General features: G+C 43.4%; 1 protein-coding gene across 1 annotated transcript; it reads right to left on the bottom strand.

The window, feature by feature from the left end:
• Positions 1-40,227: 40,227 nt before the first annotated feature.
• Positions 40,228-142,536, bottom strand: LOC110508592 (potassium/sodium hyperpolarization-activated cyclic nucleotide-gated channel 2). The gene is made up of 8 exons (XM_021589263.3): positions 141,666-142,536; positions 109,923-110,346; positions 96,251-96,412; positions 86,237-86,455; positions 59,861-60,007; positions 59,342-59,582; positions 56,920-57,084; positions 40,228-42,477 (listed from the first exon to the last, which is right to left on the bottom strand). Exons 1-8 carry the CDS (start codon positions 142,052-142,054, stop codon positions 41,507-41,509), a joined length of 2,718 nt encoding a protein of 905 aa, XP_021444938.3. The 5' UTR covers positions 142,055-142,536; the 3' UTR covers positions 40,228-41,506.
• Between the last annotated feature and the right edge of the window lie 1,643 nt (positions 142,537-144,179).

Raw genomic sequence — 144,179 nt, 5'->3', positions numbered from 1 at the left:
ATGTTAAGGCTAAAAAGTTGTCCAGGAGAGATTGTCTTTTTTGACAACTAATTGCTTTTTGGTATATTTCTGTACTGTTTGCACTCCATCTATAGGCCTGTTTAGTTCCATGTAATTTATTGGGCCGTGATGCTTCATGGTTGGGTTCCCCTCTTCTCAGATACACTGTTACTGTGGTCTGAGAGAGGTGTTAGTGGGCTGACTGTGAAGTCTCTGAGAGACTCTGGGTTGAGATCGGTGATGAAGTAGTCTACAGTACTGCTGCCAGGGGATGAGCTGTAGCTGTACCTACCAAAAGAGTCCCCTCTCAGCCTACCACTGACAATGTTCGACAGAGCTTCAGAAACTTTACTCCATTTGTCAGGTGCGTGAATGAGGACCCAAAAGCGAATTAACAAACAGAGTTTATTTAATGATGAACACACGTGGGCTCAGATGGACAGGTAGATTCCGACAGGACAGGACAAGGTTGCAGCAAACACGATGATAGTCTGGTTCAGGCATGAGACACACAAACAAGAATCCGACAAAGACAGGAGCAGAAACAGAGAGAGATATAGGGACCTAATCAGAGGGAAAAAGGGAACAGGTGGGAAAAGGGGTGAATGAGGTAGTCAGAGAAGACAAGGAACAGCTGGGGGAAAGAGGGACAGAAACGGTAACCTAGTACGACCAGCAGAGGGAGACAGGGTGAAAGGAAAGGACAGAAACAAGACACAACATGACAATACATGACAGTACCCCCCCACTCACCGAGCGCCTCCTGGCGCACTCGAGGAGGAGACCTGGCGGCAACGGAGGAAATCCTCGATCAGCGCACGGTCCAGCACGTCCCGAGAGGGAACCCAACTCCTCTCCTCAGGACCGTACCCCTCCCAATCTACGAGGTACTGGTGACCACGGCCCCGAGGACGCATGTCCAAAATCCTACGGACCCTGTAGATGGGTGCGCCCTCGACAAGGATGGGGGGGGGGGGGGGAGACGAGCGGGGGCGCGAAGAACGGGCTTGATACAGGAGACATGGAAGACCGGGTGGACGCGACGAAGGTATCGCGGAAGAAGAAGTCGAACTGCGACAGGATTAATGACCCGAGAAATACGGAACGGACCAATGAACCGCGGGGTCAACTTGCGAGAAGCTGTCTTAAGGGGAAGGTTCTGAGTGGAGAGCCAAACTCTCTGACCGCGACAATATCTAGGACTCTTAGTTCTACGCTTATTAGCAGCCCTCACAGTCTGCGTCCTATAACGGCAAAGTGCAGACCTGACCCTCTTCCAGGTGCGCTCGCAACGTTGGACAAAAGCCTGAGCGGAGGGGACGCTGGACTCGGCGAACTGAGATGAGAACAGCGGAGGCTGGTACCCGAGGCTACTCTGAAAAGGAGATAGCCCGGTCGCAGACGAAGGAAGCGAGTTGTGGGCGTATTCTGCCCAGGGGAGCTGTTCTGACCAAGACGCAGGGTTGCGAAAAGAAAGACTGCGTAAGATGCGACCAATAGTCTGATTGGCCCGTTCTGCTTGACCGTTAGACTGGGGGTGAAAGCCGGAAGAGAGACTGACGGAAGCCCCAATCAAACGGCAAAACTCCCTCCAAAATTGAGACGTGAATTGCGGACCTCTGTCCGAAACGACGTCTGACGGAAGGCCATGAATTCTGAAAACATTCTCGATGATGATTTGTGCCGTCTCTTTAGCAGAAGGAAGCTTAGCAAGGGGAATGAAATGAGCCGCCTTAGAGAACCTATCGACAACCGTAAGAATAACAGTCTTCCCCGCTGACGAAGGCAGTCCGGTGACAAAATCTAAGGCGATGTGAGACCACGGTCGAGAGGGAATGGGAAGCGGCCTGAGACGGCCGGCAGGAGGGGAGTTACCGGACTTAGTCTGCGCGCAGACCGAACAAGCAGCCACGAAACGACGCGTGTCATGCTCCCGGGTGGGCCACCAAAAACGCTGGCGAATGGAAGCAAGCGTACCCCGAACGCCAGGGTGGCCGGCTAACTTGGCAGAGTGAGCCCACTGAAGAACGGCCAGACGAGTAGGAACGGGAACGAAAAGAAGGTTCCTAGGACAAGCGCGCGGCGACGGAGTGTGAGTGAGCGCTTGCTTTACCTGCCTCTCAATTCCCCAGACAGTCAACCCGACAACACGCCCCTCAGGGAGAATCCCCTCGGGGTCAGTGGAGGCTACTGAAGAACTGAAGAGACGAGATAAAGCATCAGGCTTGGTGTTCTTAGAGCCCGGACGATAAGAAATCACGAACTCGAAACGAGCGAAAAACAGCGCCCAACGCGCCTGACGCGCATTAAGTCGTTTGGCAGAACGGATGTACTCAAGGTTCCTATGGTCAGTCCAAACGACAAAAGGAACGGTCGCCCCCTCCAACCACTGTCGCCATTCGCCTAGGGCTAACCGGATGGCGAGCAGTTCGCGGTTTCCCACATCATAGTTACGTTCCGACGGCGACAGGCGATGAGAAAAATACGCGCATGGGTGGACCTTGTCGTCAGAGAGGAAGCGCTGAGAAAGAATGGCTCCCACGCCCACCTCTGACGCGTCAACCTCGACAACGAACTGTCTAGAGACGTCAGGTGTAACAAGGATAGGAGCGGATGTAAAACGATTCTTGAGGAGATCAAAAGCTCCCTGGGCGGAAACGGACCACTTAAAGCACGTCTTGACAGAAGTAAGGGCTGTGAGAGGAGCTGCCACCTGACCGAAATTACGGATGAAACGACGATAGAAGTTCGCGAAGCCGAGAAAGCGCTGCAGCTCGACGCGTGACTTAGGGACGGGCCAATCAATGACAGCTTGGACCTTAGCGGGATCCATCTTAATGCCTTCAGCGGAAATAACAGAACCGAGAAATGTGACGGAGGAGGCATGAAAAGTGCACTTCTCAGCCTTCACAAAAAGACAATTCTCTAAAAGGCGCTGGAGGACACGTCGAACGTGCTGAACATGAATCTGGAGTGACGGTGAAAAAATCAGGATATCGTCAAGGTAAACGAAAACAAAGATGTTCAGCATGTCTCTCAGGACATCATTGACTAATGCCTGAAAGACAGCTGGAGCGTTAGCGAGGCCGAAAGGAAGAACCCGGTATTCAAAGTGCCCTAACGGAGTGTTAAACGCCGTCTTCCACTCGTCCCCCTCCCTGATGCGCACGAGATGGTAAGCGTTACGAAGGTCCAACTTAGTGAAAAACCTGGCTCCCTGCAGGATCTCGAAGGCTGAAGACATAAGAGGAAGCGGATAACGATTCTTCACTGTTATGTCATTCAGCCCTCGATAATCTATGCAGGGGCGCAGAGACCCGTCCTTCTTCTTGACAAAAAAAAATCCCGCTCCGGCGGGAGAGGAGGAGGGGACTATGGTACCGGCGTCAAGAGCTACAGACAAATAATCTTCGAGAGCCTTACGTTCGGGAGCCGACAGAGAGTATAGTCTACCCCGGGGGGGAGTGGTTCCCGGAAGGAGATCAATACTACAATCATACGACCGGTGTGGAGGAAGAGAGGTGGCCCTGGACCGACTGAACACCGTGCGCAGATCGTGATATTCCTCCGGCACCCCTGTCAAATCACCAGGCTCCTCCTGTGAAGAAGAGACAGAGGAAACAGGAGGGATAGCAGACATTAAACATTTCACATGACAAGAGACATTCCAGGAGAGGATAGAATTACTAGACCAATTAATGGAAGGATTATGACAAACTAGCCAGGGATGGCCCAAAACAACAGGTGTAAAAGGTGAACGAAAAATTAAAAAAGAAATGGTTTCGCTATGATTACCAGAAACAGTGAGGGTTAAAGGTAGCGTCTCACGCTGAATCCTGGGGAGAGGACTACCATCCAGGGCGAACAAGGCCGTGGGCTCCCTTAACTGTCTGAGAGGAATGTCATGTTCCCGAGCCCAGGTCTCGTCCATAAAACAGCCCTCCGCCCCAGAGTCTATTAAGGCACTGCAGGAAGCTGACGAACCGGTCCAGCGTAGATGGACCGACAAGGTAGTGCAGGATCTTGAAGGAGAGACAGGAGTAGTAGCGCTCACCAGTAGCCCTCCGCTTACTGATGAGCTCTGGCTTTTACTGGACATGAAGTGACAAAATGACCAGCAGAACCGCAATAGAGACAGAGGCGGTTGGTGATTCTCCGTTCCCTCTCCTTAGTCGAGATGCGGATACCTCCCAGCTGCATAGGCTCAGCTCCCGAGCCGGCAGAGGAAGATGGTAGTGATGCGGAGAGGGGGGCAACGGAGAACGCGAGCTCCTTTCCACGAGCTCGGTGACGAAGATCAACCCGTCGTTCAATGCGAATAGCGAGTTCAATCAAGGAATCCACGCTGGAAGGAACCTCCCGGGAGAGAATCTCATCCTTTACCTCTGCGCGGAGACCCTCCAGAAAACGAGCGAGCAAAGCCGGCTCGTTCCAGCCACTGGAGGCAGCAAGAGTGCGAAACTCAATAGAGTAGTCTGTTATGGATCGATTACCTTGACATAGGGAAGACAGGGCCCTGGAAGCCTCCTCCCCAAAAACAGATCGATCAAAAACCCGTATCATCTCCTCCTTAAAGTCCTGATACTGGTTAGTACACTCAGCCCTTGCCTCCCAGATTGCCGTGCCCCACTCACGAGCCCGTCCAGTAAGGAGAGATATGACGTAGGCGACACGAGCAGTGCTCCTGGCGTAAGTGTTGGGCTGGAGAGAAAACACAATATCACACTGGGTGAGGAACGAGCGGCATTCAGTGGGCTCCCCAGAGTAACACGGCGGGTTATTGATTCTGGGCTCCGGAGATTCGAAAGCCCTGGAAGTGGCCGGTGGATCGAGGCGGAGATGGTGAACCTGTTCTGTGAGGTTGGAGACTTGGGTGGCCAGGGTCTCAACGGCATGTCGAGCAGCAGACAATTCCTGCTCGTGTCTGCCTAGCATCGCTCCCTGGATCTCGACGGCTGAGTGGAGAGGATCCGAAGTCGCTGGGTCCATTCTTGGTCGGATTCTTCTGTCAGGTGCGTGAATGAGGACCCAAAAGCGAATTAACAAACAGAGTTTCTTTAATGATGAACACACGTGGGCTCAGATGGACAGGTAGATTCCGACAGGACAGGACAAGGTTGCAGCAAACACGATGATAGTCTGGTTCAGGCATGAGACACACAAACAAGAATCCGACAAAGACAGGAGCAGAAACAGAGAGAGATATAGGGACCTAATCAGAGGGAAAAAGGGAACAGGTGGGAAAAGGGGTGAATGAGGTAGTCAGAGAAGACAAGGAACAGCTGGGGGAAAGAGGGACAGAAACGGTAACCTAGTACGACCAGCAGAGGGAGACAGGGTGAAAGGAAAGGACAGAAACAAGACACAACATGACAATACATGACACCATTTCTGTTTTTCACTTTGTCCTACTTGTTTCTCGGGGGGTACGTGTGGCGGGAAAGGTTGTTTCTTCCCAGTATGTGTTTGCCCCCATGACTGTTAATAGTGTCTGGTTCTTCTGCTGTTCTACCATTCAAGTCTCCACAGACCAGTACGTTGTCTTGGGCCAGAAAGTGACTAACTTTCTTCATTGAAGTAGGGTGACTCTGAGGGGGGAATGTATGTCACAGAGGAAGACGTTTTTATCTGTTAAGATAGCCTCCTTGTTGATTTTTAACCAGATAAAGAATTCTCCTGATAAAGAATTCACCCAGGAACAGGTCGGGCTGCGGTTTAAAGCAACGTCCTTGGGAGTCTTAGCAAGGAAGGGGACTGTCTCCCTGTACAGGTGAACATGGTCAAAGAGACAGTCCAGATCAAGGGTGGGATGGTGGGCCAGGTGTACATTGGGTCGCAGGGCACAGTCCCGGGAGAGTCTGGTGTTTATTCTTTGGATTGTGGCAGGGTGGAAGTCCTTCCTCTGTAGAAGGGTTGACCTCTCTCTCTCTCTCTCTCTCTCTCTCTCTCTCTCTCTCTAATTAAAGGCTTAAAAATAATGTAAATAAGTAATGAGGTGGAGTGATTTGCTGTGGCTACAGCCCTCTACCCATCTCTCAGGTACATGACCAACACTCAAATAGACTGGCTGGTGGTAGTGGTCTAACTCATACAATAACCAGCCCTGGAGTCACTGACTGTTGCTAAAATGCTTTTAGCTAAACTCACAGTCTATCCCGTTCCCCATAAAGAGACCAAGTTTACAGCCTAGATAGGTAGAAGTTGCCCCTGAGCACTAATACAGGCTGAGCACTGATACAGTTCCAGCCAAATAGCCCAATAGGGGAGTGGAGTTGACACCTGTATAGATGGCATGCCTGTGTCTAGTCTGTGCTGCTGGGTGCAGCCCAACCTATTATCCCCCTGTACTCCATCCCCATTAAAAGTGCACTGGAGCAGAGGATTGGAATGGCAGGGCCCATACTAATGAGGATAATGTGTGCATATACAGATTGGGAAAGTGCTCATTTTCAGCAGAGGTCAATGCACATTTACATTTCTCCAATCTGTCAGTTGGAAGACAGTGGCCAAAACAGCTACTAAGCCAGCAATATGTTTTCCTTACTCGCCAACACCCAATTAGCTGGGAGCTTACTAGTGATGGGGAAATCTATACAGTTACATATCAGGATATTATGTTTGCCGATATATCGTATCGATTTGGCATTATCGCTATATTAATTTTGTGCTAGTTGGCTGTACCTGCATCAAAATGCCAGTATATTTCCTTCATAGCTTGTTCTCCAGCTTCTTTTTAAGTAGGGAGTCAACATGTTTTCAGGTTTTTTATTTACATGACTGATCAAAACTCATTTTTTCTCATGGCTCTCTCTTGTCCATCTGCAGCAGACGTATGGTGAGCAATATGTTTGGAACATCGAATCGTAATAAAATCACAGTATCGATACGCAATACATATAGAATCGTCAGAATCTTAATACATGTTGTATTGGCACCTAAGTATCGTGATAATATCGTATCGTGTGGTCCCTGGCAATTCCCAGCTCTAAAGCTTAAACACGACCTCTATCGGAAGTGGAAGTATAGAGTGCAGTTGTGTTGGTAAGACGCCTTCTTTGTCAGTTGAACATCTGTTCTGTTTGTTTGTCATTAGTTCATAAATCATACTGTGACCTACCTGTGCACTGATTCATGGACATAGACACTGGCTTTTCAGGCGCTTGCATCACCAGGGACTTAATTGTGTGTGTGTGGCTGTGGCTGTGGCTGTGCGAGAGAGACACACTGTGTGTCTTCTCCTGTTGTGAACAACTGTCCTGTTTTCTTTCCGCAGGACGCCACAGTGACACCAAAGAATGCCTTCCGTCCTGAACTTCATCCAAGCTCTGGACTCTATACACATGATGCTGACTGCTCTATCAACATTCAGCTGATACACTGTCTCTTAAGACCCTTCGGAAGTCTCCAGGGAAAACCCATCTAAATAACCATCTCTGTTTGATCCCATAAACTGCTGTCGTAGTATGTCAAATCTCAGTATGTCTCAGGCTGTGTAACCTCATGTTACGGTATCCAGTTCCCACCACAATTTCTTTCCACCCTATCCTATCCCTACGTCTCTTATCTACTTCTCTGTGCATCTCCAGCGCCAGCCTGATGTTTGGCTCTGTCCACGACTGCTTCTGGATCTATCCCCTCACAGTCGACACTAAGAACAAGGTACTGAAGTACTGTACCATCTTCACCTTCATCACTCCTTCTTAACCTTTAAGATCTTAGCACATAGCTCCTTGTAGCCAGGTGTGGTAGTACACTAACCTGTAAAGGCCTTCCCCGGTGGCCAGTCAATTACTTTAAACCACTGGCTGCCTGGCCATTAATAAATGCCTTTACAGCTGTTGGCAGCAGGCAGAGCCATATGTCCTGGAGTTGCGTTCTGTCATAGAGGGCCATCACACAGTATAGATGTCTGTGTTAGCCTGTTCCTCGTGACTCCGAGGTGTCAACAAGACTAAATTGCGTTGCTTCGATTCTGTTAAGGTCCATAATGGCTGAATTACCATATTGGCATTTCTGTGTGAATTATCCTAAGAAAAGAGCATCCAACTGTTACGTCTTCAAACAATCTACAATGATTAGCATTGAAATGGTTATTTCACAGTATTGTTATTTCTTGTCATGTTTAAATCTCAAAGTGCTCTTCCCTCATTACATAGCCAATTGAACACAAAGGCAAGGGGCAGTGCTCTAAAAACATGATCAGGGTCTGTGACTGTCTTCCTATCCTTCCTCTCAGAGGGATTGTATTTCTGAGGCTTCATCAACCTAGTTTAGATCTTCTCATTCACACAATATAGACAGACTGGAGAGGACAAGTTGAGCGACCCCAATGGAGACCATACCATAATTCACTAAAGCAGTCTGACTGGTCCTGTGTCAATTAAGCTGGAGAGTTGAGTAGTGGTGTTGGTTCTGGTTAGGGTTCTATCATCAAATCAAATCACATGTTATTGGTCACATACACATGGTTAGCAGATGTTAATGCGAGTGTAGCGAAATGCTTGTGCTTCTAGTTCTGACTATGCAGTAATACCTCACAAGTAATCTAACGAATTCAAAACTACCTTGTACACACAAATGTAAAGGGATGAATGGAATATGAACATACAGTTGAAGTCAGAGGTTTACACACACCTTAGCCAAATAGATTTAAACAAATCCTGACATTTAATCCTAGTAAAAATTCCCTGTTTTAGGTTAGTTAGGATCACCACTTTAATTAAACATTTTGACATGTCAGAATAATAGTAGAGAGAATTATTTATTTCAGCTTTGATTTCTTTCACCACATTCCCAGTGGGTCAGAAATGTACATACACTCAATTAGTATTTGGTAGCATTGACTTTAAATTGTTTAACTTGGGTCAAATGTTTTGGGTAGCCTTCCACAAGCTTCCCACAAAAAGTTGGGTGAATTTTTGCCCATTCCTCCAGACAGAGGTGGTGGAACTGAGTCAGGTTTGCAGGACCCCTTGCTTGCACACGCTTTTTCAGTTCTGACCACAAATTTTCTATGGGATTGAGGTCAGGGCTTTGTAATGGCCACTCCAATACATTGACTTTGTTGTCCTTAAGCCATTTTGCAACACCTTTGGAAGAATGCTTGGGGTCATTGTCCATTTGGAAGATCCATTTGCGACCAAGCTTTAACTTCCTGACTGATGTCTTGAGATGTTGCTTTAATATATCCACATCATTTTCCTACCTCATGATGCCATCTATTTTGTGAAGTGCACCAGTCCCTCCTGCAGCAAAGCACCCCCACAACATGATGCCACCCCCGTGCTTAACGGGTGGGATGGTGTTCTCCTGCTTGCAAGCCTCCCCCTTTTTTCTCCAAACATAACGATGGTCATTATGGCCAAACAGTTCTAGTTTTGTTTCATCAGATCAGAGGACAGTATGATCTTTGTCCCCATGTGCAGTTGCAAACCGTAGTCTGGCTTTTTTTATGGCGGTTTTGGAGCAGTGGCTTCTTCCTTACAGAGCAGCAGGTTATGGCGATATAGGACTCATTTTACTGTGGCTATAGATACTTTTGTACCTGTTTCCTCCAGCATCTTCACCAGGTCCTTTACCCTGGGATTGATTTGCACTTTTCACACCAAAGTACGTTCATCTCTAGGAGACAGAACACGTTTCCTTCCTGAGCAGTATGACGGCTGCGTGGTCCCATGGTGTTTATACTTGCGTACTATTGTTTGTACAGATGAACATGGTACCTTCAGGCGTTTGGAAATTGCTCCCAAGGATGAACCAGACTTGTGGAGGTCAAACATTTTTTCTGAGGTCTTGGCTGATTTATTTTGATTTTCCCATGATGTCAAGCAAAGAGGCACTGCGTTTGAAGGTAGGCCTTGAAATACATCCACAGGTGCACCTCCAATTGACTCAAATGATGTCAATTAGCCTATCAGAAGCTTCTAAAGCCATAGCATCATTTCTGGAATTTTCCAAGCTGTTTAAAGGCACAGTCAACTTAGTGTATGTAACCTTCTGACCCACTGGAATTGTGATACAGTGAATTATAAGTGAAATAATTTGTCTGTAAACAATTGTTGGAAAAATAACTTGTGTCATGCACAAAGTAGATGTCCTAACTGACTTGCCAAATCTATAGGTCGTTAACAAGAAATTTGTGGAGTGGTTGAAAAACGAGTTTCAATGACTCCAATCTAGGTGTATGTAAACTTCCAGCTTCAACTGTATGCATAGTCACATTAACTATACATTCATGTACTTATTGGGTCCCACCACCTGCCACCCCCTCTTTTACGCTACTGCTACTCTCTGTTCATCATATATGCATAGTCACTTTAACCATATCTACATGTACATACTACCTCAATCAGCCCGACTAACCGGTGCCTGTATATGTCCTCACTACAGTTATAGCCTCGCTACTGTTATTTTTTCACTGTCTTTTACTGTTGTTTTTTACTGTTGTTTCTAAAAATTGTCAAAGACTCCAGCCACCCTAGTCATAGACTGTTCTCTTTGCTACTGCACAGCAAGCGGTACCAGAGCGCCGAGTCTGGGTCCAAGAGGTTTCTAAACAGCTTCTACCCCCAAGCCATAAGACTCCTGAACATCTAATCAAATGGCTACCCAGACTATTTGCCCCCCTCCCCATTTTTTTACACTTCTGCTACTCTCTGTTGTTATCATCTATGCATAGTCACTTCAATAACTCTACCTATATGTACATATATATATATATATATATATATACAGTGTATCTTTTAAATAATATCCAAATTGATTGGGTTTCTACAATGAGACAAGTTAACTTTTTCCACATTAACCTAGATGAAGCAATGCTCTCAGGTTAATTTAAAGTTGAATTCCCAGATAGCCTATACAAGTTTGACTTATCATTCAAATAGATCAATCAGTCCCGCCTCCAGCGGGAATCCCATGTGGTTTAGGCTTTAGGGGGAAGTGTACCATAGTGATGAATGTACCCTAACATTGAAACTACTTGTTACTTTTATGATAATCCAGCAATTTGGATATCATTGTCTCATTCAATTTGATTATTTAAATTGTCGAACATACCTTTCTAGGTTCTTCCAATTAAGTGAGACATCTTAAACTTTGCAATAGTAACCTAGATGAACCAACTTCCCAGGTTAATTTAAAGTTTAATTCCCAGATAGCCTATCCAGGTATGATTAATCATTATCACTGATTAATTCAATTTGCTTTTGCAAATTCATTCATGTCGAACTCCCACAGTACTGATGGTTCATTAAGTCTATAAATAGATTAAAATCGTCTTTTCAGCTCCCAACATATTCCAAAACCAAACTTTGGAAAATTAGGAAAAACATTTTTCCTTTCAAATGTTTTAATAATGTGCAAGCTATCAGAGGGGGTAGTCCCCACTCGCCCACTAATTAGTGAACCTCCACCCATAAATGGATTGATCTCTGACCTTAGCATTGATCTCTGACCTACCAACCCTAATAATGCCATTAGTGGAAAAACAGCAGACAACAACACTCTCTGGAGTCAACCATCGGGCTCAGGCCTCGTAAAGGTTCTCTCCAGTCTAGTCCTTATGTCTTGCCATCCGAGATCGGCATCGGTCAAATACCGCAGTGCACAATTGAAGCACGAGCAGGTAACGGTAGACATAAAGGGACAGGTGGAGAGAACCAGGAAACCAAAGACAAATGCAGAAAAGGGAAAAATTCTGCTAGCTATGGAACTGCGCTCGAAAACTGAACAATAAAATGTAATTGCACAGCTTGCTATCATAGGCTTCGTTCAGCTTACTTTGGCCTACTCCCTGAAACAGGAATGGAAGAACTGTTACCATTCAAACAAATGTTTCTGTTGAACATGTATCCCACCTTCATTACCTACTGCAGCCCACGTTGGCTTGCCTATCTTACTCAGAGAGCTTGCAAGCGCAGCTTTTGAGGCATCAAAATTGCACAACGCTAAAAGCCCTGACCACTCGGTTTTGAAGTTTGACCAGGAGCACTCACTCCAGTTAGAAGGTGCATTATCAGGTGTTGGAGCATTTGGAGATGACGCACAACAACGGTTTCTACCACAAAACCACGATTCCAATAACCTCCGCTTTGTCTATAGACTCTGATACAAAGGTTGCGAAGAAAAAGGTCAAACGCTTTGTTAACCTTTCTGATCTCCCCATCCCGGATCCGGGATCGTGAATACAGACTCAAGCTCATTACCATAACGCAACGTTAACTATTCATGAAAATCGCAAATGAAATGAAATAAATATGCTAGCTCTCAAGCTTAGCCTTTTGTTAACAACACTGTCATCTCAGATTTTCAAAATATGCTTCTCAACCATTGCAAAACAAGCATTTGTGTAACAGTATTGATGGCTAACGTAGCATTTAGCATTAGCATTCAGCTGGCAACATTTACACAAAAAAACAGAAAAGCATTCAAATAAAATAATTTACCTTTGAAGAACTTCAGATGTTTTCAATGAGGAGACTCTCAGATAGCAAATGTTCAGTTTTTCCTGAAAGATTATTTGTTTAGGACAAATCGCTCCGTTTTCTGCGTCACGTTTAGCTATGAAAAAACCCCTGTATCCAGGATTGTGTAAATCTATCAGCAAGCTCATTAGCATAACACAACGTTAACTATTTATGAAAATCGCAAATGAAATGAAATAAATATGCCATCTCTCAAGCTTAGCCTTCTGTAAACAACACTGTCATCTCAGATTTTCAAAATATGCTTCTCAACCATAGGAAAACAATCATTTGTGTAAAAGTAGCTAGCTAGCGTTAGCATTTAGCGTTAGCATTTAGCGTTAGCATTAGCGTTAGCATCCAGCATGCAACATTAACAAAAACATAAAAGCCTTCAAATAAAATCATTTACCTTTGAAGAACTTCTGATGTTTTCAATGAGGATACTCTCAGTTAGATAGCAGATGCTCAGTTTTTCCAAAAAGATTCCTTGTGTATTAGAAATAGCTCCGTTTTATACATCACATTTGGCTACCAAAAAAATTCCGAAAATTCAGTCCTCAAAACGCGAACTTTTTTCCAAATTAACTCCATAATATCGACTGAAAACATGGCAAACGTTGTTTAGAATCAATCATCAAGGTGTTTTTCACATATCTCTTCATTGATACATCGTTCTTGGACACACGCTTTCTCCCCTGAATCAAATGGTAAAGTAGAAGCAGCTGGCAATTGCGCACCGAATTCGACGCAGGACACCAGGCGGACACTTGGAAAATGTAGTCTCTTATGGTCAATCTTCCAATGATATGCCTACAAATACGGGGGCGAACGACAGAAAGTGTAGGCTCATTCCTTGCGCAATCACAGCCATATAAGGAGACAATGGAAAACAGAGCTTCAGAAATTCTGCTAATTCCTGGTTGATGCATCATCTTGGTTTCGCCTGTAGAATGAGTTCTGGGGCACTTACAGACAAAATCTTTGCAGATTCTGAAACTTCAGAGTGTTTTCTTTCCAAAACTGTCAAGAATGTGCATAGTCGAGCATCTTTTCGTGACAAAATATCGCGCTTAAAACGGGAACGTTTTTTATCCAAAAATGAAATAGCCCCCCTAGAGCTCTAACAGGTTAACAACAAGCGAAGCTGTGTTTTGCTATTTTGCACTTGTGATTTCTTGAAAATTAAATATTTTTAGTAATTTCATTTGAATTTGGCGCTCTGCAATTCAGCGGATGTTGACGAAAATGATCCCGCTAACGGGATTGGTGCTCCAAGATTAAAGCCAAGCCCACTCAAAATCTAAAAACTCGATCTGCTTCCACCTTGAACAGAAATCGCACATCACGTCATTGCGAACGACTATTCCACTTTGTGGGGAATATGTCCACTAAACATGAATCTAAACGCCCATAGCTGGAAACAGTCTTAGAGGACTGCTTAACTTGTCATGCGCTAATCAATTCGGCACGACTATTTCACTCATCTCTGAAAAACATTGTTTGATGATCTCAAAAGGGCTTTGAAGAAACCAACTAAATGTTGGTTAAAAGTGGAATACACTTCGAGGGGTCACTCAGACTACCATTGAGAGTCATGCTGAAACTACACTTCCAGGATGTATCGCACATCACGTCGTTGCGAACGACTATTCCACTTTGTGGGGAATATGTCCACTAAACAGGACGTATCGCTCGTTCACCCTGTGTATGTTACCATCCTCGAAACTGTACCTGTGCTACTTGGAGCAGACTTGATGGATCGGTTACTCCCATTGATGGATTGGAAAACCAACCAGGTATGGTCACAGGCCACAGTGCCTTTTCCACTGACCACACTGACTTCCCCTAACGCTGGCTGCAATGCAGTCATTCACGAGGGGTATCTGTCGAAAGCACCCCTTGGGAAAAGACGTTTAGAAACCTCTTGGTGCAGAATCCGATTCAAGGAGCTATTACGATATCTTCACACATTCCATCAGCTAACCTGATTTACCATGCTTTTCATGATTTCGAGCCAGCTGTCTCTGTGAATAAGCAACATCCCTCCTCCTTGCAGTCGTGCAATACGGTAGTTGAGATGAACTTCTCTTGCCCTTCGGACACTTCCGCAAGCGCTGCAGCCGTCTCAGTAAGAAAAACATTGATCCGATGATACACCTTCCACTTTGTGGTTAGACTGTCACCCCTTACAATGACACTAATGTCGTCAGTCCAGCAACTAACCTGATTACTCCCACTGGTGAAACACTTTGCGATATCACAGACCGATATCCTTGTCTCAGTTCGCAGGTACTGAAGAGGTTGCCACACGCGGACGCGGTGGTGACTGACAGGCCTCGACAGCCACTGAGCATTTTGAAGCACAAACACCAGGAAATTTGGTTGAAAGGTTACAGCCATTCTCACAACGCGGCCGCTGACAACTCGTACATAGGGACCGACCTTTTTGTTTGCGCCTCGGACACCAACACCACCCGCTGGTGCGGGAGTTCTGAGACACAATGGGGGGGAATAGTAGCCCAGACCCATGATGAGCCTCATCGAGGACGGTGGGGGGGTCGAGACTACGGACAAAACCGAATGAGGCCGCCAGAGCATGAATCAAATCTAGTTGTAAACTCCCCTATGAGAACAGTGAGGAGCAGACAGGCCCCTAGACGGGGATTATCTTAGAACACATCTAAGATAGTACCGAGTTGTACCACACTGGTCGTAAAGGAAGTCCATTGGACTTGTCCACCTCCAAAACAAATGGCAACAATAATCATTCCTTGCCATGTGTAGGTTCAACTTCAATACAACTAGTAAAATGCTCCAATCATGTGTTCCGATTTCAGAACAAATCGGGAGGATAACTGGTCCACTTGAGTACCAGTACCAATACCAGCAACAGTCAGTCCAGCTACAATCAGTAAGAAGGTTAGAGACCAAGCCAATCAAATTACCCTTGACAAGAGTGACATAGTAGTTAGGAGTCACTCAGAGTGCAACAAGGGGAAGGAAATCTCCAGGGCACTCTTCCAATGATTAACACACATGCCACTAATAAATAGAATCCTCCATTCAGGAGGGAAATTATTAGAAGTCATGAACCATGATCACACCACGTACGATTGGTCCAATACTTAAAGAGTACTTCAGTCCTGAGGTCAGCTCCTCCGTGGATAACATAGCTATGAAATAGACTTCTTCATACCTATCACCACTACAACAATGGAAGACACAGTGACTAGTAGTAAAACCACTACAGACTCCCTCGACACCAATTCTGACTGACCTCCAGGCATTGACCTGAAAATTACCAGACTCATTCTGAACAAGTTGTAATCTGTCAGGATACTTGGTTTTCTTCCTTTGACATGTGCGCTAGTGTAAGCATAAACACACATGCACAACGGAACATCCAATTAGGATTTATGCTAGGATCACTTAAGGGTCCAAGCAAAATACCAGCCTTAGTAAAGTTGAACATTTACTTTGAGGCCTTTGACTCTACAGCACTCACCAGTTTTCTTCCCAGAAGTCCATAGGTCATCCCTGTAGACTGCCAAAAACTAGTGCCTTACAGCTGTAGACTTATCATATAGTTATCAACTTAGGATAGTGCCTAAGCAACACACCAAGTAGGAAAACCTTAGATATGGCATTAGAGACAATGCCATGATAGTCATTTTGCCAGGACATTGGACGTATATAGAATACAGTCGAATTGGATGATTTTTGTGTAAGAACTATATTTTTTATATCTTTTGTTTATGCTTTCATTCCTTTTCGGTTCAGTTTCTTTGACACTTAGGAAGTGATAGAGCCACAAACAAAGTCCCCATACAACCATCACTTAGTGCCACAACACCGCTCACTGGGGAATTAATGTAATTATATATATTTCATGAGTGTGTGTGTGTGCGTTGTTAACATCTGCCTAAGTTACTGCCCAGATCTTCCAGTCTGGACGACCAGACGACGGGTCTGGAACGGCGATCCCAAATCCGGACACCCACTGCCCATCCTTGTGGCAGCATGCCCCGCTGTCAGAGAGCCTACCAAGGTAAACCACCAGAGGGGGGGACCTCAACGGCGATCACCAACCAGGACATCCCCTGGCCCTTCCTGTGGTACTTTGCAGCTTCCAGGGAATCTACCAAGGTAAACCACTAGAGGGGACCGCAACGGCGATCACCAACCGGACATCAACTGCCCATCCTTGTGGTGGACTGCTCCGCCTTCAGAGAGCCTACCACGTTCAACCACCAGAGGGGACCGCAACGATGATCTCCAAATAGGACATCACGTGGTCATTATTTTTATGTTGATTTGTAACTTTGCAGGATAATCGCAAGATCCAAACCACAAGGGGGGACTGTCATGACGTGGCCCTCTTGGGTGCAGCAAGCACCATCCCCTCTCTCTCTCGCAGCCTATCTCTCTTACCCCTGCACCCAGGCTCTGTTGGGCAGGTCATAAATTCCTAGAGGAGTTCTCTCTCCTCGTGTCCAGAGTATAGAGTGAGTTTTCATAGAGAGTACAAAGGAACTTCTTCCACATCAGAGAACTTGAGAACTGAACAATATCCATGTTCTGGAGAAGGTATAAACAGTCGGTGAAGTAGCTAGCTGGTCTGTTTTGTACAATTTGGTGACCTCAGGAAAGACAGTACAGCCACATTACCATAACTCTGTCGGTTGTGTGGCTTGCATCTAATTGTTGTATAAAATGAATGAGTAAATATGAAACTATTTGAAATTATGTGATGTGATTATAAACGGTTTAATGAAGGAAACTCCAATTCCCTTTGGAGTTATCTAGGTCATGGGCCTGCCCCCTGATCACAAACATTGACCTGGTGTCATGGGACAGCCACTTTCTTTTTCTTTTTCTCTTTTAAATATATTTTTCTGCCCCTTTTTCTCCCCAATTCCGTGGCATCCAATTGTTAGTAATTACTATCTTGTCTCATCGCTACAACTCCCGTATAGGCTCAGGAGAGACGAAGGTTGAAAGCCATGCGTCCTCCGAAACACAACCCAACCAAGCCGCACTGCTTCTTAACACAGCGCGCATCCAACCCGGAAGCCAGCCACACCAATGTGTTGGAGGAAACACCGTGCACCTGGCGACCTTGGTTAGCGTGCACTGCGCACGGCCTGCCACAGGAGTCGCTGGTGCGCGATGAGACAAGGATATCCCTACCTTGGTTAGCGTGCACGGACTAATTGATCAGATAAAAAAATATATATCACTTTGTAATCTGAATATTTTCCTTGGTGCCCCAACTTCCTAGTTAATTACATTTACCTGATTAGTTAATCACGTAATAATAATTACAGAGAATTGATTTGATAAACTAAACTCTTCAGTTTAATGATGCCAAAGACACGACAGTGTGTAGATTGATAAGGGGGGAAAAAGATATTCAATCAATTTTACAATAAGGCTGTAACAGTAACAAATGTGGAAAAAGTCAATGGGTCTGAAAACTTTCCGAATGCACTGTACTTCCATTCATGTTTTCTAGTACCAGGGAACCTTCAGACAAGTCTTGTGAGGCCTATGGGTGTCCTAGAGTAAAACAACCAACATGTATGTGTTTGTGACAGTCTCACCTTTATAAAGATTGGCATGTAGCCCAAACTGTTCCGATGATACAGACAGAAGTTGGCAGATCGGCTGTTCCGACTTCAGTCGAGTCCCAAGACGCTTGTGGGAGTCGTAGAGCAAAACAGAGAACACCATCGTGTTTGCGACATTCTCATCTTTCCATGGAGGGGTCATAATTTGGACGCTACAAATTATTTTATGAAAAGACGCATTTTTATTTTATGAAAAGACGCACTCTCTCTGCATCGTTCTCACCCTCTGCATCTCTCTCTCGCTCTCTCTGTTTATCTTTCTCTGTTTCACTCTTCCTCTCTTCCTCTCTATATCGCTGTCTCTCACTCTGTCTTTCTCTCTCCCTGCATCCTATGCAACCTGTGTATTCTGTCCATCAGATCCCAGGTATAATCCCCACAGCACAGAAGATGATTGAGTACAGTGTCAGTTGTTCTGTCAGCACCACATCTGCCCTCCCGTCAGTTCTGAAGGAGGCTTTTGTGGTTGTGTAACCTCTCTCTGTCCATCTATAGAGGATGGTTGGTACCAGCAGCTGAATTGCATGAAATTGATTACCATTAATTGTCTTCCCACCTCCATCCACCATGCATAATCTTCTTACATGACTCAGGCAGGTGTGGTGGTCTGCTTTGTGTCCAAACCACAGAGGCCATCACCAAGGTAACCCCTGGCTGTCTCCTCTAACAGGATACAGGGAATGAATACTAGCTGTACATTGTTATACAACAGAGGTACTCAAGTACTATTTGAGAAGGTCCTGTCACATAAATGTCTTATGAGACAATGGTCTGGGTGGATATTGTCATTTACTGGCATAGTGACTCATGCGACCCCAAACTGTTCAAACTGTTCACTTCCCTCTTGTTTCCAGAGACAACATTTTGCAGTTTTTTTTTCTGCAATTATACATATTTTGTCATGGGGCGTAGAGACACCGTAGCAGTTTTAAAGCTAATTTCCTGCAAAACCAGCGGACCGGTCTCGGGTCCACCAGTTGAGCATGGCTGTTATACAATATAATCAGATCATTTTGTTCCTCTCACATAATAGGTTCACCATTATACAGTACATGTAGTAGTTAAGATAGAACAGCTATGCACAGAGTGAGTGCCTAGCTTAGCTGTAATTTCCCCAACTCTGAATTACAGAATCAGTATTGTCATGACTGGCCTGTTCGGGTCAGGTTACCGTGGACCACACAATCCAACGTCACATGGCGCCCCGTGTTAATTCCATACCAATTGTGTAGCAAGAGACATATATACCAATAATAACTATATGCAGAATTATTGTTGAGAGGGGCATGTGTGTGGTTTTCCTTTACACCCAGATACTGTGTTTGTGTTGTATATCTGACGAAAGCCAGTGTGTGTGGGGATTTACTGAATGCTACGAGCTAGGGCATATGTACCAGCCGATGCAGACATTCTGAGAATAATACTAGTTGGGCCCAACGTAGTGTTTCAGTCTAACGTTTTCAGGAGCGATAGAGCTGAGGACATATTACATTTTAGTAGATGTATTAGTTTGACCGAAGCAAAGTCATTATCTCTCTACCTCTCGTGTTTTGGTAACGTGAAGAGTTTAAGGGTTGAACAAGAGACGTCACTTAGTAAACCTGTTCCCATGTTGGAGGGAACTTTCCATGTGCTTGAAAGTGGAAATCCCGCACAAGTGAAGCTAACCATTGCACCTGATGCTAAGCTAACAAAGGGATGCTAAGCTAACAAAGGGGAGCAGCCGTTTCCCCCCCCCCCCTTTGTTCAAATTGAAATCCCGCGTCGGGAATCCCGTGTGATTTCAGCTTGTGCTAACAGTAACCTCTGGTGGAGAATCGTAATTGTTTTTAAATAATTCAGGTTACACTGTATGGTGTCCAACAAATCTCAACTGATTGGATGCCATTGTCTCGTTCAATCTAATACATAAGTTAAATTGCCATACCACCTTTTCAGGTTGTTTATTGAGATAATACACAAACTGATGAGTTCCATCAAATGAGACATTGCTAAACTTACAGCAATGCTTTCAGGTTAATTCAAGTTTAATTTCCAAATAGCCTATACAGGTTTGATTTATCATTCAAATGTATTAATAAATGAAATTTGCTTTTGCAAGTTTATTAATAGCCCAACTTCCACATTACTGGCCCAGTCTTGATGATTCATTAACATTTATAAATAGATTGAAATCGTGTTTGCAGCTTCCAGCTCAAAACCCAAACTTTAGATAAATTGAAATAACTGATAATCATAATAATGATGTCACGATTCCCACCGAAGGTGGCTCCCCTGCCTGTTCGGGCGGCGCTCGGCGTACGTCATCGCCGGTCGTCGCCGGCCACTGATCCCTTTTTCCTTTTCTGTTCGTTTGGTCTTATTGGTTGCACCTGTCTCTTATTTTGTTTCTTAATTTATATCTATTGAAGTCTGTTAGGCCCGTCTATGTTTGTGCGGGATTGTTCCTCTGTTAGTTTGTGGATGTGCATTTGTATTTTATTTTTGGGTCCTGTGTTTGGGCCTGTCAGTTTTATGCACCTAGTGTTTTGGCGTGACCGTTTGTACCGGAATAAAATACGATTGTCCGAACCTTCTGCTCTCTGCGCCTGACTCCAAACCCACTACTCCTAGAAGATGTGACAAATGAACACACTATCATATGGGTTTCCACCCATTCCCCCTCTAATAAGTGAACCTTCACCCACGGAAAGATTGATCGCTAACCTCAGCAGCTATGCAAATCCTAACTCTGCATCCTAACTATGCCAAGGGGCTGAAAATGTTGGATTTAGATGCCATAGGCGGAAAAAATGCAGACATTGCGACAGACACTCTCCAAAATAGACCATCAGGCACAGGCCTTGTGAAGGTTCTCTACAGTTTAGCCCTCAACTATGTCCACCAGCAGAGATGTACAGTCGTCCAATACCTCAGTGCCCAGCAGAGGCACGAGCAGGAAGCTGTGGATTTCAAGGGACAGCTGGAGAGGACCAGGAAGTTGGCATTAAAAGCCAAAAAAGACAAGCTACTGCTAGCCGAGGAACTGCGTTTGAGAACAGATCAATTGAATTTTCTGGCTAACACTTATGACAAAGAACGAGAACAAACTCTTGACCAAGTCTGTATTCTACAAGAACAACTAGTTTTAGCCAAAACTAAATACAATGAAGTCCACGCAAAACTAGATGAAGTTGACGAGCTAGCTAAAAACAGGGACAAGCAACTTGATGCTCGGGCAAACAGATTGGAGTAACTCCAGAACAGTCACGCGTTATCGTGGCACGACCGAACCAAGCAACCTAGCTCACATCCGGAGCTCAGGGAACGAGGGAATGTAGACGACAGGAGATGTCAGCCTTTTCCTCTTGGCCATTCGGCCCAGAGTGTCATGGTGCCTCCTCGTCAACACAACCACAGCTTGACTTGAACGGGGTGCAGATTCTCCCCATGCTCTTGGCAGAGATCGCCTTGACAAAATCGTCAAAAACTTCCGCCTCCTTGACCCCGTTCCAGGAAAGCCAAACGACACTGAGACATTCTTAGCAGACATAGAGGACGCCTTGGATGGCTACCCAAACACTACGAATGCCGACAGGACAGGTTCTACCTGTTGAAGCGAACGTCCAACAGACACATGACAAGGTTCATACGTCTACAAGAGCACCACGTGCAAAACAACTAAGCTAAACTTGCCACGGTTTTGAAAATAGAATTCAGTGGTCCTGCGACTCGCAAACACTACAGCTCATTGGCCAACAATATCAAACAAACTCGAAATGAACACCCACAAACCAACAAACATTTTTGAGAAAGAGGACAAGGATAAGTCATCATGACTAGGCGTAAAATTGTTGTCTGCCGAAATTCACGCTATTAGTGAGGACGTCAACATTCCCATTACCCCCGCCCTCACTCAAATCCCTGTCCAGGGGCCGCTCATTCTAGACACAAGCCCGCAGGTTTTGTCTACAGACTTTGATACAAATGTGGAGACGCACAATGTAAGCAACATTGCAACAGATGATTACTCTCCTATTCCGATAGAGGACCCACTGGGTCACGAAGGTGGGTTATCTGTCTTGAAAATCGACACAGATCGACACAGATAAAATGAGATTAAACCAACTCGAACAGGCCATACCTTAGAGCATTCTTGGAGGACTGTTTGACCTGTGATGCTCTGATAGATTCGGGTTCGACAATTTCCCTCATATCTGAAATTTTGCTGGATGAACTTAAAAGGGCAGTGGACCCAGCAAAACATTGGTTGAAAACGGAACGTTGTGACACGAATCTTCAAAGTTTCACTCAAGCTACCTCGCCCCTGACCAAGCGTCTCCAACTTAAACTCAACTTCGAAAGGATGTCACTGATCCAAACTGTGTACATGACTTGCATAGACACTGAAATGGATGCTGATTGTGATAGACTTGGTTTTCGACGTCAGCAACTGACGCAACCACGCAACCAAGGTGAACTTGGTCATGAGTCCGCCATTGGTGGCAAATGACAAGATGACAAGTTCAACTCTGAACTTAACCAAGCATGAGGTTTTCCTGTGTAGCTTGGGTGATTCACCAGCCAACACTTACCACCTTCCTCTGACAGGGGGCGTGTGCCTAAACGGCACAATGGTTGAGAATGCCATACTGGAAACCTGGTCGGAAAAATCTGCAATAATTTTGGAAATGTTCAATGCAATTTCGAAAACGGATAACTGCCATCCCCTTGTTTCAAAAATTTTCAGATTTCCACTGGGAACGACTCAAATGACGACACTCACTGCTATTGGGGTGTGTGCGCTATCAATCCGCATTGGAACCAAGGAAGTATCTCACTACCCACTGGTTGTCACGGAACTCCCACATACAGTCCATGTGGGAGCGGATATTTTGGTAAGATTGGGTGTTAAACTCGATACCATACACCAAGTTTTTGGTCTTTGGTGCAGCCAGACCAACATGCCTTCTCTTTCAACCCGGTGTGAATGGCATCCGGTCAGACTATTGCTGAAGCTTGCAAGGTGATAAAAGAGTCCGCCATGGTGATTCCGGAAAGAACCACAGAGATTTCCGTAAGACTGAACCTGGTGCTCGACTACCGGATGGACTGCACCAGTGCATTCTTCCAACCCTCTACGCGACTATTCGACTTGGGGCTAACTATCAATGTCAACCCGCTGTTGGAAATAAACGCTAGATCCACTTACCTGCTGGTACAGAATCTGACTCAAGTGGATATTTCCATTCCTTGGCACACTCAGCTAGGAACATTGATTGATTACTCCTTCCGTGATTTTGAACTTGTTCCCGTGATTGGGCCTCTTCCGTCCTCTCTAGACCTAGGTGACGAGGGAGGTACGCTGTTTACTTGTCCATCAAAAGCATTGCAATAACTCCCGTATTGTCACTTGACAACACATCGACGTTCAGGCTGGATGTCATTTCTGACAACAACTTGTTAGTATATTCCGCATCTCGTCCTGCATGTGAGGTACACTCTTGTGAGGTAACAACCAATGATTCTCCCACCCTTGACATGCCGTCACCACCCGATGAAGAACTGTACAATGTCATCAAACCATATCCTGGTTTCCTGTCGGAGGCGATGTACTTGTTAATGACACTGAACAGCATCAGTTGAGAGAATTGTATCACAAACACAGTGAGATCTGGTTGACAGACTCACTGGATTGCGGAGTTACGGGCATTCATGTGGTGCGTATTCCTAAGCCACACAGAGCTGCTCCTATGTTTATGAGACAATACAAAATTCCGCTTGCAGCGTATGCAGCGGTACAAGAGATTATCGACTCCCTGTTAGCTAAACGGATAATCAGGGAATGTAACAGTATGTACAGCGCTCCCGTGTGGCCTGTTCTGAAACAAACGGGTAAATGGTGTCTTACCTTTGACTATAGACAACTCAACAAGCTGGTTCCGTTGTCTCGTTGGCCAATGACACAGCTCAACCAAGAGTTGCCAAAGGTGGCAAACGCCAAATACTTCTCCACCGCCGATGTGGCGAATGGATTCTTGACCATGACAGTTCATTTTGTGTAACAAGTGTCAAATCAAATCCAATGTTTTATTTGTCACATACACATGGTTAGCAGATGTTACTGCGAGTGTAGCGAAATGCTTGTGCTTCTAGTTCCGACAATGCAGTAATAACCAACAAGTAATCTAACTAACAATTCCAAAACTACTGTCTTGTACACAGTGTAAGGGGATAAAGAATATGTACATAAGGATATATGAATGAGTGATGGTACAGAGCAGCATAGGCAAGATACAGTAGATGGTATCGTTTACTTCCGGCGCCGACAGAGATGGCCGCCTCGCTTCGCGTTCCTAGGAAACTATGCAGTTTTTTGTTTTTTTACGTGTTATTTCTTACATTAATACCCCAGGTCATCTTAGGTTTCATTACATACAGTCGAGAAGAACTACTGAATATAAGATCAGCGTCAACTCACCATCAGTACGACCAAGAATATGTTTTTCGCGACGCGGATCCTGTGTTCTGCCTTACAAACAGGACAACGGAGTGGATCCCATGCAGCGACCCAAAAAAACGACTCCGAAAAAGAGGGAAATGAGGCGGTCTTCTGGTCAGACTCCGGAGACGGGCACACCGTGCACCACTACCTAGCATTCTTCTTGCCAATGTCCAGTCTCTTGACAACAAGGTTGATGAAATCCGAGCAAGGGTAGCATTCCAGAGGGACATCAGAGACTGTAACGTTCTTTGCTTCACAGAAACGTGGCTCACTGCAGAGACACTATCCGAGGCGGTGCAGCCAACGGGTTTCTCCACGCATCGCGCAGACAGAAACAAACATCTTTCTGGTAAGAAGAGGGGCGGGGGCGTATGCCTTATGGCTAACGTGACATGGTGTGATGAAAGAAACATACAGGAACTCAAATCCTTCTGTTCACCTGATTTAGAATTCCTCACAATCAAATGTAGACCGCATTATCTACCAAGAGAATTCTCTTCGATTATAATCACAGCCGTATATATCCCCCCCCAAGCAGACACATCGATGGCTCTGAACAAACTTTATTTAACTCTTTGCAAACTGGAAACCATTTATCCGGAGGCTGCATTAATTGTAGCTGGGGATTTTAACAAGGCTAATCTGAAAACAAGACTCCCTAAATGTTATCAGCATATCGATTGCGCAACCAGGGGTGGAAAGACCTTGGATCATTGTTACTCTAACTTCCGCGACGTATATAAGGCCCTGCCCTGCCCCCCTTTCTGAAAAGCTGACCACGACTCCATTTTGTTGATCCCTGCCTACAGACAGAAACTAAAACAAGAGGCTCCCACGCTGAGGTCTGTCCAACGCCGGTCCGACCAAGCTGACTCCACACTCCAAGACTGCTTCCATCACGTGGACTGGGACATGTTTCGTATTGCGTCAGATAACAATATTGACGAATACGCTGATTCGGTGTGCGAGTTCATTAGAACGTGCGTTGAAGATGTCGTTCCCATAGCAACGATTAAAACATTTCCTAACCAGAAACCGTGGATTGATGGCAGCATTCGCGCGAAACTGAAAGCGCGAACCACTGCTTTTAATCAGGGCAAGGTGTCTGGTAACATGACCGAATACAAACAGTGCAGCTATTCCCTCCGCAAGGCTATCAAACAAGCTAAGCGTCAGTACAGAGACAAAGTAGAATCTCAATTCAACGGCTCAGACACAAGAGGCATGTGGCAGGGTCTACAGTCAATCACGGACTACAGGAAGAAATCCAGCCCAGTCACGGACCAGGATGTCTTGCTCCCAGGCAGACTAAATAACTTTTTTGCCCGCTTTGAGAGCATGCGCCCTCAGAGCATGCGCAGACCAGCTGGCCGGTGTGTTTACGGACATATTCAATCAATCCCTATACCAGTCTGCTGTTCCCACATGCTTTAAGAGGGCCACCATTGTTCCTGTTCCCAAGAAAGCTAAGGTAACTGAGCTAAACGACTACCGCTCCGTAGCACTCACTTCCGTCATCATGAAGTGCTTTGAGAGACTAGTCAAGGACCATATCACCTCCACCCTACCTGACACCCTAGACCCACTCCAATTTGCTTACCGCCCAAATAGGTCCACAGACGATGCAATCTCAACCACACTGCACACTGCCCTAACCCATCTGGACAAGAGGAATACCTATGTGAGAATGCTGTTCATTGACTACAGCTCGGCATTCAACACCATAGTGCCCTCCAAGCTCGTCATCAAGCTCGAGACCCTGGGTCTCGACCCCGCCCTGTGCAACTGGGTACTGGACTTCCTGACGGGCCGCCCCCAGGTGGTGAGGGTAGGCAACAACATCTCCTCCCAGCTGATCCTCAACACTGGGGCCCCACAAGGGTGCGTTCTGAGCCCTCTCCTGTACTCCCTGTTCACCCACGACTGCGTGGCCACGCACGCCTCCAACTCAATCATCAAGTTTGCGGACGACACAACAGTGGTAGGCTTGATTACCAACAACGACGAGACGGCCTACAGGGAGGAGGTGAGGGCCCTCGGACTGTGGTGTCAGGAAAATAACCTCACACTCAACGTCAACAAAACTAAGGAGATGATTGTGGACTTCAGGAAACAGCAGAGGGAACACCCCCCTATCCACATCGATGGAACAGTAGTGGAGAGGGTAGCAAGTTTTAGGTTCCTCGGCATACACATCACAGACAAACTGAATTGGTCCACTCACACAGACAGCATTGTGAAGAAGGCGCAGCAGCGCCTCTTCAACCTCAGGAGGCTGAAGAAATTTGGCTTGTCACCAAAAGCACTCACAAACTTCTACAGATGCACAATCGAGAGCATCCTGGCGGGCTGTATCACCGCCTGGTACGGCAACTGCTCCGCCCTCAACCGTAAGGCTCTCCAGAGGGTAGTGAGGTCTGCACAACGCATCACCGGGGGCAAACTACCTGCCCTCCAGGACACCTACACCACCCGATGTCACAGGAAGGCCATAAAGATCATCAAGGACATCAACCACCCGAGCCACTGCCTGTTCACCCCGCCATCATCCAGAAGGCGAGGTCAGTACAGGTGCATCAAAGCTGGGACCGAGAGACTGAAAAACAGCTTCTATCTCAAGGCCATCAGACTGTAAAACAGCCACCACTAACATTGAGTGGCTGCTGCCAACACCCTGACACTGACTCAACTCCAGCCACTTTAATAATGGGAATTGATGGGAAATGATGTAAATATATCACTAGCCACTTTAAACAATGCTACCGTATATATGTACTTACCCTACATTATTCATCTCATATGCATACGTATATACTGTACTCTATATCATCGACTGTATCCTTATGTAAGTACTAAGTTCTAATCAATAGCCTAGACTGTGTGTATGTGCATCTTATATTATAATTTTAGCTTGTTAGTAAATAAACAATCAACTCAATTTGTGTGGTACGGACTTATTTAGTGGGACTCGGGTTTGTGCTGATTGACAGATTATGCGACATTCAGAATTAGACTGTAGAGGAAATTAATTAATTAGCGACTGTTGTAAAATCGATATTCTGATATTCTTTGAGTTAACTTCTTATGGCTGGGGGGCAGTATTGAGTAGCTTGGATGAATAAGGTGCCCAGAGTAAATTGCCTGCTACTCAGGCCCAGAAGCTAACATATGCGTATAATTATATTATTAGTAGATTTGGATAGAAAACACTCTGAAGCTTCTAAAACTGTTTGAATGATGTCTATGAGTATATCAGAACTCATATGGCAGGCAAAAACCTGAGAGAAAATCCAACCAGGAAGTGGGAAATCTGAGGTTTGTAGTTTTTCAACTCTTTGACGATCCAATATGCAGTGTCTATGGGGTCAAATTGCACTTCCTAAGGCTTCCACTAGATGTCAACAGTCTTTGGAACCTTGATTGATGCTTCTACTGTGAAGGAGGGGGGAATGGGAGCTGAATGAGTCAGAGGTCTTCCAGAGTGGCATGAGCTGATCGTGCGCTCACGTGAGAGTTAGCTTGCGTTCCATTGCATTTCTACAGACAAAGGAATTCTCCGGTTGGAACATTATTTAAGATGTATGATAAAAACATCCTAAAGATTGATTCTATACTTAGTTTAACATGTTTCTACGAAGTGTAATATGACTTTTCGTCTGAACTTTCGCCTGGATTTGCCCGCGCGTTGTGAGTTTGGATTTGTGAACTGAACGCGCTAACAAAAGGAGGGCATATTTGGGCATAAATGATGGACTTTATCGAACAAATCAAACAGTTATTGTCGAACTGGGATTCCTGGGAGTGCAATCTGATGAAGATCATCAAAGGTAAGTGAATATTTATAACGCTATTTCTGACTTCTGTTGACTCCACAACATGGCAGATATCTGTATGGCTTGTTTTGTTGTCTGAACGCTGTACTCTGATTTTTGCATGGTTTGCTTTTTCCGTAACGTTTTTTTTATATTTGACACAGCGGTTGCATTAAGGAGAAGTATATGTCTAATTCTGTGCATAACACTTGTATCCTATATTAAAGTTTATGATGACTATTTCTGTAAATTGATGTGGCTCTCTGCAAATTCGCGGGATGTTTTCGAGGCACAACATTACTGAACAGTAACGTGCCAATGAAAACTGAGATTTTTGGATATAAATATTAACTTTATTGAACAGAACATACATGTATTGTGTAACATGAAATCCTATGAGTACCATCTGATGGAGATCATCAAAAGGTTAGTGAATCATTTTGTCTCTTTTTCTGCTTTTTCTGACTCCTCTCTTTGGCTGGAAAATGCCTGTGTGTGTTTTTGTGACTAGCCTCTGACCTAACATAATCACATGTTGTGCTTTCGCTGTAAAGCCTTTTTGAAATCGGACACGATGGGGAGATTAAGCTGTTATGGCTGCAATCCCCCTATCGGGATAAGTGTCATCAACAACCGCTGAATAGCATAGCATACAATAAATATTACTATAAATATTTATATTCATGAAATCACAAGTGCAATATAGGAAAACACAGCTTAGCCTTTTGTTAATCCACCTGTCATGTCAGATTTTGAAATTATGCTCTACAGCGAAAGCAATCCAAGCGTTTGTGTAAATTTATCGATCGCACGATAAAACATTAGGTACACTTAGCATCAGGTAGCTCGGTCACGAAAATCAGAAAAGCAATCAAATTAATCGTTTACCTTTGATCTTCGGATGTTTTCACTCACGAGGCTCCCAGTTACACAATAAATGGTTGGTTCCATAAAGAGGATTTTCATATCCAAAATACCTTGTTGTTTGTTTGTTGCGTTATGTTCAGAAATCCACAGGAAAGAGCGGTCACGACAACGCAGACAAATTCCAAATAGTTTCCATTATGTCCACAGAAACATGTCAAACGTTTTTTACAATCAATCCTCAGGTTGTTTTTTAAATATATAATCGATAATATATCAACCGCAAATGTCTTTCACAGTAGAAGAGGGGAAAACAATGGCTGTCTAAAATCTGTTGCGCAAGCAAAACTCATCTGACCACTTGATGCGATGTTATCATTCTGGCTCATTTTTCAAAATAAAAGCCTGAAACTATGTCTGAAGACTGTTGACACCTTGAGGAAGCGATAGGAAAAGGAATCTGGTTCATATCCCTGTAAATGGAGCAAATGGAGGCTATGGAACATGGAGTTTTCAAAATAGAAGCCACTTCCTGCTTTGATTTTCCTCAGGGTTTCGCCTGCAATATCAGTTCTGTTATACTCACAGACAATATTTTGACAGTTTTGGAAACTTTAGAGTGTTTTCTATCCAATACTAATAATAAGGCCTGTGGCCTACCCACATAATCTAATTTATAACCTTACTGGCTCTATGCCCTACCCACACTGCGGTAGGCAGACAGAATACTTTGGCTCGGTCGCCGAACAGATCTATAATGTAATTTATAACTTTACTGGCTCTATGCCCTTACTTACAGAAATGAATATTGACCGACAGAAATATTCCCATTTGGCCTAACTGACTAAATCATGGAATTTATCACTCATTGCTCTGACGCTAACAACACACGACCTGAGGCACTCTCTGTAGCTTGTTCAAATGGAAACACAAAACCAATTAATTTGTATACAAAGCAGTCTGTTTGTACAATTTCACAATTGATATATATAATTCCTCAGCAAAGTCCAATTCTATCTTAGATTCCTCACACCAAGGAAAATCTTCAGATTGCGTTGTGCAGACCGCACCACCCTCTGGAGATCCTTGCGGTTGAGGGCGGTGCAGTTGCCATACCAGGATGTGATACAGCCCGACAGGATGCTCTCGATTGTGCATCTGTAAAAGTTTTAAGTTCCCCGGCGTAAATATCACAGACAAACTGAATTGGTCCACCCACACAGACAGCGTGGTGAAGAAGGCGCAACAGCGCCTCTTCAACCTCAGGAGGCTGAAGAAATTTGGCTTGTCACCAAAAACGATTCACAAACTTTCCATCTTCTCCACTACTGTCCCGTCGATGTGGATAGGGGGGTGCTCCCTCTGCTATTTCCTGAAGATCATCTCCTTGTTTTGTAGACGTTGAGTGTGAGGTTATTTTCCTGACACCACGCTCCTTGGCCCCTCACCTCCTCCCTGTAGGCCGTCTCGTCGTTGTTGGTAATCAAGCCTACTACTGTAGTGTCGTCTGCAAACTTGATGATTGAGTTTGAGGCATGCATGGCCACGCAATCATGGGTGAACAGGGAGTACATTGCGCTACACAGTTGATTCAAATAATCAACTCATCATTAAGCTCCCCAGGACTGAGTTTGGGAAGCACTGCTGTAAGGGATCAAAATGTCCCCATGTGCTAGCCATTGTCAGATAGCCAGGCCACTCACTCATTGAGAGAGCACTTACAGTCGTCTGCCAGGCTCCTGCAGTATCACTGCGTATCTGCTGCCCCGTGGCGTGATGTGTGTCCACCTCTCAGCAGGGGCGGCTGGGGGGCGCTGGGACTGGGACCCCCCGAGGCGGGTAAGGGGGCAGTGGGCAAGGGTGCAGAGAGGTAGAGTGCTGTGTCTGGAGGGTAGAGTCTGGGGAGGAGTGTACTTGGTCTGACCTTGGGCTCTGACGCACAATGATGGGTGGCGTGGCTCACTGACTGTCACACACACCTCATCACTGATCCAGCGAACCTAGCTACTTTCACTGACTGCTCAATACAAGCCACAGAGTTGGAGGAGTGATGAAGCAGCTTGAGTGTGCCTGTGTGTGTGAAACAGTAATATTATTGGGCTGGGACATCATTGCGTTGAGTAAATTGACATTGGAAGAATGTATTCAAAACCTTGCCAATATTTCGCTGTGTACAATTATAATTCAACCAAGAACAGTCAAGAGGATGTTCCATCAATATAGACATTGACAATTCATGTCTAGGGTCATGACCACTTAGTCATGTTGATGCAGTTAAATTGTCATTAATGGAGGAAAAAGCAATGCGATCTTATGAGTCAATGCTTTATTACACAATAAATGGTGTATTTGAAATATGTCCATCAAAAGTAGTGGTGTAGGGGTGCGGAGAACACCAGCTGATTATTATAACAATATAAAAATCCCTTTACACATCTATTAGTAGTGCAATGTGTGGACTGTTATGATCTGGTCAGAAAACAACAAACATTGTCATTTAAATGGTATTTATTAACTTTCCTCATTACATGTAGTGCAATCAGATATAAATCACAACTGGGTTGGTTTGTATTTGCAGACCTTCCATTTTACAGCCACTCACAGAGAAAATAGTCTAAATGTACAGTATATGGGAACTAGGTAAGCTAGGCACTAGGTATATACAGTACAGTTTACTGTTCTATAAAATAACTAGGACCTTATTCCCATGAACATTTGTACCTTTATTGTTTCTGTCATAGTCTGTAATATCCTCTGACTAGCTGTAAGTAGCCTATTTGCTTCATGGCAAGCCTGGGTTTCCAAAAAGCTTTTAAAAGAGGCCATCAGCTGTTAAATTAATTGAGTGCTGTAGTTTAGGGCCAAGGTTTGGCAATAACAGTTTATGCTGCCACTTTGTGCTCAAAGCATAATTTGTCTGGAGTCTCCTCCCCCCAATCTCTCTCATTGTCCATATACACTCAAACACTCACTCAAATGTTATCAATAGTCTGTGACACAGCTAACAGGGACAGGTTACATGTGTTCAGCATAGAAAAGAACAGTAAAAATGCAGCATACTGTACATGTTGCATTCATGTAATCCCATCAGTCACAACAGTGTTCACCAATAGAGATGTCATAATGGACAGCACCAAACAAACAGAAAAGTAAACTGTTAGTTCTATAGAGAGTATTTTCCAGAGAGAACTACTGGATGAGAGTAAGATATGCAGGTTATGATTATGAGAAACAACATTACACACATCTGTGGCTGAACATGTGAACTGATCAGAAAAGAGAGATTATTTCCTACTTGCTACTTAAACATACAGCCCTTTTAGAATAACATTCATGAATACCATCTATCTTGTTGCTTAGAGTTTAGAATATCGGTAATAAACCAAGAAAACCGGATTTTGTCCAAATAAATGTCTCAAATATGTGTGTAATATGACATCACTTGAACAAAGTTCAACTGAAATGAATAACTGATAATGTATTTGATTTGGTGGAGTGATTATTCCACAGGCAGGTATTTTCATTACTTTCACATACATTTCAAAGTAAATATTTAGATGTAATTTCAAAGAAAGTATACAGTGCCTTGCAAAAGTATTCATCCCCCTTGGTGTTTTTCCTATTTTGTTGCATTACAACCTGTAATTTAATGGATTTGTATTTTTATTTTTCAGGTAATGGACATACACAAAATATTCCAAATTGGTGAAGTGAAATGAAAAAATAACATGTTTAAAAAACAACAAAACAAAAAAACAGAAAAGTGGTGAGTGCATATGTATTCACCCCCTTAGCTATGAAGCCCCTAAATAAGATCAGATGCAACCAATTACCTTCAGAAGTGACATAATTAGTTAAATAAAGTCCACCTTGTAACAGGTTTCTTCTTCCTCCTCTGAGGAGGAGGAGTAGGAAGGATCGGAGGACCAAAATGCAGCGTGGTATGTATCCATAATGCAATTTAATGGAAAAATGAATACAAAATACAAAAGAACAAGAGAATCAAAATGAAAACCGAAACAGTCCCGAATGGTGCAAATACTGAAACGGAAAAATAATCACCCAGAACTCAAAGGTGAAACCAGGCTACCTAAGTATGGTTCTCAATCAGGGACAACGATTGACAGCTGCCTCTGATTGAGAACCATACCAGGCCAAACACAGAAATCCCAAATCATAGAAAAAGGAACATAGACTGCCCACCCCAATTCACACCCTGACCATACTAAAACAAAGACAAAACAAAGGAACTAAGGTCAGAATGTGACACACCTGTGTGCAATCTAAGTGTCACATGATCTGTCACATGATCTCAGTATATATATGTAACGGATGTGAAACGGCTAGCTTAGTTAGCGTGGGCGCTAAATAGCGTTTCAATCAGTGACGTCACCTGCTCTGAGACCTTGAAGTAGTAGTTCCCCTTGCTCTGCAAGGGCCGCGGCTTTTGTGGAGCGATGGGTAACGATGCTTCGAGGGTGACTGTTGATGTGTGCAGAAGGTCCCTAGTTCGTGCCCGGGTATGGGCGAGGGGACGGTCTAAATTTATACTGTTACATATACACCTGTTCTGAAAGCTCCAGAGTCAACACCACTAAGCAAGGGGCACCACCAAGCAAGCGGCACCATGAAAACCAAGGACCTCTCCAAACAGGTCAGGGACAAAGTTGTGGAGAAGTACAGATCAGGGTTGGGGTTATAAAAGAATATCAGAAACTTTGAACATTCCACGGAGCACCATTAAATCCATTATTAAAATTGAAAGAATATGGCACCACAACAAACCTGCCAAGAGAGGGCCGCCCACCAAAACCCACAGACCAGGCAAGGAGGGCATTAATCAGAGAGGCAACAAAGAGACCAAAGATAACTCTGAAGGAGCTGCAAAGCTCCACATCGGAGATTGGAGTATATTTCCATAGGACCACTATAAGCTGTACAGTCCACAGAGCTAGGCTTTACGTAAGAGTGGACAGAAAAAAATCCATTGCATAAAGAAAAGAATAAGCAAACACATTTGGTGTTCACCAAAAGGCATGTGGGAGACTCCCCAAACATATGGAAGAAGGTACTCTGGTCAGATAAAATGTAGCTTTTTAGCCATCAAGGAAAATGCTTTGTCTGGCACAAACCTAACACCTCCCATCACTCCAAGAAAACCATCCCCACAGGGAGGCATGGTGGTGGCAGCATCATGCTGTGGGGATGTTTTTCATCGGCAGGAACTGGGAAACTTGTCAGAATTTGAAGGGATGATGGATGCCGCTAAATACAGGGATGTTCTTGAGGGAAACCTGTTTCAGTCTTCCAGAGATTTGAGACTGGGACGGAGATTCACCTTCCAGCAGGACAATAACCCTAAGCATACTGCTAAAGTAACACTCGAGTGGTTTAAGGGGAAACATTTAAATGTCTTGGAATGGGCTAGTCAAAGCCCAGACCTCAATCAAATTGAGAATATGTGGTATGACTTAAAGATTGCTGTACACAAGCAGAACCCATCCAACTTGAAGGACCTGGAGCAGTTTTGCTTTGAAGAATGGGCAAAAATCCCAGTGGCTTGATGTGCCAAGCTTATAGAGTCATACCCCAAGAGACTTGGGCTGTAATTGCTGCAAAAGGTGGCTCTACAAAGTATTGACTTTGGGCGGGTGAATAGTTATGCATGTTCAAGTTTTCTGTTTTTTTTTCTTATTTCTTGTTCGTTTAACACAAAACAAATGTTGCATCTTCAAAGTGGTAGACATGTTGTGTAAATTAAATGATATAAACCCCCCCAAAATCAATTTTAATTCCAGGTTGTAAGGCAACAAAATAGGAAAAATGCCAAGGGGGTGAATACTTTCGCAAGCCACTAAAAGTAGTTGAATATTTGGAAATTTATTTGGAAATACACTTGGAAAATATTGGCATGTATTTTACATTTCTCAAATACACAGAGTGTAATTTCAAATATAAGTATTCAAATACATGCATTTGAACCCAGGTCTGTTTGGTCCTATGGGTATTTGAAATGTCTTTGGAAACAATTATTTGAAAATCATTTCAAATCGTATTTATATGATTTTTTTTGATAATACCTTCGAATATTTCAAATAGAAATAGTTGATTCAGCCAAATTATTTTAAAATACTAAAACACACAGAAAATAAAAAACACTTAAATAAGCTTATATTTCTACCCAGGTCTGGGCCCCCACCACGCAGAAATGTCAATGGGATTTATTTTAAAATTCAAGTTTGTATCTCAAATTTGAAATTAAGCCCTACTGTGTTTGTAGTAGTTCTGGCTGTCTAATTGTGAGTTAATATCTCCTCTAGAATTGAGTGTGTGAGGTAGATTACAAAGCCTGAAAATGTCAACTCACGCAACACATTCTCCAAACACTCTCTCTTCACCATGATTGGCCCACTCTTCAAAATTACCTCTTTCCCCGGAGCAACTATATGAATATTTCATTTGTGAGCATTAAATCTCTGTGTCATCCTTCTCTAATCCACGTTCTTCCTTGATTTATCTCCCAGCTTTACATGCTCATTCTCCACAATTACTTACTCAGCATCATAGACAAAACTGCCAGTAATACAGTGCATTGGAAAAGTATTCAGACCCCTTAACTTTTACAAATTTTGTCTTATTGTAAAACAGATTCAATATGTTTCCCCTCATCAATCTCCACACAATACTCCATAATGACAAAGCAAAAACAGTTTAATTTTTATCAACTTTATATAAAAAATGTAAAATAAAAGACATTTGCATAAGTGTACAGACCGTTTACTCAGTACTTTGTTGAAACACCTTTGGCAGCGATTACAGCCTTGAGTCTTCCTGAGTATGACACTACAAGCTTGGCACACCAGTATTTTGGGAGTTTCTCCCATTCTTCTCTGCAGATCCTCTCAAGCTCAGTCAGATTGGATGGGGAGCGTCGCTGCACAGCTATTTCCAGGTCTCTTCAGGGATGTTCAATCGGGTTCAAGTCTGGGCTCTGGCTGGGACACTCAAGGACATTCAGAGACTTGTCCCCGAAGCCACTCCTGTGTTGTCTCGGCTGTGTGCTTAGGGTTGTTGTCCTGTTGGACGGTGAACCTTCGCACCAGTCTGAGGTTCTGAGCGCTCTGGAGCAGGTTTTCATCAAGGATCTCTCAGTACTTTGCTCCGTTCATCTTTGCCTCGATTCTGACTGGTCTCCCAGTTCCTGCCCCTGAAAAACATCCGCACAGTATGATGCTGCCACCACCATGCTTCACCGTAGGGATGGTTCCAGGTTTCCTCCAGATGTGACACTTTGCATTCAGGACAAAGACTTCAATCTTGGTTTCATCAGACGAGATAATTTTTTTTCTCATGCTCTGAGAGTCCTTTAGATGCCTTTTGGCAAACTCCAAGAGGGCTATCATGTGCCTTTTACTGAGGAGTGGCTTCTGTCTGGCCACTCTACCGTAAAGGCCTGATTGATGGAGTGCTGCAGAGAAGGTTCTCAACTTGCCTACCTGGTTAAATAAAGGTGAAATAAAAATAAATAAATCTCCACAGAGGAACTCTAGAGCTCTGTCAGAGTGACCATGGTCACCTCCCCTGATCAAGGCCCTTCTCCCCCGATTGCTCAATTTGGTTGGGCGGCCATCTCTAGGAAGAGTCTTGGTGGTTCCAAACTTATTCCCTTTAAGAACGATGGAGAACGCTGTGTTCTTGGGGAACTTCAAAGCAAAATTATTTGCTACCCTTCCCCAAATCTGTGCCTTGACACAATCCTGTTTCGGAGCTCTACGGACATTTCCTTTGACCTCATGGCTTGGTTTTTACTCTGTCAACTGTGGAACCTTATTTTAACAGGTGTGTGCCTTTCCAAATCATGTCCAATCAATTTAATTTACCACAGGTGGATGCCATACAATTTGTAGAAACATCTCAAAGTTGATCAATGGAAACAGGATGTACCTCAGCTCAATTTCAAATATGATAGCAAAGGGCCTGAATAATTATGTAAATAAGGTATTTCTGTTTTTTATTAATACATTTGCAAACATTTCTGAAAACCTGTGTTTTGCTTTTGTCATAATGCGGTATTGTGTATAGTTCGATGAGAAAAAATATAATTTCATCCATTTTAGAATAAGGCTGTAACCTAACAAAATGTGGAAAAAGTCAAGGGGTCTGAATAGTTTCTGAATACACTGTACATCAGCATCTCCATAAGTTACCACATTTTTCAAACCGTCACAGTTCCTATAAAGTACACTGAATTCGGACAGGGACAGTAATAAACTATTTGGAGAACATAGACACTTAACTTAGCATAGGGGTGACCTTTTTAAACTTTCTCTGAAGTCTGACAGTGAGAAAATGTCTACACCAGAGTCAGGAGTCAAGGGCTAACTTGGTAATTGGTTTGAGGATACTTCAGGAGAAGTGTTCAGGAAAATTTGCAAAGCTGAGAGACAACAATGCCCTGAAGACAGTATTTACATATATTTCATGTTAGAATTGTTGTATCGCACCGGAAAAATAACTTGATGCTTTCAAAAATGAACAAGCAAATATGGACATCTGTCAAATTCTTGATAGAGTTGCTGCTGTGTATAGAGTTGAATAACACAGTGCCACAAGTTTAATCATTTCAGTTCCTCTGAATAGAACAAAAAATATACTAATTGTTATAAAATATGACCCATATGTACAGTTAAGCCTCAAGGCGTAAAGTTAATTAAAAGTCTCTCCCTGGAAATGTAAACCAAAACATCAATAACTTTTTATTATTTCACTTGTTATTGCTTCATATATTTATTCAAATTACAAGTTACAACAAACATCCCAAGAAAGATGTTGGAAAAACGCTGAACACATGACAGCAATATTAGCTATTGGAGAGGATAAGTGTTATTTGAGAAATTAAACCCTGAAAAAAATTTATATAGGGGCTTCAGAACGGATTTGCCATGTACTTTTAAGAAAGGCTTCCAAAAACAAACATTAATCGGCAGTTCAAAATTCCACAACATTTTATGATATTGTATTTATAGATTTTTTTTGTAAAGGTTCCTCATTTATTGCTCTTCAAATAGTCTGACCAGAATTCAGCCATTAAAACCATCTACAGTGCCTTCAGAAAGTATTAACACCCCCTTGACTTTTTTCACATTTTGTTGTATTTCAGCCTGAATTTAAAATTAATTAAATGAAAAAATGTCTCACTGGCCTACACACAAAACCCCATAATGTCAAAGTGAAATTAGTTTTGCCTCGTAAAAAAGGGCACCTATTGGTAGATGGGTAAAAAAAAAAAAGCTGACACTGAATATCTCTTTGTGCATGATGAAGTTATTAATTACACTTTGGATGGTGTATCAATACACCCAGTCACTACAAAGATGCAGGCATCGTTCCTAACCCTGTTGCCGGAAAATAAGGAAACTGCTCAGGGATTTCACCACGAGGCCAATAGTAATTTTAAAACAGTTACAGAGTTTAATGGCTGTGATAGGAGAAAACTGAGGATTGACCAGCAACATTGTAGTTACTCCACAATACTAAATACAAATTCAGCCTGTATTGAATACACATTTCCCAAAACATGTATCATGTTAGCAACAAGGCACTCAAGTAATACTGCAAAAAATGTGGCAAAGTAATGAACTTGTTATCATGAATACAAGTGTTATGTTTGGGGCAAATCCAATGCAGCACATTACTGAGTACCACTCTCCATATTTTCAAACATAGCGGTGGTTGCACCATGTTATGGGTATGCTTGTAATCGTTAAGGACTGGGGAGTTTTTCAGGATAAAAAGGAAACAGAATGGAGCTAAGCACAGGCATAATCCTAGAGGAAAACCTGGTTCAGTCTGCTTTCCACCAGACACTGGGAGAGGAATTCACCTTTCAGCAGGACAATAACCTAAAACACAAGGCCAAATCTACACTGTAAGAAGACAGGGCTTACTAAAAAGCCAGGGAATGTTCCTGAGAGGCCAAATTACAGTTTTGACTTAAATCTACTTGAAAATCTATGGCAAGACCTGCAAATGGTTGTCTAGCAATGATCAACAACCAATTTGACAGAGCTCAAAGAATTTTGAAAATAATAATGGGCAAATGTTGCACAATCCAGGTGTGGAAAGCTCATAGAGACTTACCTAGAAAGACTCACAGCTTTAATCGCCACCAAAGGTCTTCTTCAAAGTATTGACTGTGACACAGGGGTGTGAATACTTACGTAAATTATTAACTTTGCCATTATGGGGTATTGAGTGTAAACGGCTGAGAAAATCAATCCATTTAATCCATTTTGAATTCAGGCTGTAACACAACAAAATGTTGAATAAGTCAAGAGGTATGAATACTTTCTGAAGGCACTGTACTTCCCCTTAAAGCACATGAAAGTTTCCAAATAAGTTTCACTGGGCATAATTTCCAGCAACGGATTCTTTCCAAACCCACAACCTTGTACTACTGTCTTTCACCACCCTCAAGGTGAATGATACAGTAAAAGTCATGACGAAACACAATTGAAGGAAAGTAATATCAGTCAAAACTAAATGGGGCCTGGGGGGGTCCAATCTTCTCTCTCATTACATAGTAATGGCGGGGGAAGGGCGGGTGATTGAGATACAGATAAATTGGATATTGGGGCTTGGGAAGCCTCTTCCTCTAATGCTTTTGGACACTAATCAGCGGAGGCCGCTCAGGCCGATAAACACATTTAGTGGCAACACTTGGGGTAGGAAACACATCACCCTCCGAAGTGTCTGCACTGCCCTTGCTACAGATTAGAATAGAATGGGAGCATTTAGCTGGGAGCTTTGCAGAAGCATTATGCACATTGAACACCCAGTCTACCTTAATGAGATGTTATATTACTGTATGACTTTGGTTTGAAAGTGGGGAAAAAATAGATTTGTTTAGAATTTCTATTAATCTAAAAAAAAGTCTTATAATGGATGGACAATACAGATGAGACGAAATGTATCAATTAAATGTTTAATGTATTCATTAAATGGAATTATTTATGCAATCTAACCTCGAGGCATCAGTCTCTGTCTGGACATGCTCTGTCTGGATATTAGCATCGTCAATTACGCTGCAAAGTGCATTCAGAACTTCAGCCAGACTATTATCTTGGATATATTTCAAAGAAAGCAAAACTATGAACTGCCTATTCTAAACATAACTATGCAAATAACCTGACATGAAATTCCATCAGGGTTTATTGAAATACAGTATGTTGATTTACAGTATGTTGATATTCATGTGACTCATAACCCATATCAACATGCATACGCATCATCCTATGGGGACGGATGACCTCATTGAAACTGTATCACTTAATCCCAAGCTGTAGTGTTTTGAAAAGGCAAAGTCAGAATGGAACGTCATGTATGATATGGTAGATTCCATAGCAAAAAAAATTAAACATACCTCCACCATCTTCTGCAAAGATCATTTGAGAGAGGGGGGATGAGTTATATATTATATGAATTTCCTATGAAGAAACTCAGTCATACTTATACCCATACACACACTTATGGACCAAGTGCATGGCTTCAAATGTTACAATCATCGTTTTCTTTTCTTCAGTGATATATTACTAATCCCAGGCCATATTGTGTTTGTACAAGTCTCGATTAAAAATACAAATGTCAAACAATTCCCTTTATAGCCTTTGAATGCATTCATTTAAGATGTGGTGTGGGAAAAAAATAACATTTAGCATTTTCTTGTTTTCTGAAACAATATTACGGTGGCATGAGTAGAACTTGTGCTAAAGCCGGTCCACAGACAAAAGAGGAAATCTCAGAACACTTCTGCAAAGTGTGAATGTCATCGTTGTCATCTGAAGCAGGTCTCAGATTTTCTTCTTGTCCCAGCCAGTTTGTATTGTTGGGAGTATATAGATAGTGGGTGACAGATGTTATGTATGTTGAATATGGTTACAGTAAACACAGAAAATAAAGGAGAAGAGATGTGGGGACAAGGTGCTACCATTAAGTATGGTCAGTATCTGTCTGTGGATGGAGTAGAAACATCCCATCTTTGACAATAACTCTGTATACAGACTTCATATTGTTAGTCATACATTTTCCATCAGCTCTTGTCTCTCTCTCCCTGTCATCACCAGTCACACACCACACATTATTTAAGTCAGATTTAGCCCCGCCTGACAGGGAGAATTATAGGGTAGAAGGAAGAAACGACTAGAGTTCCCACAACCAAAAAGCACTGGCTCTGCAGGAATCTAATAAAGGTCACAAATTGGAAGAAAGCCTCGATCTAGCACGGTCTGTCTCAGGGAGGCTGGCTATAAACTCACTCTTGGGTAATCCTGAGTCCAGCAGGGCTGGTGCCAAGCCTGTCCCCATGCCCACTCCCATGCCCATGCCCATCCCCAGCGATGTAACAGTCCCCGGGAGGGAGGCTAGAGGGAACGCCCCTGCAGACATCTGGTGGGGAAGCACCATCCTATGAGTCATAGCGCTCCTGACCCCTGCATTGCCCGAGGGGGCCTGAGGGGGCCCGATGGAGGTGGAGGAGACACGGGCGGACTGTGATGGGCAGGGAGCCACGGGCTGAGCCCCTCCCTGGGGCAGGGAGGGCTGAGAGGCGGACAGTGCCCTGGCATTCTGACCCAGACTGCTCATGTGCAGAGACCGGGTGCTGTTATGGGTGTTGGGCCTGTGTGTGGGGCTGGGCACAACTTTCTGAACCAGGGAGATCTGGGAGCCAGAAGAGGGCCCGTACTGGAATGTCCGTCCCCCAGCCGCTAAGGGGCTCTGGATGGGGGGGCTGGAGAGGGCCGCGACGAATGCACCACTGGCGTATAGCTGGGGATGCATGGTCTGCTGGGTCTGGGGGGGAGGGGAGGCTGGCACTGGGCTGGATACATTCTGCATCACCTTGAACCTCCGCACCATCCGGGGGGACTGCAGGCCCCCACCCCCTGCCAGAGGGCCTACCACGGGGGGACAGAAGCTCATGGCCACAGCCTGCTGGAGGGTGGCGATGGCTGAGCTCTGGGGAGGGCCAGGGGGGGTGAAGATGCCGCCATGTGTGGGTGGGTTGGACATGGACATGGCACGTGGCCTATGCAGGTCCACCTGCTGCACCATCTCACGGTCATATTTCACAATCTCCTGGATCATCTCGTTCTCCCGGTTGTTGAAGACGCCCGAATTGAGGTCATGCTGAACCTTGTGCATTAGGATCGAGTTCTTCTTCCCTGCGGAGGCGAGACAGAAGACGGGAGATGAGACTGAGCAGACACTGTTCCTCTGTAGAATCAGCATAATCAATACATTATACAAAGTAATAGCCAAATGGTTCAATGACTACTCCTGATAGTGCCCTACAGTTCTCCCCCCTAATTGGTTGGTATTAGAGCAGTCACTGGCATAGCAGAAAAGAGTCTGGGGCAGCTGGAAGCAAGACAGACATGTATTTATACACTGTTTCAGCCTGCCTATCTGGAGGTTAGTCTTTAATTGAATTCACAGACGGTAATTTTGCACTGACAAGGGAAGAGACGCTTGAGCATCAGTATGTGTGTCAGTGAGTTCACTGTAGATGTTTTTACTTGTTTGTGTTGTGTGTATGCCCCCAAGCTGAATTGTAAACACAAATTATGTCACACACACAGATCTCTTGCGGTGAGGATGTGGGCATTATTTTTGCCGAGTCACCCAGAGAAGACGTGAGGAGGAGGAACACGTGCCTATGGGATGAGTGTGTGTTTGTGTGTGTGTGCGTGCATGCATTTCTCTGTGTGTGTGTGTGTGTGTGTGTGTGTGTGTGGGGGGGGGGGGGGGGGGGGCTGGGTTGGTAGTGGTGTAGGAGGAGAAACCAATTTGCAGCTGAAATTGCTTCCTTCACGGAGCTTACACAGGCAGCCAGTGAGATCCCAGATCCATCTCTCCCCAGCTTTCAAACCATTTCTAATTGAACACACATAAAAACTCTGATTATTACTTCCGCTCCCCTCTCATGTTTCTGAGTTGCATCTTTACTCTTTGTTTTTCCCATCAGCAGGGGATTTTCAACTTGTCTGTCTCTATTGGGCTCTTAAAAACAAATAGCGCGACACCCACATAAAAACATAAAGTAGAATTGGGCTCCAACTGTTACATGAGATAGTCTGAGGGACTGGGAGGAGATGGAACACAGTGCAGTCTGACAGGCACATTAACTCTCTCTTATTCAAGCTGCATAACTAGCTAGTATGATACAACTTAGTCTAGTTCACAGCAGTGGGCGGATGCTCTGTACAGTAGCCTACGCGTCAAGTCAAAAAGGCTAATTGCATGATGAGTCTTTAGGGTCAGGATAGAGTTCAGTGAATCCGGTCTACTTCCAGCAAGCCAAAATTGGTTCAGTGAAAGTTACCAGAACGTTTGTTAGGTCTGGCAAATGTTCTCATAACACAAAAAGTGTCCAGTCGTCCTGATAATTATAGAATATTTGAATAAAACATTTGTCTGGTGCTGCAAAAACCTTCCTAGAACCCATTTAATCTTTAAAGGTTTTCCAGAATTTTTCATTGGATTGTGGGAACATCACAAACGATATACAGTACTGTGCAAAAGTTTTAGGCAGGTGTGAAAAAATGCTGTCAAGTAAGAATGCTTTCAAAAATAGACATGTTAATAGTTTATATTTATCAATTTAAAAAATGCAAAGTGAGTGAAATTAAGAAAAATGTACATCAAATCAATATTTGATGTGACCATCCTTTGCCTTCAAAACAGCATCAATTATTCTAGGTACACTTGCACTCAGTTTTTGAAGGAATTCGGCAGGTAGGTTAGCCCAAACGTCTTGGAGAACCAACCACAGTTCTTCTGTGTATTTAGGCAGCCTCGGGTGCCTCTCTCTCTTCATGTAATCCCAGACTCAATGAAGTTGAGATCGGGGCTCTGTGGGGGCCATACAATCCCTTCTAGGACTCCTTGTTCTACTTTACACTGAGGATAGTTCTTAATGACTTTCGCTGTATGTTTGGGGTCGATGTCATGCTGCAGAACAAATTTGGGGCCAATCAGATTACTCCCTGATGGTATTGCATGATGGATAAGTATCTCCCTGTATTTCTCAGCATTGAGGAGACCATTAATTCTAACAAAATCTCCAACTCCATTTGCAGAAATGCAGTCCCAAACTTGCAAGGAACCTCCACCATGCTTCACTGTTGTCTGCAGACACTCATTCGTGTACCGCTCTCCAGCCCTTTGGCAAACAAACTGCCTTCTGCTACAGCCAAATATTTCAGCTTTTGACTCATCAGTCCAGAGCACCTGCTGCCCTTTTTCTCCACCCCAGTTCCTGTGTTTTCATGCATAGTTGAGTTGCTTGGCCTTGTTTCCACATCGGAGGTATGGCTTTTTGGCAGAAAGTCTTCCATGAAGACCACTTCTGACCAGACTTCCCCGTACAGTTGATGGGTGTACCAGTGTCCCACTGTTTTCTGCCAATTCTGAGCTGATGGCACTGCTGGACATCTGATAGCAATGGGAAGTAAGCATGATGTGTCTTTCATCTGCTGCAGTAAGTTTCCTTGGCCGACCACTGCGTCTACGGTCCTCAACATTGCCCGTTTCTTTCTGCTTCTTCAAAAGAGCTTGGATAGCAAATATGGAAACCCCTGTTTGCCTTGAAATTTCTTGCTGATGCAGTATAACTACCTTGGGTCTTGTTGCTGTGCTCAGTCTTGCCATGGTGTATGACGTTTGACAGTAAACTGTCTTCAGAAACCTCACCTTGTTAGCTGAGTTTGACTGTTCCTCACTCAGTTTTATTCCTGCTGCGCAGCTATTTCTGTTTCAGTTAATGGTTGTGTTTCAACCTACATATTGGATTGATGATTATTAGTACCTGTTTGGTATAATTGTTTAATCATACACCTGACTATATGCCTACAAAATCCTTGACTTTGTGTAAGGGTAACTACCCTGGTCAACCTACAATCAAACAGCACAGGAATGAAATCATCAACATGTATTGATCACATCTTTACTAATGCTGCAGATATTTGCTTTAAAGCAGTATCCAAATCCATAGGATGTAGTGATCACAATATAATAGCCATATCTAGGAAAGCCAAAGTTCCAAAGGCTGGGCCTAAAATAGTGTATAAGAGGTCATACAATAAGTTTAGTAGTGATTCATATGTTGATGATGTAAAGAATATTTGCTGGTCTGTGGTGTGTGATGAGGAGCAACCAGACACTTCACTTGACGCATTTATGAAACTACTTATTCCAGTTACAAATAGGGATGAGGCAAAAGGTATGGCAATTAAGTCTGGCAGCCAAACTGATTGGCAAACGTACTGCAAATTAAGAAATCATGTGACTAAACTAAATAAAAAATAAACTACACCATGAAACAAAGATGAATTGTATAAAGAATAATAGTAAAAAGCTTTGGGGCACCTTAAATAAAATGTTGGGGGAAAAAGCCAACTCGGCTCCTTCATTCATTGAATCAGATGGCTCATTCATCACAAAGCCCACTGATTTTGCAAACTACTTTAATGATTTCTCCATTGGGAAGATAAGCAAACTTAGGGATGACATACAGTACCAGCAACAAACGATGACACTACACATCCAAGTATATCGGACCAAATTATGAAAGACAAGAATTGTACTTTTGAATTCCGTGAAGTCAGTGTGGAAGAGGTAAAAAAAAATATTGTCTATCGACAATGACAAGCCACTGGGGTCTGACAATCAGGATGGAAAATTACTGAGGATAATAGCCACTCCTATTTGCCACATCTTCAATTTAAGCCTTCAAGAGAGTGTGTGCCCTCAGGCCTGGAGGGAAGCTAAAGTCATTCCGATACCCAAGAATAGTAAAGCCCCCTTTACTGGCTCAAATAGCCGACCAATCAGCCAGTTATCAAATTGTGTTTGACCAGATACAATGCTATTTCACAGTAAACCAATTTACAACAGAATTTCTGCATGCTTATAGGGAAGGACACTCAACAAGCACAGCACGTACACAAATGACTGATGATTGTCTGAGAGAAATTGATGATAAAATGATTGTGGGGGCTGTCTTGTTAGACTTCAGTGCAGCTTTTGACATTATCGATCATAGTCTGATGCTGGAAAAATATATATGTTATGGCTTTACACCCCCTGCTATAATGTGGATAAAGAGTTACTTGTCTAACAGAGCATGGTGTTCTTTAATGGAAGCCTCTCAAATATAATCCAGTTAGAATCTGGAATTCCCCAGGGTAGCTGTTTAGGCCCCTTGCTTTTTTCAGTTTTCACCAACGACATGCCACTACCTTTGAGTAAAGCCAGAGTGTCTATGTATGGGGATGACTCAACACTATACACGTCAGCTACTACAGTGACTGAAATGACTGCAACACTCAACAAAGAGCTGCAGTTAGTTTCAGACTGGGTGGCAAGGAATAAGTTAGCCCTAAATATTTCTCAAAGTAAAAACATTGTATTTAGAACAAAACACTCGCTAAACCCTAAACCTCAACTAAATCTTGTAATAAATCATGTGGAAATTGAGCAAGTTGAGATGACTAAACTGCTTGGAGTAACCCTAGATTGTAAATTGTTATGGTCAAAACATATTGATGCAGTAGTAGCTAAGATAGGGAGATGTCTATAATAAAGCAATGCTCTGCCTTCTTAACAACACTATCAACAAGACAAGTCCAACAGGCCCTAGTTTTGTCACACCTTGTCTACTGTTCAGTTGTGTGGTCAGGTGCCACAAAAAAGGACTTAGTGTCACGGCTGGCTGAAGTACTGGACCAAGATGCAGCATGGTAAGCGTACATTTGAACTTTATTTAAAAATGACGCCGACAGAACTTCCCACCACCAACGGACCAAGCAGCATGGTAAGGTGGACTCCTGGACATGGGAGGACGTTCTGGACGGCAAGGGAGTCTACACATGGGAGGAGATCCTGGTGGGAAGGGGTTGCCTTCCATGGGAACAGGTGGAGGAAGCTAGGAGAGCAGAGGCAGCCGGAGAGAGGAACCAGCGGTATGTGGGAACACGGCTGGCAAGGAAGCCCGAGAGGCAGCCCCAAAAACTTTTTTTGGGGAGAGCACACGGGGAGTGTGGCAGAGTCAGGAAGCAGACCTGAGCCAACTCCCCGCGCTTACCGTGGCGAGCATGGGACTGGTCAGACCCCGTGCTATGGGGTGATAAGCACGATACCGAGGCGGAGTATTCACAGGCCTGTATGCTCGGTGCCAGCGTCCCGCATTTGCCGGGGGGAAGCTGGCATCCAGCCAGAACAGGTGGGGCCAGCTCTGCACTCGAGACCGCCAGTGCGCCTCCACGGCCCTGTGTATCCAGTGCCTCCACTACGCACCAGGCCTCTGGTGGCAGCCCCACGCACCAGGCTGTCTCTCCGTCTCCTCCCTCCAGAGTCTCCCTCCTGTCCGGAGCTGCCAGAGCCGCCCTCCTGTCCGGAGCTGCCAGAGCCGCCCTCCTGTCCGGAGCTGCCAGAGCCGCCCTCCTGTCCGGAACTGCCAGAGCCACCCTCCTGTCCGGAGCTGACAGAGCAGCCCTCCTGTCCGGAGCTGCCAGAGCTGCAGCCCCTCAGTCCAGAGTCGCCCCTCAGTCCAGAGGCGCCCCTCAGTCCAGAGGAGTCCCTCAGTCCAGTGGCGCCCTCTACGGGGGTCCCAGTTTATGCTACAAAACCAACTTTAGGTTTTAAAAATAAATGATGTTTGACTCAACATTTGATGATGTACACTAAGGCTTTGTTGACAGAATAGATGGATGCAGGTCAATGCATGATTAATATAATTCACCAGTACATTTGTTGGTAGTCCAATAAATATTGCTCTCAGGTTGTAAATCACAGCTGGTTTGGTAACTTGTTAGCTGCCTCCATTCGGCATGCACTGTTTCAGTGTCAATGACTCGATATTTTGGACAACACAACATAAAGAGAGACCTAAGAGGACAAAATTCATAGTTGTTTGATTACTGTACAGTTCACAAATGTAAGAGGACTCCTGTGGTATTAACATATTTGTAGAAATCCATTCAGGTGGCTTTTGGCGAATGTGTTCTAGTGATCTAAAGTCACTCTGTTGCAACTGCCTGTAAACACACAGTCCAGTTCAAAGTGAATGATGACAGGTCCTACTGCCTGTAAACACACAGTCCAGTTCAAAGTGAATGATGAAAGGCCTATGTGGCAAATGGCTTGTTTGCATGAAGGCCTACTGTAGCTCTGGTTGGCTATGGTGCACCGGTCTGCATAGACTCTGGTCCTGGACAAGACAGATATTTTTATTCAGTTTTATATACTGCAGTGTTCTATTAATTGTCCAAAAGCACGGTTCCTTTCCCACTCTATATTACTATATAATTTTTACAAAGGTCTCTGTAATTCCCAAACATTCCAAAAAATATATTAAAATGTGAAAATTAACATATCTAAGTATTCGCTTCTCAGAAAATGTTTTTAAAAAGTGTAATATTCTTCTTTAGGGTGTACATGAACAGATTTGTATAAGGTTTTATGTTGGGTTTTTTTAGGGGCTGGATCAGCTTTAATGTTGCCAATAGATTGTTGCTTCCATCAATGTAATTGTCTGCATCATTTCCAATCACCCATATATTTATATATCCATATACATGCATACATGCGCTTACCTATATACATATACAGTGCCTTGCGAAAGTATTCGGCCCCCTTGAACTTTGCGACCTTTTGCCACATTTCAGGCTTCAAACATAAAGATATAAAACTGTATTTTTTTGTGAAGAATCAACAACAAGTGGGACACAATCATGAAGTGGAACGACATTTATTGGATATTTAAAACTTTTTTAACAAATCCAAAACTGAAAAATTGGGCGTGCAAAATTATTCAGCCCCTTTACTTTCAGTGCAGCAAACTCTCTCCAGAAGTTCAGTGAGGATCTCTGAATGATCCAATGTTGACCTAAATGACTAATGATGATAAATACAATCCACCTGTGTGTAATCAAGTCTCCGTATAAATGCACCTGCACTGTGATAGTCTCAGAGGTCCGTTAAATGCGCAGAGAGCATCATGAAGAACAAGGAACACACCAGGCAGGTCCGAGATACTGTTGTGAAGAAGTTTAAAGTCGGATTTGGATACAAAAAGATTTCCCAAGCTTTAAACATCCCAAGGAGCACTGTGCAAGCAATAATATTGAAATGGAAGGAGTATCAGACCACTGCAAATCTACCAAGACCTGGCCGTTCCTCTAAACTTTCAGCTCATACAAGGAGAAAACTGATAAGAGATGCAGCCAAGAGGCCCATGATCACTCTGGATGAACTGCAGAGATCTACAGCTGAGGTGGGAGACTCTGTCCATAGGACAACAATCAGTCGTATATTGCACAAATCTGGCCTTTATGGAAGAGTGGCAAGAAGAAAGCCATTTCTTAAAGATATCCATAAAAAGTGTCGTTTAAAGTTTGCCACAAGCCACACCAAACATGTGGAAGAAGGTGCTCTGGTCAGATGAAACTTTTTGGCAACAATGCAAAACGTTATGTTTGGCGTAAAAGCAACTCTGAACACACCATCCCCACTGTCAAACATGGTGGTGGCAGCATCATGGTTTGGGCCTGCTTTTCTTCAGCAGGGACAGGGAAGATGGTTAAAATTGATGGGAAGATGGATGGAGCCAAATACAGGACCATTCTGGAAGAAAACCTGATGGAGTCTGCAAAAGACCTGAGACTGGGACGGAGATTTGTCTTCCAACTAGACAATGATCCAAAACATAAAGCAAAATCTACAATGGAATGGTTCAAAAATAAACATATCCAGGTGTTAGAATGGCCAAGTCAAAGTCCAGACCTGAATCCAATCGAGAATCTGTGGAAAGAACTGAAAACTGCTGTTCACAAATGCTCTCCATCCAACCTCACTGAGCTCGAGCTGTTTTGCAAGGAGGAATGGGAAAAAATGTCAGTCTCTCGATGTGCAAAACTGATAGAGACATACCCCAAGCAACTTACAGCTGTAATCGCAGCAAAAGGTGGCGCTACAAAGTATTAACTTAAGGGGGCTGAATAATTTTGCACGCCCAATTTTTAAGTTTTTGATTTGTTAAAAAAGTTTGAAATATGCAATAGATTGTGTCCCACTTGTTGTTGATTCTTCACAAAAAAATACAGTTTTATATCTTTATGTTTGAAGCCTGAAATGTGGCAAAAGGTCGCAAAGTTCAAGGGGGCCGAATACTTTCGCAAGGCACTGTATAAATACATATACAGTTGAAGTCAGAAGTTTACATACACCTTAGCCAAATACATTTAAACACAGTTTTTCACAATTCCTGACATTTAATCCTAGTAAAAATCCCCTGTCTTAGGTCAGTTACGATCACCACTTTATGTTAAAATAGTAGAGAGAATAGTAGAGAGAATGATTTATATCAGATTTGATTTCATTCATCATTTTCCCAGTGGGCCAGAAGTTAACATACACTCAATTAGTATTTGGTATCATTGCTTTTAAATTGTTTAACTTGGGTCAAATGTTTCGGGTAGCCTCCCACAAGCTTCCCATAATACATTGGGTGAATTTTGGCCCATTCCTCCTGACAGAGCTGGTGTGACTGAATCAGGTTTGTAGGCCTCCTTGCTCGCACACGCTTTTTCAGTTCTGCCCACAAATTTTCTATGGGAATGAGGTCTGGGCTTTGTGATGGCCACTCAAATACCTTAACTTTGTTGTCCTTAAGCCATTTTGCCACAACTTTTGTTGTTGTTTCTCTTTGCTTATTTGAGCTGTTCCTGCCATAATATGGTATTTTACCAAATAGGGCAATCTTCTGTATACCACCCCTACCATGTCGCAACACAACTGATTGGCTCAAAGGCATTAAGAAGGAAAGAAAGTCCACAAATTAATTTTCAACTAATGCATTCCAGGTGACTACCTCATGAAGCTGGTTGAGAGAATGTCAAGAGTATGCAAAGCTGTCATCAAGGAAAAGGGTTGTTACTTTGAAGAATTTAAAATATATTTTGATTTGTTTAACAGTTTTTTTGGCTACTACATGACTCCGTATGTGTTATTTCATTGTTTTGATGTCGTCACTATTATTCTACAATGTAGAAAATAGTGACAATAAAAGAAAACCTCTGGAATGAGTAGGTGTGTCCAAACTTTTGACTGGTACTGTAGGTTGCACAGAACATTCAAATTTGCTAATTCATCCCCCCCTCCTCTCCCCTGTAACTATTCCCCAGGTTATTGCTGTAAATATGTCTTAACCTACCATTTAGTTCCACCTCCCACATATGCAGTGACATCACCTGGTTTAAACGTCTCTAGAGACAATATCTCTCTCATCATTACTCAATGTCTATGTTTACCTCCAATGTACCTACATCCTACCATACCTCTGTCTGTACATTATACCTTGAATCTATTATCTCACGCCCAGAAACCTGATCCTTTTACTGTCCTCTCTGAACAAACTAGACGACCAGTCCTGATAGCCTTTAGCCGTACTCATCCTACTTCTCCTCTGTTCCTTTGGTGATGTAGAGGTTAATCCAGGCCATGCAGTGCCTAGCTCCACTCCTACTCCCCAGGTGCTCTCATTTGTTTACTTCTGTAACCGTAAAAGCCTTGGTTTCATGCATGTTAACATTAGAAGCCTCCTCCCTAAGTTTGTTTTATTGACTGCTTTAGCACACTCTGCCAACCCGGATGTCCTAGTCGTGTCTGAATCCTGGCTTAGGAAGTCACCCCAAAACCCTGAAATTTCTATCCCTAACTATAACATTTTCCAACAAGATAGAACTACCAAAAGGGGCGGTGTTAGCCTGCAGAGTTCTGTCTTACTATCCAGGTCTGTACCCAAACAATTCAAACTTCTACTTTTAAAAATCCATCTTTCCTGAAACAAGTCTCTCACCGTTGCCACTTGCTATAGACCACCCTCTGCACCCAGCTGTGCCCTGGATACCATATGTGAATTGATTTCCCCCCATCTATCTTCAGAGCTCGTGCTGCTAGGTGACCTAAAATGTGACATGCTTAACACCCTGGCCATCCTACAATCTAAGCTTGATGCCCTAAATCTCACACAAATTATCATGGAACCCACCAGGTACAACCCCAAATCTGTAAACACGGGCACCCTCAAATATATCATCCTAACCAACTTGCCCTTCAAATACACCTCTGCTGTTTTCAACCAAGATCTCAGCGATCACTGCCTCATTGCCTGCATCCGTAATGGGTCTGCGGTCAAACGACCAGCCCTCATCACTGTCAAAAGCTCCCTAAAACACTTCAGCGAGCAGGCCATTCTAATCGACCTGGCCGGGGTATCCTGGAAGGATACTGACCTCATCCCGTCAGTAGAAGATGCCTGGTTATTCTTTAAAAGTGCCTTCCTCACCATCCTAAATAAGCATGTCCCATTCAATTTTTTTTTAACCAGGAACAGATATAGCCCTTGGTTCTCTCCAGACCTAACTGCCCTCGACCAGCACAAAAACATCCTGTGGCGTTCTGCATTAGCATCGAACAGCCCCCATGATATGCAACTTTTCAGGGAAGTTAGGAACAAATATACACAGGCAGTTAGGAAAGCTAAGGCTTGCTTTTTCAAGCAGAAATTTGCATCTTGTAGCACAAACTCCCAAAAGTTCTGTGACACTGTAAAGTCCATGGAGAATAAGAGCACTTCTTCCCAGCTGCCCCTCTTCCCAGCTGCCCACTGGACTTCCCACTGGGCAGCTGGGAAGAGGTGTCATCACCGATAAATCCACTATAATTGAGTATTTTAATAAGCATTTTTCTACGGCTGGCCAAGCTTTCCACCTGGCTAACCCTACCCCGATCAACAGCCCTCCACCCCTCACAGCAAACTCACCCAAACCTCCCCCACTTCTCCTACACCCAAATCCAGATAGCTGATGTTCTGAAAGTGCTACAAAATCTGGCCCACTACAAATCAGCAGGGCTAGACAATCTGGACCCTCTCTTTCTAAAATGATCTGCCGAAATTGTTGCAACCCCGATTACTAGCCTGTTTAAACTCTCTTTCGTATCGATTGAGATTCCCATAGATTAGAAAGCTGCTGCGGTCATCCCCCTCTTCAAAGGGGGAGACACTCTAGAACCAAACTGCTACAGACCCTATATCTATTCTACCCTACCTTTCTAAGGTCTTCGAAAGACAAGTTAACAAACAGATCACTGACCATTTCGAATCCCACCGTACCTTCTCCGCTATGCAATCTGGTTTCAGAGCTGGTCATGGGTGCACCTCAGCCACGCTCAAGGTCCATCGATAAGAGACAGTACTGTGCAGCCGTATTCATCGACCTGGCTAAGGCTTCCGACTCTGTCAATCACAACATTCTTATTGGCAGACTCCACAGCCATGGTTCCTCAAATGATTGCATCGCCTGGTTCACCAACTACTTCTCTGATAGAGTTCAGTGTGTCAAATCGGATGGCCTGTTGTCCGGACCTCTGGCAGACTCTATGGGGGTACCACAGGGTTAAATTATCAGGCCGACTCTCTTCTCTGTATACATCAATGATGTCGCTCTTGCTGCTGGTGGTTCTTTGATCCACCTCTACGCAGACGACAACATTCTGTATACCTCTGGCCCTTCTTTGGACACTGTGTTAACCAACCTCCAGACAAGCTTCAATGCCATACAACTCTCCTTCCGTGGCCTCCATCTGCTCTGAAATGCTAGTAAAACTAAATGCATGCTCTTCAACCGATCACTGCCCGCACCTGCACGCCCATCCAGCATCACTACTCTGGACGGTTCTGACTTAGAATATGTGGACAACTACAAATACCTAGGTGTCTGGTTAGACTGTAAACTCTCCTTCCAGACTCACATTAAACATCTCCAATCCAAAATGAAATCTAGAATCAGCTTCCTATTTCGCAACAAAGCATCCTTCACTCATGCTGCCAAACATACCCTCGTAAAACTGACCATCCTACCAATCCTCAACTTCGGCGATGTCATTTACAAAATAGCCTCCAACACTCTACTCAACAAATTGGATGCAGTCTATCACAGTGCCATCCGTTTTGTCACCAAAGCCATAAATACTACCCACCACTGTGACCTGTACGCTCTCGTTGGCCTTCGCTTCATACTCGTCGCCAAAACCACTGGCTCCAGGTCATCTACAAGTCTCTGCTAGATAAAGCCCCACCTTATCTCACCTCACTGGTCACCATAGCAGCACCCACCCGTAGCATGCGCTCCAGCAGGTATATCTCACTGGTCACACCCAAAGCCAAATATTCCTTTGGCCGCCTCTCCTTCCAGTTCTCTGCTGCCAATGACTGGAACAAACTGCAAAAATCACTAAAGCTGGAGACTCTTACCTCCCTCACTAGCTTTAAGCACCAGCTGTCAGAGCAGATCACTGTACCTGTACATAGCTCATCTGTAAATAGCCCATCCAATCTACCTCATCCCCATACTGTATTTATTTATTTATTTATCTTGCTCCTTTGCACCCCAGTATCTCTACTTGAGCATTCATCTTCTGCAACATTCTACCATTCCAGTGTTAAATTGCTATATTGTAATTACTTCGCCACCATGGCCTATTTATTGTCTTACCTCATATTCTACTTCATTTGCACATGTTGTATATAGATTTTTCTACTGTATTATTGATTATATGTTTGTTTATTCCATGTGTAACTCTGTGTTGTTGTAGGTGTCGAACTGCTTTGCTTTATCTTGGCCAGGTCGCAGTTGCAAACTAGTTGCAAACTAGCCTACCTGGTTAAATAAAGGTGAAATATAAAATTAAATAAATAAAAAGGAGAATATGTTCTCAGTCAACTTACCTGGTAAAATAAGGATAAAATAAAAAATCTAACAATTCCCACAATATTCCACAATTTCCAAAATAGTCCATTTGATGTGGTTAAAATAACATATTTGTTTTAGGTTTAACATAATATTCCATTGATGTTCACGCAATATACATTTTACCTGGTCTTGGAGGTCCAAGACATTCTCAGCACACAAGTTTGTAGCTCCTTAAAACTTAAGCAGATTGGAAAACATCTCCATTATGTTTCTCTCCAGATTTAATGGCAATTTACATTGTATAATTATTTGCATAACTGGACAGTTTCTTCTGTTTTAGAACATATCTTTTGTGACGCCCCCACATGTGTTCTGGAAATGTTCTGGCAACATCAGGTGAATATTTTATACAAACATTGTATAATCATCAGCACGACTGGACAATTTTATGTTAACATTTGCTGCAATTAACAATTAACCATGTTAACATTTGCCGCAACCTAACGAATGTTCTGGGAACTTTCACAGAACCATTTTCTTCTGGTGAATTGGGTTATTACATTACCTGGAAACCTATTGAGAACTTTTGGGGAATGTTCTTTTGTGGTTGTTAAAGATGTTGTGTACAACATTTTTGTGAATTTTATGCGAACACTCAAAGGATTAAAAAAAATATATGTTATCAATTGAATGTTTTTGGGATGCTATCATACTAATGTTAGATAAAACCCTAACTAGAAAGTAATGGGTATCTTAGCTAATGTTCTGGGAATGTTCCCAGTTTGCTGGGCTGCCTCTCCCATAGACATCTAAAGGAGCCAGAGCGTTGTAGTACACAATATATAAACTGTGAGACAGCAGATATTAAATATATAAACATGATTTCTTTGGGGCTTCAGTTGAAGGTCTCGGAAAAAGACTCTGTGTTCCAAAAAAACTCCTAGGTTGAAAGATAATTGTCATCCTCCTTTGAATTTCTGTTTAGATTTGGAATTAATTAGCTTTCTATACTTGTTAGTCAGGCCACATGAAATACTGAGCCTTTGATGCAAGAGACTTCTGCTGTCAGGAAACAGCAGGCAAATTAAACAGAATATTCCTAGTCCTATGTTCCACTATGCTCTGTTCAGGTTAGCTGTTAGCCTGTCAATGACCAAAGACACCTTAATCTCCTCCAAATGAGTGAAACGAACAGCTCGTACGTGATGTGGAATCTAGCTGCCATGGCAACCACTGGCAGGTGGGGGATGCAGGGCCCCTTTTGTAAACATGTGAAGTCACGTGAACGAGGGATAACGTCATCATCACATTAACCTGGGCAAGACAGGGGGCTTGCCTGCTTCGTTTAGCAAAAATATATGATTTGTTTACACTCATGGCACGGAATTCACTAACCAGGTGCTTTCCGATGATAGTTGAGTGACTGACAGCGTAGCAACACTGGCGGTAAGAGCAGCAACTGAGGGAAAACGGCTCCCTCCTTCCCACACACGAGAGCATAGACAGCTGTTTAGTTAGTGTGCTGATAAATCACTTTTACAAATGAGCATCACTCATCCTGTGAGCACATTTAGTGTAAACCCAGGGGAGTATGGCACACTCAAGTCATAGATAATAATCATATCTTGCAAAAGTCATATCCTTTAGATAGCTATAAATATGACATGTTAATATGACATATAGAAAAAAGGGAAATCAAAGATAAATTATTAGTTGCATAGTTACAATAGGTTTCATCGATAGATATGTTCGTCTTTGTTCTGCTGATTCTATGAATGACACAAAATGCCTCAACTATGCCCATAGCTAATCATGTATCGGCTTTTTTTATTGGTGGTAGGCTGGTCTTACCTATCCGGTCCAGTCGGTCGATGGCCACAGTCTCGAAGGCTCGTCTCATCATGGGGTACTCCTCCAGCACCTCATTAAAGTTATCCACAGACAGGGAGTAGAGACGGCAGTACGTGTCCGCTCGCACACTGGCCGTCCGTCTGCCTCGGGTCAACAGACAGATCTCTGTGGGAGGGAGAGAGAGAGACAGGAGTGTCAGAGACAGACACAATTACTACACAGCCAGAGGGACCATCATTACTGTATCTCAGCTACAGAAACATGTCAAAGAAACATGAGCCATTTGAATGTCGTGCTCATGACAAAAGTCACTTGGACATGACACGCTCATTTAGTCCTGTTGTTCTAACCTCAGAAAACAATTTATCGCACGTGGAAATGGGTCATTTACTGAGGAGATAGGCCGTTAAAACAAAGACCCAACTGTGACAGCTTAGTGAAGGGAGGGAGATGCAGGGCTGGAGAGGTGGTGGAGCCAAGGTTCATTTCATTCAGGTGTTACCCTTCCTTCTCTGGCCTGTGACTGACTGTTGTCTTGGCAACCATGTGCTCTTTTTACTCGCTGCCTCCCCGGCTTTCCCGACTCACTCCCCTGTCACGTGTGAAAGGTATCTTCTGGCTCTCTGTGAAGAAAACCCCCCAGTGGAATGTAATTTACTGTATGCAGTAATTTACTTGCTTTTACTCATTTTTAGAATATCGCCTTTGTGGCTTTGGTAACAAGTGGAAACTCTGCACTGGCTCCACTCTACAGATCAGCCTCTCCAGCGGTAGGCAAACCCCCTGTGGGCCATAGAAATAGAGGAATTAACAAGCGCAGTCAATATCAGCTTCCACCCGCGGGATAGACGCCCACACACCATTAAATAGCAACAAAGTGATGTTCTATACATGAGTTATACATTTACATAATAACCTCAGTGACCTTCTCCACCCCAGATCCGCTCCCCCACTCTCAAAATGGCTCCTTATTCAGAGGGTATTAAAGTGTGACCTTGAGTGTCAGCTCAGCCATGTGTCTCTTCGCTATTTAGTGGGGGATTTACAGTTCTTCACAAGATTAATCATACTCTGTTTTCTCAGCCGTGCTGAGCGATGCAGAGGCAAGCAGCAGAACTCAATGCTGGTATGTGACTTTTCTGACCCTACTACACCCACTTACTCACCCTTTAAAAACAAATATGGGCTATGTCGTGTAGAGATGACATATACTTCCCTAATGCCCATCATTGAAAATAATAATTTATTTTTAACTGACTTGCCCAGTTAAATTAAGGTCAAATAAAATAAAATCTTTGATCAACTATTACATTATTTTACTAGGCAAGTCAGTTAAGAACAAATTCTTATTCACAATGACTGCCTAGGAACAGTGGGTTAACTGCCTAGGAACAGTGGGTTAACTGCCTTGTTCAGGGGTAGAACGACAGATTTTTACCTTGTCAGCTCGGGGATTCGATCAAGCAACCTTTCAGTTACTGGCCCAATGCTCTAACCACTAGGCTACCTGCCACTCCATTACCTTGTTTCTACCTTCTTTCCATATTCCCTCTTCCTATTTTCTCCAGCAATAATATAAATTGTCAGCAATAGCAGATGAATCAACCACAAACACCACCACAAATCTAACAGATATTCTGATCAAGTATTCTCCTCCTAACCCATGCCATGTAAAAAAGGTTGGCTTCCTAGTGGCATATAATGTCTCTGTCATCAGTGTTCTGTGGACTAATTAGCTGTTATTAATGGGCATTTGTGCTGCTGTGGATCTCAGGCATTCCTTCAACACCCGCCCATGCTCCTGTCACCTCACAGCCCAACCCACAGCACCACTGAAGTGAACTCTGCTCTTCTAAAGGGTCGTCACTAGTTACCACAGCCACAAAGTCATGGACCCTGCCTATGTGATTTTAAACCTAACGTTAGCCTAACCTTGACCACACTGCTAAGTGATTAAAGCTAATTTTCGATTCATACATTTTTACAAATGCCTTTGTGGCTGTGGTAATTAGTGGAAACTCATCTGAAGAGGGTGTGAAGAATGTCCCCAGACCCTAAGAAAATGACAGCTTTTTTGTGGATCAACAACAGCGCCGAGTCCCCAAACAGGCAGGGGGAGGACAGACTGCATGGGGAAGTGGGATAAAACTGGCTGCGGGGCGAGAAGACTAGCGAGAAGAAGTCAAACTCAAATGTCAGGGTGTTTTTCTTTTCCTTTTCATTCTCTTGTTTGCTACAGTTTTAATATAAACCAATATAAACTTCTGTTCTATAGTAGATATGTGTTATTAGCACCATTATAGAATAGAATAAAATAGAATCTATTGATCCCAGGTTTTCCAGCAGCAGCAGATCTTAGGAAAGTTGTAGAAAACTCAATCCTAGAAAAGTAGTAATACTGTATATTGTTGACCATCCACACCTCCAAAATAGGATCCATCTGAGAGCTTCATGCCCATGGTTCCTTTGGTCAGAACACTGGTCACACCATGTTGGGTGAAGTACATCTTCTTGCCGATGGTGCCCTCCCTGATGATGTAATCTCCAGGCTGGAAGACCTCAAAGCGGAGCTTAGTCAACATAGCCGTCACAAAGTTGGGGTCGGTGTTGGCAAACAGGGGCATGGACGCCACCAGCTTACGGCAGTTGAAGTTGACAATTTCCTAAGGGTAAATATCATGACTTTTAGTGAATTGCAATTTTGTTAGGTCTAAATCTAACATAGCAAAGGTGGGGAAATGGAAACAAAATGTATGGACTCATTTGTTTGGTTTAATGACTTAGAACAAGAGGCTCAGAACTTCAAATGTTGTTAAGGGACATATTTGCAAAAGACAACGATGAAGATTTGCAGAGAAATCAATGTATTTTTGGTTCCTTTGTTCCACTCTTTAAGTGTGAGACATTGTCAGAGTTTTGATGGTGTGTTTTGTTGTTTTACCTCCCGCAGTGGTTCATTAAGCTCCTCCAGGATGCTCTCCTCATCAAACATCTTGCCCTGGTATCTGTGCTCGTAGTAGTCATGGATTTTCTGTCGGAAGTCAGCTGGCAGTTTGTGGAAAGACATGTACTGCTCCACTTGTTTGTACTATAGAATGAGAGACAGAGGGAGAGAGACAGAGGGAGAGAGACAGAGGGAGAGAAGAAAAAGGTCAAAGTTAACAGCATTCTGTTTATATGAATGGAGAACGTGGAATATGCTCTACAGCACCTGCTTATTAAAGGAAAAAGTTATTCCCCAAATTAAAGTTTGGGGGACAAAGACGTGTGTGTATATATATAAGCTAGTCCAATATTTCCGAAAGTCAATATTCAATGGCGTCTGTAGACTGTATAAGACGATGTTTGACAAATGTACATTTTAACCAAACTATTCTTTCAATGTCATATGGACATTAATACTAGTATTCAATGCATTGTGGTCGATATATATATGCTTTCTCATTCAATATAATTCACCATAAAAACAGATTGCATATCTCTAAACCATGAGCTAAACATCTTTCAGTGATACTATATGTTTCCTATGCCTCATGGTGTACATTGAACATATTGGAAAGACTGGGAGGACACGTTCACAGCCATCTCCTGACCTATATATGCTAGAGAGCTGTTGGGAGGACAAAAAAAAGTTTTTGAGGAAACGTGCCAGCTCCGGAAACCTACAGAGATTTATTCATGCTCTACTCTGTCAGTGGAGAAGTGTACCTGCTATATTTAATGTATATACAAACACAGGCCTGCTCTCAGTCAACACAAACCAATATAACCCTGCCACAACTGTTTAGCTGCCTACAGTAGTCCTATTATTGGACATGGAACCACTCTTTGGTATGATGATGACTGTATTCAGTGGAAGACAGGGTTAGTTATTAATGTGAGCAGCATGCATTTCTGTACTTGGACACGGTTCTAAGAGGCTTAGATGTACACTATTTTAAATGGAATTGATGGGTATATGCACAGGGGTAGCTTAGAGTTCTGAACTGATGTTTGTAAAGCGGTAGCTGACTTAGTATATTCTATGCTTATTCATAGAGAGAAGATCCCTGCTCAAATGTCATTTTTATGATTTACACAATTTAAGTTTAATGTAGTGTTTCCTTCTCTCTCTTTGAGGGAGCTGCCAATCAAATTGTGTCAATTGTGCTCGCTTAAAACACACTTTACACCTACTTTTATGAAAGATATACTGTAGCTCCAGTATTGTCTTATGATGCCCTTTAATGTTCACTAAGTGTACAAAACATTAAGAACACCTGCTCTTTCCATGACATAGAATGACCATGTGAATCCAGGTGAAGCTATGATCCCTTATTGATGTCACTTGTTAAATCCACTTCAGTCAGTGTAGATGAAGGGGAGGAGAAAGGTTACAGAATGATTTTTAAGCCTTGAGACAATTGAGACATGGATTGTGTATGTGTGCCATTCAGAGGGTGAATGGGCAAGACAAAATATTAAAGTGCCGGGGTGTGGTAGTAGGTGCCAGGTGCACTGGTTTGAGTTTGTCAAGAACTGCAACGCTGCTGGGATCCACCTCCCAATGGACAACCAGCCAATTTGACACAACTGTGGGAAGCATTGGAGTCAACATAGGCCAGGATCCCTGTGGAATTCTTTCGACACCTTGTAGAGTCCATGCCCCGATGAATTGAGGTTGTTCTGAGGGCAAAAGGGAGTGCAACACAATATTAGGAAGGTGCTCCTAATGTTTTGTACAGTCAGTGTATAATGTCTTTGTTGCTGAACAGAAGAATAAACAGGGTATTTGCTAATCCATTGACAATGCTGTCTAGGTTTTATAAGAGCAGATAATTGGGTTTTCTCCCAGTTTCGAGCATCATTGGGTTTCAGTAAACAATGCACACTCCTGTCACACAACAAAGCTAGTGGTGAGAGAAGAAAACGGTAGCCTAACCATGTGATGCAGCTTGTGTATTAGAGCAATACAGTGAACAACACCCCTCCAACCATGGACAACCTTTGCCCTTTCCATTTAGTTATAAAACATGTGAATAAAATATTGTACAAAAACAGATGCAGAAACAGCCACAAACAATGGGGAAATATGTTGTGTTTGAAATCAACAGCCTTGTTTTTCAAACCACCCATTTGGCCCTACCCACCATAACATCATGGAGGGGGAAGTGTTAATGAATCTACACATGAATGAACCAACAGGAAGTCGTGGTCCTATTGATTCAAAGTGACTAATTGACAAGCCACATGGACTGATAATAGTGTAGTGATGCTAGCCCTATCTGAAGTAGGAGGATGTTGCATAAGCTCTGTCTCTGTCTCTGTCTCTGTCTCTGTCTCTGCCTCTGTCTCTGCCTCTGTCTCTCTCTCTCTCTGCCTCTGTCTCTCTCACTCCCCACATGTTGCCTTCTTTATGTATGGGCCTGGGGAGGTATATTATGTGCTTAGCTTTTTCATTGAACATACTGTCGAAGTTAGTCATACAGTGGATTGTCATAGTACTGATTATTGTTTATACTGTCTGGCTCAATTGTAAATATTCCTTTCCACTTTATATCAACAAAATGAAATATGTGCTAAAATGGACTGTTCCTGTCAAGTCAGCTGTCAAGCAGGAAATCAATCAAGGCTACACGAGTAACATGGTCACTCCCATCGTATAATCATGGCATCTAGGGAATAGGGTGTAATTTCAGACGCAATCCTTGTTTCCTTCAGACTGACAGATGTGTATCGAACATGGATGTATCCTTTCAACATATAGCATGCATCACATAAGACATGCATCACATCACCAAATGAGGGGTATTCAGTAAAGTATTATCAGACACGTAATGCATGCATTCATTTAGAGTACTGATGTTTTCCATGCATGTCAATAGCCCATCCCAACAGGCAGGATTTATATGAATGGATGAATGGGAGGATGGAAGCAACAATGACCTCGCCTGTTTTGCCACTGCTGAGGAGGTAAGTGACATACGGGCAGTTTGATGTGATGAGATGTGACCCTGTCTGCTACCATCGCCATGTATCATTACTCTCTTCAGGACAACACAGAGTCCGTCCTCCCCAACCATCTTTCCTTTATACCTCTATCTCCTCTCTCTATCTTTATATCCTCTCCACACTTCTCTCCATTCTACCATTCTCTACCTCTGTTAACTCCGTACTGGTCCCTCCTCTCTTTACCTCTCTTCCATATCTCTGTCATCTCTCTCACTCTCTCTCCTTTCTAACTCAATTTCCTCTCTCTTTGATCTACCTTTCCTCTATACATCATCCCTTTTTCTCTCTAGTCTCTCTCTCATCTCTACCCCTCCCCTTCTACCTCTCTTCATGTTTTGTTGTTGTGAATAACTCGAGGGGCAGGCTGAGCTAAAACAGAACGGTAGTCGGGCCTGTGTCTAGGCCCGTTTGTGCCGTACAGCGAGATGTCAGTTTCTTTGGGGTATGAATGTGCTCTCCTGTATTTCTGCCTGCAGTAATTCTAAGTCCTGATACACGATAGAGTTACATGTTCATGCTGACCCTGAGCTCACAGATTGGCTCTCTGTCTGTTGACTCTCTGCTAGAGTAGTCTTACGGTTGACAAGCCATGCAGATGTAGCCTATAATGCGCTCTCCTCTGTTAAAGCACCTTCATTGTGTTACAAGCACATTGGACAAGTGACAGTGTAACACAATGGGAAGGTTACAGAGGGTAATGTCAGAAACACAGTTGGGACCCTATGTAGGGCTCCAATCCTTGTGGCAGGGACACACACACACACTCACATCTGGATACCTAGAAGAACAAGTAGCTGTTAATATCATTCTCTCTAATTAACTATGTATGGAAATCGCCCTCCAAACATTTAATCTTATTATTTTGTTTTCCTCATAATCATAATCTAATTCATTCTTAATTGCAATCGGTCCTGGCATAAACATCCATGGAAGCATGTCATTCTCACTCCTTGTACCTTCCTATAAAACATTTTGCAAAATCAATGTTCATAGATTATTTAGTCATCTCTATGATGCTTGTAATTTGTCATGCTTGAAAGTTTAAAATGCTTATTAATATTTATGACTGCTTATAAAGTTATTCAAAAGTGTTAAACAAGGCTGCTTGACTGGAGAGAACAGTAATTCAGTTCACAATCATCTTCCATAGTAGTCAATATCAAGGTAGGTAGGACAATGTAAGGGTGTCTACTTTTCTAATGCTATGAAACCACAGCAACAGGTAAAGAACGACTAAAGCTGTATCACTTAAACTTTACAAATTTGCAGCATGTCACTAACATTGAAGACACATTGGGTTTATTAGTGATGGCTCTAAATCGACTATGTGACACTGACCCTTGGATGTGCACAGAGAGCTAACATTAATAATGTTCATGTCAATCTCTCCTGGCTCAAAGTGAAGGAGGCGCACAGTACTACATAGAGCCATGACTTCATGGAACTCTATTTCACGTCAAGTAACTCATGCAAGAAGTAGAATTTGATTATTTTTTTTACTGATAAAAATACCCCTTATGGAACAGTGGAGACTGTGAAGCAACACAAACATAGGTACAGACACATGCATACAAACACACGATAACATACGCACTTGTCACGCCCTGATCTGTTACACCTGTCCTTGTGCTTGTCTCCACCCCCCTCCAGGTGTCGCCCCTCTTCCCAATTAGCCCCTGTGTATTTCTACCTGTGTTTTTTGCCTGTTTGTGGCCAGTTCGTCTTGTTCGTTCAAGCTAACCAGCGGTTTCCTGTCAGTTCCTATCATTTCCCAGCCTCTCTTTCCTCGTCCTCCTGGTTTTTAGCCTTGCTCCGCGTTCTTTGATTACTTGTTAGATATTATTGCATGGTCGAACTAGAAGCATAAGCATTTCGCTACACTCGTAGCAACATCTGCTAACCATGTGTATGTGAACAATTACATTTGATTTGATTTGCTTGTCCTGACCTTGTACCCGCCCGCCTGACCTCTCTGCCTGGCCCTGAGTCTGCCTGCCGTCCTGTACCTTTGCTCCACCTCTGGATTACTGAACTCTGCCTGTCCCTGACCCTGAGTCCGCCTGCCGTCCTGTACCTTTGCTCCACCTCTGGATTACTGAACTCTGCCTGTCCCTGACCCTGAGTCCGCCTGCCGTCCTGTACCTTTGCTCCACCTCTGGATTACTGAACTCTGCCTGTCCCTGACCCTGTTTCCCCCTGCCGTCCTGTACCTTTGCTCCACCTCTGGATTACTGAACTCTGCCTGTCCCTGACCCTGTTTCCCCCTGCCGTCCTGTACCTTTGCTCCACCTCTGGATTACTGAACTCTGCCTGTCCCTGACCCTGTTTCCCCCTGCCGTCCTGTACCTTTGCCTTACCCTGGATCTTCGACCCCTGCCTGCCTTGACCTGTCTTTGCCTGCCCCTGTTGTGACAATAAACATTGTTCCCTCGACAGTCTGCACCTGGGTCTTGCCTTGATCCCTGATAGCACTATACACACATGTACACAAGGATTTTGTGTTGTAGATACGTGGTAGTAGAGTAGGGGCCTGAGGGCACACACTTAATATGTTGTGAAATCTGTTGTAAATGTATTGTAATGTTGACATTTTTTTTGATAACTGCCTTAGTTTTGCTGGACCCCAGGAAGTGTAGCTAATGGGGATCCATAATAAATACAATTATACACTCGCCTCACTATCTCTATTCCAAGGTTTTGGAGGATGTTGCCTTTTATCAACTGCCAGTTCTATGAGTTTTACCATCCTTTGAAAACTGGAAGTTTGGAATAAAGAGAATGGAGAAAATGAAGGTCAGTGGCATCATTTTAATCTTACAATTTCCCCTAAAAAATAAACTGCCACAACTCTAAACTGAAGTGAAATGATGGTAATGGTGGACTGATGCAGGGGAATGCATTCACCATCCCAGTTCACAGCACCCTAGCAAAAGCTGCCAGCCTACTCAAAGGTAGTAAAGTTCACCGTTGCCCCTAGTGGCTGGTTTTGAAGGCAATTCTAGACGTTCTTGGGACCAGGATAAAACTTGAGCGATCTCCCAGCAGATTTACCATGAAGGCCAAGAGCAGTGGTGTAGTGGTTCCTGGAAAAGTGGGTATACTCTAATTTTGCCAAACATTTCCTAAACAGCCCACCCGGTGAAGGAAATGTGCCCTGTGTGAAACATTCTATATGAAACAGTGACAGTTTCTGAAATACCTAAAACGCCGTGCACTCCCTAGATAGCCAGCTATTAGGGTCGGGGTTGGTCAGGGAGGCCACGGTTCCACTGGACATGGTGACGCAGGGGAATCAGGGAGCGTATAAGTCTCTTTATTATTGATTCGCCTGCGTTTCCAGTGGTGCTGGGGATTCCCTGGCTGGCTCGGCACAATCCTAAGATTTCGTGAAGACAGGGGGTTCTCCAGGGGTGGTCAGAGGAGTGTTCTGGAAGGTGTCTGGGAGTTTCCATCGGTGCCACGTCGGTGGAGAGTCCAGACCAGGGTTCCACGGTGCGCATCCCCCCGAATATGCCGATTTGGCAATCACTTTCAGTAAAAAGAAAACTACTAAATTACTACCTCATAGACCGGGAGGGGATTGTGCGATAGATCTCCTGGTAAACGCTGCGCTTCCCTAGAGTCACGTGTACCCATTGTCCCAGGAGGAGACGTTGGCTATGGAAATATATGTCACGGAATCTCTGGGACAGGGGTACATTCGGCCCTCCATCTCACCCGTCTCCTCGAGTTTCGTTTTTGTGAAGAAAAATGAGGGAGGTTTGCGTCCGTGTATTGATTATAGAGGTCTAAATGTTATCACAGTGGGGTTTAGGTACTCACTACCTCTCATCGCTACAGCGGTGGAATCATTTCACGGAGCACAGTTCTTCACAAAACTGGATCTCAGGAGCGTGTATAGTCTGGTGCGTATTCGGGATGGAGATGAGTGGAAAACCACGTTTAGTACCACATCGGGACACTATGAGTACCTCGCCATGCCGTATGGGTTAAAGAATGCTCCAGCCGTCTTTCAATCCTTTGTAGACGAGATTCTCAGGCGTGGTTGTTTATATCAATGACATTCTGATCTACTCAGCCACCCGCGCCGCGCATGTGTCTCTGGTACGCAAGGTGCTTGCTAGACTGCTGGAGCATGACCTATACGTCAAGGCTGAGACGTGTGTGTTCTCCAAATGAGCTGTCTCCTTCCTGGGCTATCACATTTCCACCTCGGGGGTGGTGATGGAATGTGACCGCATTAAGGCCGTGTGTAATTGGCCAACTCCGACCACGGTGAAGGAGGTGCAGCGTTTTTTGAGGTTTATCCGGGGTTTTGGCCAGGTAGCGGCTCCCATTACCTCACTACTGAAGGGGGGCCCGGTGCGTTTGCGGTGGTCAGCAGAGGCGGACAGAGCTTTCAACAGGTTGAAGGCGCTGTTCACGGATGCACCCGTGTTAGCGCACCCGGACCCCTCTCTAGCATTCATAGTGGAGGTGGACGCGTCCGAGGCTGGGGTGGGTGCAGTGTTATCACAGCGCTCGGGTACGCCACCAAAACTCCGCCCCTGCGCTTTCTTTTCGAGGAAGCTCAGTCCAGCGGAGCGTAACTATGATGTGGGGGACCGGAAGTTGTTAGCGGTGGTCAGGGCTCTGAAAGTGTGGAGACACTGGCTTGAGGGGGCTAATACCCCTTTCTTATCTGGACCGACCACCAGAATCTGGAGTATATTCGAGCAGCTAGGAGACTGAAACCACATCAGGCAAGGTGGGTCATGTTCTTCACCCGATTCCGTTTTACGTTGTCATACAGACCGGGCTCCCAGAACGTAAAGGCTGACGCACTGTCCCGCCTTTACGACACGGAGGATCGGTCCACTGAGCCTACTCCCAACCTTCCCGCCTCGAGGCTGATGGCACCAGTGGTATAGGAGGTGGACTCGGACATCGAGCGGGCGTTACGGGCGGAGCCCCCGCCTCCTCAGTGTCCGGCTGGGCGGAAGTACGTGCCGCTTGGTGTCCGGGAACAACCGATTCGGTGGGCTCACATCCTACCCTCCTCGGGTCACCCTGGGGTGGCAAGGACAGTGGGGGGGCCTCCGGGAGAAGTATTGGTGGCCCACCTTGGCTAGGGACGTTAGGCTTTATGTCTCTTCCTGTTCGGTATGCGCCCAGAGTAAGGCTCCTAGGTACCTTCCTATAGGGAATTTACAACCCCTCCCCGTTCCACAACGACCATGGTCTCACCTATCTGTAGATTTCCTGACTGATCTCCCCCCGTCTCAGGGGAACACTACGGTTTTGGTGATTGTGGATCGGTTCTCTAAGTCCTGCCGTCTCCTCCCGTTGCTCGGTCTCCCTACAGCCCTACAGACTGCGGAGGAATTATTCACCCACGTCTTCCGGCACTACGGGGTGCCGGAGGACATCGTCTCTGATCGGGTTCCCCAGTTCACGTCTGGGGGTCTCGGTCAGCCTGACCTCCGGTTATCACCCCGAGAGTAATGGGCAGGTGGAGAGAGTGAACCAGGAGGTGGGTAGGTTTCTGCGGTCGTATTGCCAGGACCGGACAGGGTAGTGGGCGAGATACATCCCCTGGGCTGAGATGGCCCAGAACTCACTACGCCACTCCTCTACTATCGTGTCCCCATTTCAGTGCGTGTTGGGGTACCAGCCGGTCGTGGCACCATGGCATCCGAGCCAGAACGAGGCTCCTGCGGTGGAGGAGTGGGTGCAGCGCTCCAAAGAGACCTGGAGGACCGTCCAGGGATCCCTCCAACAAGCCAGTGGACGGCAGAAGAGGAATGCTGACCGCCACCGCAGTGAGGCCCCCGTGTTTGAACCGGGGGACAGGGTCTGGCTCTCGACCCGAACCCTGTGTCTGTCAGCGTAGTGTCCAGAGCATGGAGGCGCTACCAGGAGACAGGCCAGTACATCAGGAGACGTGGAGGTGGCCGTAGGAGGGCAACAACCCAATAGCAGGACCGCTACCTCCGCCTTTGTGCAAGGAGGATCAGGAGGAGCACTGCCAGAGCCCTGCAAAATGACCTCCAGCAGGCCACAAATGTGCATGTGTCTGCTCAAACGGTCAGAAACAGACTCCATGAGGGTGGTATGAGGGCCCGACGTCCACAGGTGGGGGTTGTGCTTACAGCCCAACACCGTGCAGGACGTTTGGCATTTGCCAGAGAACACCAAGATTGGCAAATTCGCCACTGGCACCCTGTGCTCTTCACAGATGAAAGCAGGTTCACACTGAGCACGTGACAGACGTGACAGAGCATGGAAACGCCGTGGAGATTGTTCTGCTGCCTGCAACATCCTCCAGCATGACCGGTTTGGCGATGGGTCAGTCATGGTGTGGGGTGGCATTTCTTTGGGGGGCCGCACAGCCCTCCATGTGCTCGCCAGAGGTAGCCTGACTGCCATTAGGTACCGAGATGAGATCCTCAGACCCCTTGTGAGACCATATGCTGGTGCGGTAGGCCCTGGGTTCCTCCTAATGCAAGACAATGCTAGACCTCATGTGACTGGAGTGTGTCAGCAGTTCCTGCAAGAGGAAGGCATTGATGCTATGGACTGGCCTGCCCGTTCCCCAGACCTGAATCCAATTGAGCACATCTGGGACATCATGTCTCGCTCCATCCACCAACACCACGTTGCACCACAGACTGTCCAGGAGTTGTCGGATGCTTTAGTCCAGGTCTGGGAGGAGATCCCTCTGGAGACCATCCGCCACCTCATCAGGAGCATGCCCAGGCGTTGTAGGGAGGTCATACAGGCACGTGGAGGCCACACACACTACTGAGCCTAAATTTGACTTGTTTTAAGGACATTACATCAAAGTTGGATCAGCCTGTAGTGTGGTTTTCCACTTTAATTTTGAGTGTCACTCCAAATCCAGACCTCCATGGGTTGATAAATTTGATTTCCATTGATAATTTTTGTGTGATTTTGTTGTCAGCACATTCAACTATGTAAAGAAAAAAGTTTTTAATAAGAATATTTCATTCATTCAGATCTAGGATGTGTTATTTCAGTGTTCCCTTTATTTTGTTGAGCAGTGTAATATATGTATATATACATATATATGCAGTGCCTTGCGAAAGTATTCGGCCCCCTTGAACTTTGCGACCTTTTGCCACATTTCAGGCTTCAAACATAAAGATATAAAACTGTATTTTTTTGTGAAGAATCAACAACAAGTGGGACACAATCATGAAGTGGAACGACATTTATTGGATATTTCAAACTTTTTTAACAAATCAAAAACTGAAAAATTGGGCGTGCAAAATTATTCAGCCCCTTTACTTTCAGTGCAGCAAACTCTCTCCAGAAGTTCAGTGAGGATCTCTGAATGATCCAATGTTGACCTAAATGACTAATGATGATAAATATAATCCAACTGTGTGTAATCAAGTCTCCGTATAAATGCACCTGCACTGTGATAGTCTCAGAGGTCCGTCAAAAGCGCAGAGAGCATCATGAAGAACAAGGAACACACCAGGCAGGTCCGAGATACTGTTGTGAAGAAGTTTAAGCCGGATTTGGATACAAAAAGATTTCCCAAGCTTTAAACATCCCAAGGAGCACTGTGCAAGCGATAATATTGAAATGGAAGGAGTATCAGACCACTGCAAATCTACCAAGACCTGGCCGTCCCTCTAAACTTTCAGCTCATACAAGGAGAAGACTGATCAGAGATGCAGCCAAGAGGCCCATGATCACTCTGGATGAACTGCAGAGATCTACAGCTGAGGTGGGAGACTGTGTCCATAGGACAACAATCAGTCGTATATTGCACAAATCTGGCCTTTACGGAAGAGTGGCAAGAAGAAAGACATTTTTTAAAGATATCCATAAAAAGTGTAGTTTAAAGTTTGCCACAAGCCACCTGGGAGACACACCAAACATGTGGAAGAAGGTGCTCTGGTCAGATGAAACCAAAATTGAACTTTTTGGCAACAATGCAAAACGTTATGTTTGGCGTAAAAGCAACACAGCTGAACACACCATCCCCACTGTCAAACATGGTGGTGGCAGCATCATGGTTTGGGCCTGCTTTTCTTCAGCAGGGACAGGGAAGATGGTTAAAATTGATGGGTAGATGGATGGAGCCAAATACAGGACCATTCTGGAAGAAAACCTGATGGAGTCTGCAAAAGACCTGAGACTGGGACGGAGATTTGTCTTCCAACAAGACAATGATCCAAAACATAAAGCAAAATCTACAATGGAATGGTTCAAAAATAAACATATCCAGGTGTTAGAATGGCCAAGTCAAAGTCCAGACCTGAATCCAATCGAGAATCTGTGGAAAGAACTGAAAACTGCTGTTCACAAATGCTCTCCATCCAACCTCACTGAGCTCGAGCTGTTTTGCAAGGAGGAATGGGAAAAATTTTCAGTCTCTCGATGTGCAAAACTGATAGAGACATACCCCAAGCGACTTACAGCTGTAATCGCAGCAAAAGGTGACGCTACAAAGTATTAACTTAAGGGGGCTGAATAATTTTGCACGCCTAATTTTTCAGTTTTTGATTTGTTAAAAAAGTTTGAAATATCCAATAAATGTCGTTCCACTTCATGATTGTGTCCCACTTGTTGTTGATTCTTCACAAAAAAATACAGTTTTATATCTTTATGTTTGAAGCCTGAAATGTGGCAAAAGGTCGCAAAGTTCAAGGGGGCCGAATACTTTCGCAAGGCACTGTATATATATATACAGTTGAAGTCGGAAGTTTACATACACCTTAGCCAAATACATTTAAACTCAGTTGTCCTGACATTTAATCCTTGCAAAAATTCCCTGTTTTAGGTCAGTTAGGATCACCACTTTATTTTAAGAATGTGAAATGTCAGAATAATAGCAGAGAATGATTTATTCAGCTTTGATTTCATTCGTCACGTTCCAAGTGGGTCAGAAGTTTTACATACTCTCAATTAGTATTTAGTGGAATTGCCTTTAAATTGTTTAACTTGGGTCAAACATTTCGGGTAGCCTTCCACAAGCTTCCCACAATAAGTTGGGTGAATTTCAGCCCATTCCTCAAGACAGAGCTGGTGTAACTGAGTCAGGTTTGTAGGCCTCTTTGCTCGCACACGCTTCATCAGTTCTGCCCACAAATGTTCTATGGGATTGAGGTCAGGGCTTTGTGATGGCCACTCCAATACCTTGACTTTGTTGTCCTTAAGCCATTTTGCCACAATTTTGGAAGTATGCTTGGGGTCATTGTCCATATCGAAGACCCATTTGCGACCAACCTTTAACTTCCTGACTGATGTCTTGAGATGTTGCTTCAATATATCCACATCATTTTCCTCCCTCATGATTCCATCTATTTTGTGAAGTGCACCAGTCCCTCCTGCAGCAAAGCACCCCCACAACATGATGCTGCCACCCCTGTGCCTGAAGGTTGGGATGGTGTTCTTCGGCTTGCAAGCTTCCCCCTTTCTCCTCCAAACATAACGATGGTCATTATGGCCAAACAGTTCTATTTTTGTTTCATCAGACCAGAGGACATTTCTCCAAAAAGTACGAACTCTGTCCCCATGTTCAGTTTCAAACCGTAGTCTGGCTTTTTTTTTTTTTTTTTTTATACTGCTGCTGCACTCTTTCTGCACTGTCCTCAATATGACAGACAGACAGGTTAACGACAATGTATCCTATATGAGAAATCTAGAGAAGCCACCCAGCAGACATGCCCATGTGTGTTTGTGTCTGTGTGTATCTCAGTGTGTGTGTATCTGTGTGTTTATGTGTGTGTGTCTGTGTGTATCTCAGTGTGTGTATCTCAGTGTGTCTGTGTGTGTCTGTGTGTGATGCGTTCATATGTGCGTCCATGGAATGTGTGACCGAGAGAGGTAGATTGAGAGGAACAGAGTGTACCTTTAGTGTGTCTGATCAGAAACAAAAGCCCTGACCGCCTAATTCGTGGCTTTGCATGCTTTTCCAGTGACAGGAGACGTGTGCATCTCTTTAGCTAGCGATCTATCTCTCTATCTCAAATCAAGTTGAATCAAATTGTATTTGTCACATGCGCCAAATACAACAGGTAGACCTTACAGTGAAATGCTTACTTACAAGCCCTAACAAACAACACAGTTTAAAAAATAAAATGAAAATACCTTAAAAAAACATTAGAATAAGGAATCAATGCAAAAAAATAATTAAAGAGCAGCAGTAAAATAACAATAGCGAGGCTATATACAGGGGGTACCGGTACAGAGTCAACGTGCGGGGGCACCAGTTAGTCAAGGAAATCTTGGTCCCTGAATAGGGAGTAGTATGGATGGATGTGTTGTGTCAGGTCATCACTAGTTACCATAGCCACAAAGTTATAAACCCTGCCTATTTATACAACTGATCATCTTAAAATGTGATTTTAAACCTAATCTTATGCCCAACCTTTAAAAAACTTAGCAGAGCTCGTGCCTTTCACGCAACTTTTTTCAAATCATCATTAGACTCGCATCTCCCTCAACGTCAGTAAGACAAAAGAGATGACCGTGGACTACAGGAAAAGGAATGGAGGTCGAACACGGCCCCAATCACATCAATGGGTGGAGCGGGTCGAGAGTTTCAAGGTCCTTGGTGTCCACATCACCAACAAACTATCATGGTCCAAACACAACAAGAAAGTCGTGAAGAGGGAACGACAATGCCTTTTCCCCCTCAGGAGACTGAGAAGATTTGGCATGGGTCCCCAGATCCTCAAAAAGTTCTACAGCTGCACCATCGAGAGCATCCTGACCGGTTGCATCACCACCTGGTATGGCAACTGCTCGGCATCCGACCGTAAGGCGCTACAGAGGGTACTGCGCACAGCCCAGTACATCACTGGGGCCAAGTTTCCTGCCATCCAGGACCTATGTACTAGGCGGTGTCAGGAAGGCCCAAACAATTGTCTTGGTGTATTTGGACCATGATAGTTTGTTGGTGATGTGGACACCAAGGAACTTGAAACTCTCGAACCGCTCCACTACAGCCACGCTGATGTTGATGGGGGCCTTGCTAGAAATAGACAAAGAAATAGGAGTACCTATTTATTTGTTATTTGTTGACCGCTCAACACAGAATAGCCCATGTGCGCACTCCCTCAAATCGTTTGGAGAAAATATCCTTTCTATTTTATTCAGCTTTGTTCATTTGTATTCGTCATACTATAAAATAATGCCACAGAATTTTAAGAAAATCCTGTCTGCTATAAGAACTAGTGTAGCGCACAGCCATTTGGCATAGCCAGATCAGGACTTAACCTAAGGACAACTCAGAGTATGCTATTCTGTTCTTCTGAAATAGACTACATTTTCATCATATCATGTTTCTTTAGACCTGTCTAAAATAAATAATGGATTCATTGTGAAGGTATATGTCACACCCTGACCATAGTTTGCTTTGTATGTTCTATGTTTTGTTTGGTCAGGGTGTGATCTGAGTGAGCATTCTATGTTGGATGTCTTGTTTGTCTGTTTCTGTGTTTGGTCCTGATATGGTTCTCAATCAGAGGCAGGTGTTAGTCATTGTCTCTGATTGGGAGCCATATTTAGGTAGCCTGTTTTGTGTTGGGTTTTGTGGGTGATTGTTCTTGTCTTTGTTTGTTACACCAGATAGGGCTGTTTTCGGTTTTTCACGGTTCTTGTTTTGTATATTGTTCTATTTTCATCTTTATTAAATATGTATCAAAATAACCACGCTGTGTTTTGGTCCGCCTTTCCTTCAACAGAAGAAAGCTGTGACAGTATAGGCTATATTACATGGATTTATTAGACTTTTTAAAATGTAGATGTTCCAAAGGTCTGCAGTGGCTGGAAGCCAGGTGCTAAATGTGTTTATGTTAATTAACAGTAAATTACTGTGAGACCAACAGTTATTTGCTTGACAATACCTAGGTGTTTGGTTAGACTGTAAACTCTCCTTTCAGACTCACATTAAGATTCTCCAATCCAAAATTAAATCTAGAATCAGCTTCCTATTTCGCAACAAAGCCTCCTTCACTCATGCTGCCAAACATACCCTCAGAAACTGAACATCCTACCGATCCTTGACTTCGGCAATGTCATTTACAAAATAGCAACACACTACTCAGCAAACTGGATGTAGTCTATCACAGTGCCATCTGTTTTATCACCAAAGCCCCATATACTACCCACCACTGTGACCTGTATGCTCTCGTTGGCTGGCCCTCACTACATATCTGTCGCCAAACCCACTGGCTCCAGGTCATCTACAAGTCTTTGCTAGGTAAAGCCCCGCCTTATCTCAGCTCAATGGTCACCATAGCAACACCCACCCATGGCACACGCTCCTGCAGGTATATGGCACTGGTCATCCCCAAAGCCAACACTTCCTTTGGCCACCTTTCCTTCCAGTTCTCTGCTGCCAATGACTGGAACGAATTGCAAAAATCTCTGAAGCTGGAGTCTTATATCTCCCTCTCAAACTTTAAGCGTCAGCTGTCAGTGCAGCTTACCGATCACTGTACCTGTACAAAGCCCATCTGTAAATAACACACCCAACTACCTCATCCCCATATTATTACTTACCCTCTTGCTATTTTGCACCCCAGTGTCTCTACTTCCACATCATCATCTGCACATCTATCACTCCAGTATTAATGCTAAATTGTAATTATTTTTGCCTCTATAGCCTATTTATTGCCTACCTCCCTACTCTTCTACATTTGAACACACTGTACATAGATTTTTCAATTTTTCTTTTCTTTTGTGTTATTGACTGTACTTTGTTCATGTGTAACTCTGTGTTGTTTTTGTCGCACTGCTTTGCTTTATCTTGGCCAGGTCGCAGGTGTAAATGAGAACTTGTTTTCAACTGGCCTACGTGGTTAAATAAAGATAAAATTATTACTTTTTTTTTTTAACAATCACCAACTGACAAAATTCTGTGACAGACAAAGCCCTAATTATAGTATGGCTTATCCTATATAACTACTACTTTACACACCTTTTCTATTCATATATGGTCCATACTGTCTTTACACACCATAAAGACATTCAGAAAGTATTCACAACCCTTGACTTTTTACACATTTTGTTGTGTTACAGTCTGAATATAAAATGGACTAAATTGAGTTGTTTTGTCACTGGCCTACACACAATACCCCATAATGTCAAAGTGGAATCATGTTTTTAGAAATGTTTAGAAATTCATGAGTCAATTAGTATTCAACCCCTTTGTTATGGCAAGCCTAAATAAGTTCAGGAGTAAAAATGTGCTTAACAACTTAACAACATAATAAGTTGCATGTACTAATAGTGTTTAACATGATTTTTTAATGACTACCTCGTCTCTGTACACCACACATAAGGTCCTTCAGTCGAGCAGTGAATTTCAAACACAGATTCAACCACAAAGACCAGGGAGGTTTTCCAATGCCGCACAAAAAAGGGCACCTATTGGTAGTCTATGGTGAAAGTTGGGATGGGCTGAGAGTGGCTGAAGGTTGGGATTAAATAGCTTATGTTTGGTCATGTATTATTGTTATGTGACTGCTTTATATAAAAGTACCATGTATGTAAAATGTGTATGCAAAATATGCATGTGTAGCAGAAAAGCTGTAAAAAAAATAAAATAACAAATATATTTGTCCTCTGAAGAGGGTGGGGGTTGCGGAGGGGTTAATGAAAAACCATTTAAAAAAGAGAAAAATATTAGAAAAAAATAACAATTGTCAAGACTTTCGCCGAAGTCGGCTCTTCTCCTTGTTCGGGCGGCGTTCGGGGGTCGACATCACCAGCTTTCTAGCCATCGCCGCTCCATTTTTCATGTATCCATTTGTTTTGTCTTGTTCCCTGCACACCTGGTTTTCATTCCCCAATCAATCTACATGTATTTATTCCTCTGTTCCCCATCATGTTTTTGTGTAAGATTGTTTGTTACGTGTGTATTGTTGACGCGCCAGACTGGCTTGTTTTTTCCATGTAATTTTTCACAAAAATGTTTATTGTTAAACATAATTCTTGTGACTGTTTTACGTGTTTTGCACTTTTGCCTAAATAAAGTGTGCGCCTGTTCACAAATCTCTGCTCTTCTGCACCTAACTTCGCTACCAGTACGCACACAGCTGACAACAATTTAGCCCTCTATGGCATGAATGTTTATTTTGGGGGGAAAAAAATATTTCACCCCATTTTTTGGGGAGCTTGGGGGTCCCTGATAATATATCCATCATTAAATTTGCTACGAGGTTACTGAAACACCAAGGTTTTCTATAGTACATATGAGTGGAATAAGGAAAACAGGTAATATATGCATTAGAAAAAGTTATATTTTGACAAACATCAACCACAAATGGTTCCAACCAATCACAATTAGAAGCTTTAAAGTCAAAACTTCAAACAATTAAACAAACTACTACCAATTACAACGAACACCTCATGTATAAATGTTTCTCACATTTCATATAAACATATAAACAAACATCCAAATGACTGTCTGTGTGTGTGAGAGTGTGTATTTGTGTGTGTGTGTGTGTGTGAGAGTGTGTATTTGTGCGTGTGTGTGTGTGTGCGAGTATATGTGTGTTTCAGTGTGTCTGAATGTGTGCTTGTGTGGGTTATTGTTTGAATCAGTGTTTCTCTTTTTGACAAAGCACACTATGACTTGAAGGTATACAGCTTCATTTCTTCCTTCTTGCTCATACCAGTGCCTTCACAATCACTTCGGTAGAGCAGCCAGGTGGTCACGATGATCATATCCAGGAAGTGGAACACCAGCCGGTGGTACCACTACATTGATCTGATTTTGTTCCAGTACAGTGCAATCGGTGAGTCAGCAGATACACCCAACCCATATTCTTGTTGTATTCTTTCACCACAGCAGGGCAAGGGACTTTGGTGATCATCTTTCACTTGCAATCCCACCTGTCAACCTCGGTAACTGGGAGGTCTCCAGTGTAATCACTCAGAAGGGTCACTGAGCAGTTATCGTACTACTTCACAACGTGCAAGGTGGTTTCTCCATCCATGACCATCTTCTGTTCAAAAGATCCACGTCCTGCTCTCTTCAGCTCAGCATCGCACATCAAGTTGACGCCTGGTAGTCTGTTGCCACGAACAGTACCAGTGCAGTGAAACTGCTCCAATTCTTTTGTAGTGAGGTTAAGGGGATTGTTTGCGTTACATTGTATCGCATATAGATTTGACTACCCTACAATAACTTACAGAATGTCTTTAGAGAAAAACAGCTTGAAGTACTGGATATCATCAGATCTTGAAAGCAAGCCCTGACATTCTGGGTAAGCATTGAAGTATGCAATGTGGAGTGTTCTCCACCGGGGTAGGTGTGGAACATCAATCTCTGCTACATCTTCATCCTCAGACTCAGTCTCATTGTCAATAGACAGGCATTCTCCTTGAAAGCAGGAAGCACACATTTGAATGTGTCATATACCCTTCTTCCTCCACTGACACGCATGCAAACAAACACACACATCACACACACACGTGCACACACACGTTACTTTGCTGACTGACCCCTAACTGACCCCTGACCTCCTAACTGTCTCTCAAACTGGATTCGGGGATCCACTCTTCCTGACTTTCTTCAAGCTCACTGTCTTTATTGTCACTCTCCTCAAGCTCACTGTCAGAGGGAATGACCCTAACTGCTCGATCATGTTCCTTCCACCCATACAATGTTCTTGTGTCCATTTCCAGTAAGTATCAGTAGATAGTAAAGTAAAAACATTGACTATGGTCATAAATATGCATCTAAGCACATCTCCACACTTTAGCATGATATTGCCTGGACAAAAGTGGTCTAACTGCACAATGTTTCCCTGAGGCAATGAACCAAAAAACACAGTTTTAGTATACAAATGAAAACCAAATGTCTTTAAACAATCACACATACTTCTTTACATACTCATACTTTTTCATATAAAGTTATTGAAATATAAACATGTTAAAAAGTGATTTTATCTTACCAATTGGGGGCACTGTGTCCCATGTGGCTTTGCTTCCTGAAAGGACTGCTCCACCCCCAGACAAAAGGCCACACCCACTTCAGCCCCTCATTTCATTGGACACAGACATGTTGTGTGATATTATATATATATTTTTTTTATTTAAAAAAGGGCGGTGTGGGCAGCGTGAGGTCCAAAAAGGTTGTTTGTTGCCTGAGGGCAACACCATACCATAGAGGGTTAAAATTAAATGTAAAAATGTTTTTTCAAATAATACAAATAAAAGGGCACCTACTGGTAGATGGGCCAAAATCAAAAAGCAAACATTGAATATCCCTTTGAGCATGGTGAAGTTATTAATTACACTTTGGATGGTGTATCAATACACCCAGTCACTACAAAAATATAGGCGTCCTGCCAGATAGGGAGGAAACTTCCGGCGCCGACAGAGATGGCCGCCTCGCTTCGCGTTCCTAGGAAACTATGCAGTATTTTGTTTTTTTACGTGTTATTTCTTACATTGGTACCCCAGGTAATCTTCGGTTTCATTACATACAGTCGGGAGGAACTACTGAATATAAGAGCAACGTCAATTCACCATCATTACGACCAGGAATATGACTTTCCCGAAGTGGATCCTGTATTCTGCCTTCCATCCAGAACAATGGATCGGATCCCAGCCGGCGACCCAAAACAACGACATCATAAAAGGGGCAAACGAAGCGGTCTTCTGGTCAGGCTCCGGAGAAGGGCACATCGCGCACCACTCCCTAGCATACTATTTGCCAATGTCCAGTCTCTTGACAACAAGGTTGATGAAATCCGAGCAAGGGTAGCATTCCAGAGAGACTGTAACGTACTTTGCTTCACGGAAACATGGCTCACTCGAGAGACTCTATCGGAGTCGGTGCAGCCAGCTGGTTTCTTCACACATCACTCCGACAGAAACAAGCATCTTTCTGGTGAGAAGAGGGGCGGGGGGGTATGCCTTATGATTAACGAGACGTGGTGTGATCATAACAACATACAGGAACTCAAGTCCCTTCTGTTCACCTGACTTAGAATTCCTCACAATCAAATGTCGACCGCATTTTCTACCAAGGGAATTCTCTTCTATTATTATCACAGCCATATATTCCCCCCCAAGCAGACACATCGATGTCCCTGAACAAACTTTATTTGACTCTATGTAAACTGGAAACCCCATATCCTGAGGCTGCATTCATTGTAGCTGGGGATTTTAACAAGAATAATCTGAAAACAAGACTCCCTAAATTCTATCAGCATATCGATTGCGCAACCAGGGCTGGTAAAACCCTGGATCATTGTTATTCTAACTTCTGTGACGCATATAAGGCCCTCCCCCGACCTCCTTTCGGAAAAGCTGACCACGACTCCATTTTGTTGCTTCCAGCCTACAGACAGAGACTAAAACAAGAAGCTCACGCACTCAGGTCTGTTCAACGCTGGTCCGACCAATCTGATTCCACGCTTCAAGACTGCTTCGATCACGTGGATTGGAATATGTTCCGCATTGCGTCCAACAACAACATTGACGAATACGCTGATTTGGTGAGCGAGTTCATTAGAAAGTGCATTGACAATGTTATACCCACAACAACGATTAAAACATTCCCAAACCAGAAACCGTGGATTGATGGCAGCATTCGCGCGAAACTGAAAGTGCGAACCACTGCTTTTTACCAGGTTAAGGTGACCGGAAACATGACCGAATACAAACAGTGTAGCTGTTCCCTCCGCAAGGCAATCAAACAAGCTAAGCGTCAGTATAAAGACAAAGTAGAGTCGCAATTCAACTGCTCAGACACAAGAGGTATGTGGAAGGGTCTACAGTCAATCACGGATTACAAAAAGAAAACCAGCCCCGTCGCGGAACAGGATGTCTTGCTCCCAGACAGACTAAATCACTTTTTTGCTCACTTTGAGGACAATACAGTGCCACTGACACGGCTGGCTACCAACACCTGCGGACTCTCCTTCACTGCAGCCGACGTGAGTAAAACATTTAAACGTGTTAACCCTCGCAAGGCTGCAGGCCCGGACGGCATCCCCAGAGCAAGCGCAGACCAGCTGGCTGGTGTGTTTACGTTCCCACATGCTTCAAGAGGGCCACCATTGTTCCTGTTCCCAAGAAAGCTAAGGTAACTGAGCTAAACGACTACTGCCCCGTAGCACTCACTTCCGTCATCATGAAGCGCTTTGAGAGACTAGTCAAGGACCATATCACCTCCACCCTACCTGACACCCTAGACCCACTCCAATTTGCTTACCGCCCCAATAGGTCCACAGACAATGCAATCGCAACCACACTGCACACTACCCTAACCCATCTGGACAAGAGGAATGCTGTTCATCGAGTGTAGTGTCAAGAAAATAACCTCAGACTCAACGTCAACAAAACAAAGGAGATGATTGTGGACTTCAGGAAACAGCAGAGGGAACACCCCCCTATCCACATTTACGGGACAGTAGTGGAGAGGGTAGTAAGTTTTAAGTTCCTCGGCGTACACATCACGGACAAACTGAATTGGTCCACCCATATAGACAGCGTTGTGAAGAAGGCGCAGCAGCGCCTCTTCAACCTCAGGAGGCTGAAGAAATTTGGCTTGTCACCAAAAGCACTCACAAACTTCTACAGATGCACAATTGAGAGCATCGTGTCGGGCTGTATCACCGCCTGGTACGGCAACTGCTCCGCCCACAACCGTAAGGCTCTCCAGAGGGTAGTGAGGTCTGCACAATGCATCACCGGGGGCAAACTACCTGCCCTCCTGGACACCTGCACCACCTGATGTCACAGGAAGGCCATAAAGATCATCAAGGACAACAACCACCCGAGCCACTGCCTGTTCACCCCACTATCATCCAGAAGGCGAGGTCAGTACAGGTGCATCAAAGCTGGGACCGAGAGACTGAAAAACAGCTTCTATCTCAAGGCCATCAGACTGTTAAACAGCCACCACTAACATTGAGTGGCTGCTGCCAACACACTGACTCAACTCCAGCCACTTTAATAATGGGAATTGATGTAAAATATATCACTAGCCACTTTAAACAATAACACTTAATATAATGTTTACATACCCTACATTACTCATCTCATCTCATATGTATATTTATATACTGTACTCTATATCATCTACTGCATCTTTATGTAATACATGTATCACTAGCCACTTTAAACTATGCCACTTTGTTTACATACCCTACATTACTCATCTCATATGTATATACTGTACTCGATACCATCTACTGCATCTTGCCTATGCCGTTCTGTACCATCACTCATTCATATATCTTTATGTACATATTCTTTATCCTTTTACACTTGTGTGTATGAGGTAGTAGTTGTGGAATTGTTAGGTTAGATTACTCGTTGGTTATTACTGCATTGTCGGAACTAGAAGCACAAGCATTTCTCTACACACATTAACATCTACTAACCATGTGTATGTGACAAATCAAATTTTATTGTATTTTATTTGAAACCGCTCAGGGATTTCACCATGAGGCCAATGGTGACTTTCAAACAGTTACATGGAATGGCTGTGATGGGAGAAAACTGAGGATCGATTAACAACATTGTAGTTGCTCCACAAAACTGACCTAAATGACAGAGTGGAAAGAAGGAAGCCTGTACAGAATAAAAATATTCCAAAACATGCAACCTGTTTGCAATAAGGTACTAAAGTAAAACAGCAAAAAACTTGGCAAAGAAATTAACTTTATGTCCTGAATACAAAGAGTTTGGGGCAAATCCAACAACACATCACTGGGTACCACTCTATAGATTTACAAGCATTGTGGTGGCTGCATCATGTTATGGGTATGCTCGTCATCATTAAGGACTGGGGTGTTTTTAAGGATAAAAATAAATAAATGTAGCCAAGAAGACACTGAATGTTCCTGAGTGTCTGAGTTACAGTTTTGCCTTAATTCTGCTTGAAAATCTATGGCAAGACCTAAAATGGTTGTCTAGAAATGATCAACAACCAATTTGACAGAGCTTAGAGAATTTAGAAAATAATAATGGTCAAATGTTGCACAATCCAGGTGTGGAAAACGAATAAAGGCTTACCCAGAAAGACTCACAGCTGTAATCACTGCCAAAGGTGATTTTAAAATGTATTGTCACAGGGGGGTAAATACTTATCTAATCAAGACACACTATATATACAAAAGTATGTGGACACCTCTTCAAATGAGTGGATTTGGCTATTTCAGCCACATCCGTTGCTGACAGATGTATAAAATCCAGCACACAGCCATGCAGTCTCCATAGACAATCAATGGCAGTAGAATGGCCTTACTGAAGAGCTCAGTGACTTTCAGCGTGGCACCGTCATAGTTTGCCACCTTTCCAACAAGTCAGTTCATCAAATTTCTGCCCTGCTAGAGCTGCCCAGGTCTACTGTACAGTAAGTGCTGTTATTGTGAAGTGGAAACGTCTAGGAGCAACAACGGCTCAGACGTGAAGTAGTAGGCCACACAAGCTCACAGAACGGACCGCCAAGCACTGAAGCGCATAAAAATCACCTGTCCTTGGTTACAACACTCACTACCGAGTTCCAAACTGCTTCTGGAAGCAAGATCAGCACAAGAACTGTTCCTCGGGAACAGCCGAGTAGCTGCACACAAGCCTAAGATCACCATGTGCAATGCCAAGCGTTGGCTGGACTGGTGTTAAGCTCGCCGCCATTGGACTCTGGAGTGATGAATCACCTTCTGGCTGTTCAACGGACCAATCTGGGTTTGGGATAGGCCAGGAGAAAATCAAATCAAATTTTATTTGTCACATACACATGGTTAGCAGATGTTAATGCGAGTGTAGCGAAATGCTTGTGCTTCTAGTTCCGACAATGCAGTAATAACCAACAAGTAATCTAACTAACAATTCCAAAACTACTGTCTTGTACACAGTGTGAGGGGATGAAGAATATGTACATAAGGATATATGAATGAGTGATGGTACAGAGCAGCATAGGCAGATACAGTAGATGGTATCGAGTACAGTATATACATATGAGATGAGTATGTAAACAAAGTGGCATAGTTAAAGTGGCTAGTGATACATGTATTACATAAGCATACAGTCGATGATATAGAGTACAGTATATACGTATGCATATGAGATGAATAATGTAGGGTAAGTAACATTATATAAGGTAGCATTGTTTAAAGTGGCTAGTGATATATTTACATAATTTCCCATCAATTCCCATTATTAAAGTGGCTGGAGTTGAGTCAGTGTCAGTGTGTTGGCAGCAGCCACTCAATGTTAGTGGTGGCTGTTTAACAGTCTGATGGCCTTGAGATAGAAGCTGTTTTTCAGTCTCTCGGTCCCAGCTTTGATGCACCTGTACTGACCTCGCCTTCTTGATGATAGCGGGGTGAACAGGCAGTGGCTCGGGTGGTTGATGTCCTTGATGATCTTTATGGCCTTCCTGTGACATCGGGTGGTGTAGGTGTCCTGGAGGGCAGGTAGTTTGCCCCCGTGATGCGTTGTGCAGACCTCACTACCCTCTGGAGAGCCTTACGGTTGAGGGCGGAGCAGTTGCCGTACCAGGCGGTGATACAGCTCGCCAGGATGCTCTCGATTGTGCATCTGTAGAAGTTTGTGAGTGCTTTTGGTGACAAGCCAAATTTCTTCAGCCTCCTGAGGTTGAAGAGGCGCTGCTGCGCCTTCTTCACAATGCTGTCTGTGTGAGTGGACCAATTCAGTTTGTCTGTGATGTGTATGCCGAGGAACTTAAAACTTGCTACCCTCTCCACTACTGTTCCATCGATGTGGATAGGGGGGTGTTCCCTCTGCTGTTTCCTGAAGTCCACAATCATCTCCTTAGTTTTGTTGACGTTGAGTGTGAGGTTATTTTCCTGACACCACACTCCAAGCTACCTGCTTGAATATATAGTGCCAACTGTAAAGTTTGGTGGAGGAGGATTAATGGGGCTGTTTTTCATGGTTTGGGCTAGGCTCCTTAGTTCCAGTGAAGGGAAATCTTAATGCTACAGCATAAAATGACATTCTAAACAATTCTGTGCTTCCAACTTTGGGGAAGGCCCTTTCCTGTTTCAGCATGACAATGCCCCCATGCACAAAGCGAAGTCCATACAGAAATGGTTTGTTGAGATCGGTGTGGAAGAACTTGACTGGCTTGCACAGAGCCCTGACCTCAAGCCCATCGAACAACTTTGGGATGAATTGGAACGCCAACTGCGAGTCAGGCCTAATCGCCCAACATCAGTGCCCGACCTTACTAATGATTGTGGCTGAATGGAAGCAAGTCCCTGCAGCAATGATCCAACATCAAGTGGAAAGCCTTCCAGAAGAGTGGAGGATGTTATAGCAGCAAAGGGGGACCAACTCCATATTAATGCCCATGATTTGGGAATGAGCTGTTCGACGAGCAGGTGTCCACATACGTTTGGTCATGTAGTGTATATTAGTGCTTTATTTTTCATCTTTATTTATATATATATATTTTTACATATGTTTGAATTTTTCTTCCACTTTGATAAGAGTATTTTGTGTATATCGTTGACAACAAATTACAATTAAATGCATTTTAATCCCACTTTGTAATAACAAAATGTGGCAAAGTTCAAGTGTGAATACTTTCTGAAGACACTGTATTACTGCACTATAGGAGCTAGAAACACAAGTATTCCTCTACACCTGCGATAACATCTTCAAATCATAGCTTTAACCAAAAATACTGAATACTGTATAAACTCCTCATTTCCCCTAGTTGCTCCCTGATACTGTATTGTGACCCAGAAAACAAGATGATTATCTCTCCAAGATCATTTTAAAAACTACGTTTGAGAGGGCCAGGAACAAGAGACAAGAGGAGCCAAACAGTAGATGACAGAAGCAGAGTTGGAGGTACTGTTCTCATCTGTGCTTCTTTGTTCTCAACATTAGCCAGATGCTGCAATTAGACAACAAAGCCGGACCAATTACTGCAACCCAGGGGGACGTGCTGCTACGGACTGAATAACACACTGCCAGATCACAGAAGATCTAAGAAGTAATATCCTTATAGAGCAATGTTCTCCTTCTTAAGAGACATGACCACATGCTTTGATGATCTGTGAGGACACTGAGACTGAGTGACACTGGCAGTGACAGGAATTTTCCTGAGTTTGTGACTTAACCAGGGAAAACTCCAGGCCATAGTTATAACTTATGTCTATGGCCCTGAATTTTCACCTGGTCATTGTAAATTGGCCCAGCATCCTCCGGGTTTGGCCGGGGTAGGCCACCATTGTAAATAAGAATTTGTTCTTATTAACTGACTTGCCTAGTTAAATAAAGGTTCAATAAATTTTTTTTTTTTTTTTTGTTAAATGGCTTAGACCTCATTGACGGCCTGGGATGAGTTGGAAGCTGTACCTACCTTCTCCTGGTACTGGCGCCGGGATGAGTCCAGGGACTGGATAAGGGCGGTAGCGTGGCCGATGAACATGGCGTAGCAGGTGGCTCCCACGATCATACTGAGCATGGTCAACCAGATATCAGACATGCTCTCTGGGGCTTGGCGCCCATAACCGATACACAGCATGTGACTCATGGCTTTGAACAGGGCAAAGGAGTACAGCTCGCTCCACGAGTCATTCTGGTGGGAGAGAAAGAGCAGGGTTTCTATTACGAAAGAGTGCATTATAGAGAAAGAGTAACACTGCAATAAAACCACATTTTCAATATCACTGTGCCGAAACAAGACTACGGTCAACCTAAAACTCTCAAATTCTAAGGCTTCAGTGAGAAATGAAAAGATAGTGGAAAGACAGAGAGAGAAAGATGGAGATAGAGAGAGAGGCAATAAAAGAAAGTGTGTGAAAAGCTGCAATCCCACTTCTGTAGTAGCTAAGACATTATGACTCCATTGTGCTAGCTAGCTGCTTGTTGAAGGCCTAATCACTCCAGCACAGTGCTGTTGGTTCAGGTGTAGAAGGCCACTTCAGACTGGGCTCTAATGAGGAGCCACTCTGCCTTTGATTTGTCTATACAGTGAGACTAGAGAAATGTTAAACACTCTCTCCTCAGCCCGCTAACAGCAACACTGACTAAAAAACGCTGCCTGGCTACAGGTTTAATCCTTTAGAGTGATGTCACTGCTTCTACTCAGCTAATTGTAGGACTGTTGGTTCGGAGATAGACTGTCCTGGCTGTACAAAGCAGAGCCAAAGAGAGCAGTCCCAACTGTCATTGATTGACTCCTTCTGGATTGGATTGTATCCGTTTTGAATTTCACTCGACCCTTTTTGCATTTCATTAAAAAATATTTTGTTGGGAAATGGTTCAGGGGGAAATAAAGGGAAATGTGAGGGAGGCATCAGATTGTTTTAAAATGTGACAGAGGGACGTGGATGGAAGGAAATAACGGGACGGTGATAGATAGGTGCTGATCTTGGGGGCACTCAGCACTGCCAACGGATGTGTATGCATGTGTGCTCATATGGCCCTTCCTCTCTCTCTCTGTGCTAGGGGCAGCTTCAGCCTCCGACCTGGTCCCAACACCTTGGGTGTGTGACAGAGGCAGAACTCTCTCTCTCCCTCTGTGCTAGGGGCAGCTTCAGCCCCCGACCTGGTCCCAACGCCTTGGGTGTGTGACAGAGGCAGAGCTCTCTCTCTCTGTGCTAGGGGCAGCTTCAGCCTCCGACCTGGTCCCAACGCCTTGGGTGTGTGACAGAGGCAGAGCTCTCTCTCTCTGTGCTAGGGGCAGCTTCAGCCTCCGACCTGGTCCCAACGCCTTGGGTGTGTGACAGAGGCAGAGCTCTCTCTCTCTCTTTCAAATCAATTTAAGGGCTTTATTGGCATGGGAAACATGTGTTAACATTGCCAAAGCAAGAGAACTAAACAATAAACAAAAGTGGAATAAACAATACAAATGAACAGTAAACATTACACTCACAAAAGTTCCAAAACAATAAAGACATTACAAATGTCATATGTGCAAATAGTTAAAGTACAAAAGGGAAAATAAATAAACATAAATATGGGTTGTATTTACAACGGTGTTGTTCTTCACTGGTTGCACTTTTCTTGTGGCAACAGGTCACAAATCTTGATGCTGTGATGGCCCACCCTGGTATTTCACTCAATAGATATGGGAGTTTGTAACAATTGGGTTTGTTTTCTAATAGCATTCTAGTTTGATAATAGCATTCTAGTTTGGTAAGTTAGTTTGGTCAGTTTTTTTCTTAATTCTTTCCAATGTGTCAAGTAATTATCTTTTTGTTTTCTCATGATTTGGCTGGGTCTAATTGTGTTATATTCTCCAGGACTAGCTTGCTTAGGGGACTCTTATCCAGATTCATATTTCTGTAGGTGATGACTTTGTTATGGAAGGTTTGGGAATCGCTTCCTTTTAGGTGGTTGTAGAATTTAGCGTCTCTTTTCTGGATTTTGATCATTAACGGATATCAGCCTAATTCTGCTCTGCATGCATTATTTGGTGTTTTACGTTGTATACAGAGGATATTTTTGCAGAATTCTACATGCAGTCTCAATTTGGTGTTTGTCCCATTATTGGTTGGTGAGTGGACCCCTGACCTCACAACCATAAAGGGCAATGGGTTCTATAAATGATTCAAGTATTTTTAGCCTGACCCTAATTGGTAGGTCAAATTTTATCTTCCTTTTGATGGCATAGTAGGCCCCTCTTGCCTTGTCTCTACGATCGTTCACAGCTTTGTGGAAGTTATGTGTGGCGCTGATGTAGACCAAGGTATGTATAGTTTTTGTGTGCTCCAGGGCAACGGTGTCTAGATGGCATTTGTATTTGTGGTCCTGGCAACTTGACCTTTTTTGGAACACCACGATTTTTGTCTTACGGTCAGGGCCCAGATTTGACAGAATCTGTGCAGAAGCTGTAGGTGCTGCTGTGGGCCCTCCTTGGTTGGGGACAGAAGCACCAGATCATCAGCAAACAGTAGACACTTGACTTCAGATTCTAGTAGGGTGAGGACGGGGGCTGCAGTTCTAGTGTCCTCGCCAATTCATTGATATATATGTTGAAGAGGGTGAAGTTTAAGCTGCATCCCTGTCTCACCCCACGGCCCTGTGGAAGGAAATGTGTGTTTTTTTGCCAATTTTAACTGCATACTTGATGTTTGTGTACGTGTGTTTTATAATGTCGGATGTTTTTCCCCCCAACACCACTTTCCATCAATTTGTACAGCAGACCCTCAAGCCAAATTGAGTCAAAAGCTTTTTTGAAATCAACAAAGCATGAGAATACTTTACCTTTGTTTTGGTTTGTTTGTCAATTAGGGTGTGCAGGGTGAATAAGTGGTCTGTTGTAAGGTAATTTTGTAAAAAGCCAGTTTGACATTTGCTCAGTACATTGTTTTCATTGAGGAAATGTGCGAGTCTGCTGTTAATGATAATGCAGAGGATTTTCCCAAGGTTGCTCTCTCTCTCTAACTCTCTCTCTGGTCTATCAGCATGCTGCCTACAGAGTGTGCCTGCCAGGCAAACACCAGCAGCAGCCCCTCACAAAGCTCTGAGATGGAAATAAACACGCACATTCATGCACACACATACACTATGTGCAAGGAAACACACACATCCATCTAATGGAAGATGAAGCCCCAATAAAAAACAAATCTATCAGTATGATGTGTACTCACAATCACCAGGCCTATTTGACATATGAGTTTAGGTAGCTAATAACTGTGCCAGAGCCAGAGGTAACGGTACAAACATGGATGAAAAAGGGCCACTATTGGAGGCATGTTGTAGCGAGCTGCTCTGGCTCGCTGTAGCTTATCTGAATTTACAGGATTTTATACTAACGTCTCTATGCTGCCTCACACACACACACACACAAACACACACACACACACACACACACACACAGAGTGTCTGTGATCTATAAACCCAGTCCCCAGTGCAGATGACTGAACAACCTCCACTGCACTGACACATTCATTTCCTATGTGTCTCGGTAGGACAATACCGTGTGTGTGTGTGTGGCACCACGTTAGTACTGCAGCCACAGAGCCAGGCAGCTGACAGTAATGCTGATCTATTAACAGAGAACAAGCATCCATCTCTACAGGTATGGGAGTGGAGCCCCACTGGGATCAAATAAGAAAACATGGGGGAGTACACAGGGCCACCAAGTCCTCCAATCCCCATAGCAATAAAATCAACAGACAGCCTGCATGGTGTTTAGACTAGAACAGGTGAGTCTCTCTATATATTCTGTACAGACTCTGATTCTCATAAGGCACTGGCTCTGAGGAAGACTGTGGAATGTGGGTGGTGCTCGATGTATGAAATTATCTCTGATGATCTGTTCCAAGATCCTGGAGGGAGGTGCGAGGTACAAGGATAAGGGGGTTCATGGTGTGTGTGGGTGTGTGAGGGTGCATGCCTGTGTGGTTGTGTGCATGCAGGTGGTCGTGGATGTGTGTGTGTGTGTGTGTGTGTGTGTGTGTGTGTGTGTGTGTGTGTGTGTGTGTGTGTGTGTGTGTGTGTGTGTGTGTGTGTGTGTGTGTGTGTGTGTGTGTGTGTGTGTGTAATGGTTGCTGTGGCTCAGAGTGTAACCTCTTCAGCTACATTTACCATATTAGCTGCCTTAACTGGTATGAGCATTTTTGCCAACCCTAAGGGCCAGGTAGGATGCTTGAAATATTAATGATCAGCTTGTGTGTGTGTGTGTGTGTGTGTGTGTGTGTGTGTGTGTGTGTGTGTGTGTGTGTGTGTGTGTGTGTGTGTGTGTGTGTGTGTGTGTGTGTGTGTGAGTGAGTGTGTTCTTGTCTGATGCTGCAGGGGTTAAAGATAAAGAGACAGTGATATAACACACACATCAGTCAAGTATACTTTGTGTGTGTGTGTGTGTGCGTGTGTGCATGCACACGTGCGCACTCGTGTGTAAGTGCATATGTCATTCATATGAGTAATTGTATTTTCCATGGCTGTTCTGCATCCTCTAACCGGATGATCCCTGGCAAGGGATTCGGATTACTCTACCCAGATCCAGGGATTTATTATAATAAGACCTATACAGTATACAGTACATCAAATGAAAGCACCTGGCCCTGACTTACATAACAGAGGGGACATTTTTTATTTGATTTAATTTGATCAGCCTTCTGTAAACTTAAATCCTGGCTTATAGCAGAACAGTCTGTGTCAATGGTCAGATCAGGGAGGGTCAGGTAACGCATACTAACATGATGACTGACTGTTTGATGGAGAGACCTTCTGGCAATTCTCTCCCACAGGGCCTAAAGCTAGTCGGCAGAAAGCCTCTCACACCTGAGTCTACAACAAGAACTCAAAGGGTTAAGTTTAGGTCCAAGTGGTTAAAGTTAGGGCTATGGCTTGGGGAAGGCATAAAACAAAAATGTGTGTGCATTTCTCTCTGTTCTCTGAGCAGCGTGGAGGTTGCAGTGTAGGGGAGCGGGATGCAGTGAGTAGTCAGGCAGCCACTCAAAGTGAACAAGTCTCGAGTGACATGGAGATGGATCATTTAACGCTGCGTCTTTCATTTGAAGCCATTCGCCTCTGGAGAGATGATGACCTTGATTGCTGGGAGATGCCTGCTCTCAGGCTGCGACTGATCACCGGGACAACTGTTCTCAGGGAAACTGGCGCGGAGTACACACAGAGAGAGAGCCCAGCTCTGAGCAACGTAAAGGGACCGAGATGCGTGTGTTCGTGTGTTTTTTATGTATTTTTTTATTTAACCTTCATTTTGGCAGGGTGTCATGCTGAGACCAAGGTCCCTTTTACAGATTCCTGTACACACATCAATACACGATACACATCAATATTCCTATTCACATCAACACACATTAATATAGACATTAATCTTCACGTCAATACACGAAAATCTAAACACAATCATAGAAAACAAACACATTCTTCAGTAAAAAGGTCCTCAATCAGCCGTTTTAATTGCCTTAGAGTCACCAATTCGTCACATTTTAGAGAGCCTTGGAGATTATTCAACAAGGAAGGTGCGAAAAAAACGAAGTAAGGTAGGCAGAAGTTTATGCAGCGGGGTTTATAAACATAAAGAGTGCAAAGCATTGATCTACAACTTCAAAGAGGGCCAGCCTACTTTCTGATACAGAATGCAATGATGTGTACTGAACCCATCCCCTTACTAAAGTGTAGTGAGCTATGGATGAGTTACTTCAGACTTCTTTTGAGGTAGATTGGTAGATTTTCCAGACCCAGATTAAATCTACTCCTGGACTATAAAGCATCCTCAGTGGAGAATCTCAATCTGAAAGTGTTTTTAGTCCAGGAATAGGCTTCATCTGTGTCTCAACCTGGCCTCAGGGCAATTCATGAGATTCCGTATGTACATCTGTTCCCTTCCATTTAGTACGATACATTACATTACATTTAGTACCTTACGTTACATTATGAATGGAATAGTGGTCGTGCAATATCATACTAATTAGAGGACGTATAGTATCATACGTCTTACCCCAGTCCTACAATAGCATACGAATTAGATGATGTAACTTATCATACGTCTTGTAGGACATTTGGAGGCTCCTCAGTGGAGGAAGGGGACGACCATCCTCCTCAATTAATTTCATAAAAATGTAATAGTGAAACATTAAAAGATTTTTATTTTTAGATAAAAACTATACTAAATATATTCACATCACCAAATAAAACACACTGGTTTGCAACGAAGGTCTACAGTATCCTCAGCAGCATTGTGTAGGGTAGCACCATGGTGTAGCCCGAGGACAACTAACTTCAATACAAAACCTAGGAGGCTCATGGTTCTCACCCTCTTCCATAGACTTACACAGTAATTATGAAAACTTCCGGAGGACGTCCTCCAACCTCTCAGAGCTCTTGCAGCATGAACTGACATGTTGTCCACCCAATCAAAGCTTCAGAGAATGTATCTAGTACTGAAAGCATAAGCTACATCTTGCTAGCGCTGTAGTTCATAAAATGTGATGAGTAGTTGACTCAAATAGGGAGAAAGACAACAGTTTTGAACAAATTAATTTCTTCCAAAATTAAGGAGAAGCGAGAGAGAGAGCTAGCTATATTTCATAGTATAGATATTCTTCACTTCACTTTCACCTTCTTAGCTAGCATCGAATGCAGCAAGCTAATTTAGCTTACTCAAACACCTGGATCAAACAGAAAGGGATGCTATGTTAGCTAGCTAACTATGGCAATCCAACACTAGAACTCTTCCACCAGTTTAACCGCTAAATTGCTTGCAGCTGAGTGTACACTGTGCTGCATGATTGTAGCTGGTTTACTAATGCGTTACTTCTACTAGCTATGTTGACTATGACGTGACAATTATGTAGGCTGTGTGTAGTGGTTAGCAGTCATGATATGCAGGTTGCAAATGTTTTTTTCGCCTGGTCACAGACAGCTGATGTGTTTAGGTAAATTATCTAAACACGTCTGGTCCACAAGTGAAGGGAAAAGGTGAAAGGACACATATAGATAGATGTGAGAAGGAATTATATATACAACAAGCTGTTTGTAAGTGGCTGCCATGAAAGTGATCTGTGTTTGCACGTGATCAGGGGTGTATTCATCGTTGAAAAACGTTTCTTAACGGAAGCAATCCAAACGGAGATAAACATACCTGAATTTGTCCAATAGAAACTCTCATTTGCAACTGTTGGACTAATGATTATAACCTAGATGCAGGCAACAGTGTGCAATCCGGTATTGAATGTGTCACTGTCTGTCACCTTGATTACAAAAAATGATCATGACTTGTGCACGCACGTTGCAAACTTTCATTCATAGGCTAGGTTGTAGCAATCTCTTGATGGGTACTGGGAAAATTTTAGTATCATGTCGTAGCCTAAACCTATCGATGTTACATTGAGCTGGGCTAGTGGGATATGAATGATAGTCATCCAATATGCTGTAATAAAAATAAGGCTATGTTCAAGTGTAGGAAAGGATGAAACAGAGTCTGTCTGTGCCACCAGTAAGTACAGATAGTATGATAAATCCCCTCGCACAGTCCCTGTAGCCGGATAACTTTCTCATAGCTTAAGGAAGGAAATGCTGTAGGAATGCTCAACCGGTGCTCATTCAGCCGACAGAAACTTTCAACCGGTTCTCCCCATTAAGCAGCGAGTCGGAGTCAGAGGCCGAGCCTTCTCTGGTCTCTACTCCTCCCATTACGGGGTCTGGGACGCCGAAGCCTCCCACCATTAGCTCTGACAAATTGAAAACCCTAGTCATTGGCGACTCCATTACCCGCAGTATTAGACTTAAAACGAATCATCCAGCGATCATACACTGTTTACCAGGGGGCAGGGCTACCGACGTTAAGGCTAATCTGAAGATGGTGCTGGCTAAAGCTAAAACTGGCGAGTGTAGAGACTATAGGGATATTGTTATCCACGTCGGCACCAAAGATGTTAGGATGAAACAGTCAGAGGTCACCAAGCGCAACATAGCTTCAGCGTGTAAATCAGCCAGAAAGATGTGTCGTCATCGAGTAATTGTCTCTGGCCCCCTACCAGTTAGGGGGAGTGATGAGCTCTACAGCACAGTCTCACAACTCAAACGCTGGCTGAAAACAGTTTTCTGCCCCTCCCAAAAGGTAGAATTTGTAAATAATTGGCCCTCTTTCTGGGACTCACCCACAAACAGGGCCGCCCCCAGGTGGTAAAGGTAGGTAACAACACATCCGCCACGCTGATCCTCAACACAGGGTCCCCTCAAGGGTGCGTGCTCAGTCGCCTCCTGTACTCCCCGCCTCCTGTACTCTCCTGTACTCTCCTGTACTCCCTGACGACTCCGACACCATCATCAAGTTTTGCCAATGACACAACAGTGGTAGGCCTGATCACTGACAATAATGAGACATCCTATAGGGAGGAGGTTAGAGACCTGGCTGTGTGGTGCCAGGACAACAACCTCTCCCTCAACGTGATCAAGACAAAGGAGATGATTCTGGACTACAGGAAAAAGAGGACCGAGCATGCACCCATTCTCATCAACGGGGCTGCAGTGGAGCAGGTTGAGAACTTCAAGTTCCTTGGTGTCCACATCACCAATAAACTAACATGGTCCGAGCACACCAAGACAGTTGTGAAGAGGGCAAGACAAAACCTATTCCACCTCAGGAGACTGAAAAGATTTGGCATGGGTCCTCAGATCCTCAAAAGGTTCTACAGCTGAACCATCGAGAGCATCCTGACTCGTTGCATCACTGCCTGGTATGGCAACTGCTCGGCCTCTGACTGCAAGGCACTACAGAGGGTAGTGCGAACAGCCCAGTACATCACTGGGGCCAAGCTTCCTGCCATCCAGGACCTCTATACAAGGCGGTGTCAGAGGAAGGCCCTAAAAATTGTCAAAGACTCCAGCCACCCTAGTCATAGACTGTTCTCTCTGCTTGCCGTGTGGCAAGCGGCACTATTCAGCAAGCGGTACTGTTCTCTCTGCTACCGCAGGGCAAGCGGACAAGGCTCCGCTGATAGCCAGGTGTAGCAGTGGTAAGGTTTTGGGACTGCTGTTGGTACTGCTGTTGGGACAGCTTTATGTTGGTCCTAACAGTTTGTGGGTACCGTTTGTCACCGTTATAGTGTGATTCATGTATTGTTTAGTGTTGTGTTGTGTAGTGATTTTGCCGGCATGCACACCCCAATATATATATTTTTTGCCCCACCAATATTTATATGCTAAAATTGCCGCAGCTCCTACGTAACCTTCTGTCTTCAGTAGCCAGAGAAAATGTAACACATCATACTTTCGGAGATGCAAACATTAACGTAAAATACCAAACGTATGTCCAGTGAGTCCAGTCTGGTGTACGGGAACAGGCTCCTAGAGTACGGAATGGATCTAAAATCTAGAGCAGGGTTGTCAAACATACAGCCCGCGGGGAAAACAAAACCCAGTATACTTTTAAATTACTAAAACCAAATCGAAACTGTAGAAATTATAGTGGACTTAAATTCATACAGTCTCTTGACTGTGTCCAGCTCACAATAATCACAGAAATGAAAGCTAGACAGTCAGGGAGCGAAAAAAAAAAAAAAACGATTGATACAGGACTATGTTTAGCAAATTTGGACCGCGAGGGAATGTAACCTATTTTCAGTGCAGCCCTCCGGACCTCATTGAAGACAGAATGCGGACCTTGGGGGAAATCTTTTGACACTCCCGCTCTAGAGTGTGTATTAATGCCGTGTTCAAAACAACTGGGAAAGGGGAACTCGGAAATCCTCGATATCTAACTTCAGTGCATTCAAAACAACTGAGAACTCAGACTGGGAAAAATCGATTTGAGCGGTATTCCAACTCTGAATTCCAACTCGAGAACTTGGGCCTCTTTTGCGAGCGCCACTTTCTGACCTGAAGATCACTGACATCATGATTTGACCTAATATTTTTTCCCAGTTGTTTTGAACATGGCATTAGCAGCACTTACCACCATCTTGTTAAGGGAGACCCAGCAGTCCTGGGGGAAATCCTGCAGCATGGGAACCAGGAACTGCAAACAGCCATCCCAGTGACACAGCAGCAACATCATACCAATCAGGTTGAAGATACGCATCACTGCACTGGCCAGGTCATAGGTCATATGGAAGATCTGTCACGAGAGGGACAGAAAGAGAGGACAGTCAGTGGTGTGTAACACCTTATTCAGTCACAATTTCACATGGATTTAGCTTACGTTAACAAAGACAATGAACACATGATAAAACATTTAAAAAGATGGAGCCAGATTACATTATTTGCATTATCTGGTTACAACAGGATATGGACAGGATTTGGATTCATGATTGGATTAGTTATCGAAATTCAGTAAGTAAGTTTGCCGATACCGATTATGCACAGTTGCTTTTCTGAACTCACAGCTGTTGCATTTTCGTAAGTTACCTTGAGAAATGAAGCACACCAAATAACTTCTGTGATGATGACACTAATTTCCTGCACTCATCAGGCACTAATAGCTCTGTTGAGATGAACATGATCAAGAGAGATACAGTAAGTATGGAATGTCAAAAATCTCAATCAATCAGACATAAGACAGCTATCCTCCCTCATTCTCCCTTCCTTCCCTTCCTCCACTCACCCCTCCTCCTCTCCCTCCCTCCCCTTTCCTTCCCTCTCCAAGACCAAGGCTTGTCCTATTATGGTGAGTGTTTGTTTAGAACACCCAGCCCTGAGTGATGCACTGGTGTTGTGGTCACAGCCTTGTAAACACTTCTCAGCTGTGGCCCTTTGGCTGTGGTCAAAGGGCCTGTCTCCCTATCGTGCAAGTGTGCATGCGTGTGTGTTCCAGAAAAACCCTGCAGGAGAACCAATTAAGCCCCCAAAAACATAAGACCAAAAGGCTACCACACCTGAGACAGGAGAAGTTGCCCTATATAGTAACTAGGCCATTAACACCCCTCTACGAAGACAGGGGAGAGAAGAGATGCTCCCGACTGTTGTTTACAATGTAGAGCTCCAACAGAGTGTTAGCCAGGCGATTCAGTCATCTTACAAGACCTCACTCACGCCAACCCGTGGGTTTAAAGCTTAACTGAATGCAAAATTAGAACCTGCTCTGATATACAACAGAAGGCTGGAATGTATCCCTTTGCTGTTTCTCCAAGTGACTGTATTGGAATATCTGTGGTGAAAAAGGCCAAGCAAGCATCCTTTTGTATCACCTCTTTCCAGCTTTGTCTCAAAAGCCCTACAATTAAAAACAAACTCCCTGTGTTACCGAGGCACCTGTGTTTCCTGTGTTTGGGTGGTACTGTATGTGGGTGTTTTTCAAGGTGCCTGCACAGCTGTTTCTGCTTGTGTATAATTTACCCGCAGTGCACACATATCTAAATAAATGCAGTGGCTTGTCACTGTTAAAAATGTAGTGTTTTGTAACACTAAAACACTAAAACTAGTGGTAACTGAGCTGCCAATACCTTAAAGGAGACAGCACCTTAACTTTGCTGGAGGATTGAAACACATGGTTGTGAGGGTATTGGGACAGATTTAAGGTGTACTGAAACATTCACCCTGAGGTGTTCTGAAACATGAAATGGTACCACACATCACATAATCAGGAGATGTGCAACACTTTTTTCAAGTCATGATTGAAGGTTAAAATGCTTGATCTTTTATTTTCTAATTATCAAATGACCACAAAACATTAATGGGTCTTTTCCATTTTATATTGATAAAGTAGGACAGTTCAAAGATTTGTAAGGTATTTATCACATTATTCTTCAAAATCAACAGAAATGTGGCATAAAATCAAATCAAATTTTATTGGTCACAAACACATATTTAGCAATGTTATTGCGGGTGTAGTGAGATGCTTGTGTTCCTAGCTCCAAAAGTGCAGTAATATCTAACAATTCACAACAATACACACAAATCTAAAAGTAAAATAATGGAATTAAGAAATATATACAGTAGAATAGAATACAGTATATACATATGAAATGAATAAAGCAGTGTGTAAACATTATTAAAGTGACTAGTGTTCCATCATTAAAGTGACCAGTGATTCCACATCTATGTATATAGGGCAGCAACCTCTAAGGTGCAGGGTTAAGTAACTGGGTGGTAGCCGGCTAGTGATGGCTATTTAACAGTATGATGGCCTTGAGATAGAAGCTGTTTTTCAGTGTCTCGGTACCAGCTTTTATACACCTGTACTGACCTCGCCTTCTGGATGATAGTGGGGTGAACAGGCCGTGCCTTGATGATCTTTTTGGCCTTCCTGTGACATCGGGTGCTGTGGGTGTCCTGGAGGGCAGGCAGTCTGCCCTCCAGGACAGTCTGTTGAAGAGGTGCTGTTTGGCCTTCTTCGCTAAACTGTCTGTGTGGGTGGACCATTTCAGATGGTCAGTGATGTGTACACTGAGGAAATTAAAGCTTTCCACCTTTACAGTGTGGATAGAGACGTGCTCCCTCTGCTTTTTCCTGAAGTCCACAATCATCTCCTTAATTTTGTTGACGTTGAGGGAGAGGTTATTTTCCTGGCACCACTCCGCCAGGGCCCTCACCTTCTCCCTGTAGGATGTCTCTTCATTGTTGGTAATCAGGCCTACTATGGTTGTGTCATCTGCAAACTTGATAATTGAGTTGGAAACGTGTGTGGCCACACAGTCATGGGTGAACAGGGAATACAGGAAGGGGCTGAGTATGCACCCTTGTGGGGCCCCAGTGTTGAGGATCAGTGAAGGGGAGGTGTTGTTTCCTACCTTCACCACTTGGGGGCGGCCCGTCAAAGTCCTGGGCCCAGTTGCACAGGGCGGGGTTCAGACCCAGGACCCAGAGCTCAATGATGAGCTTGGAGGGTACTATAGTGTTGAAGGCTGAGCTATAGTCAATTAACAGAATTCTTACATTGGTATTCCTCTTGTCCAGATGGGGTAGGGCAGTGTGCAGTGCAATAGCGATTGCATCGTCTGTGGATCTATTCGGGCGATAAGCAAATTGAAGTGGGTCTAGGGTATCAGATAATGTAGCTGTGATATGATCCTTAACTAGCCTCTCAAAGCACTTCATGATGACAGAAGTGAGTGCTACAGGGCGATAGTAAGTTAGTTCAGTGTTCAGATTGAATATGTCCGTAAACACTCCAGCCAGCTGGTCTGCGCATGCTCTGAGGTTGCGGCTAGGGATGCCATATGGGACGGCAGCCATGCGAGGGTTAACACGTTTAAATGTCTTACTCACGTCGGACACATTGAAGGCGAGCCCACAGTCCGTGGTAGAGGTCCACATTGATGGCACTGTGCTATCCTCAAAGCAGCGAAGAAGGTGTTTAGCTTGACTTGGAGCAAGACGTCGGTTTTCTCTTTGTAATCCGTGATTGTCTGTAGACCCTGCCACATATGTCTCGTGTCTGAGCCGTTGCATTGCGACTCCACTTTGTCTCTGTACTGGCGTTTGCCTGTTTGATTGCCTCATGGAGGGGATAACTACACACTTTGTATTTGACCATATTCCCAGTCACCTTGCCATGGTTAAATGCGGTGGTTTGCGCTTTCAGTTTAGCACGAATGCTGCTATCTATCCATGGTTTCTGATTTGGGTAGGTTTTAATAGTCACAGTTGGAACAACATCCCTTATACACTTCCTGATGAACTCAGTCACCATGTTTGTGTATACATCAATGTTGTTATCCGAGGCTACCCGGAACATATCCCAGTCCGTATGATCAAAACAATCTTGAAGCGTGGATTCCGATTGGTCAGACCAGCATTGAATAGACCTTAGCACGGGTACTTCCTGTTTGAGTTTCTGCCTATAGGAAGGGAGGAGCTAAATGGAGCTGTGATCTGATTTGCCAAAGGAAGGGCAGGGGAGGGCATTGTCAGCATCCCGGAATAGAGAATATTAGTGGTTGAGTGTTTTTCCAGCACGGCTACTACAGTCAATGTGTTGATAGAACTTCGGTAGCGTTTTCCTCAAATTTGCTTTGTTAAAATCCCCATCTACAATAAATGCGGCCTCAGGATATGTGGTTTCCAGTTTGAAGAGAAACAATATTTATAAATCAATCAATGCTCCAAGAAACACACCTGCTCCAAAAACACTTATATAGTCATTTCTACAAGCTGCTGCTTTTTCATCAGCCCCAAACAAAACTGAAGCTGTAATCATAATGATTCTAACAAACTTTCTTGGGTAGAGGTGAAGACAAAGAAGGCAGAATCAATTTCCTTAAATGTTTCCATAATGGAAAGAAAATTCCCTTTATTAATGAGTATACTCCAAATTCATATGATCCTATGTTTTTTTGATTCTCTGAACAGCATATTGTTAGAATTAACTGAATTCCATCTGGTTATTGAGAAAGGCATGAATGCCATTTTGGACATTCAAAACAAAGACCAACTACTGTCACGACTTGCGTCGCCGGCTTACTAGCCGCTACCGATCCCTTTTTCCTTTTCTAGTTGATTTGTCTGTGTTCCTTTTCACACCTGGTTTCAATTGCGTTTATTTCTGTGTGTATATAGGGCACCTGTTACCAGCCTTAATTCGTGCAGGATTAGACTTGTGTGTATTGCGCTCGATTGTATTTGATGTTTGTTGTTTTTCACTATTATGCACGTGTGTGTAAAGTGTCGGAACTGTGTTTGTTCCTCCGTGCGTTTGCACGAGTTTCTGAGTATTCGAGAGCGTAGTTTTGGGATTTTTGTCTGTGCCGTTTTGTATTGGTGGACTAAATTATTAAACACGCTTCCCTGCTCCCCACATCCCTGCTCTCCTGCGCCTGACTCCTACACCTCTCACCAAGACGCATTTTATCACAACTACAACCAAGGCTCTCCAGTATATACTCTCTGATTACAACCTTATTGATGCCTGGTGAGCACATAATCCTGAATCAAAAGAGTGCACTTATTACTCAAACAGCCATAAATCTTTCTCACGAATGGATTGCATAGTATTATCTACACCTCTAGTTCTATCTTCAACATATGAGCTTGTCTGACCACTACGCTTAATACTGACAACTTCACATTTCGGAATCTCCTAAAGAAGCCAGAAGATGGCATTTCAACATTTCATTACTACAGAATCAAACGTTCTTTGATCGATTTGAAATGTGACTAAATTAATTCATAATGATCAATAAAAATTAAGTCGATGACCCCTGGATACTATGGGATGCTGCCAAAGGTTTTATTAAAAATAATGCAAACGTTAACTGCGTTAAAGCGTTCTCAACAAACTCTTTTCAGACCAGGTAGCTATTACTCTTTCCAAAGTCAAGACAGAACATATTTATTGATCAGGCAGAGAGCAGAATTTGCCATCCATCAAGTCAGACTCAACCATTACTTCCATGGTAATTGTCCCAGTTGTTTACTGGCCAACACGCTATGCAGTAATGATCAATTAACTGATTGAATTTATTGAATCTGGAACAGGGGAATTACTGTCAGAACCCAAATTCATCAGTCAAAGATTCTCAAGCTTCTATAAAGAACTGTACATCTCTGATTGTAAATCCACACCAAGCCAGACTAGGTACTTTCTAAAATAATTACGAACTCTTCTTCTCTCAACAGAGGAAGCCACCTTGCTGGGAGCTTAAATCTCTCTCAATGAATTAAAAAGGGGATTGGATAGCATGAATAAAGGCAAATCACCTGGATGGGACAGTATTTCTTCCTGAGGTCTATTAAAAATGTTGTAATCAATTAGGTCCACTATTGCTCAAAATGATTAATATAGCAGTTCACAAAGGTTCATTTGGGAGAGATGTGAATAGAGCACTAATTTCACTTTTATGAAAAAAAGGTAAGGATACCACCCAGTGTTCTCACTATTGCCCCCTATCTTAGACAAATACAGATAAAAAACTGTTTTCCAAAATGTTGTCGTCTCGAGACTTACCCAAATTAGGCCACACAGACCAAGCGGGTTTGTTATAAAGTGTTTATACTCGGATAACCTCTGTCGACTATTACATATCTTAGATCCTTCATCAGAAACAACAGCTCCTTGGGCTGTATCTCTTGATGCAGAAAAAGCTTTCGATAGACTAGAATGGTCATACCTCTTGGTCTGTCTTGGAACATATGGGTATTGGCTCCAATTTCATTAATATGATTAAAACACTTTTTGCAAAACCCTCAGCCATACTGTATATTCCTTAAACAATGTCAACTAAGCTGTGGTCCTATTACTACTCACACAATTTATATTTGGCACAAAATTAAAAAACATTGTAACTGGGAATCAAAATGGCATGCCCATACTGAAATATTACACAATAATGCTTTGCAATCTCGAGGGTGGCCTTTTGCATCCCCACAATGATCTAAATGTGCAATCCATACCCATGCCAATATCATGGACAGCAATGGTTTGAGAACATCCCAAGATTTGAAAGATACATACACATTACCAGGCAACTCCTTTTTTCTATATTTACAACATACACTATATATACAAAAGGAAGTTTGACACCTCCTGAGCTTCGTGGATTGGGCTATTTCAGCCACACCTGTTGCTGACAGGTGTATAAAATCAAGCACACAGCCATGCAATCTCCACTGCCTAGCTGGCAGTCCAACGAACAAATCTGAGAACGCTGTCTGCCCGAATGCATAGTGCAAACTGTAAAGTTTGGTGGAGGAATTGGTGGTCTGGGGCTGTTTTTCATGGTTCAGGCTAGGCCCCTTAATTCCAGTGAAGGGAAATCTTAATGCTACAACATACAATGACTTTCTAGACGATTCTGTGCATCCAGCTTTGTAGCAACAGTTTCAGCATGACAATGTCCCTGTGCACAAAGCGAGGTCCATACAGAAATGGTTTGTCGAGATCGGTGTGGAAGAACTTGACTGGTCTGCATAGAGCCCTGACCTCAACCCCATTGAACACCTTTGGGATGAGTTGGAACACCAACTGCGAGCCAGACCTAATCGCCCAACATCACTGCCTGACCTCAGTAATGCTCTTGTGGCTGATTGGAAGCAAGTCCCTGCAGCACTGTTCCAACATCTAGTGGAAAGCCTTCCCTATAGTGTAAGCTTTTAAAGATGGAAAGGAGGGACCTACTTCATATTAATCCACATACTTTTGGTCATGTAGTGTAGGTAAGCTATGCTGGCCTATGGAGTCCCTGGGGAAACCCAACTACCGAACCATCCAATGATGGGATTCATAAATAAATTATCTGGGCTCCCGAAATTAATGAGCTCTATAATATCAATCAATCAATCGAATGTATTTATAAAGCCCTTCTTACATCAGCTGATGTCACAAAGTGCTGTACAGAAACCCAGCTTAAAACCACAAACCGCAAGCAATGCAGCACAGTGGCTAGGAAAAACTCCCTAGAAAGGCCAGAACCTTGGAAAAAACCTAGAGAGGAACCAGGCTATGAGGGGTGGCCAGTCCTCTTCTGGCTGTACTGGGTGGAGATTATAACAGAACATGGCCAAGATGTTCAAATGTTCATAGATGACCAGCAGGGTCAAATAATAATAATCACAGTGGTTGTCAAGGGTGCAACAGGTCAGCACCTCAGGAGTAAATGTCAGTTGGTTTTTCATAGCCAATCTCTACCGCTCCTGCTGTCTCTAGAGAGTTGAAAACAGCTGGTCTGGGACAGGTAGCACATCTGGTGAAATGGTCAGGGTTCCATAGCCGCAGGCAGAACATTTGAAACTGGAGCACGAGTACGGCCAGGTGGACTGGGGACAGCAAGGAGTCATCAGGCCAGGTAGTCTGGCATGCTGACTCCAATATATAAACAACTTTTGGAAAGCTCATATTCTGAGCTAGCCATTAACACCTCATATTCTGAGCTAGCCATTAAAGCCTCTTATGGCTTGGGGGCAGTATTGAGTAGCTTGGTTGAATAAGGTGCCCAGAGTAAACTGCCTGCTACTCAGGACCAGAAGCTAAGATATGCATATTATTAGTGGGTATATATAGGAAACACTCTGAAGTTTCTAAAACTGTTTGAATGATGTCTGTGAGTATAACAGAACTCATATGGCAGGCAAAAAACCTGTGAAAAAAATCCAACCAGGAAGTGGGAAATCTGAGGTTTGTAGTTTTTCCAACTCTTTGCCTATTCAAGAAACAGTATAAATTTGGTCTGATTGCACTTCCTAAGGCTTCCACTAGATGTCAACAGTCTTTAGAACCTTGTTTCAGGCTTCTACTGTGAAGGAGGAGAGAATAAGAGCTGATTGAGTAAGGGGTCTGCCAGAAGGCCATGAGCTCAGTCAGGCGCGCTCCCGTGAGAGGTAGCTGCGTTCCATTGCATTTCTAAAGACAAAAGAATTCTCCGGTTGAAACATCATTGAAGATTTATGTTAAAAACATCCTAAAGATTGATTCTATACATCGTTTGACATGTTTCTACGAACTGTAATATCATTGTTTTACTTTTCGTCTGGCCTGCGCGTCGTGAATTTGGATTTGTGAACAAAAGGTGCGAACAAAAAGGAGGCATTTGGACATACAGTGCCTTGCGAAAGTATTCGGCCCCCTTGAACTTTGCGACCTTTTGCCACATTTCAGGCTTCAAACATGAAGATATAAAACTGTATTTTTTGTGAAGAATCAACAACAAGTGGGACACAATCATGAAGTGGAACGACATTTATTGGATATTTCAAACTTTTTTAACAAATCAAAAACGGAAAAATTGGGCGTGCAAAATTATTTAGCCCCCTTAAGTTAATACTTTGTAGCGCCACCTTTTGCTGCGATTACAGCTGTAAGTCGCTTGGGGTATGTCTCTATCAGTTTTGCACATCGAGAGACTGAAATTTTTTCCCATTCCTCCTTGCAAAACAGCTCGAGCTCAGTGAGGTTGGATGGAGAGCATTTGTGAACAGCAGTTTTCAGTTCTTTCCACAGATTCTCGATTGGATTCAGGTCTGGACTTTGACTTGGCCATTCTAACACCTGGATATGTTTATTTTTTAATCATTCCATTGTAGATTTTGCTTTATGTTTTGGATCATTGTCTTGTTGGAAGACAAATCTCTGTCCCAGTCTCAGGTCTTTTGCAGACTCCATCAGGTTTTCTTCCAGAATGGTCCTGTATTTGGCTCCATCCATCTTCCCATCAATTTTAACCATCTTCCCTGTCCCTGCTGAAGAAAAGCAGGCCCAAACCATGATGCTGCCACCACCATGTTTGACAGTGGGGATGGTGTGTTCAGCTGTGTTGCTTTTACGCCAAACATAACGTTTTGCATTGTTGCCAAGTTCAATTTTGGTTTCATCTGACCAGAGCACCTTCTTCCACATGTTTGGTGTGTCTCCCAGGTGGCTTGTGGCAAACTTTAAACAACACTTTTTATGGATATCTTTAAGAAATGGCTTTCTTCTTGCCACTCTTCCATAAAGGCCAGATTTGTGCAATATACGACTGATTGTTGTCCTATGGACAGAGTCTCCCACCTCAGCTGTAGATCTCTGCAGTTCATCCAGAGTGATCATGGGCCTCTTGGCTGCATCTCTGATCAGTCTTCTCCTTGTATGAGCGGAAAGGTTAGAGGGACGGCCAGGTCTTGGTAGATTTGCAGTGGTCTGATACTCCTTCCATTTCAATATTATCGCTTGCACAGTGCTCCTTGGGATGTTTAAAGCTTGGTAAATCTTTTTGTATCCAAATCCGGCTTTAAACTTCTTCACAACAGTATCTCGGACCTGCCTGGTGTGTTCCTTGTTCTTCATGATGCTCTCTGCGCTTTTAACGGACCTCTGAGACTATCACAGTGCAGGTGCATTTATACGGAGACTTGATTACACACAGTTGGATTGTATTTATCATCATTAGTCATTTAGGTCAACATTGGATCATTCAGAGATCCTCACTGAACTTCTGGAGAGAGTTTGCTGCACTGAAAGTAAAGGGGCTGAATAATTATGCACGCCCAATTTTTCAGTTTTTCATTTGTTAAAAATGTTTGAAATATCCAATAAATGTCGTTCCACTTCATGATTGTGTCCCACTTGTTGTTGATTCTTCACAAAAAAATACAGTTTTATATCTTTATGTTTGAAGCCTGAAATGTGGCAAAAGGTCGCAAAGTTCAAGGGGGCCGAATACTTTCGCAAGGCACTGTAAATGAAACTACAAACCTCAGATTTCCCACTTCCTTTTTGGATTTGTCTCAGGTTTTCGCCTGCCATATGAGTTCTGTTATACTCACAGACATCATTCAAACAGTTGTAGAAACGTCAGAGTGTTTTCTATCCAATACTACTAAACATATGCATATACTGTATTAGCATTTGGGACAGAGTAGCAGGCAGTTTACTCTGGGCACCGTATTCATCCAAGCTACTCAATACTGCCCCCCTGTCACCAAGAAGTTAAATGACCACAAAAAAACATCTGGGTCAGATGGTTTAGACCCTTTCTTCTTTAAGGTTAGGGAGGTAGGAGGACCTGAAATATTCTGCTTTTACAAAATGTGATGCTGTTTTCAAATGAAACACAATACCTTGCTCTTGTTAAAGCTTTTAGAATGTATTTGTTGCAACATTTTTTACCACTGAACATAACCATTTCAAAGATCACACCTGTCAATGATTGATATAAAAACAGACATGGACATCTTCATCGAACATGAATCAACGTGCAAATTCATTAGTTTTCCAAAACACATACATTATTAAAAACATTCGTAAGTAAGGTCCTCCTCTCTGGGGAGGTTCCCATTGCTTGGAAGGCAGCCACGGTTCGATCTTTATTTAAAGTGGGAGACCTAGCTGATCCTAACTGTTATAGGCCTATTTCTATTTTGCCCTGTTTATCAAAAGTGTTGGAAAAACTTGTCAATAATCAACAGACTGGCTTTCTTGATGTCTATAGTATTCTCTCTGGAATGCAATCTAGTTTCTGCTCAGGTTATGGATGTGTCACTGCAACCTTAAATGTCCTCAATGATGTCCCCATTGCCCTTGATTCTAAGCAATGTTGTGCTGATATTTTTATTGAATTGGCCAAAGCTTTAGAGACGGTAGACCATTCCATTCTTGTGGGCCAGCTAAGGAGAATTAGTTTATTTTCGGGCTCTTTGGCCTGGTTTGCTAACTACCTCTCTCAAATAGTGCAGTGCATAAAGTCAAAACATCTGCTGTCTCAGCCACTTCCTGTCACCAATGGGTGTACCCCAAGGCTCAATCCTAGGCTCCACGCACTTCTCAATTTACATCAACAACATAGCTCAGGCAGTAGGAAGCTCTCGCATCCATTTATATGCAGATGATACAGTTATACTCAGCTGGCCCCTCCCTGGATTTTGTGTGAAACGCTCTACAACAAAGCTTAAGCTTAAGCCCTTAACCTTGTTCTGAACACCTACAAAACAAAGGAACGGGAGATACCTAGTCAGTTGTACAACTGAATGCCTTCAACTGAAATGTGTCTTCCGCATTTAACCCAGGCCCTCTGAATCAGAGAGGTGCGGGGGGGGGGGGGGGGCTGCCTTAATCGACATCCATGTCTTCGGTTCCCCCAGACGTGATGTTTGGCATTCAAGCCAAAGAGTTTAGTCTTGGTTCCATCAGACCAGAGAATCTTGTTTCTCATGGTCTGAGAGTCCTTTAGGTGCCTTTAGGCAAACTCCAAGAGGGCTGTCATGTGCCTTTTACTGAGGAATGGCTTCCGTCTGGCCACTCCTGCGCTGTCTTGGATGTGTGCTTAGGGTCGTTGTCCTGTTGGAAGGTGAACCTTCACTCCAGTCTGAGGTCCTGAGCGCTCTGGAGCAGGTTTTCATCATGGATCTCTCTGTACTTTGCGGCGTTCATCTTTCCCTCGATCCTGACTAGTCCTCCCAGTCCCTGCCACTGAAAAACATCCCCACAGCATGATGCTGCCACCACCATGTTTCACCGTAGTGTTGATGCCAGGTTTCTCCCAGACGTGATACTTGGCGTTCAGGCTAAAGAGTTTAGTCTTGGTTCCATCAGACCAGAGAATCTGGTCTGTTTCTCATGGTCTGTCCTTTAGGTGCCTTTTGGCAAACTCCAAGAGGGCGGTCATGTGCCTTTTACTGGGGAATGGCTTCCGTCTGGCCACTCTCTCATAAAGGCCTGATTGGTGGAGTGCTGCAGAGATGGTTGTCCTTCTGGAAGGTTCTCCCATATCCACAGAGGAACTCTGGAGCTCTGTCAGAGGGACCATCTGGTTCTTTGTCACCTCCCTGATCAAGACCCTTCTCCCCCGATTGCTTAGTTTGGCCAGCTGGCTGGATCTAGGAAGAGTCTTGGTGGTTCCAAACTTCTTCCATTTAAGAATGATGGAGGCCACTGTGTTCTTGGGGACCTTCAATGCTGCAGACATGTTTTGGTACACTTCCCCAGATCTGTGCCTCAACGCAATCCTGTCTCGGAGCTCTACGGACAATTCCTTTAACCTCATGGCTTGGTTTTATGCTCTGAAATGCACTGTCAACTGTGGGGCATTATATAGACATGTTTGTGCCTTTCCAAATCACGTACAATCAATCATGTACAAACATTTCTTAAAACCTATTTTCGCTTTGTCATAATTGGGGTATTGTGTGCAGATTGTGTGCAGATTGATGAGGATAAAAAATTATTTAAGCAATTTTAGAATAAGGCTGCAACGTAACACAATGTGGAAAAAAGTGAAGGGGTCTGAATACTTTTCGAATGCACTGTATCCTTAATATAAATAGATTATCCAGTGTAGAATGGAAACTTGACTTATTCCTGTCAGAGATGTGTAATAGAGCTGTTTGTCTATGAAGGCACCATTAGAAGTTCCCCTGTGCTGTATTAGGCAGTCCAATCTCATTAACATTCACACCTCAGATTCAAGACCGTCAATAAACACACATGCTGATCAAATGGGATGTTTGGTTTTGATCTAAGACAGGAAATATACATGAAGACAGCGAGACTGTGTGACTAATAAGCCATACTGCTTGTCTGGACAGCTGCTGATCACAGGAATTCATTCAAAACCCTCTTTGTTGTGGGTATGCTGTTTTCATGTTCTTTTCCTTTGAACATGAACTGCTGTCTTTCATGTTGTCGCTATATGTGACTGGCTGCACTCCATGGCCCAATGCTGTGATGATGACCGCTGACTGCTGAGAAAGCAAAGCTGTGAATCTCAGCATCCTGCTGATATACATCACTTCTGGTACAGAGACAACAGTGTTGAAGGCCTGTGATAGTGAGACTTGCCTATTATTGGAAAAACACTTCCCAGAAATAGGATGGGTTGATGATGTTCAATCTGACTCACTTGTGTTTTATTCTTGCTACTGCTGCCTTGAAATTGTATTATAAAAGGGATTCTGGCCTATGCCTTGTCCATCCTACCCCCTCTTTCCATTGGTCAATGCAAGTACTTGACCCATAGTGTGTAGCCTCTCATAGACGGGCTGCCTGACAACGTCACGAAAATAATGCTTGTGAATGTTGTTACATGTTGTCATTAATTATTTTGAGTTCACAGTTGTTTTGCCCTGAATTTGCACACACAACAATTTTGTTGCTTAATAACAACGATTTTGTTGCTTAATAACAACCCACGCGTCTATTGGCCTGTGTAAATTATAGAAAAGTATTGCAAATCCCATCTCCTCCTGCTATTGGACAAAGTAAGTTCTAGAGCCCAGCTTACCTCTTCCCATTGGTGGACATAGCGAATTAGCCTGGACAGCCTGAGCAGCCTCAGCAGACTGAGGATCTTGGTAAAGCGCACGATCCTCAGGGCTCTGGCTGTTTTATACACCTCAGAGTCGATCCCCTTCTCCACGATCAAGAAGATATAATCAACAGGGATGGAGGAGATAAAGTCCACCACAAACCAGGTCTTCAGGTACGTCCTCTTGATCTTCTTGGGGTCCAGGATGATCTCAGTGTTGTCCTCTAAAACAATGCCTGTGCGGAAGTTGAGGACCAGGTCCATGAGGAAGAAGGTATCAGAGACCACGTTGAAGATGATCCAGGGCGCGGTGGTCTCGTCCTTGAAGAAGGTGATCCCCACTGGGATGATGATGAGGTTGCCCACCATGAACATCAACATGGTGAAATCCCAGTAGAACCTAGAGAGCAAAGTGGAGAAGCAGGTTAGGGGACAGAGAGACAGTTAAGGTGGAGGAACTCAGGAAACCTGAACTTCAACTCCAGGTAAGGTTAGGTATAAATAGTTGACTCCCACAATGGCATTCTTCATCAACTGTTGGATCAGGGGTGATGGAAGATTATACAACTGGTTATCACAACAAAACGAAAAAAATCACACAAATAAATTAATTTAATTATTATCAAAGTCATCTGTTGTATTGTATTCTATTGTATTCTGTTGTATTCATCATTCTATTGTAGGAATGATGATGTGGATCAATTGGCAATTCAATCGTCCATTCAAGAGTGTAGAAATTGATGGGCTGTTACTCATTGTAATAACAGTAAAAGTACAGTAAGTCACTGGGGTACATCTTGAGTTTGAGTGCAAGTGGAAACTGTTGTATCACTGTTTTCATTATGAGCAAATGTTCTCTGTTGCTGTTTGCTGTGCATATCACGCCAGTAAAGATATCATGCCAGTGTCCATCTGACAAGTACCCTCTCTGCTTATTCTAACTAGGGGAGCCGAGAAGAGAGAGGGGGTCTTATGAGAGTAGCGCTGGATGGTGAATTGATTCTAAATCCTTGCTACAATAACAAAGGGTGACATACACTAAATGACCAAGAGTGTATGGACAACTGCTCATCAAACATCTCATTCCAAAATCATGGGCATTAATATGAAGTTGGTTCCCCCTTTGCTGCTATAACAGCCTCCACTCTTCTGGGAAGGCTTTCCACAAGATGGGGACTTGCTTCCATTCAGCCACAAGAGCATTAGTTAGGTTGAGCACTGATGTTGGGCAATTAGGCCTGACTCACAGTCTGCGTTCCAATTCATCCCAAAGGTGTTTGATGGGGTTGAGGTCAGGGCTCTGTACAGGCCAGTCAGGTTCTTCCACAACAATCTCAACAAACCATTTCTGTACGGAGCTCACATTGTGCATGGGGGCATTGTCATGCTGAAACAGGAAAGGGAAGGCTGTTGCCACAAATTTTGAAGTACAGAATTGTGTAGAATGTGATTGTATGCTGTAGCATTAAGATTTCCCATCACTGGAACTAAAGGGAATGTAAAAAATGTAAAATACATCTTTGTCACGACCTCTTCCGAAGTCGATGCCTCTCCTTGTTCGGGCGATGTTCGGTCTTCTAGCCATTGCTGATCCATTTTTAATTTTTAATTTGTGTTGTCTTGTTTTACCACACACCTGGTTTCATTTCCCTCATTATGTGTTGTGTATTTAGCCCTCTGTTTCCCCCATGTCTTTGTGCGTGATTGTTTATTGTTAGGTCGGTACGTTTCCGGCTGGTTTATTCCCGGGTGCTGGTTTACCCGTGTTTAGTGGTAACCGTTATTTTGTTCGCACATTGGGTTTGTTACTTTGTACATTTGCCTTTATTAAAGTGCGTTGTTCACTTATCTCTGCTCTCCTGCGCCTGACTTCATATACCAGCTACACCCATCGCCTGACAATCTTAGGCTATTGTGCGGCTGCTCGGCCATGGAAGCCCATTTCATGAAGGTCCCGACGAACAGTTATTGTGCTGACGTTGCTTCCAAAGGCAGTTTGGAACTCATGAGTGGGTGTGGCAACCGAGGAGAGACGATTTTAAGGCGCTACGGGCTTCAGCACTTGGCAGTCCTGTTCTGTGAGCTTGACTGGCCTACCACTTCGCGACTGAGCCGTTGTTGCTCCTAGACTTCCCCTTCACAATAACATCAATTACAGTTGACCAGGGCAGCTCTACCAGGGCAGCTCTAGCAGGGCAGACATTTGACAAACTGACTTGTTGGAAAGGTTGCATCCTATGACGGTGCCACGTTGAAAGTCCCTGACTCCTTCAGTAAGGCCGTTCTACTGCAAATGTTTGTCAATTTAGATTGCATGGCTGTTTGCACGATTTTATATACCTGTCAGCAAAGGAGTCCACATACTTTTGTATATTTAGTGTAAGTGTAACCAGGATAGTATCAGCATATTTGAATAATTGTGACTGCTAAGTTATAGCCTGAGATAGTCACACTTTAAATGACAAGTAGGCCTGTATGGAATATGGAATATTACATTTGACAATAACATGGATTAATATTGAAGAGCACAACTGAAAAAAACATATTGAATATTGCACCTAGTATAATATTAGTGGATATCAATATTGCAGTCTAATCAACTCGAGGTAACGGGAGTCTAATGCTTGTGAAGAGCATAACTGATAGGTGTGTGGTGCTGAGTCATGTCTTGACTGACTGATCCTGCTAGATTGGAATCGAACATCGATGACTCGACTGTGTGAGTGATGAGATGTAGGCCTATCATAATTAGAAAGGGAAGTTTCTGCAGTTGGCTACATGACAAAAATGCCATACATTTTGCAGAAAAGTTTTCAAATGGCTTGACCATATGGGAGAACCACCCTCGGTCTAAACACCAAGCCCGGTGCCCAGTAGGCTATGTGTCAGTATGGTATGTCATGTCAGTATGGTATGTCATGCAGTTTTGTCTGTCAATTGAAAATTAATAACTTCATAACAGGCTGCAATCAAACTCAAACATATGGTTTAACTGTCAAATGTGCATATTCTACAAAACCATGACTATCACATTTGCAATCATGACTTTTCAGAGGTCACAACACAGGAGCCCATTGTTCGCAGTCGTAACAGTTCCGAGTAACCTCCTTTAGCTATAAAGTGTCTCTGTCAAGTTTACAAGAAAGTCAAACTCACCACTGACATGTCAACACATAGTTTTAAAGCAGTTTCATCAAAGCTGCCTGTAATATTAGAGTAAAACCCTTGTTTCTCCCCATTTTCTCACCAATGACCTCATGAGAACGTATCCTAAATATTTCTTCCTATGTCAACCTAGCCTGAAAACTGTACGCTACCTTACAAACATGACATAACAGTAATGCTTTACATTTACATCACTAAGAAGTCTTATGGGTCATTGTAAGTCCCTTTTGGTAATTTTTATTTCTCTAAAAGATGAGTTCATGATTAGGAAAGAGTGGAGGGTGCGCTGTTTAATAGCATAATTCATCCTTCACCTTCAAAACCAGTCCTACATTAAATCTAGAATAGATAATTTCTTAACTCTTTCTTGGCAAATCAAGACCTGGAATCGACTAAATAAAAAATCCTGGAGCTTCTTAGAATGGCACTGTGCATAATGGCATTGATTATCAGTTGGCTTAAATATAGCTGTCACCATAGGAGGGAGAGGCTGTCTTAGACAGAAGCCACTGATTTGGGAGCAGGGGCAGACGGGCCTTCTGGCAATTCTGTCAAATGCCATATGGGCTAGACAAAACATTTTTGAGGGTGGACTGGTCGAAATTGACACTCACAAATATACATATTTTTATATCAAAATAAAACAATGAAAAGGATGATATGGGCATATTTTAAAGACAAAATATTTGAGCCCAAATCTATAATGAGCCTTTGGCTGATCAATGGGAAATGGCCGGCCTGCCCGCCTATCAAGATGGGCCAGCCCGGTTTTCTCAGCCAGGTCACCCGTGATACAAGTCTGTAGTCGAGGTCCATCCATGTCTGAATCCAGCAATAGAAAGTAGTTTTTCAGATTTTTATTTTAAACCTATCCCAAACCTTAATCCTTAAACTTAAACATTCAGAGTTAATACCTAACCTTTAGAATTCTGAGTTAATGCCTAAACTTAACTTTAAACACTTCAAAATGTGATGTTTGGAACAACTTCAACATTTTCTGTACGAGAAACATGGATGAACGTTTAATTCTGATGTGAGAGTGTGAGAGCTTGTTGTGTTTGCTGATAGGCTGAGCTGAGGTCAAGCAAACTCACATTAAACGTAAAACATGGCATTAGCAAAGAGCAAAGAGACCAGCTCTGATTCTGTCATCAGTTAAACCGCCATGGTCATGGATTGTAAAAAAAAGATGGTGACACATGCAGTGGTGTGGGCTGGATAAAATGCCAGGGTCGAATTCATGTCCCAATCCGCCCCTGTTTGGGATCTGTGAAAATGGGATGAGAATAGTGAGGGATAAGGACAAAGCAGGTGAGGGGATATACACTGTGTACAAAACATAAAGAACACCTTCCTAATATTGAGTTACATCCAGCATCCAGCTCAGAGTTACATCCAGAATCCAGCTCAGCTGAGTTACATCAAGCATCTGGCTCGGCTTAGTTACATCCAGAACCAGCACAGAGTTACATCCAGCATCCGGCTCAGCTTAGTTACATCCAGAATCCAGCACAGAGTTACATCAAGCATCCGGCTCAGCTTAGTTACACCCAGAATCCAGCATCCAGCTCTGAGCTGGATGTAACACACTTCAAAATAAGAGGCCCTTAATGTTTTGTACACTCAGTGTAGCTCAAGCTGATGATCAGTGGGGGCTGTGACACTGAGCTGGATGCTGGATGTTACATCCAGAGTTAACAACATCCAGCATCCAGCTCAGTTATATCCAGCATCCAGTATCCAGCACAGAGTTACATCTAGCATCCTGCTCAGAGTTACATCCAGCATAACACACTTCAAAATAAGAGGCCTGTATTACCGATTTCGAAAAATAAGAGTCCCTCGATTTGTCATGCCAAAATAAGTCCTGCATTTCCAATCTCAAAATAAGAGTCCCACGATTTTTCATGAACGTTTTTTAATTTATATTTTATTTCATTTCAATAGTAAAACCCCAGGATGGAATGTCATAAAATTAATTGATCCCTTTGTTCTCAATTTCCGCCTGAAGACATACCCTAATCTAACTGCCTGTAGCTCAGCCCCAGAGGCAAGGATATGCATTTTCTTGGTATCATTTGAATGGAAACATTCTGAAGGTTGTGGAAATGTTAATTGAATGTAGGAGAATATAACACAGTAGATCTGGTGGAAGAAAAGAGAAAGAAAGAGCATACGTTTTCTGTTTTTTATTGTTGTAGCATCATCTTTCACATGTACTAGAATAGCCACACAGTCGGATATGATGCTGGAGATCACTTTGATGGATAACACAAGAGGGCAACTGTGGGTGTGCAAAGTTTCAGACTGATAACTTCAGGAATGGGTGAGCTACATGACATGTAGCATGAAGTCACTCAGGTGTCCCACAAGTTGCCCAAATGTACCCAATTGGCCGAATTGGTGAAATTACCTATAACTATATACAACAGTGCAAATAACTATATACAACATATCAAAAAGCAATTGTAACACACACACACAAAAAAAATGTTTAAAAAAATATTAGAAAATAAATATTAAAAAAAACAGTAAAAATTGGAAGTCCTCGACACAATATTTTGCTGCCTGTGCCATGTCCCATAGCAGTCTCTTTCTGATGTAGAGCAGAGGCAAACTGAACAAGTGGTGCCGTTCATGCGACACAGAACACAACGACGCCTCCATGATGTGCCCTTTTGGCCCTGAGGCACAGTCATAACTACAGTAATGAACTGTGGCATATGAACACCACTGGGGGCAGAGGTAGAGCGGGCAGCTTGGCAGTGGGGGGGGGGGCTCCCAGTCGGAGTCGCTATCACTGTGAAAGAAAACATTTAAAAAATATTTGTATTTATCATCACATAAAATAAACAGATATGTATTGCATTTATTTTTTACCTTTATTTACCTAGTTAAGAACAAATTCTTATTTTCAATGACTGCCTGTTCAGGGGCAGAACGACAGATTTGTACCTTGGGGATTCGAACATGCAACCTTTCGTTTACTAGTCCAACGCTCTAACGCTCTAACCACTAGGCTACCCTGCCACCCCAGATATAGAGCAGAGGGAACAGTCACTAAGGTGAAGTGCTGTTCCATTCAACTCCGGCCATTGTTGTAGGCCTGCCCTCCCCTGAACAGCACCCAATGGCTATTTCATATGGAAATGAAGAGAAGTAGCAGGCGCAGTGGCCATGTGTGTGTTTGCTGTTCTACTCCATTCCATTTGAATAAAACAATGGAAAATATAATCTGACATGGAAAATATATATATCTGACATGGAATATATATATATATACACACACAACCAAACAAACCAACACATACACACAAACAAACCACACATTTCATTGCAAATTTTAAAAAATAAAAAAATAATTATATATATTTTTTTGCAAAAAAAAAAATATATATATTTATATTTCATAAAACGGCATTAGCACTTACCCGTCCAGAAGTACGTCCTGTCCTTGCAGAAACAGCTCCTCAGTTCCTGTTTGAATCATAACACTCAAAGATTCTTCAAACAAAAAATCTGTCTCACTTTCACTTTTTCACTTTCACTTTAGGCTTTGACTTCGCTTTTCCTGATTTATTTGCCATGATATCTTCAATGAAATCGTTGAAAATACAACTTTCCGAAATTCAGCTGCGCGTAACAAGCCTCACAGCAATTCCTCTGATCGTCAAGGCGAGAATGGAGTTCGTTACGCATGCAATATCAAACAAGGAATGGCGCTCCAACCCAAAACCATTACATACTGGCGTTTACCTCAGCTTATTGACTATCTACCCAGCTAGATTTCAAGAAGATCAGTGGTCATTGGGCAGAAATACAATCCAGTCCATCAACGAAGCTTTGCTAAAATGATTGGTGCGCAAGGTAGTCATTGCTCATTGTCTTCAAATCAGTTCACTTCGGTCAATACTCCCCACAAAAAAACAATGACGTTTGGCTGTGTTGCAAACACCCAGAGGAATGCACTGAAACCAACCATGACTAGATAAACGATGGTTTACCGTGTGTAATTATGTCGAATGCTCCGTAAAAAATTGATAGAGATGGAATTCACGGCACAAACAGGTTAAAAAATGTTTCGATTTAAGCTATAAAAATTGATTTTATCAACGAAAACGGCACTTCATTTGATCACTGGGACCCTCAGGAAGAGAAATAAGAGCAAGATATACGAATGTAAGTCATAATTTTACCTTCAGATGTGAATGTGTAAAAACTGTCATGGCGGAAAATGTTTCTGTTGTTGATTGCTCTTCTCAAACAAAAGCATGGTATTTGTTCTCTGTAATAGCTATTTTAAATTGGAAAATGTAGTTTGATTACCAAGATTCTAATCTTTTGAAGGGTGTAAGACACTTGCATTTTCAAGAATGTTTAATGTTACGACGTTGTATTTTTAGTCACTCTGAAATTTCCCCTGATGTTGATCCCTGTACAGGGATCGCAGCCATAACAGGTTTTAAGGCACAGATATACGAAACGTCATGCTGTTAAACCACCCTTTTGTTTGTGTTAACCAAAATCAAGTTTGGTCCAGAACGGATGCATCTACATCTGCATCTATCTATCTTTAAAAGTGAAAATGTCTGAAATCCCAGAAAGTTACATCAGTCTCAGCCTCTTCCCTGGGTGAACCAATGTGAGCTCCCACCAAATCTAGGAACCTGTATTGTACTGTATTTCTAGGCATCGCTCCCAATGCTCTTGTTGAAACCTGGGGTGGCATAGGTCGTCAACACACTTATCCCTCTACAGCTGTTATATACCCTTTGTTGGCAATGACAAAGTATTGAGATAAACGTTTGTTATTGACCAAATACTTATTTTCCACCATAATTTGCAAATAAATTCATTAAAAATCCTACAATGTGATTTTCTGGACATTTTTTTCTCATTTTGTCTGTCATAGTTGAAGTGTACCTATTATGAAAATTACAGGCCTCTCATCTTTTTAAGTGGGATAACTTGCACAATTGGTGGCTGACTAAATAATTTTTTGCCCCACTGTATACAGTAATCTCCAAAAGTATTGGGACAGTGACACATTTGTTGTTGCTTTGGCTCTGTACTTCAGCACTTTGGATTTGAAATGATCAAATGACTATGAGGTTAAAGTTCAGACTGTACATTTAGTGAGAAAGTTAGAGATGCACAAATACCATACTCCCAAGACATGCTAACCTCTAACTATTACAATAACAGGTGAGGTTAGCATTTCTGGGGGGTATGATATTTGTACGTTTGTAACTTTCTCACTCATCATTATTCACGATTCATTCAGGACTATCCATAATCATGGTAGCATCCACATTAATGTAGAAGTGTTTAGAAACATATCTACAATAAAAGTGATTCCAAAATGACACAATACATTATTTACCATTAATTTCTATTAGGCACAAAATAATCTGAAACAAAACCAAAACAAACAGCAAATGCCTCCAACACTTTTGTAGAGTCACAACCTTGATGTAATCACTCCGTGCTAGGAATATGGGACAAAATACTAAACTTTTGACTACTTTAATACACATATAAATGAATTTTTCCCAATACTTTTGGTCCCTTAAAATGGGGGAACTATGTACAAAAAGTCATTTCTAAACGGTTTACCCGATATGGATGAAAATACCCTCAAATTAAAGCTGCCAGTCTGCACTTTCAAATCCAAAGTGCTGGAGTACAGAGGCAAAAAAAAAAAAAAAATGCCACTGTCCCAATACTTTTGGAGCTCACTGTATAAACAGTACCAGTCAAAAGTTTGGACAACTACTCATTCAAGGGTTTTTCTTTATTTTTGACCATTTTCTACATAATAGTGAAGACATCAAAACTATGAAATAACACATATGGAATACTGTAGTAACCAGACATTTTTAAACAAATCTAAATATATGTTATAATGTTATATATACATTCTTTATTGTAGCCACGCTTTGCCTTGATGACAGCTTTGCACACTCAGCATTCTCTCAACCAGCTGAGCACTTGTTGGCTGCTATTCCATCACTCTGCGGTCCAACTTATCCCAAACTATCTAAATTGGGTTGATGTCGGGTAATTGTGGAGGCCAGGTCGTCTGATGCAGCACTCCATCACTCTCCTTCTTCGTTAAATAGCACTTACACAGCCTGGAGGTGTGTTGGGTCATTGTCCTGTTGAAAAACAAATGATAGTCCCACTAAGCACAAACCAGATGGGATGGCGTATCGCTGCAGAATGCTGTGGTAGCCATACTGGTTAAATGTGTATTGAATTCTAAATAAATCACTGACAGTGTCACCAGCAAAGCACACCCACACCATCCCAAATACAAACTCTGGAATGAGTAGGTGTGTCCAAACTTTTGACTGGTACTTTATATTTTACAGCGTATGAGTTAGTTTCATCAACAAGTAATATTATATAGAGAGAAAACCCTACAGAGTACACAACTTAAGATGTGGGAACTGGCACCTAGACCAAAATCAAAGAATGAAAATGAAAAAACATTTGTAATGCTTGTTATTTTAACCATTGCAACTGTCAACACAGGGAAAGAAATACCACAAATCACACACAGACATTTATTTGAGATACACAGAATGAAACAGCATGGGAATGGCAATGTTTCTGGCACGGTATTAGCAATGCGTTCAGCTACAAGTGTTTGTTCAAGCCTCTTACGTAATTGTGCCACTTGAAGCATTTGGGTTGGGCAGGATCCTTCAAAACAGTGTATGTATTGTCCTGTCAGTAGGGAGACAATTGTAGATACAACATGGACCATAGCTGCAGCCACCTCTTCCAGTTCAGCTTGAGTTATTGGTGTGTGGCATCCATCCCGTTCGCCCATGCAAAGAATAGAAAAAGCAGTATGAGTCAACACCTTCAGTGCTACTGAAAGCATCAACATGTTTTGCAATATTGTCCAGACTAAACAAAAGTTGTGGGTCTACATAAAAGTCGGTAACAGTAGCTAGACAAATGCAAAATGATCAACGTGGTAACTACAGTTGTGATCACTGTAAAGTTCCCTCATACACTACTATTAGAAAAGTACATGCTACCCTAACTGAGTGGGTAACTGCCCCAACATTCAAGAATTAGAGACATTCGTTATAAAACAACAACACATTTAGTATAGCAAAGAGCCAACTGGCTACTTAGACAAATGGAAAACAGATAACTAGGCAAGTAGGGTCTATCTGTGGACCGCAGACTGGGGGGGCATGGCTTGTAGGGCGCAAGTGTAGTGGCGATCGACTACACACCCCGCCCACCAAGTAGTGCGATGCAAGAGTTGGGTTCAATAGGGTCTGGCTCCAGCAGATATGTGTATAACCTTGCTAGCTAATGCTGGTGGGCGCGGCCTGTAGCGATGTAATGCTAATGGGTGTCGTACTGTCACGAGTACCCACAATGGCAGTGGACACAACATGTAGTGGGCACAGCTTGTAGTTGCTGCAGTCCCCAGATATTAATGGGATAGCTATTCATAAAGATAAACCACTTCAGTTACTATGGTAGTTAGCTAGCAGAAATGATTAGTTCATATAGCTACAAACTCCAAAAGAGCACTTACATATGAAGCAACATTTGGACATGAAATTCATAATTAGTTAATAACATAACTATTAGGTTAATGTCTTTTAACTGTCGACATGTAATACAGGCTAAAAACGAAAGGTCTACTGTCACAACAGCTAGTGAGCGAGCAGTCCGAAATGTCCTTTAGCTAGCTAGCCGCTAACCATTAGCTAGTATGCTAACAACATTAGCTGACAAATTCCTGAGTAAGCAACACATTTTGCAATGATCACAAGTTCATCACTGTGTCAATTGTTTATGTCTTTGTTAACATGTCATTCGTGGAGGATACTTGCTGATAGACATTAAATTAATTGACACGATCAGATTAGTGTCTTTTACTGCATCGGCTTCATGAGTTATGAAGCCAGGAGGCTTCGCTTTCTTAGAAATTCCTGGAGTAGCTGCGTCCTCAACAGTACACTTGGTGAACCTAGCCAGACCAATCAATTTACACTTTCTTAGCTGTTCAACAAATCATGCTAAAATAGCTAATTACAGTTAAAGTCGGAAGTTTACATACACCTGAGCCAAGTACATTTAAACTCAGTTTTTCACAATTCCTGACATTTAACCCAAGTAAAAATTCCCTGTTTAAGGTCAGTTAGGATCACCACTTTATTTGAAGAATGTGAAATGTCAGAATAATAGTAGAGAGAATTATTTATTTACTTTCATCACACTCCCAGTGGATCAGAAGTTTACTCAATTAGCATTTGGTAGCGTTGCCTTTAAAATGTTTTAACTTAGGTCAAACGTTTTGGGTAGCCTTCCACAAGCTTCCCACAATAAGTTGAGTGAATTATGGCCCATTCCTCCTGACAGAGTTGGTGTAACTGAGTCAGGTATGTAGGCCTCCTTGCTCGCACACGCTTTTTCAGTTCTGCCCACAATTTTTCTATAGTATTGAGGTCAGGGCTTTGTGACGGCCACTCCAATACCTTGACTTGTTGTCCGTAAGCCATTTTGCCACAACTTTGGAAGTATGCTTGGGGTCATTGTCCATTTTGAAGACCCATTTGTGACCAAGCTTTAACTTCTTGACTGATATCTTGAGATGTTGCTTCAATATAGCCACATAATTTTCCTCCCTCATGATGCCATCTATTTTGTGAAGTGCACCAGTCCCTCCTGCAGCAAAGCACCCTCACAACATGATGCTGCCATCCCCGTGATTCATGGTTGGGATGGTGTTCTTTGGCTTGCCTCCCCTTTCACCTCCAAACATAACAATGGTCATTACGGACAAACAGTTCTATTTTTGTTTCATTAGATCAGAGGACATTTCTCGATCTTTGTTGCCATGTGCAGTTGCAAACTGTAGTCTGTGTTTTTATGGCGGTTTTGGAGCAGTGGCTTCTTCCTTGCTGATCGGCCTTTCAGGTTATGTCGATATAGGATTCGTTAAACTGTGGATATAGATGCTTTGTACCTGTTTCCTCCAGCATCTTCACAAGGTAATTTGCTGTTGTTCTGGGATTGAGTTGCACCTTTCACACCAAAGTACGTTCATCTCTAGGAGACAGAACATGTCTCCTTCCTGAGCTGTATGACGGCTGTGTGGTCCCATGGTGTTTATACTTGCATACTATTGTTTGTACCGATGAACGTGGTACCTTCAGGCGTTTGGAAATTGCTCCCACGGATGAACCAGACTTGTGGAGGTCTACAATTGTTTTTCTGAGGTCTTGGCTGATTTCTTTTGATTTTCCCATGATGTCAAGCAAAGAGGCACTGAATTTGAAGGTAGGCCTTGAAATACATCCACAGCTACACCTCCAATTGACTCAAATTATGTTAATTAGCCTATCAGAATTTTCCAAGCTGTTTAAAAGCACAGTCAACTTAGTGTATGTAAACTTCTGACCCACTGGAATTGTGATACAGTGAATTATAAGTGAAATAATCTGTCTGTAAACAATTGTTGGAAAAATGACGTGTGTAATGCACAAAGTAGATGTCCTAACCGACTTGCCAAAACTATAGTTTGTTAACAAGAAATTTGTGGAGTGGTTGAAAAACTAGTTTTAATGACTCCAACCTAAGTGTATGTAAACTTCCGACTTCAACCGAATGTAAATAAGGTATTTCTGTTTTCTGAAAACCTGTTTTCACTTTGTCATTATTAGGTATTGTGTGTTGATAATTGAGAATTTGTTTTTATTTAATCAATTTTAGAATTAGGCTGTAACGAAAAAGTCAAGAGGTCTGAATACTTGTGACATTTGAAAAATGCTTTTATTTTTTTATTATTTAGTTATTTTTCTCAAACTTGTGTTTGGTATGTATTTGCATTTTTTATGTATAATCCAACTGCCATTTATAGTTGTACAATTTGAAAAGTTAATAATAAATAAATAAAATATTTACAAATAATCACTTGCTGGATGTAACTGAGCTGGATGCTGGATGTAATTCTGATCTGGATGCTGAATGTAATTCTGAGCTGGATGCTGAATGTAATTCTGAGCTGGATGCTGGATGTAACTCAGCTGAGCTTATGCTGTCCCCAAGACATCCAGGTAGCTCATCCATCCGTCCAGCTCATTCCAATTCGGCATCCAGTTCAACATTCACTCGAGTGCTCACACTGGCAGGACATCCAGGTGAGACTTTACAGTCTGTCCACATCTTACTGAATGTTACAGCTGCCTCTGCTGATGATTTTGCATTCATGAGAGAAATTCTTCTGATTTGAATTAAAGAGTATTTGACACTGATATGCACCCAAACAAAATCCCAAAGTTCAAACTAAATTGATGCATTAGAATATTTATAATATGGCATCTGATATTTGCAGGACAATATTATCATTGCAAGCATGGTTCTGTTCATGTAACATAATTTTATGAATATGTAATGGTGAATAAAAAAAATTAAAAAATATGACCCATAAAACCTAGCGGTCAAACACGGAAATGGTTCCAATGATCCTTCCACCATTTATTTTACACATTATGAATTTTACAAACATTTCAAACTTCAAACACTGATATGCACCCAAACAAAATCCCAAAGACCAAACTAAATTGGTGCATCAGAAAATGTATAATATGGATTCCAATATTTGCAGGACAATAATATCATTGCACGCATGGTTCCGTTCGTGTAACATAATGGGGTGGCAGGGTAGCCTAGATGGTTGCAAGTTCAAATCCCTAAGCTGACAAGGTACAAATCTGTCGTTCTGTCCATGAACAGGCAGTTAACCCACTGTTCCTAGGCCGTCATTGAAAATAAGAATTTGTTCTTAACTCACTTTAAATAAAGGTAAAATAAATGTATTAAGATGTAATGGTGAGAAAAACATTTTTAAACGTATGACCCATAAAACTTAGCGGTCAAACACGGAATGGTTCCAATGATCTTTTCGTCATTGATTTTACACATTGTGAATTTTGCAAACACTTCAAATAAAGTATGTGTTTCGTGTAGGCTAATCTTGGCGTGATGTTTTGATAACATGAAACTGACCTCTCGGGCAAGGTCAGTTTCATCAATATATTTGCTTCAATTTACTATCAAAAATGTAAAATGCTAATTAGCAACAGAGAAGACCTCAGCAAGACTACAAATGTATGCAGGAAGCTCCTGCACGTCATCTCTAGCCGACACTGTCAGCTACCGTTCACTAGCACGATCAGATACCTGTGCACAATACATGATGAATCCATGTGCTGTATTGAAATGAATTGAATAAAGTGTTGAACTTCTTCTGTCCCCTTTGTCTTAGCTTGCCACTGACTAAACTCCAGCAGATCAAAAAACGTATTTTGTATTACTTAGATAATTACTAGATAATTGTTTGTACAGTATGTCAACTTTGGTGTCTATTTCAGACCTTATGGCATTTTTCAATGATGCGCATTAGAGCATTTAAAAGGGGAAAATACCACTATAAGTCTGGCCATGTGTCACACCCTGATCTGTTTCACCTGTCTTTGTGCTTGTCTCCTACCCTCTCCAGGTGTCGCCCATCTTCCCCATTTATCCCCAGTGTAAATATACCTGTGTTCTCTGTTTGTCTGTTGCCAGTTCGTTTTGTTTCGTCAAGCCAACCAGTATTTCCTGTGCTCCTGTCTTTCTCTAGCTCCTGTCTTCTAGTTTTCCCGGTTTTGACCATTGAGCCTGCCTGCTGTTCTGTACCTTGTCACACCACCCTGGATTACTGACCTCTGCCTGCCCTGACCCTGAGCCTGCCTGCCGTTTTGTACCTTTCGGACTCTGCTCTGGATTGCTGACCTCTGCCTGCCCTTGGCCTGTTGTTGGCCTGCCCCACTGTTTTTGTAATAAACTTTTCTTACATCGACACTGTCTGCATCTGGGTCTGGCCATGACGGACAGCAGACTCGGACCAGCTCCGCAATGCCCTCTCCTCCCAAGGAGCCACCATTGGAAGGCATGAGGAGTTGCTTCGTGGTCTTATGGAAGGGTTCCAAACCTTGGCCGAACGCCATGACCGCATGTTGAACACATTGCTGGAGGAATTCCGCAGGTTGTCTGTCTGGCCGCCTACCACGATGGTAACCTCCCAGCCCCTCAGTAACCCGGCTGTTAGCAGCACGGCCACCCCGGCCACCCCCGGTTTCCCGATAACTCTGCTTACCTCCCCCAGAATGCTTCGCTGGAGAGTCGGGAACCTGTCCGGCGTTTCTCTCATCATCGAACTGCAGCCCTCCTCCTTCCCCTCGGATCGCTCGAAGATAACGTACCTTATCAGGCTGATGTCCAGGAGGGCTCTCGCCTGGGCTACGGCCGTGTGGGAACAACAGTCGGCCAAATGCTTCAGTCTGGAGGAGTTTGTGGTGGAGGTGAAGAAGGTTTTAGATTCTCCATTGTCTGGGAGAGAGGCTGCCCGGTAGTTACTGCAGCTTTGGCAAGACTCCCTCAGTGTGGCAGACTATGCGGGGGATTTCTGGACTCTGGCAACTTACAGTGCCTGGAACCTGGAATCGCTGTTCGACACGTTCCTGCACAGATTATCGGAGGAAGTTAAGGACGAGCTAGCAGCCTGAGAACTACCGACGGATCTCTACTCGCTCATTACCTTGACCATCTGGATCGATGGGAGGCTACAGTAATGTAGGAAGGAGGAGGTCACACGCCCTCCCAAAGATTTCACCTCGCTTCTGAGGTATCCCGGAAGACACCGACGTCATCCATGGCCGAGAGGACCCGAGGCTACCCGAGAGTCTCCAAAGTCTGCCAATTCACCTCTTCCCGAGCCGATGCAACTAGGCAGAGCTAGGCTGTCCCCAGCCAAATGCCTACACTGGCTTCACACGAAGAGTTGCCTGTATTACGGGACTACTGGTGATTATGTGTCCTCCTGTCCACTAAGAGATCAGGCTCACCAGTAGGGACGAGTACTCTGGTGGGCCATAAGGAGAACATTTCCTCTCCCCTTACTCGCACCCCTTTCCATGCCATGTTGCTGTAGGGTAACCAGTCGAAATCTCTCTGCGTACTCATCGACTCTGGGGCCGATGGGAGTTTTATGTAAGCTATCATGGTGTCCGAACTGGGCATCCCCACTGAGCCCCTCTCCATTCCCATGCATCTTAGAGCACTGGACGGGCACTCTATAGGCCGGGTCACCCACAATACCACTCCCATCAACCTACGAGTGTCAGGGAAACAGAGCGAGGCAGTCCAATTCATGCTAATTAAGTCTCTTCAGGTTCCTGTGGTATTGGGATCATCTTGGCTCCAGCGACAGAATCCCCTCATTAACTGGACTGCTGGAGCCATCATGGGCTGGAGCCTGTTCTGCCACATCCATTGCTTGAAGTCAGCGCAGCCTGCCCTGGGAAGTCTTCCTGTGGCCTCGGTAGTTCTCCCGGACCTCTCTGCCATTCCCGCGGAATACCAGGATATACAGGAGGTTTTCAGTAAGGCCCGGGCCACTTCACTTCCTCCGCATCAACCCTATGACCGTGGGATCGACCTTCTCCCTGGCACCACCCTGCCCCAGGGACGACTGTACTCTCTGTTGGGTCCGGAGACCAAGGCTATGGAGAACTACATTGAGGACTCCGTAGCTGCAGGGTGTATCTGTCCTTCTGCCTCCCCCGCCGGCACAGGGTTCTACTTTGTGGAGAAGTAGGACAAAACCCTGTACCCGTGCATCGACTACCGGGGCCTCAATGACATCACAGTGAATAACTGCTACCCGCTACCACTCATCACCTCGGCCTTCGAGCCACTCCAGGGGGCCACCGTTTTCTCCAAGTTGACCTGCGGAACGCCTACCATCTGGTGCGGATTCAGGGAAGGGACGAGTGGAAGACTGCCTTCAATATAGCCAGCGGTCACTACGAATATCTGGTCATGCCATTCGACCTTACCAATGCCCCAGCTGTGTTCCAGGCCCTGGTTAAGGATGTTCTCCGCGACATGTTGAACCGGTTCGTCTTCGTCTACCTCGACGACATCCTCATTTTCTCCCACTCAGCCCAAGAACACGTGCTCCACGTCCGACAGGTCTTCCAGCACCTCCTGGAGAACCAGCTTTTTGTGAAAGCAGAGAAATGTGAATTCCATCCCCTTCTTTTGTTACATCATCGCTGCAGGAAATTAACAGATTGATCCCGTGAAGGTGAGAGCGGTAGTGGACTGGCACCAGCCTACGTCCAGAGTGCAGTGTGTAACGTTTCCTGGAATTTTGCCAACTTTTATAGCCACTTTATCCGGGGCTACAGCACCCTGGCTTCCCCGCTGTATGCACTCACCTCGCCCAAGGTTCCGTTCACGTGGTCCCCAGCTGCTGACCGGGCATTACGGGACCTCAAGCACTGCTTCACCACAGCTCCCATATTGGTTCCTCCTGACCCGTCCCGTCAGTTCGTGGTGGAGGCCGATGCTTCGGATGTCGGAGTGGGGCTGTCCTGTCCCAGCGTTCTGCCCTTGACCTCAAGTTACACCCCTGCGCCTTCTTCTCCCATCACCTAAACACCACAGAGAGGAATTACGATGTGGGGTTTCTCGCAGTGAAGATGGCGTTGTAGGGGTGGAAACACTGGTTGGAGGGGGCGGAACATCCGTTCATTGTGTGGACTGATCACAAGAACCTGGACTATCTCCACACCGCCAAGCGTCTCAATTCCAGGCAAGCTAGGTGGGCCCTGCTTTTCACCTGGATTAACTTCTCCCTCTCCTACCAACAGGGATCCAAGAATATCAAGCAGGATGCGCTGCCATGCCACTATAGCCCCGCGGCTACACCCTCGGACCCCGAGACCATCCTTCCCTCCTCGTGCCTGGCGACGTTAATCAGCTGGGGAATAGAGAAGCAGGTCCATCAGGTGCAATGTTCCCAGCAAAACCCTGGGGGGCCCACATAACCAGATGTTTGATCCTGATGCTGTCCACCCCTCGCTCCTGGAGTGGGACCTATCCTCCAGGCTAGACTGCCACCCGGGCTCCCATCAGACCCTGGCCTTTGTGCGGCAACGCTTTTGGTGACCTACCATTTGGTGACATCTCCGCATTCATCGCTGCCTGCACGATCTGTGCGCAGAACAAGACTCCTTGGCAAGCTCCAGCTGGTCTCATTCAACCATTGCCTGTCCCTCACCGTCCCTGGTCTCACATATCCCTGGACCTCTCCACAGGTCTCCCGCCGTCTGATGTCAACACTGCAATCCTGACAGTAGAGGACCTGTTTTCCAAAGCCTCCCATTTCATTCCTCTCCCCAAGCTACCCTATGCCAAAGAGACGGCCCAGCTCATGGTGCAGCACGTCTTCCGGATCCATGGACTCCCGGTGGACATGGTCTCCGACCGGGGTCCTCAGTTCTAGTCCCGGTTCTGGAAGGCGTTATGCACACTCATTGGGTCGTCGGCCAGCCTGTCCTCCGGGTTCCACCCTCAGTCCAACGGCCAGTCAGAGCAAGCCAATCAAGACCTTGAGACCACTCTTCGCTGCCTTGTCTCCGCCAACCCCACCACCTGGAGCCAGCAACTCGTGTGTGTTGAATAAGCCCGCTACACCCTCCCCTGCTCTGCCACCGGACTCTCGCCTTTCGAGGGCAACACCCTCCCCTGCTCTTCCCGGAGCAAGAGGAAGAGGCCGGCATACCCTCGGGCCAGATGTTTGTCCGCCACTGTCGCCGTACCTGGAAGAGAGCCCAGTCGGCTCTTCTCAAGACTACCTCCAGGTATCGGCGACAAGCGGACTGACACCGGACTTCGGCTCCCCGGTGTCGTCTCGGGAAGAGGGTATGGCTGTCTACTTGAGATCTGCCCCTCCGGGTGGAGTCCTGCAAACTTTCCCCCCATTTTACTGGCCCTTTCCCCATCCCCACAATGATTAGCCCCTTCTGCTGTTCATCTTCTGTTGCCCCGTACCCTCCGTATACATCCCACTTTTCATGTGTCTAGGATTAAAACTATGTCTCACAGCCCTTTGTCTCCTGTTTCGGACTCTGATCTGGATTGTTGACCACTGCCTGCCATTGACCTGTCAACATTCTACAAAGAACGATACACTTAATCAATTATCATTAACCAGATTCTGTCATCATTCAAATCAAACTTTATTTATACAGCACATTTTTTACAACAAATGTATTTTAAGGTGTTCAAATGAATGTATTGAAAGGCATGTGGCACTTAACATCTTCCATCTTGGCAGGTCTCTGTAGGTGACCAGGTGATTCCCTCTATGCCTCCGTGGAGCTCATACAGGTAGCCATGAAGCCTATTTTGGTGGGTCACAATATCAGCCGTACGGATGTGGAATGCTAGTGGAGGAAGCCAGCCGTGCCCAACTAGGTGCAGTCAGTGGAGGACCTGTACCTGGCCGAAGACTACAACCCTCTGTCCCGAGAGCCCACAGAGGAGGATCTTCAGTAGCTAAGGAACCATCTCTGGGGCAGGTTCAGTGGAATGGCATGTCTCCCTGAAACTGAGCCAGAACAACTGCTACCCTCCCTGTCATCCCTGTCTGTACTGGAAATTGTAAAAAAAATAAAAATAAAAAATAAAGGCACATTGGGCAAGCCGGCATCCTGGTTGGCATGGAGCTGTTGGTGGAGCAGCCGAAAGCTATATGGCAGGCAACAGTTCGACAGTGCACCAACCCCAACTGACACACCATGAGAAGATGGAGGTTGACAGCCATAAATTATGGAGCAGTGGTTAGGGCCAAGCGTGTTACTCCATCACTGCTAAAAAAGGGTCCTCAGATCACAGTTGTTGGATGGGTGTCTGTAAAGTGGGGCACAGGTAACAAAGAGGAGGGCATCAAGGCATTTAAAATGGCTACAGGGATGGATGTGCAGGAGGGCTTTTGTTCACGGGGACTGGGATTCTGGGTGGGCACCACAGCTGTGTTGGAGGTCAAGTGTCCCTATGGTGCAAGGGACCTTACTATTGAAGAGACAGTGAAGTTGAAGGATTCCTATATGAAGGAAGGAGGGTTTTACTGCCTCTGTGAAGACAATCCTTCCTGGCACCAGGTCCAACGTCAACTCCACATCACTGGAAGGGATATCTGCTTCTTCGTTGTGTGAACCACCAAATCCTCCATCACCATCCCCATCCAGCGTGACAACGTCTGACAGACTCCTATTGCTCGGCTTGTCAGCAACTGTTTTCAGGGAAGCCAATGGTCCAAAATTATTCCACATAGTTCATACAGACACACTAGGCTCCCAGAATAGGTTGTCACACCCTGATCTGTTTCAGCTGTCTTAGTGCTTGTCTCCACCAACCTCTGGGTGTCACCCATCTTCCCCATTATCCCCTGTGTATTTATCATTGTGTTCTCTGTTTGTCTGTTGCCAGTTCATTTTGTTTTGTGAAACCTAACAGTGTTTGTTTCCCTGCTCCTGTTTGTTCTTGCTCCTGTTTTCTAGTCCTTCACGGTGTTGACCATTCTGCCTGCCCTGACACTGAGCCTGCCTGCCATTCTATACTTTGCCCCACCTCACTGGACTATTGACCCCTGCCTGCCCGGACCCTGAGACTGCCTGCCGTTCCTTTTGCACCCTCTCTGGATTACTGACCTCTGCCTCCCTTTGACCTGTTGTTTGCCTGCCCCTGTACTAGAAATAAACTTTGGATTCTTCGACACTGTCTGCATCTGGCTCATACCTGAAACGTGATAGTTATATTACATACAAGTTTTGTTCAAAGCAGCCAACTAAAGTAATGTAGTTAATTTGATCATGGGCACAGTGGGAATTTATATCTGTGATGTTCAAATAATTTCTTGCTCCCTGTGTCTTACTAGCTGAAGGTCCCAGTCATCCCTGCCTATACCTGAAATTGTTGAAAAACAAGTGAACAATGAATAAAGATCATACACAAACAATAGGCTCCTAGAATAGGTTATATTACATTCAAGTGTTGCTCAAAGCAGCCAACTAAAGTAATGTAGTTAACGTAAGTTCAATCACAAAGGCTGGTCTGAGTGCATCTCCTCCCAGTTTCATTCACTAGTACGACACAATTCACATTGCATTTTATAATGGGCACAGTGGGAATTTATAGTTGTGATGTTTAAATTACGTCTTACCCCCAGAGTTAGAGAGAGTACATCATTTCCAGCATATCTTCTTGCTGAGGATGGTGTTGATTATGCACTGCTTCTCGTGGGGTGAGCCTGGTGTTCCGCATGTCACTCCTCATGTCTAAAACATGGGGAAAAGGGGACATAAAGTAAAAATGTGGATGCAATTATGAATTCTATGTTTTACACAATATTGTATCATATTTGATGAGTTACTGACCTGTCCGTCCACAGGCTCGATCTGTTGTAGTCTCTACAACTTGACACTTGCACTCGGATCACACTGGCAAAGGATGTCCGTGCACCAGATGGCACAAGGGATGCACTCCTTTTGGACTGGAAAACAAAGAGACATTAGGTCAGTGGTGGGTCTTTCTCAATGCCCTATCAACATCTTTATCTGGACAGAAAATGCATTGTTTATCATAATACAAACCCACCTTGGACAATGTGACAAATGGTCCCTCAACACCCAATCCTCATGCCTCATTGTTTGTTCTTTTTTCCCAATCAACAGTCTGGATCTTTCTCTGGTAAATACAGGGCCATTTCTCTTTCCCACTGGAAAATGACAGATACAGACCTGATTGTTGCCACTGGGTTTCCGGTCCACCAATCTGAAATAAAAAACATTTTAACTTTTACTAGCTAGCTAAGTTGATTACTAAAATGGTCAAATCTATATTAAAATTCCATAACCCACAGACCTACACTTGACTAAAGTAACTGTAAAATGGACTGGGCTTTCATCTATCTGCACATCTAAAATCCTACAATGTGAATGGGACATTTCTGCTGGGATGGAATTATCAGGAATGCTCAACTAAATGATCAGGACTGTCTAGGGTACTATTTGACGAAGAGGTTTAGTATTGTGATGAGCTATATGACTGTACTTCTGATTCTAATTATCAAGGGGGAAGTTAAAACCCTCAGCGGTGAGGTCATTGAGGAGGACAAACAGTGATAGGGGGATCATCTGAAAGGGACTGACATGCAGGGATGGAACATAAGGATTTTGGGCACTGGCCAGCAGACAACAATTTTCTACTAGCCCGGGTCCTAAATCTGTGGCATGCGATGTTTGTAAAGTTTGGCACATTTTCTACTAGCCATTTCACTGTTGTGTCAGGCTAGTTTGGCACATTGTCTACTAGCCCAGTCTGAAAAGTACTATCCTTGGGCTAGTTTAATTTCCATCCCTGTTGACGTGTATAACTGACTTCACAGGTCATTTGATTAGTCGTGTACAGATGCACTCGTGGAACAAAACCGTTTTGTGTTTTGTATGGGAAAACATTGAACCCACAAGTCCTTTGATAGCCAGCTAGTTAACGTTAGGTCACCGTTCATATGTAGTCACACTTTTCCCTGTGGTGACATGTTAATTAATGTTAAATAATGTTAGCTAGTTAGCGCTAATCACTAACGTTAGGCACATTTGCTAATTCAGAAGAATGGCGCCGGAGGGGATGTCTGCCGTTTTACGGGCTCTTAACCAATTGTGCTATTTTGTGTGTTTTTTCACACTGTTTGTAACTTATTTTGTACATAATGTTGATGCTACCATCTCTTATGACCGAAAAGAGCTTCCGGATATCAGAACAGCGATTACTCACCTCGAACTGGATGAAGATATTTTCTTTAATGAGTCCGAAGCAAAGGATATAAGTAATGTTGCTCCCAGACAAGGCCCAAATCACTGTCATTCACGTGAAGAAAATAAGTAAATACAGGGGGCGGAGATCAGTGTGCCTTGTGAGAATTCGTCGGCGAGTAGGTAATGGTAGTCTTGAGGTATAGTACCTCATGATAACCTGTAGACCACACTATCTACCAAGAGAGATTTCATCTATATTTTTCGTAGCTGTCTATTTACCACCACAAACCGAAGCTGGCACTAAGACCTTACTCAACGAGCTGTATAAAGCCGTAAGCAAACAAGAAAATGCTCATCCAAAAGCGGCGCTCCTAGTGGCCGGGGACTGTGTGGTGCCAGGAAAACAACCTCTCCCTTAACATGAACAAGACAAAGGAGATGATTGTGGACTACAGGAAAAGGAGGACCGAACAAGCACCCATTCACGTCGATGGAGCTGAAGTGGAGTGGGTCGAGATTTTCAAGTACCTTGGTGTCCAAACTATCATGGTCCAAACACACCAAGAAAGTAATGAAGATGGCCTTTTCCCCCTCAGGAGACTGAAAAGATTTGGCATGAGTCCCTAGATCCTCAAAAAGTTATACAGCTGCACCATCGAGAGCATCCTGGTCGGTTGCATCACCGCCTGGTATGGCAACTGCTCAGCATCTGACCGTAAGACGCTAACAGGGTTAGGGAGTAAAGGATTACATGTTACATTTAAGGGATTACAAAAAAACGGTAACTGTAATCCATTACGTTACCAACAAAAAATTATATAATCAGATTACAGATACTTTGGAAAAACTAGATGATTACTTCAAGGATTACTTTTAAATTCAGAAAGGATGTTTCGGAAAAAACATATTTCACACTTCTGTTTTCTCAATGACATTCTAATCAGCATTGAAAAATTGCGCAAGTTTAAGTTTGTTCCACCTGAGCGAGTCTGACCACAAGATGATGACACACCAAATGTGTTTGATCGATCGTGGGAAAAGCACAGCAATAGGCTTTGGTCCAAGGTATGTCTTCCAATGGTGCGACTGCTGTCGGCATCCAAAGATTATCCAACTTCCATAAACGCTTGGAGGTAAGGATGACAGCAGTGATGTAGTCTATGGCGATACAGATATCACTTATTGATTTCTACATAGCGCATTTATGTGAATCACACTGCTGCTTCCTCGTTTAGCTATTTGCGATTTACGGATTGTGGTTGTTGTGGATGGTGGTTCACAAATCTAAATGTGTATTTGAACCCAATAATGGTTGAATTCAAGAAGTTTAAGCTGCTTATCAATCATTGTTTTTGAAACCAGTGGACAGCCAGTGAAAAATGTGCTCTTGCAACAGCTGCATAGTGCGGATCCCAGCCAATGTAATATACGCTGATAAAAAAAATCTATAGGCCTAATGGACACATGCTCAAACTCGCACACATTTGATAGACTTAAAGGGGTAACCTGTAGTTAATAAATGACAGTATATCATTACTTTAAGACATGAAGGTCAGTCAATGTGGAAAATTTCAAGAACTTTGAAAGTTTCTTCAAGTGCAGTCGCAAAAACCATCAAGCATCATGATGAAACTGGCTCTCATGAGGACCGCCACAGGAAAGGAAGACCCAGAGTTACCTCTGCTGCAGATTATTTTATTAATTTCACCTTTATTTAACCAGGTAGGCTAGTTGAGAGCAAGTTCTCATTTACAACTGCGACCTGGCCAAGAATAAAGCAAAGCAGTTCGACACATACAACAACACAGAGTTACACATGGAATAAACAAACATACAGTCAATATTTACAGTAGAAAATAAATCTATATACAGTGTGTGCAAATGAGGTAAGATAAGGGAGGTAAGGCAACAAATAGGCCATGGTGACAAAGTAATTACAATATACCAATTAAACACTGGGGTGATTAATGTAAAGATGAATGTGCAAGTAGAGATACTGGGGTGCAAAGGAGCAAGATAAATAAATAAATACAGTAGGGGGATGAGGTAGTTGGATGGCTATATTACAGATGTGCTATGTAATGGTGCAGTGATCTGTGAGCTACTCTGACAGCTGGTGCTTAAAGCTAGTGAGGGAGATATGAGTCTCCAGCTTCAGTGATTTTTGCAGTTCATTGGCAGCAGAGAACTGGAAGGAAAGGTGGTCAAAGGAGGAATTGGCTTTGGGGGTGACTAGTGAGATATACCTGCTGGAGCACGTGCTACGGGTGGGTACTGCTAAGGTGACCAGTGAGCTGAGATAAGGCACGGCTTTACCTAGCAGAGACAGATGATAAATTAATTAGAATAACTGCACCTCAGATTGCAGCCCAAATAAATGCTTCACAGAGTTCAAGTAACAGACACATCTCAACATCAACTGTTGACAAACAAGGAACAAAGAAACTACTACTAATGGACACCAATAAGAATAAGAGACTTGCTTGGGCCAAGATACACGAGCAATAGACATTAACCCTGTGGAAATTTGTCTGATGAGTCCAAATTCGAGATTTTTGGTTCTAACCGTCTTTGTGAAACGACGAGTAGATGAAAGAATGATCTCCGCATGTGTGGTTCCCACCATGAAGCATGGAGGAGGAAGTGGGATTGTGTGCGGGTGCTTTGCTGGTGACACTGTCTGTGATTTATTTAGAATTCAAGGCACACTTAACCAGCATGGCTACCACAGCATTCTGCAGCAATACACCATCCCATCTAGTTTGCGCTTAGTGGGACTATCATTTGTTTTTCAACAGGACAATGACCCAATACACCTACAGGCTGTGTAAGTGTTATTTGACCAAGGTGGAGAGTTATGGAGTGCTGCATCAGATGACCTGGCCTCCACAATCACCTGGCCTAAACCCAATTGAGATGGTTTGGGATAAGTTGGACCGCAGAGTGATGGAAAAGCAGCCAACAAGTGCTCAGCATATGTGGAAACTTCTTCAAAACTGTTAGAAAAGCATTCCTGAAGAAGCTGGCTGAGAGAATGCCAAGAGCATACAAAGCTGTCATCAAGGCAAAGGGTGGCTACTTTGAAGAATTTCAAATATAAAATATATTTTGATTTGTTAAACACTTTTTTTGGTTACTACATGATATCATATGTGTTATTTCATAGTTTTCATGTCTTCACTATTATGAAGAAATTTAGAAAATAGTCAAAAATAAAGAAAAACCCTTGAATGAGTAGGTGTTAAAACCTTTGACTGGTACTCTATATCATTTAATTATTGAAGAATATAACATAACTGTCACACTCCATGAGAACCCAAAATATAAGCTTGTTTTTCTTCAATGTTTGTAAACATTGTAAATGTAAACACACACTGTATACCCTCATAACATGGTTAAAACAATCATGTTGCTATCATGGATGGTCAAGTCTTTAAATTCATAGCTCTGTCTATTAATCTGAGAGTGGTTACATTTCTCCAGGCCTATCCCTCAGCTTTTTATCAAAACAGAGGTCCAACAATTTTGTTATTTTTTCATCTGTTGATTTTACCTTTAAACAGCTGCATATCATCAAGATATCAAAGTGTCACCAACAAAAAGGTAAACAATAGGCCTATAGCAAATGCAGCATATAACATACATTTTTCACATGTAAATAGCACTTTTTAGCAGCGCTCAAAGCCTGCCATTCCATGAGCGCAGCATTTATTTTTCAACTTGAATCATCAAAATCATAAACAACAGAGTAGGGATGGCTAATAAGTCCTTAGTTTTGGGGTTATGCTCAGGTAAAAACTATTTGGCTAATCTATACTTCCATATTTCCAAGTACTATTCTTGAAGATCAAGGGGTATAACATTTATTGAAGTGACTGTAACTCTGATAAGACTTTGGTTTTTAATGTAAAGATCTAATTTTACAATATTATTATATGTAGTAGAAAGCAATGGGTTAGAAGAAGCCTACATTACCAACACAATTTTTTTTTAAACATCTATATATGGCCAGCTATGTAAACTTTAACATTGATTTATCCTGCAATAGATATCGTTCAATTGGGAACATACAGTCGGAAGTTTACATACACTTAGGTTGGAGTCATTAAAACTTGTTTTCAACCACTCCACAAATTTCTTGCGATCAAACTATAGTTCTGGCAAGTCGGTTATGACATCTACTTTGTGCATAACACAGGTAATTTATCCAACAATTAGTTACAGACAGATTATTTCACTTACAATTCACTGTATCACAATTCCAGTGGGTCAGAAGTTTACATGCTCTAAGTTGACTGTGCCTTTAAACAGCTTGGAAAATTCCAGAAAATTATGTCATGGCTTTAGAAGATTATGATAGGCTAATTGACATAATTTGAGTCAATTGGAGGTGTACCTGTGGATGTATTTCAAGTGCCTCTTTGCTTGACATCATGGGGAAATCAAAAGAAATCAGCCAAGACCTCCACAAGTTTGATTCATCCTTGGGAGAAATTTCCAAATGCCTGAAGGTACCACGTTCATCTGTACAAACAATAGTACGCAAGTATAAACACCATGGGACCATGCAGCTGTCATACCGCTCAGGAAGGAGACGCGTTCTGTCTCCTAGAGATGAACGTACTGTGGTGCAAAAAGGGGCATATCAATCCCAGAACAGTAAAGAACCTTGTGAAGATACTGGAGGAAACAGGTACAAAAGTATCTATATCAACAGGAAAACGAGTCCTATATCGACATAACATGAAAGGCCGCTCAGCAAGGAAGAAGCCACTGCTCCAAAACCGCCATTAAAAAGCCAGACTATGGTTTGAAACTGCACATGGGGACAAAGATCGTACTTTTTGGAGAAATGTTCTCTGGTCTGATGAAACAAAAATATAACTGTTTGGCCATAATGACCATCGTTATGTTTGGAGGAAAAAGGGGGAGGCTTGCAAGCCAAAGAACACCATCCCAACCGTGAAGCACGGGGGTGGCAGCATCATGTTGTGGGGGTGCTTTGCTGCAGGAGGGACTAGTGCACTTCACAAAATAGATGGCATCATGAGGGAGGATAAATTATGTGGATATATTGAAGCAACATTTCAAGACATCAGTCAAGAACTTAAAGCAAATGGGTCTTCCAAATGGACAATGACCCCAAGCATACTTCCAAAGTTGTGGCAAAATTGCTTAAGGACAACAAAGTCAATGTATTGGAGTGGCCATCACAAAGCCCTGAACTCAATCCCATAGAAAATGTGTGGGCATAATTGAAAAAGCGTGTGCGAGCAAGGAGGCCTACAAACCTGACTCAGTTACACCAGCTCTGTCAGGAGGAATGGGCCAAAATTCACCGAACTTATTGTGGGAAGGTTGTGGAAGGCTACCCAAAACGTTTGACTCTAGTTAAACAATTTAAAGGCAATGCCACAAATACTAATATAGTGTATTAGTAAACTTCTGACCCACTGGGAATGTGATGATAGAAATAAAAGCTGAAATAAATCATTGTCTCTACTATTATTCTGACATTTCACATTCTTAAAATAAAGTGGCGATCCTAACTGACCTAAGATTGGGAATTTTTACTTGGATTAAATGTCAGGAATTGTGAAAAACTGAGTTTACATCTATTTGGCTAAGGTGTATGTAAACTTCCGACTTAAACTGTACAGTTTTGTCTTCTTCTAATGCCTCTTAAGGGGAAAGTAATCTAAAAGTAACTGAATGTGATCAAATTACGTTACTGAGTTTGGGTAATCCAAAGGTTACGTTACTGATTACAATTTTGGAAAGGTAAGTAGTAACTGTAAAGGTTTACATTTAGAAAGTGACCTACCCAACCCTGGGCGGTACAGGGGGTAGTGCGTACATCACTGGGGCCAAGCTTCCTGCCATCCAGGACCTATATTCTCGGCGGTGTCAGAAGAAGGCCCCAAAAAATGTCAAAGATCCCAGTCACCCAAGTCATAGACTGTTCTCTCTGCTACCGCACGACAACCGGTACCGGAGCGCCAAGTCTAGTTCCAAAAGGCTTCTTAACATCTTCTACCCCCAAGCCATAAGACTGCTTAATAATTAATCAAATGGCGACCCGGACTATTTGCATTGACCCCCCCCCCCCCCCCCCCCCCCCGCCTCCTTTGTTTTTACACCTCTGCTACTCGTTGTTTATTATCTATGCATAGTCACTTTACCCCTAACTACATGTACAAATTACCCCGACTAAACTGTACCCCTGCACATTGACTCTGTACCTCTGTCATTATTGTTATTTTATTGTGTTTCTTTTTATTTTTGTTTATTTAGTAAATATTTTCTTAACTCTATTTTCTTAAAACTGCATTGTTGGTTAAGGGCTTGCAAGTAAGCATTAAGCAGTAAGGTCTACACACCTGTTGTATTCGGTGCATGTGACAAATCAAATCTGATTTGTTTTAACATGTCACCGCTTATTGGTAAAGTCCCACTACACCAGGGTGAGATATCGTGCAACCTTTAGCTAGCTAACATTAGCTAATGTAGATAACTAGCCAACCTAGGTGCCTAACTACCTAGCTCACCAGGCGATATTCAGCTAGCTGTATATCTGCCCTGGTAGGCTAACGTTAGCTAGCATCTCACCAAGTGAAAAAGTATGACTACGCAAACTGTGAGCTAACGTTATGAAGCTGGCTAGCTCACAAAGAACTTAATAATAGGTAAATAATAAAAGATCAAAACAGTCATTATGCTATCCTATGTTGGTTTTCTTTTTCCTTGTAAGGAAAGTAAAGTGTGTTGTACACGTAACTACAGTCTGTGATTATCTAGCTAATTTTCAAAAGCATCTAGCTAACCACAGCTCTTTGACCAAAATAGCTTGTTAGCAGCTAGCAAACAGGGCTTACCTTATCACACAACTCCAGCGAAGCCTCTCACTCAGAGGACGGAAAACGATCAAATACACGTGTGCTTATCAAAGTAACGTTACTGGTTACAATCCGGTGTAGAGCCCAGAACCATCCTTGCTTCTGATCGACGGAGAGACCTAAGGTTAGCTAGTTAGCTAAAAAGGCCAGGGTAATTTAAAAAATGAGAGTAATGAAAAATGCTACGGTAGCTAGCTAGGTAATTTGAAAAATGCTAAACAAGAATACACACAAGAAATACAAAATATCAATTATTTACATGAGAAACTAGAAAGGCTGTAATATCTACTTGCTAGGTTACTTGTGGATGAGTTTGCATGAAGAAATGTGGAGGTTCTTTCCACCCTGTGCCTTGAGTGGTTACGTCAAAACTTGCATTAGGATGTGTAGTTCTGTATGATAGCCACATTAGCGGCTAATTAGCATTTTATTTTTGGAAAGTTATTACAGAAGAATATACTGATAAAAGTTACCTTGTCTGTGGTTATCAAAACGTAATGCCGGGATAAGCATACACAAAACACAAACCTTATGAAGTAGTTTGAAATTACCCTACGGAAAAAATGAATGGTGAAAAAACGATTGAAACCATTTTCGGGTTTTACAGCTAGGTTTTATGGGTATTATGGTTCATACTGTACTCAATTTACCAAGTTATTTAACAACAAAAAATATCTGATATCTGTGTACAACGCTGTAATCAATCAGGCACGATAAGGGAATTTGACAAAATGTGTTATAATACAAAAGCCTGACTTGCTTAGTTAAATAAAGGTTAAATTTAAATTAAATTAAAATAAACTGAAAGCATGCTTAATAAATTGCCCATGAAGCATTTTTTATAAAGGAACTATAGGACAATTATTTAATTAATCTGTTTTACTGTTTAATGTGTATTTAAAGATGCACTATGCAGAAATCATTCCTCCGTTTCCTGCTTGTTAATTTCAGTTTATGTGATAAAACAAGCAAGGATAGTGTAGATAATCATTGTACCATCTAAACCGCTGTGAAATATATTGTATTTTCAGCTATTTGAAGCTGGTGTACAAAACCGAAAGTAAAAGACTAAAAAATGAAACTTAAGAACGGGAAGCATGGAAATAGCTCACATAGAATAGATCTACTGCTTCTTAGTCTAGCTTTCAATGAGAATGACAGATCTATAACTCACTTTTCTATGTGAATTTGATCTAGTCCCCAAAAAGTTCCATATTGTAGCTTTAATATTTTATTTAACTAGGCAAATCAGTTAAGAACCAATTTGTATTTACAATGACCGCCTAGGAACAGTGGGTTAACTGGGCAGAAGGACAGTTTTTTTTTTTTACCTTGTCAGCTCGGGGATTCGATGTAGCAACCTTTCTGTTACTGGCCCAACGCTCTAACCACTAGGCTAGCCTGCCTAAATAATAGTTTAATATTATGTTTACCAAGTAACTTCACCACCAACAAGTAATTTTTGGTCAGCTGATTTATGCAGGAGGCATCACTGCAAGTCCCAGACTATTCATTACAAACGTGAGACATTACTATAAATAGGCCTTTCCTTTGTATGTTAACTACTAAGTTTTGAGCCTTACGCAACACGCGTCCGTCCCTAAACCAACTATGTTCCATCATGGAAAAGGTCATTAGACACAAATCTATCAAATCTGCGCAATGAATGTGTAAACTACTTTTTCGGGTTTTAGATAGGTGTTTTGTCAATCTTTTTTGGTCTATAATTTCAGATTTGCATTTTGTGGCGATATATTACTGATAAAAAGCTGCAAACCTCACTGACAGCAAAATATGAATGTCAACAAATCTACATATTTAACATTCCTCCATAGTTTACTTCCAATGCGTAATATCAATTTGGTTAATTGTGATTTAAATTAAAGTTATGTGTCTTGGTTAAATGATTATACTTGTTCAGCCCATGGATAACCAATTTGCGCCCAACCTCAGTGCCACTTTACACTTACCTGAAATCGCTGTATGGATGAATAATCCAATTACCGGCCGATTTGACGCGCTGTTGTTCCTTTTCAACAGCTTTTTGGCTCCCAAACATACGCAGTGAAAATTTATTAACTCCAGGCTGAAGCATGGAACTAAATTGCCGCTGCATGTATGTCCGATTGTCATTTGGTTCCCCATCATCTGTCACAATCTGGGATATATCCTCAGATTTAAAACTTGAGACAGAATTCATCTTCTGTTGGTTCTGCACAGAGGACGATGCTTTTCTACTAGGGGCATTTGAGAAGGAAACTCTGGGGTCCTTTTTCACAGTGGCAGTAGTTGTTGCCCCGGCCACCTCGGTCCCTTGCCCCTGTGCTAAGGACCCCGCTGAGGTAATAGAACCGTCCATGCTGGCGACTCTTGAATTACATCTAGACTGCCTTTTCCCGTCGTCGGGTTCAACTATTCCTGCTGTCTGCTTCTCCTGCCTAAAATATGATGGAGGACAGGCTCCCAGAAATGTTGGGGTCCCTTCTGCAATCTCCGCTTTTGTTGCATATCATACCGTTAATGCCTTCACCTGTCCAACCAGTAGCCAACCCGGTTAGCGCTGTTCCTGTGGCTCCTGTGGAGTCCTGTTCAGCCCTGTAGTCTGAGGCGCCACCGCCAGCAGCATCTCCCTGGCATAACAGAGCACAGTTTGTGGCGCGTGTAGGAACACTAGGTGCGGACTCCTCGCCTTGCATGAGCCACAGCTCATTGTTATTCGAGTTCTTGCAGTTCTTGTTGACGCTGCTCCCCCTCCTGGTGTAAATTTCTTAATCTTCATACTTCCACGTTTCCTATCACCTCCACCACCAAAGGAGCCGGTGTTGTGCCGAAAATTCCCCCCCTGCCAGAACCCCCCCTCCCCACTTCGCGTGAACGCACACACACTCAATTCTTCATTGCTTCGATTTGCATGCTAATTGATATTTCTGATCTCGTTAGGCTGCGTTTCATGAAATGTTTTATATCGGTTTGATCGCGGGGGAGGCACTAGTAATGTCTGCAGTTTTCGGTTTGGCTATTTGTTTCAAGTGTATTAGTCTATAAATAAATCTATTTGCCAAACTTCGTCATCTCTCCCATGTCTTATTCGAATTGTAGTTGTTCTGAAATGTTTATTGCTTTTCTACATTTTACTCCCTCCTCTGTTTAATATAACAGACATACATTAATTATTAATTTCGGTTGCCTATCCTGAAGTGAAGTTTGTTCAATAGAAAGTATTTGACTCTAGACACAAAATTAAGGAAATTAGAAGTGGGGATTTTGGCAGGCTAAAAATCGAGGAGGGAGTACAATGTAGGCAAGCAATAAATTACAATATTCAATGATTACATTTCTCATTAACAGGTTATAGGCTACGTGTGAACCACAAAGTCAGAACAGTAGCGGAAATTAAGAGGGCAAAATAGACTAAATTTTTAGGGTAAGGCACATGGGCTACTTAAAAAAAAATATATATATATATATTTAACCTTTATTTAACCATGTTGTTGGGGATGGAAATGTCAGATATTTTGGTGGCCTTCCTAAGCTAGGATTCAGACACGGCTAGGACATCAGGGTTGGCGGAGTGTGCTAAAGCAGGGAATAAAACAAACTTAGGGAGGAGGCTTCTGATGTTAACATGCATGAAACCAAGGCATTTACGCTTTTCAGAAGTCAACAAATGATAGTGCCTGGGGAATAGGAGTGGAACTGGGGGCTATAGGGCCTGGGTTAACCTTTATATCACCAGAGGAACAGAGGAGGAGTAGGATAAGGGTACGGCTAAAGGCTATAAGAACTGGTCGTCTAGTGCATTGGGGACAGAGAATAAAAGGAGCAGATTGCTGGGCGTGGAATAATAGATTCAAGGCATAATGTAGAGACAAGGGTATGGTAGAATGTGAGTACAGTGGAGGTAAACCTAGGTGTTGAGTGACGATGAGTGAGGTTTCGTCTCTGGTAGCACCAGTTAAGCCAGGTGAGGTCTCCGCATGTGTGTGGGGTGGGACAAAAGAGCTATCAAAGGCATTTTGAGCGGGACTCAGGGCTCTATAGTGAAATAAAACAATAAGTACTAGCCAAGACAGAGAGGCATATTGGCATTAGAGAGAGGCATAAAGCAATCACAGTTGTTGATCAGGAGAGCTAAGACAACTATGGGTAAATGGCAATGAATGGGCAGAGCGGGTCAGTTAGGTACATACAGTACCTGAGTTCGAGGCTGGGGCCGACAGGTAAACAAAAGGAGGTACCGTGTTATTGAAACAGTCCAGGGGGCATCAGCTGTGTAGCCGAGTGGTCATAGGGTCAAAAGAGCAGCAATAGGTGAGTCAGGGTGCCGTTTGATAGTCACTACTACTCTAGGCGAGCAGGGGACACAGCGTTCAGAAATATGTTAGCGGGCCGGGGCTAGTAGATGGTTCTTCGGTGACATCGTAACAGAATAGCCTGTTGAGACCACATCGGGCGATCACGTCGGCAGTCCAGTCATGATGGCG

Source organism: Oncorhynchus mykiss, chromosome 1, assembly GCF_057628025.1.
Source record: "Oncorhynchus mykiss isolate SJ-2025 chromosome 1, ASM5762802v1, whole genome shotgun sequence".
In the NCBI taxonomy this organism is placed as follows: domain Eukaryota; kingdom Metazoa; phylum Chordata; class Actinopteri; order Salmoniformes; family Salmonidae; genus Oncorhynchus; species Oncorhynchus mykiss.
The sequence above is the reverse complement of the archived record's forward strand: the minus strand, read 5'-3'. Positions and strand labels throughout refer to the sequence as shown.

Bases quoted from the DNA above. Each gene is read 5' to 3' on its own strand.
- LOC110508592 (XM_021589263.3), bottom strand. From the start codon at position 142,054: ATGGACGGTTCTATTACCTCAGCGGGGTCCTTAGCACAGGGGCAAGGG. The intron at 59,583-59,860 runs GTAAAACAACAA...ATTTACCCTTAG, and splicing joins TTAATGAACCACTGCGGGAG to GAAATTGTCAACTTCAACTG. The intron at 42,478-56,919 runs GTAAGACCAGCC...TCGCCTCCGCAG, and splicing joins CGACCGACTGGACCGGATAG to GGAAGAAGAACTCGATCCTA.